The sequence below is a fragment of the Xyrauchen texanus genome, chromosome 41, assembly GCF_025860055.1.
Source record: "Xyrauchen texanus isolate HMW12.3.18 chromosome 41, RBS_HiC_50CHRs, whole genome shotgun sequence".
NCBI lineage: Eukaryota > Metazoa > Chordata > Actinopteri > Cypriniformes > Catostomidae > Xyrauchen > Xyrauchen texanus.
Window position 1 is genome coordinate 5,439,914 of NC_068316.1, and position 116,622 is coordinate 5,556,535.

Below are 116,622 nucleotides of genomic sequence, written 5' to 3' on the forward strand. Positions count from 1 at the left end.
TGATGCTGAATTAATATTGTTATTTTGAGGGCTTGTTTTATACAATACTAATATATTTAATATACTGGTCGTATTGACCACCTTCATCAAGAGCTTTTATTTTGACAAAACGGTGGTGGGTTAATGGTGCACTGCAGTGTCAGTATGCATTTCACAGTCAATGTTCCTCATTAAAAATCTGGTAAAATGCTTTCACTTCCTCCATTTCTCTGGTTTCGCAATTTTAGATTTGTATAATAACTTTAAGCGGCTTCAAGTGCTTGGAATTGCACAAATGGGTGAACCTGCATCACTTTGCCTTTATAATGCATTATAAACTTTGAAACGTTTTTTGCAGTCTGAACGGGGGCCCCCAATGTTTGGAGCCCCATGCAACTGCATGGTTTGCGTGGTGGTTAATCTGGACGTTGTTTATGTCTGTCAAGCTCCAAAAATAACCTCCAAATGGAAAAACACCAAAAACACACCAAAGCACAATAAAGCACCATATATTGGTCCATATGGCCTCGTGGGATAAAGACCAAAATTTAAGTCATTATTAACTGAAAATCTTCCCCTACACCAAAGCTCTGAAATATCATTAATGTCCGTGTCAGATAAAAAAATGTCAGGTTGACGTGTCACACTAGGTTTGACCCCATTGATTTCAAATGACATTGGTTCGCGCAAATTGATTATTTTTTTGGTTCTGTTTTTTTGTTTATTTTTTTGGTTGCTATGAACTTGTATTGTGTTGAAAAGCTGTATAAAAGATTCTTCAAAACTCTGGTTTTATGTTTAAAAAGAAAAAAGAAGACTGCATACATGTTTGGAATGACATGATTGACATATATTAAAGTCTTGATTTTCTTTCTTTCTTTCGTTTTTGTTTTTCTTCCTTTCATTCAATTATTTTTGGCAGGGGTCGCTTAGGTCAGCTGTGGGAAGTGCACAATCATGTCAGCACATATTAGACTCATATTCAGTGTGTGTTGGGGGATGGTGCGTTGGATTATGAGGTCACAGCCACAGGGATTGGTGGTGCTGAGGTCTCAGCGCAGGAAGTGGTTTCTGCACCAGTCACTTCCATGTGTCAAGACAACAGAAAAATAGAGACTCGGAAATATTGCAACATTGTACCTAATTTTACATCATAACATGTCTTTGTAATACATTTGTCAAAATCCTGAAACTTTCTATTGATTTCCAGGGTTTGATTGAATTTTGATTCCTAGATTTTCAATGTGGTGTCAGACATTTGACCCCGATTGACATAATAAATATGTGTTTCATTTTCAAGATACCAATGTTTAGTTTTAGTTTGAGGGGTGTGTCTACTGTTCGTATGTCAGTTTGGTGTGGAGGTGGATTATCCCTGTGATCACTTGTTTTCAGGTTGAGGGACTTAAGTGATTTTGGACAAAACAAGACACCTCTATTCACTACCAGTGAATGACATGTTCCCAGAAAGATGGGGGTTATCTTCTGATGCTGGAGAGATAAGCATGCTTTTTAAACCTGTCTCCTCTAGTACATCTCACACCTCCCTGACCAACCCAGCCCATGCCATTTAAGACCAAATCTAGGGTTTGATCCATTTCACTTAAGCCTTTGGATATTGTAGTCAAATACTGCATATTAATAACATGGATCTTTTGAAGTGTAACTTTTTTTCTCTTACAGATTAGATAAAACACTGGTGAAAGATTGTGATTTAGCTGTTTTTAAAGGTGAAAAAAAGATCTTGTCTTGATTTCTGGGTTTGTTTAACATGCACTTGTTCTCTAACTACTTTGCAAAGAAGGTGTCTTGAATAAAGAGACCTTCTTATATATATAATTGTATACATATGATTGGAATAAAATCATAACGTGGCCGCTGTAGGAATGGAAGTCTCACCTTACTGTTAAAAGAACCAATCACCTTTGTGATAGAGATATCACTTGTCAGTTTATTTGAGAACACACTAGCTGAACCAGCCTGAAAACAGCATTTTTACTGTTTTGCTGTCTGATTTTTTTACTGATTTGAATTGTGTTATTTCAACATAGTTTTGACCAACTGTTTCGGAGATTTCAGTCTTTACCGCCAGCGTCCCGTGCATGTTAAGTCAAGGACTTCAGTGCGATTCATGCCATTAAGAAAACAGTTTCACAATGAATAAGACACTGTACCATATATTACGTGGCAGTCAACTAATAATACCAATTGACATTTTAAAAAACGCCCACCCACGAAAGCCAGAACCAAGGAGGTCTAATACCAAGGAAAAGCTTTCTAATAATATTTGCAATTTAAATTTTGCATTTTGGTTACTTTTCAAAACTTGATCCGACACTGAATGCTCCAGCAGCCTAATGTACTCTTAGAAAACTCCTGATGTTGCTTTAACAATGCAAAAAGCTGTTACTAATTTACTTGAAGTGAAAATCAGTCCTCCTTTCCTGTTTAATTAATCACTCGCACAATCATACAGAACATCTCAGGTTTTTAAATCCAAAAGGATCTCTTTCTCAATGTCGATAGTGGCAGTGATGACGGACGTCTCTTGAGCAAGATCTCGCGCTTTTCGCTTTCAAATTACGTACATCACATAAAGTGTGATTGCGTCACTCAAGGCCAGCTAGAAGGCTTGCCAGTTTTACTTTTTTCAAGTTGAACCTTCCTTAACAGATTTCAGCTGGTTTGAAATCCCTTTATTTGCTTCCTCTATGCACCTGCCACAGGCCGCACACACACACACACACACACACACACACACACACACACACACACACACACACACACACACAGGCCTCAACATGTCACATTCAGCAATCTCTACTCCTCAAAACCTGATTGTTTTAACCTACATGTTAACCTCCTTGACAAATGTATTTTGTGATGTAAAATCCACTTTGTGCTCTCAAGCTGGGAAGAATTGTATTTGAATGTGTCTCGCTGTTCACATGTGCAAAACTTTAAAGCTCAAAAAGCACATAAAGACAGCATAAAGGTAATCCATAAGATTCCAGTGGTTAAATCCATGTCTACTGAAGTGATATGATAGGTGTGGGTGAGAAACAGATACATTTTTATGTCCTTTTTTACTATACATTTCCACTTTCAAACAGACCTCCAAAGAGCTCTTCTTCTTTTGTTTTTGGGGATTCACATTCTTTGTGCATATAGCCGCTAACTGGGCAGGGAGGACAATTTATTGTAAAAAAGGACTTAGAAAAAAAAAAGGATTTCAATATGTTAATTCCGCCATTCTCATCCCAACCAGCTTGATACATCAACATTTACTCAAACCATTCGAAGCGGCTGCCGCTTGCCACTAACCAATTGTTTCGTTTTGTATTTATTCACAACCAATCAAAGACACATAGCTTTTATGTAGTCAAAAACAACATGGAGACGAATATACTCACTGTTGCTAAATTTTCTCCTGTCATATAATGTTTCTTTGAGCGCTTATAGAGACATAAATAGGAAAACACCTTCATGGAAAGCTGTGAGTGGACGAGTCGGTGTACCAGGTGAAAATAAAATATGGAAACATGTATAGTTTATTTTTGGAAAATAGATGACTCTGCAATGTATTCAAATGGGTTATGGACAATATACTTTAATTTTACTTTACTCTTCTGCAACAGTTGTCTGAAACACTAATTTAGATAAACAGAAAATACAATTGCACGGTGGGTTATTGGAGTGTTTTGTGGATTTTTTCATTTGTAGTCCTCCCATTTTAATTATTAATGAGATGTTATTTATACCATACCAATTTGTCAATAACATGCAGTCTGTTTCTTTAGTCATTAGAAAAAATCCGGAACTCAACAAACGTGGAGACAGATGATAAGACACCATCAATATTTACAATTACATTGTTTAGCCTTGATATTATGATTTGACATTAATACAAAAAAATTGCTTATTGCAATATTTATAGTTTTAAAATATTTTATGAAAAAATAAGTGGCATTTTATTTAAGTGCAATCACTTACATGAAAATGAATTCAATATTTACAGTAATTGATGCAGTAACTAAGCTGAAGTGGTAGCAGGGGTAGACTGGCCATTGGGAGAACTGGGACTTTTCCCGAAGGGCCGGCCGTGAAACGGGGCCGAATAGCCCATGAATCCCACGATAAGCTGAAATGGGCCACCGCGTTATTCAGAATGGGCCACAAAATGGTGGCGCGATATGCCGAAGGGGGAAGCGATATGCAGAAAAAGACAGCGACACCAGTTTCTATGTAAAACCCTGTGCCATTTTCTCTTCTCAGTCCGCCCTTGGTGGCTGGCATTATTGCACTTCTATTGGCACGTTTCGACATCGCTTTTCCTGTGAATATAAAATGCCTGTACAAACAAGAAGTGGCAATTAAACTGCCAACCTCCACATCCTGTGTAAATCCGCCTTTACTGTCAGTGTGTCCATACCTAAGGATTGGATTTGAAAAATAAATCAGAATTGGTTGTAGAGTAAACAAAGAGTAAAAAACTGGCCCTTGTGCCTAAAGAGGCATTTGACAGATAAAGGTAGTAATTACTGTAATCCAGAGCACTTTAATTTAATCATTCCATTTACTAAAACACTGCACTAATATCCAGGGACCTTCACACATTTCTTGTCTTTGAATTTGACAGTTACCGTGAGGCCTCTGTCTTATACATGCAATGGACAGAGAAGTCGTTCAGATGGTATATATTTCTTGGGGGGGCCACTGCAGGTCTGTGTGCCGTTACATATGTGATGCACTACAGTGCATACATTTGACCTCTCTATGCCCTGAACGATGCTCGAGGGAAAATCTACAAAGCGTTACATAGCATAAAAAGCTTAATTCTTTCTAATAAACCCTCTTTTCCACTTCTCGTCTCATGTTTTGTGGCTTTAAACATCAAATTACCTACACCTCCTCCTTAAAGCCCAGATGAAGAAAGCTAGGCGCATATTTTATGCGGCTCACCTACAAGCCTGGAGCTGCACCATTATATGCGATTTAAGCTACACCTGCAGACACTGAACAAGTGTATAAGTGTCTGGGCGGTCATGTTAAAACCTGCCTATTCTTTCTGTCTCTCAGGTGAGGAATGCTGCGTTAAGACTATCAGGTGCAGCGGGGCGCGTGGCAGCATGCTACATGCAGATAACCAGCTGCAATGCAACGATATGTGAATGTCTGTGCACTGTCATTTGCCAGACTTCTATGAGTTGGGTTATGTTCTGAAACAAACACTGACAAATGGATTGTCATGAACAAGGGAGGGTTGTAGGGCATCACTCCATGATGGGTTAAAAGTGCAGATTTCAGCAGAAAAGAATAAGTAAGGTGTCATGAGTCAGACTAGAACTGGGCGGAGGTGAAAAAACTGTAGCCTGGGGTGATGAAAATCTTGTTTTCTGAACTTTTTTCTTTCTTTCTTTCACGGTGGAAAAATCAAATAAGGTTTGTGTGGACTGGCTCAGAAAAAATCCGCTCAAAGACGCTCACAAACATGTCCGGGTCTAAGCAGGGGCTGGGAGGGGGGATTTTTGTATTTGTCTCGAGCCTTTCTCGAAACTTCTGATCTAACAGCGAAATTATCAGGAAGACTCCGCTCCATCGGACAATCAATGTTGCCCCCACTGAACATAAAAGTGCTCCACCAAAGATCGCATCCTAGTGTTTGTAATATGCAAAGCCAGTGTGTTTTATCTAACATTGTTTGTTGCAAACGAGCAATAATATCATCTTATATATGCACGATTGCAGTTGAAAAGATGCCAACTTCATTTCCAAATGCCCAGGTACAATCAACATTGTTGATTTATTACACTTTTGCTTACCCAGCCACAGTATTGCCACAATGAAAGCCTGGAATCACAGTTTGAAGTCTGAATTAAACATAAGGATGAAATTATAGCATTGAATCAGCAGAAACACCAGCATTATCTTCAGATTTTGAAGAGCTTATGACAGACTTCTAATCTCTGTCTTGGATCATACTTTTTAATATAATTGAATCTTTGTTTTGTAGCACTATTCATGTTTCTGTCTCCTTAAGGTGAATCGCTTATGTTGTGTCCTTCCTCAAATTGTAAGTTGCTGTGGATCAAAGGGTCTGCTAAATGAATAAATGTTAATGCAAATGCTTTGAGCTCAGCGTTTTCCATTTCTCTTTTGCATAATGTCAAGTATTTATATTTTTTGTTACCCTCGACCGCTCAAAACACTTGCTTCGCTCCGATGTCAATCCCACAATCCTCCCCATGAGCATGGCACTAGACATCCATAAGAATTAATTGAAAATGCCCGCTCAGCTACGCTCAGAATGTGCCATTGGACATGTATGGTTTACATGTACTGATGGAGGGACCCAGGCTATTTAGAGGCCAGAACATTTTTTGACTTAGGCCTATAAGCAACCACATAGCAATGCACTTAAACCTCTCTGAACCACTCAACTTCTCCGTGTCACCAACCACCACCACCAGCAAAACAAAATCTACACCTCTCTTTCAATCAAACAGCCTCTTAGATACTCAAAAATATATATATTTTAAGATTTACGCATTTAAATGTTTTAACTAATTTAATATGAATTGAATAGTCTTTAATAAAATAAATAAATTATTAATTTATTTTTGTTGAACATTACACAATTAATTTTGATGGAATTTTGTAATGAAATTGAAATGTGTAAATCATAAATAAAATAGGCTAAAACAAATTTTAAGTGCAGGCTATTCAACAAAATGTAAAAGGTTTGCTTGTTCGCTTGTTTTCATGAGAGCTATACAATTTAAATGTACTTTTAAAGGTAGAATTCACAAAATTATTCCAATTTAAGAGGGTTTGATCTAGCGAAAACACACATTTGCACAGTTGGACTTTTCATTCCAAATTTTACTATTACTTACTAACAATTATTTAGCCCTTGTGACAACTTCCCTCTGTGACAACTACCCCCAGTCTCCCCTATATACTGTATACATATATATACATATGCTCGAGTCACATGAAGTAACCACTACACCAAATCTTCAACCTCTTTTTCATGCCTGTAACTGAATTACAACAAATAATTTAGACACTCCATTCTTTTGGATAAAGATCCGTTCCCAAACACAAAAGGCAAGTGTAAACAGATTTTAATTATAGCTATACATTAATTATAACTCCATATTCTGGCGCTGGTGTAATGTAACCAAAGCAGTCAAAGCTCTCAACTCTACATAAACCATAATCAGCAAACCATGATGCATGATTACAAAACAGATACTGTTCACCCAGTCCTGCCAAATGTACATGTACCACTTATGGGTTAGGTCTCTTTCATGAAGAACTGACAACACTGCTGAAAAAGCAAAACAAAAATCTTAAACCAGCCTAAACTGATTTGCTGGTCTTAGCTGGAATCTCAGCCAGGTCAAGATAGATTTTGTTTGGTTTTGGAGAGTTTTGGGGCACTTTTTAGCTGGTATACCAGCTGGCCGACCAGCTAAGACCAGTTTAAACCAGATAAAACCAGCAAACTTCAACAAGGAACCCATAATAACTGCATATAAATGTCTGTGTTTTGCTTTCTCCAACTAAGGCGTTCTGTTCTTAGCTTAATAAATCAAAACCAAACACATATTATTCATTTTTGAGTTACAAGTCATTATACTCAGCTCAGATTCATTCATTATCTGTAGTTTTCACTTTTTGGACACTTTTTCACTGGGCTATGTTATTGTTGCCCCTCTGGTGACGAGGGAGATAGTTTTCATCATTGAAAGCCATGCACACGATTAACAAAAAAATAAAAAATAATAATAATGTTTAAAAAAAAGACAAGAAGGAAAAGAAAGGTTGAGGGGGCCCTTCTCAAATTTCCATTTTTCCAGAATGTGTGTTTTTGTTGTCTTAAGTTTTCCTTGGTGGCGCTGAACAAAGTGTTCCTCTGTGGAGCGGGTGCTGGGGCTCGCAGACACACTGTCTGTACTGGGAGTTCCTGTTCCCAAGTCCAAAACCCACAGACCCACAGCAAAGAGGACAAGGTCAGCTTTTGCTCTCCAACATAAGAGGCGCATTACTGCGGACGAGTTGCAGCCCTCGGCCAACACAGATAAGTGTGTGTGTCTGTGTTTTGATGATGGATGGTTAAATGGGGCTTTTAGCTATCAAAATACTTGCATTGGACTTGTAAGTGGTTAAAATGGACAGTTTCAGTCTCGGCTGTTCCAGACCTGGAATGATTTATTTTACATGTGAATGTAATTTACTATTTCCACTTGTTTCATGTGTTTCATGTGTTTCAGCATCAGATTTGTGAATGTATCCTACAAGTAGTACCATGGTATTAATGCAGAAATGTACCTGGTAAAGACCATGGTATTCTTTGAAGTACCATTCAAGTCCATTTAAATGTTATGATTAAATATTCCAATCATTCCACAGCATCTCTATTGGGCTCTGACTGGGCCAACCAAAGAGGTGATTTTCTTTCTTTTTGTAGACCATTTGTCTAACTTTGGTCAAATGAATATCTAAGCTCTTTGAGATAACTTTGTAACCCTTTCAAGTTTTATGCAAAGCAACAGTTCCTGATTGTAGGTCTTCTGAGATCTCTATTTTGCAAGGCATGGTCCATGTCAGCAGATGCTTCTTGTGAATAGCAAACTCAAAATATTTTAGTGTTTTTTATAAGTTAAAGTATCTCTAACCCACACCTCCAATCTTGTTTCATGAACTGGTTCCCAGGTTTTTAAACTCCTGACTATAATTTGCTTTTGTTGACATCATTAGCCTAAAAGTTCACATACTTTTTCCAACCTACACAATATATATTCAATATGTACAAGAACAATACAATAATTTGTGTGTTATTAGTTAAAACCGATTGTTTGTTCATTATTGTTCAGATGTAGATCAAAACAGATTTTAAGACAAAGAAAATTCCAAAGGGTTCACATACTTGTTCTTGTCCATGCATATATATATATATATATATATATACACTGGTGGCCTAAAGTTTGGAATAATGTACATATTTGGCTCTTATGGAAAGAAATTGGTAAAAGTGACATTCACCTGATCACACTGTATAGTCAGGACATTAAAAATATGAACAATTACTATTACAATTTGAAAAAAAAAAAATCAAAACTTCTTAAACTACTTCAAATATTTCTCATCATAAAATCCTCCACGTGCAGCAATGACAGCTTTGCAGATCCTTGTTATTCTAACTGTCAGTTTGTCCAGATACTCAGGTGACCTTTCACCCCACACTTCCTGTAGCACTTGCCATAGATGTGACTGTCTTGTCGGGCACTTCTCACACACCTTACAGTCTAGCTGATCCCACAAAAGCTCAATGGGGTTAAGATCCATAACACTCTTTTCAAATTATCTGTTGTCCAATGTCTGTTTCTTTGCCCACTCGAACCTTTTCTTTTTGTTTTTCTCTTTCAAAAGTGTCTTTTTCTTTGCAATTCTTCCCATAAGGCCTCCTGAGTCTTCTCTTTACTGTTGTACATGAAACTGGTGTTGAGCATGTAGAATTCAATGAAGCTGTCAGCAGAGGACATGTGAGGCGTCTATTTCTCAAACTAGAGACTCTGATGTACTTATCCTCTTGTTTAGTTGTACATCTGACCTTCCACATCTCTTTCTGTCCTTGTTAGAGTCAGTTGTTCTTTGTCTTTGAAGACTGTAGTGTACACCGTTGTATGAAATCTTCAGTTTTCTTTGGCAATTTCATACATTGTATAGCCTTTATTCCTCAAAACAATGATTGACTGATGAGTTTCTAGAGAAAGCTGTTTCTTTTTTGATCTAATATTGACCTTAAGACATGCCAGTCTGCACACTGTGGCAACTCAAAGACAATGTTAAGCTTAATTTAATGAACCAAATCGCTTTCAACTGTGTTTGATATAATGGCAAGTGATTTTCTAGCACCAAATGATCAATTTAGCATGATTACTCAAGAATGAGGTGTTGGAGTGATTGCTGCTGAAAATGGGGTCTGTCTAGATTTGATAAAAAAAATGTTTTTCAAATAGTGATTGTGCTGTTTTTTTACATCAGTAATGTCCTGACAATACTTTGTGATCAGTTGAATGCCACTTTGGTGAATTAAAGTACCAATGTCCTTCCGAAACATCAAAATCTGCACATTATGCTGTTTTGGAAGGAAATTTGTACTTCTGTGATGTGATATCTTTTAATATTGAAGAATAGGAATGTGTTCCAATTCCTAAGCATAAGTATGAGGGATATTAATAGTGGTGATCATTTGTTTTTGGTCACTCTTTATTGCTAAACTTTTGTCCATCCGTGCCTGTTTTTTCCTCTTTATGCACATTCCTAAAGTTCGGTCAGGACAATCAGCACTCTGGATTCCATTCGTCGTCAGACATAATAAAAGGGTTGAAGAGCATCAGAATTTGAGATTATGACAAAGCCACAGAGGGCCTGTTATCAGATGAGAGTGTCACAGGTCCACCACATGGGTCTTTGATGTTCAGCATCCTCGTAAGACATCGTAACCCTTCCATCCATCTGCTCTGATGTGCTACAGCCCCAATGAGGTTTCATGGCTTTGACGGTCAGCTCATTTGCAGGAGGTTTTAAGCTGGATGGCTTGTTAGGATTTTGATGATTTTATTGCATTCGTTTGTACTGCCAAAACAAGACAATTTATCTCTTCACTGATGTCTCGATTTACGTAATCTGGCTAGGATAGACACTTCTAAGAAACCCCTCCTAGGATTGAGATGTAATGGTGATAAGAAACACATTTCTTTGTTATATATTAGGATTTTTGTTTACAAGTTGATGTACCATCTGGCTAATAGTCTCCAAGTGATCTTGTTGGGGTGTCACAAGGCAAAATAAACCCTCTTGCAGGAAAGAAATTAGATATCTTTCGTCAGGTTTGTCGCTTTAAGCAAGTTAAATGTTCTCCCAAACAGATGAGGTTTTTAAGGTTTTGCTCTATCGTGTTTTAAACAATCAATACCTACCTCCCAACCCTAAACCTAAAACATAAACCTAACTGATAGTGTCATAAAAGCAAATGTGAGATTAAAAAACACAATTGCCGAAGCAACCATATACATTTTGTATTTATTTAATGACACTTTTAGCTCACGTGTCGCTTGCCGTACTCTTCGGGACTGGTATCCGGGTCCTTTGCGTTGCAAGTGCAATGCTTTATCAGTTGAGCTAACGCGCAATTTGATCATGCTCGAAAAAGCTTGAGGTTTACAAGCTTGGTGATGGTTTGAGGTTTACAAGGAGTAGTGTAAATGAGGTTTACAAGGAGTGGGGGTGCTGTAGTGGGCTAAAGCACATAACTGTTAATCAGAAGGTCGCTGGTTCGATCCCCATTGCCATTGTGTCCTTAAGCAAGGCACTTACCTCCAGGTTGCTCCGGGGTGTTTGTCCCTGTAATAAGTGCACTGTAAGTCGCTTTGGATAAAAGCGTCTGCCAAATGCATAAATGTAAATGTAAATGTAGTTGATTATATAATGCAAACGTTACAACGTACAAGTCATGTGCTATAGTAAAAGTGTTTAGATGTCCTAAGATAGCATCGTGTCAGGAACAGGGTGAGAAGTAAGTGTTTATGACTTGATAATCTGCCATTTTACTCAAGATTTGTGTGAAAGTGAATAAAATAATTGTTGTTGTAGCGTTTATTTCACCAGGAAACTGCCACAATATGTACAGTACAACGAGCCACAGAAAACAAATAATTTAGCAAAATGTAGGTATATAAACATGTTCCTATGAAACCAAAAAGAAGCCAAAGTTGCAAAAAAGCACCTCCGAATGTGCCCAATGCACTCAGGGGCTTTCTGCGGTCTTTGGCAGAGAGTCTGTACTAAACCTCTGCAGTTTAGCAGACCCCCGTACAGATTCAGAGCAGATAACTTACCCGTATATCAGCTGCAGGCACAGACTAGTGGAGTGCAGGTTGACATTATCTCTGTGTGTGAGTGTGTCTGGCCTCTTATCTGCCTGAACGCCCAAGATCTTGCATCCCAGAGGTGCTTTCAAACTACAAAATCAGTCATTTACCATCCAACCACTCTTCACCGTTTACAGCAATGTAATCATACATCAAAAAGTAAAACCTTGTAGATTTCCAAATTTCCTGTAGTTGATTTAATTTGAACTTATTACGCAAACAAATGGTGCAAGTGAATCAGATCAGAACCAAGAGCGTTCCCATTTTAAAGGGATAGTTCACTAAAAAAATGTATTCTGTCATCATTTACTCACCCTCATTGTGTTACTCACCTCTTCGGTAGAACACAAAAGTAGATGTTAGGCAGAATGACAGCCTCAGTCACCATTTACTTTAATTGCATCCAATGAAAGCGAATGGTGACTGAGGCGAGCTAACACTCTTTCAAACGTCATCTTTTGTGTTCCAGGTAAGAAAGAATGTCATACAGGAACAACATGAGCAAATGACGGAATTGTAATTTTTCGTGAGCTATCCCTTTAATGTGAATTAATTGTGCAAGGCACTAGTACGAGTGAATCAGATCTTGCGCAAAGAGTTTTCCCATATGCAGGAATGATCATCCACAGCGGAGGCATGCCAAGTGATGCAAAATCAAAAATGACCCCCGCAGGTTTGGAGAGAGAGAAAGAGAGAGAGAGACAGAGACAGGAAAAGAGTGACTCATATGGAAAAAACAGACTGAAATGCTTGGCTCATTCATTCAAAATGTTCAAAAGTCCCCGCAGTGCACTATAATGTAACTATTATCATCACCTTTCTCCAGATCTCATTCCTTTCTTGGGGCTGTTGAAACACTCCCAAAATTTGTGCAATGACTCACAATGCAATTTCCATTTTACACACAAACGTCTGAACAGTGAGGAACAACAGTGGCAGGCATGCATGGAAAGTCTGTACACTATAATTTTCCTTTCAAAGTGAATTAATCTTTTTAGCTTATGTAAGTGCAGTGAAAATGAAGTAACATAAAATTAGACAGTTATTAACAACATAGTCTCATGGCAAATTAGTTATATGTGATGGCGAAATCGTAAGGTGTTGGACAGCTTGGCTTGTATGAAAAGCTTCAACATTAATTTGCATCAATAATAAACAGAATTTAAATTAACCAGAATCAATCAACACAAACAGGCATGCCATTTCAGCAAGCCTCTCCAACACTATATTAGTTTTAGGTTTGGGTTAGTGTTTAAACGTAGAAAAAAATGCAATAACATTGTTCATTGCTTCGTTTATTTTTCTCTAAGAGAGTAAAACTTGCATGTCTCTGTTCGAGCCAACTCTAACGGTTTCTTACGATTTTACCATCTAGTACTTTTATTGCGATTTGTCTTGAGACCAGTATGGTTATTAATAGGCATGATTGATTCACAATGGAATCCATTTTAAACCTGAGAGGCCAATAAATCGACTCTCTAAGCTTAGCGGTGTATATTTTTCATCGATGTAAAAATACTTTCTCCTATCCAAACTTAATATGCAGAGACAATTACATTTAACTTTAGCCATTTATAGATAGATTTCCTCAACAAAAACATAAATTACTTTAATTACAAACTTCAGCTTTAAAGAATGGGAAATAACTTTTAAGGAAATCTTGGTCCCACTTTATAACATGTGTCTTTAACCACTATATACTACCATTAAAATACATACATTACAATGTATTTTATTGTGTGACTACATGTTGTTCTCCAAAATTCTCACAAGATTCCCATTCGCTGCTACTGAGGTTGACGTACAGGTTTAGGAATGGGGGTAGGGTTAGGGTAAGGGGTAGGGAAAGATTAGGGGTAAGGTTACCAGTGTAACTACATATGTAATTTATTGCAGGTACTTCAAATGTAAGTACAATGCAATAACAAAAATGTACATAATAAATGCATTGTACATAGCAGTTAAAGCCACCTAATTTAAAGAGGGTCCAAAATCGTAAACTATTCACATTGTGATAGTAAATAGTAAAAAAAGAGTAGGGATATTTTCAAGGTGTTCCCTTGAGAATGAGAACATAGACATTCTTGACATGTATGATAACATCTCCAAGCTTTTCCCTTTTGATTGTTGTTAACTTAGTCAATGTTCAGAGCTTTGTTGGAAACCCTGAGTTGGCACGGGTGGTGTTCCCTCAAGGCAAGCGTTCAAGAGCGAGGGCGGTGGGGGTCTGACCGTCTATTCCACATCCTCCTGAGTCAGAGATCTTACAGCTGGACCAGACAGGCCTCTCTTACTCAGCACACTTCATTACACACACAGCAGTACAAACACACAACACCACAAACCTTTGCATCACCCTGCATCACACACAAAGAGACAGTCTGGTGCACATCTGAACGATATATGGATCCTTTTCTTTTTTACCAGACACTGGAAATATTGCAACTTCCCTTGCAATAAACTGAGTTCAGCAATATGACTACCAGGTAACTTTTAATTAGTCTACAGTTAAGGGTGAATTACAGATGGCGTTTTGCACCCTTGAAGGGCACTTCGGGAAGCTCCGAACGGAAGTATGTAAATTAATCTTTTCACAAATGGCCCTTCCACAAGACTGTTAATGAAGGGAACATTTATACAGTAATGCCATACTCCCTCCGAGTACCCACTTCAAGGGTTATGCCCTTCAGGGTGAGTAGGGCATAGGGATTATCACTTTCGGGATTGGAATTCGCCTTAAGTGAACATTAGATTTCATAAGCACATTAGTAACACTGAAAATGTCATTATATTTTTTCAGTACGGATTATTGTTGTTCTTATAACAACTGATGCAAAAGTATCAATGCACATTATTTATTTAATTTCAAATGCTATGTATCTTTATTATTGGTTTCATTCCTAATAATATTGCTTCAATGCATACAATGTTGTCAAATTCTGATCCAAGGCTCACTAGAAATTTGAAACAGTTATTATCAAGTATAAAGTGACATTCATTTTATCTATATATAATGCTGGTATGTCCTAACCAAGCAAAATGTGGTTATTGTATGTATGGCGACACACGTCATTTGTCTGTCCATAATGAAAACAATCATGCTGCATGACAAAACACAATCACAGCCAATCAGAACATATGATGTTAAACAGTTAGTGGAGCAGATTCAGCATGATCTCACTGTGAATTTGGAGACAGTAGCTCAAAAGTTCTGCTGCTGAAATTGGTCTCTGGTTACTGAATTTGAAAGCACTGCCCCCAATATCCAAAGCTGGAATATTATTGAACGGATGGACATGTGTGAGCTCCAGTTTCTGGGTAAAATGTCTGGAGAGGTTACAAAAGCGAGTTGTATTTTTTGTTTTAAATTATGTAATACAGTCAACAGTATTTTATATATATATATATATATATATATATATATATATATATTAATCATACGCCATAACCCAAACCCCAAACCTCACCGTCAGTGGAGTACAAATGTAATCTTAAACGAAAATGCTAAATTTAAATAATAGTCAACACTGTTTATGTGAATGCAATTACTTCCTGGTTCCCCTGGGACCAGGACCCATGTCACAGGGAAAGGTAAACATATTTGAATTGATGCAAAGATTTTTAATGGGAGATGGTGCTTGTCAGTAACTTAGCAGAATGGGGTCGATGTGAGGGTGCTGGAACATTCTGTAGCAACATGTCGAGTTCCTGTGTGATCGTGTTGGCAGGTTTTTGATCATGCTATGATCAAAATAGCATACAACCATACAACTCATACTATTTCTGTAGTTGGCAAAAATACGAGTAGCATGGTAGTATGCTATTTCAAACAAAATGACCTGTTGCTCGACCAAGGGTGTAGATTTGGCTTGAACATTGGTGGGGGGTTACAGTGTGAAGAATTGACATGTTTTCATTGATCATGGTATAAATATTGGGGGTTGTACATGCTTGTTTTTATTATTGGGAGGTTACCTCCTCCCCCATCCCCCCTGGAATCTACACCCCTGTGTTCGATGTTTGTTGCTGTCAAACAGATGATTAGAACAAAACAAACCAACAAAACAATTTAATGGAAGAGAAATTTGCAACACATTTTTATTGCATCAAGCCTGTTTATGACAGCATTTAAGATAACCAAAAAAAGTCAAATTAGTCATTACAATAACAAAAAGATAGCTAAGATGTGGCAGACCCAATAGCCAACCAAAATGAATTTTGGCTCAAGCATTGATACTGAAGATCCCAAATATTTGCCCATTTTATTCTTAGTATTCTGATGTACTCAGGTCAGATCTACCGTACAGCATTAAATGGCAAAACCCGACAGGTCAAGCAATCACTATGGCAGCTTCATATTTTGTTTCTTGGTGAGCTTCATTGACAAGCCCATATGTGGAATTTACATTTACGGGATTCTATTGCATTGCATTGGAAATCAGAATGCATGAATGCATTTTAAGAGGTATATAAATGATCCTCGGAAAGGGCACATCTGATATCAAGCAGTGCTTATTTGACACGCATGTGCTGGTGCATTGGTGTTGTTTAGGCATGCTTTTTTGACTATAATCCCATCATGTGAGGGATATGTTCTAAGGCTTGTTTGTTCCAGATTCTTTTGTCTCCATGCATAAAGCCCATGCAGCTAAATGTAGGTTCTGGCTTGATTATGTTGAAATGTAAATCGATCACATCCTATTTCTCTTTGTCTTTGGAATAGATTATTTTGAAATGGTTTTCAGTTGAGAAAGATGCTTTTGAATTCCATACTGGTTTAGTAATTGCCTCTACCATTTGCTTATGCTAACCAGCCAATCCGTGACCCCTTGGTTGAGACCATATCATTTGTAAAGTAATATAAAATAGAGTTAGCACAATAGGGGAAAAACAGTATAAAATTCAAACTTTATACAGAGGGTGGGAAATTAAATTAATGCATCTTGGAGGACCAAAGATATTACTTGTCTAAACATAATTTCATGAGCTTTTTAAAGATTCTATTTAATTATACTTCTTAACAACAGAGAAGGGCAAACTAATCAGCCATTTTCATGGTCTAAGAAAAAGCATACATTTATAGCAACTGTTTAGCTTTAAATGCTCTGTAATTAGTATCATGAAAACAGAAGGGTCAAATCTTAACCATAGTGTATTGTTTCAATTTCTTATTGACATTTTTTTTTTTAAGTATTTTTTGCTCAAATTGTAAATGAAAATGCAAATGAAGGTACATTTTAAAGAGGAAATCAACATGTCTTCTAGTTGAATGTCTATGGGTACAACAGTTAGTTGTAGTAATGGTTTATTAATTGGTGCTTTAGCAGAAAATGTATAGACAATATTAACAAAGGGAAGATAAAAACATGTCATTTTGAGTTTAAAGAATTCTCCTCTCTACAAATGTTTCTTGTTTAGTTTCCTTCCCTTTTTTCTCTTACTGTTTAGACAAGTCACTTGACAAAAGTCACGTGTTTTAGCTTGTGACTGTTAGCGATTAGCTGCTAGCTATCCTATTTTGAAAATATCAAAATATAATCTAATATATATAAACTAAGTCATTAAACTATTGATTTTAGGAAACCTGAGACATTGTAAATACAGTTCATCTTCATTAATTTATTTCCTATCAAGTAACTGTAATACTGTATTAATTAGTACTCTCTGTGATGTGTATTTAGCATAACTAGCCTAGCATGTTGCTCTAAGAACTTTTAAATGCAAGTTGCTTTGACCGTAGTGAGAAAACCACAAGGTTGATTTTTGATCATTATCTGCTGTATAAATGTTTAAGAAGTTATTAAGAGTAATTTCTTTGGTAATCCAAAATATAAAGTAATATTTATTTATTTACTGGCAGACGATAGAATGACTGAAAAAAATCTACTTCCCTTTAAACCACCCACAAAACCGTAGCATTGTGGCGGCGTCTTTTACAGTCTTGAGAAAATTTAAAAATCGAGTTCATAAGCACAAGAATGATTGTAAATAAAATGTGTTAAAAAGCCAAAAGATTGGACACCAGTAAAATTGTAAACAAGCAAACCTCCTTTCAGGCAACTGAGGAAAAATAATTCTGTCTCTCTCCTTAGGTCAGGCTCTTTCAATAGCACACCAACCAGAACAAACAGGCCTTCAATCAACTTTCTAATTGAATCTGTTCCGTTTACAGTAGCAGCTGCATTAGTGTGAAGTCAGCAGGTTACACAGAGAGAAACAGACTAACAAAGATAATGAACTTCCTTTGTAACCTTGTGGAATCTGTGTCCTCGAGAGATGGTGATGGTAGTCTTGTGAGGCCTGACATGAGATGGGGTGTCAAAAGTTCAATGAACATGTGACAAAAGAGCAGAAAGTTAATAAGGGGCTTTAATGACTTCAATTATTTCTTGCAAATTGCATTAGCAGCAGGTGCTCTTGCATGTTTTTCCTGACAAATGCAAAAACCCTGTTTACTATAACAGAGTATAAAGGGATTCATGGAAAGGAGGAGGTGAGAACCAGCTTGACAATATAAATAATAGTTTAATATAAAACTGAAACAAAAAGACAAACACAAAGGTGTCGGACAGCTGTCCATAAATCTCTCTGTCACACTGCAGCTTCCAGTCGGTCTTTATCCCTCTCTGAGGCTTGATTAGCCTGATTAGTGGCCGGGTGTGCAGAATCACGACCCGGCCCCGCCCTCCGTCCTGCCACATTCCTCCCTCGTTCTCTCTTTCCCTGGGGAGAGGCTTGCCTTCCGCACCATCTGATCTTTATCTGGTCCCGCTTCCTTTTTCACGAGAGAGCTAGTGATTTGTCACAGTCTAAAATCAGTTCCTGCATTTGCAGTTTGGGGATTCCACCAGTAGATTTTATCCCATTTTCTTCCCAATTTGCCATGCACAATTCCGAACGCGCTCTGATTCCTCATGGTAGCGCAGTGACTCGCCTCAATCTGGGTGGCGACGGATGAATGAGTCAGTCCACACATCTTTTCATGTGGCTTGTTGAGCGCGTTACTGCGTAGACCTAGTGCGTGTGGAGGCTCACATTATTCACTGCGGCATACACACACAACTCACGACGCACCCCACCAATAGCGAGACCCACCTTATAGCACCTTATAGAGGAAGGTAACCCACATGACTCTACCACCCTAGCAACCGGGCCAATTGGTTGCTTAGGAAGCCTGACAGGAGACACTCAGCATGCCTTTGATATGAACTCGCGACTCTAGGGGTGGTAATTAAATGGAGAAATATTCAACAAATATACATTACTGTAGGCTGGTTTGGTTGGGGGTTTGGAAGAGTCAGGAGACAATGAGGCAGGTTCAAGGTTAGTGTTTTTATTCCCAGTATTTTTCACAGATATGACGGTAACCGTCGTTACGTTTGTACACAACAGGGCACAGGTCTCCACTCTCTGGCTGTCGTGTTTCACGCGTTCACTCTCTCCCCCTCTCGACATTTGGCGTTCCTTAAATGTCTCTCTCCGTATCACTATAACAAGACACAGGTGTTAGAGGTAATTAAACTCCAGGTGACAAGCCTTACCGCTCTCTCTCTCGCCCGCAGACCGACACACGACCACGCCCCCATGCCACATGCCCCCACCGCTGACTCAGGCGGGGCAACATCCGACCTGCCTACTCCCTCCCATTTCTGGAGAGAAAGTCGGCCACAACCATCTGCGCCCCGGCCTGTGGACCACCTTGAACTTAAAGGGCTGGAGAGCCAGATACCAACGGGTGATCCGGCGTTGGTATCCTTCATGCGGTGGAGCCACTGCAGAGGGCGTGATCGGAACAGAGGGTGAAGGCCCGCCCCAGCAGGTAGTAGCGGGCGTCAGAACCGCCCACTTAATCGCAAGGCACTCCTTCTCGATGGTGCTATATTTCGTCTCCCTGAAGGAGAGCTTGCGACTAATAAACAGCACCGGCCGCTCCTCCCCTCCGACCACCTGCGAGAGCACTGCGCCCAGCCCCCTGTCAGATGCATCAGTCTGTAAAATAAAGGGAGAGAGAAATCAGGTGCATGTAAAGCGGCCCCCACACAGTGCAGATTTTACCTTAAGGAAGGCCTGTTGGCACGATTCTGTCCACTGGACCGGATCGGGAGCCCCCTTTTTAGTAAGGTCAGTCAGCGGGCTGGTGACATCAGAATAACTAGGCACAAACCTTCGGTAGTAGCCCGCCAGCCCCAAAAACTGCCTTACCCCCTTTTTGGTCTTGGGTGCTGGGCAGGCTGCGATCGCTGCGGTTTTGTCAACCTGTGGACGCACCTGCCCGTGACCCAAGTGGAACCCCAGATACCGAACTTCCACCCATCCAATTGCACACTTCTTCGGGTTTGTCGTGAGTCCCGCCCACCTCAGCGCTCTCAGGACCGCCCTCAGATGTTGCATATGCCGCCGCCAGTCATAACTGTAAATTATAATGTCATCTAGATATGCGGCGGCATATGCCGTGTGTGGTCTGAGGATCTTATCCATAAGGCGCTGAAACGTGGCCGGGGCTCCAAACAAGCCGAACGGAAGTGTTACAAATTGGTGTAATCCGAGCGGTGTTGAAAAGCGGTTTTTCTCGGGACATTGGAGTTAAAGGGATCTGCCAATACCCCTTCGTTAAGTCCAGCGTCGAGTAAAATTGAGCCGCGCCAACCGATCGAGTAACTTCGTCAATACACGGCATTGGATATGCGTCAAATTTGGACACCGCGTTCACTTTCCGATAGTCAACACAGAAGCGGACCGAGCCATCGCTCTTCGGTACCAGGACTACCGGACTGGCCCAATCACTGTGCGACTCTTGTATCAGCCCCCATTTCGAGCATTGCCTCTAATTCCTCCCTAACGACCCTTTTCTTGTGTTCCGGAGGCGATAGGGCCGGCTACGAACCACCACGCCCGGGGTGGTCTCGATATGGTGTTCTATGAGGTTCGATGCGACCGGGCAGGAGAGAGAACACGTCTGCGAACTCCGCTTGCAGCCTCGCAACATCCGTCAGCTGCGACAGCGAGAGGTGGTCTCCGCAAGGGACCGGGGTAAATGAATTTGCTTTGAGCGATATCTCCGGTCCGAGCTCCGCCTTCTCGGAACTGCCGTCGCCAAGGCTACGGTACCGCCTCCCTCCATGATTTGAGGAGGTTGAGGTGGTACGTTTGACGTGCCCCTCTCCTATCCGTTAAGCTTAACCTCATAATCGAGATCTCCAACTCGTCGTGTGACCTCAAAGGTTCCTTGCCACTTGGCGAGTAATTTGGAGCTTCGAGGTGGGCAGTAACACAAGTACTTTATCTCCCTGTGAAAATTCCCTTAGCCGAGTGCCCCTGTCGTACAGTCGGCGTTGGCGTTCTTGCGCTTGGAGCAAATTCTCCTGTGTTACCCGTCCCAAAGTGTGGAGTTTTGCTCGAAGGTCAAGAACGTATTGAATTTGGTTTTTGCTATCCGAAGGTCCCTCCTCCCAAGCTTCCCGTATGACATCAAGCACGCCCGTGGCGGCGCCCATACAGTAGTTCAAACGGAGAAAAGCCGGTGGAGGCTTGGGGACCTCTCGTACTGCAAACAGCAGGGGTTCGAGCCATTTATCCCAGTTTTTAGCATCTTCGTGTATGCGAACTTACGAATCATGTTTTTCAAGGTCTTATTAAATCGTTCCACCAGTCCATCGGTCTGTGGGTGGTAGACGCTGGTGCGAATCGACTTAATGCCTAACAATTCATATAGTTCGCGAAGTGTGCGTGACATGAATGTCGTGCCTTGATCTGTGAGGATTTCCTTTGGAATCCCCACTCGGAGATAATTCTGAAGAGTGCCTCCGCAACACTGCGTGCTGAGATGTTGCGTAGAGGCACTGCTTCCGGATATCGCGTTGCATAGTCCACCAGAACCAACACAAAGCGATGCCCGCGTGCAGTCTTTTCTAATGGCCCCACGAGATCCATTCCAATTCTATCGAAGGGGATCTCGATTAACGGCAACGGGCGCAATGGCGCTTTTGGGGTGGCCGGTGGGTTCACCAACTGACATTCCGGCACGCCGCACACCACCTGCGAACGTCCGCGTGAATGCCCGGCCAAAAGAAACGGGCCATTATACGGTTCAAAGACTTTTCGTGACCTAAGTGGCCGGCCATTGGATTATAGTGAGCCGCCTGGAAGAGTGTTTCCCGACGGCTCTTCGGTACTAATAGCTGTGTTGTAGCTTCTTTGGTTTGAGTGTCCTGCGTCACTCGATACAACCGCTCCTTGATAATAGCAAAATACGGGTATGTGAGCGCAACACCAGGCTGGAGCTGTTGACCATCAATTACTTTCACTTGGTCGAAGGCGTGCCTAAGGGACTCGTCACGCGACTGCTCCAGAGGAAAATCCCCCTCAGGGAAGCCCCTGAGGGCGGAAACACCCCTGTCTGCGTCATCTTGATGCGGAGCCGATGTTGACGGACCCGGCATCGCCTCCCCAGCCATAGTATCACACGCCACACCTCGCGCCACCACTTGGCAGGACCCATCCACACACATTACCCTCAGTAAATTTTCAAAGCCGGGCCAATTGGTTCCCAAGATTAGTGGATGGGTGAGGCGGGAATTAACCGCATTTCCCCTGAATCGTACCTCAATGGTAACCACTGGATATTTGTGAATGTCACCATGCACACACCTCACCCTCACCAATTTATCTCTATCCAATGCCCCGCCTTGCACCAAGCGTTGGTGGATCGAGGTTTGAGAGCAACCTGTATCCACCAAAGCTTGATGTGTATCCCCCTTCACCCTTACCGGTATGCGATACATTCCTGCCCGATCGGGGGCGGCCTGTGGACCGACTCTGTCCACTCTCCCAACCAAACCCGGGTTCTCGGCACCACTGTAGGCTCATTTGGTTGGGGGTTTGGAAGAGTCAGGAGACAATGAGGCAGGTTCAAGGTTAGTGTTTTTATTCCCAGTATTTTTCACAGATATGACGGTAACCGTCGTTACGTTTGTACACAACAGGGCACAGGTCTCCACTCTCTGGCTGTCGTGTTTCACGCGTTCACTCTCTCCCCCTCTCGACATTTGGCGTTCCTTAAATGTCTCTCTCCGTATCACTATAACAAGACACAGGTGTTAGAGGTAATTAAACTCCAGGTGACAAGCCTTACCGCTCTCTCTCTCGCCCGCAGACCGACACACGACCACGCCCCCCATGCCACAATTACAAAACAATGAACCAAGAGAGAGAAGAAAAGCATATTTCAAGCAGTTGAGACTTGTTGAGCAAGATGAGAGCCAACAGTCCCAGAGAGGCAGATAGAGAACATTCAACACATACATAGCGGTCTGAAGCAGTGCAGACGACAAACAGAGCAGGGGATGGATTGAATACAGCCCATTTACTACCAAATTCTTATGAATGGGCTGTCTTCATTTATATCGATGTAGCTTGACATGAAATGGTATAATATAATAGGACACAAATGGTACAATAACCAGTGAAGAACCTCAGAAATAAATTGCACTTGACCCAGCCCATTAGCACTTTGCTCACGTGATTTTGCTAACCCACTTGAGCCTAAACTTAGCACGTGCTTGCATAAAAATATAAAAACGTCATGGCCATGCCCACTGATTTTGCACGTATGACATATCGCATAGCGCTGCACTTAGTGCATAGCGATCTTAAAATAGGGCCCAGCCTCTTTTAAAGTAGTGGCAAGCATTTTGTCATTAATCTGCATTTATCATGAAACGTCATGGTATTCAACTTTTCTAGAAAACCGTGAAACTTTTCTAGAATTTCTAGGGAACCACAAGATATTTGAACACCAGTATAGTATCATGGGTGTCCTGAGGGACTAATCTGTCTGATTCTAGGTTGAACACCTGGAATAGTGCATCCATGAGTCAGATATTGAAAGAGAATGAAAGAGACAAGTGTTTTCCCAAATCCACCAGTCCTCTACTTGTATTTTTCTTAACTTATCTTTCCTCGTGACTTTAGCTCATGTTTGCGGTATCCTCAGTATTTGAATATCCAACAATATGTAACATTACATAAGCTTTGTAGGATGAATATCTATTTTTACTGGAATGCATGAAAATTCTTTACTCTATGTTACTGTCCTGAAACCTTTTAAAACCCTAAAAAATAGCCTTTAAATCAACCTGAAATGGTGTTCGCAACCTATCTGAGGCAAACAAATGTAGGGTGGGACTTGATTTTATCCATTAGGAATTGATTGGGTGGTGAAAAGTGGTCTCTACTATTTCTGATAACAAACAAAAATATTACATCTTAAAAATAAAATCTTAAAATGTGATTTATTTACTTGTCATGCCAAATGGGATAAGATATTATGTCTTGTCTTAAGATAAATCTGACAAAATGTGGCAAGCTTTAGACTTAAAATGAGAAAAAAAAAAAAATCTGCCAATGGGGTAAGTAAAATAAACTTGTTTCCCCTTTGAATTAAGTTACATTTTCTTACCCCATTGGCAAACAGTGTTTTTTATTTGATCAGATTTCTCTCAAAACAAGACTTAAAATCTTATGCCAGTTTGCTTGTCAAGTAAACAAATCATGTTTTAAGAATGTTTACATATTCTTATTGGAAAACAACACAAAAATATTTGTCTTGAAAATCATGTTTTGCATTGTAAGGCCAGGAATGTGTATTTAGGATTTAAGGGCAATTTTGATTTCATGTTGACTTTAAGATCTAATGACTTTTGCAATGGAGCAATTTTATTTAAAATTGACAGTTCAGAACATTACATTTAGTAAATGAACATCACCGTCACCAAATGTAAAAAGGTCTGTTGGAAACCCCTGTTGGTTTGTGCTGTTCTTGTGAGTTCCCACTGTGTACTGTGAGTAATAATCCAGTAAAGGACTTTCACATGTGTGAGAGCCAGTCTGGCTTTGCCATAGTGGCCCCTTCAGAGGCCTGAAGTCTTCAAAGAATTTGAAAGCAAAGTGAGATCAATATAAGGAGGAAGTGTTACATTTGGGGTTTGTTTGTGAACCAAACAGGTTCATGAGGACAGGTTCATATGGCCACTTGTTGCTTTTAAAATCTCTGAACAAACATAGAAATGCAGGATTCTTTTACAGTCAGTAAGAAGGTGAGGATGAATTCTTTTTAGGACTTTGTGAACATGAGACACAAAAGTCTAGTACAGTTTTCCAGTTGTAAAGTGTATATATCAAAACAAATGGTGTTTTTTTTTCAGTTAAAAATATTTTTTTAAGCTTTAGGCACAGTATTGAAGAACGCATGACTCAATATTTGACCACATCCACACAAAAATTCATTTTCAGTTCATTTCATCAGCTTTTCAAAATATGCTGTAATGGAGAGCTTTTTCCAAAATTAAAAGATCATAGGAAAACTTCGTTCTAGTGTGGATGAGAGGTGTAAATTTAGCCAAATCCATGCCTTTTCAAATGAAAACGTATTAATGTGAACACAGTTTTATTTCGTAGGAGTTTCAAGTGCATAAATACATCAATTAAAGAAAATTTCTTTGAAAAAATATACATTAGAAATTACTAGTCCAAATGTTATATTTTAGAGCTTAGAATAACTAGAAAAATTCCATTCACTCTAGAAACTGCCATGGTCTTCCATTACTTTTTAAGCCTTTTATAAGGCCTGAAAGTCTTCCTTGAAATTCCTTGATATTTCCAGGTTTTCCATGAGTGTGGAAACCATGCTAATATATCAATAAATGCACGTTTATCTAAACAAGTACCCAAACTGCCTATCAGAATATTTTCTGGTGAGATAAAAAAATATATATTTACCTTATGTTCCCCATATGGACCAGAGGAAGTTGGGTTTTCCTTTTAAGTGTCTAAGAAAGTTGGTCCTTGTTGCAATGTGGTGGATGACTTGGGATCTTGTGTTCAAACTCTGTCAAAATAAAAAGCTACTTTGCAACAAAAGAAGTAAAATAAATGTAAAAAATTTATAGTCTCCGCCCACATGATGTTTAAATTCAATAACATCAATAATAACTTAATTAAACTTGCAATTTTCCGAAGACCAATTACAGCAAACTGCAAACACATTTGCATCATGAATTACTTTAACTACACTTTGATGGACTCCCACCATGTTGTTAACTACTGCAGGAGGGAGTTAAGCCGCATTCTAAATTCCACAACAGTCAATAACCCATTTCTTTTCATCACAGTAAAGTACCATATTAACATTTTAAAATGATTCTGCAATAGGTTCTTGAATCGTTAGCTCAATGACACAATGCCGAAATGTTGATGTACTTTTCATTTGTTTTCTACAAGAAATGTTCCTGTTAAGGGGCTTTTCGTTTGCATAACATTGCAAATACAGTGTAAATGTAAACATTAGGCTAATTGTTATTCAATGCAAGTGTTAAAAGCTTCACAATGAGACACCTATTTTCCCAATGCATCCAAGACAATCCTTCCTGGAGCGCTGTAAAACATTATGGATGCCGAAAAGATAAGGGCCATTACTACATGTTATTCAAAAAGTGTAAAGTTTTATTTTTGTACAAAATCATCTACTTACACTTCGAAATACAAAGTACAATCATATCAGTGTCATATACATTCAAAAAAATTCCAATAAACAATTATATAGCAAAATCTCAGAAGTTCCTGATGAAAAAGGCACATGGCAAACTATTGCATGTATGAGTGCTGGTTCATTTCTGTTGCGTAGTCATGATGCAACAGTTTAAATACTTTTAGTTCAAGAAACCATCATTTTGCACTTGTTCCCTGTTTAAAAATGGCTATTCCTTTGGTCTCAAGCTCATTGGTTTGTGGAAATATCTAACAGATTACCTCTCAATACAAAGTAAAAAAGTCATACCCTTAAACATCAGTCACAGACTTAAAAGGGTATAAATTATTGCATATTAGTGAGGGTATAGATCCTCCCAAATAGTACATATCTGTAAACAAATGTACAGCACATATCAACCCGACACAGACAGGGCAAACACTGTTTAAATGGAAGGCACATGATGGCCACGTGACATTGAATGAATCTTCTTTTACACTGAAATGAAAGGGCTCTTATGTTGAGTTAAGACCACCAGGGATCCAGCAAACTGTCTTTTTTGCCTTTTCATTTTTGAGGCTGTTGAAGGTTCTCCAGGAACCAAACTCATTAGACATATTGGAAAGGCTGTTTTGGGTCGGTTTTTGCTTGTTAACGTGTCTTGAATGGGCGTAGACAAAACTGGAATCTGATCTTTGAACAACTCCTCAAGATGCAGACCCTGGGGCTGTGCATTTTAACAGTCAAAGTGAGGAGCGCTGATTTGGGATGCATCTGTTGCACTTTTTTCCAGTTTACCACAAATATACGAGATGCAGGTTCACAATCGAAGGCATTTGGTGAATGCAGGCCCTGTTATAAAAATGTTTGCGAATAATGTGTTTGTCTCAGTGTGCAGTGCAACAGCCAGATTCCTTGTGTTTGTGCAGCAATGACATGCGTGAGAAGGTTTTGGAGCAGTTTTTGCACTGGTATTTCTTCACGTCTGAGTGGGTTTGCAGGTGAGCTCGGAGGTTGGACCTGTCCGCAAATGCACGACTGCAATGGGGGCATGAAAATGGTTTCTCACCTAATGAAACGAATAAAAGTTCATGTCAGTGCATGTTAAAGCATTGCTGCATCAACTATAAGTCAAAAGCTTACATGCAAAATTAGTAATACATAATTACTGCAACCTTCATCATGCATTATTAAACAAAATACTAGGACTGTGCATTAAAATGAAAACCGTACAAAATGCATAGAATATGAGAACAGGCAAAGTGTTTGAATGAGCTCAAACAAATTAGATTGCATGATCTTCTCACCTGTATGTGTCCTAATGTGTCCTTGTAGCAACCATGGCCTGGAGAACGCTTTCCCACACAATTTACAAACGCAAGGCAACGTGTGTGTCCTTATGTGCATCTTTAGGGCCCCGAGACTCACATACTCCTTCTCGCAGTACTTGCAGCTGAAAGATTTCCGGGTCTGTGCGTCACAGTGCAATTGCTTGTGTTTCATGAGTCCAGAATACGTGCTGTAAGACTTGTTACACAAACTGCACTGAAACTTCTCAGCGTCTGAGAGTTTAGTGGACTGTATTCCCTCATCTTCATCGCTCCTGGGGCTCTCTGAGCCGCTGTGGTCTTTACTGGAGGATGTGTCGGAGAGGGAAGAGGGGTATCCGGATATGGGGGAGAGATCGCTGGGAAGGGGTGACAGGGGCAGGTTGCTGGTAGTCCATATGGTTATGGGGTTGTATGCCACTGCGCTTAGAACTTCAGGCTGATGTATAACAGGCACCGGGAGGGTTTTTAGTACATATGGAGAAATAAACACTGAAATGGAAGGGAAGTTTCAAGCATATTAGTTAAGTCCAATAGACAAGGGGTGCATATCTTAATTCAACCTAACTTGAAGTAATATTTAAAGTTTTATGTATGCACACAACACTGAAATCAGGCTATAGTCAAAGGATGTGTATAGGATTGCTAATGGAATTTCTATAATAAAATATGGAACCAACCTTAAAGGATCCTCATGGAAACAAAAGCCACTGGTCCATTTATCCAGAAGGATCTTAATTGATTTGTAAAAGTTTCCAATCCCAATTTAATCCCATTGGGATCCTTGAGAATCGGATCCAAATGATTCAATTTGCAATACTGTATACATCCTTTAAGATTTGTTTTTAACTAGGATATTTGGATTTAAGTAAACAAGTAAAAATAGTAGTAAGAAAAATGAGCAATGAAACAATTCAATAAGCATGGACAATTAGAATATTAGCCTGTTGTATGTTGAGCCCAATGTGCCATATCTAAGACAAAGGCAGTATAACACAACCAATGTATTTTTTTTTAACTATTGTGGGTTGATCACTTTTTTCCCTTATATAAGTACAAATTCTACACCAAATATTCTACTACAAAATGTGTTGGACTCCCCAGTTCCAGGTCTTATTTGACTTTTTCTCAGTATGTTTTATAGTTTATCTAGTAGAATCTTATTTGATTTTCAGAGGAGTCTAAAACCAATTATAACCCCATTGGGATCCTTGAGATTTGGATCCAAATGACTCCATTTGCAATACTGCACACACCCTTTTTGACTAAGATATTGCGACTAACTGAGAGTGCAAGTAAAACTGAAGTATTAATAAAAAATTAAAAAAAAACACTGAATCAAATCAAAGCACATAACGTTACTTAAATAGCCTTTCTTGAGTGTGTTGCAACCCAAAATGCCATAACTTTAAGACTAAGTGCAGTATACCACTACCAATGCTTTAACTTTGCATTTTAACTATTTGGAGATAAACTCTGCATATTAAGAAAAAGCAGTGATTTAACATCAAACTGAAAGAAGAAAAAAAATGAATTACCAGTTGGGCTCTCCAGTTCACTATAATTCGGCTTCTTAGCTGCGTTAAAATGCTTTTTTACGAGGAATGAACGAGGCATCCTGAAATATATGTAGAAAGTTTCCTGGTAAATATAACGGTCCCGTCCCGTCCTCTCTCTCTCTCTCTCTCTCTCACTCTCACTCTCTCTCTCTCTCTCTCTCTCTCTCTCTCTCTCTCTCTCTCGTATGTCTATAATCCTTATTGCACAGTCCAGCAGGGCTTCATCTTCCGCAGAGAGAAAGAGCTACTCTAAAACTCCAACACCTCGGTGCAAAAAAACAAGTAAATACTTTCAGTCAGGTGCAAAAGGCGGGGCTGAACTTTTGATGCTTGCTTATTCATGAGCTCTGATCTAATCAGAATGGAGGCGTGGCTTTTAGAGGGCGGGGCGGAGGCGGCCGAGGAAAGCAAGACAGGTGTTCACGCTTGAGATGTATATGGAGGTAAAATAATGTTCAGACTTGTCACAGGTGGTCAAAACACACAGATTGTTGGAATGCCGATATCCGCGAATGTTTGGAAAAATGGTGACATGTGAAAGGCAATGTAGAACATGTTGGTGAATGTGTTGTTGATGTTAAGTCACCTTTGGGTCCAAACTGATTTGTGAACAAATCTAACTTTTAATCCTCTGGGTCTGTTGGTTAGGTGTTGTTTACTTTACTTTTACTGACATAAAAGTATATAAAAGGAAAACTAGTAATGTTAGTAAGCTAATATGAACTTCGTGATTTGTCAGTGTTCACATTAAACTGTAAAAAAAAAAAGTCAGTTTCAGATTTAATTTCTGAGTAACAGGGTTGCAGTAATAGCAGTTCACTAGCGTCCTCTAGTGTTCCCTTGATAGTGAACGACTACATGATTGATAAAGGTAACTGTGACTTTTGGGAAAAGTGCATTAGTCTTAACAAATTTGAAATTTAATTTACTATGTATACAGGCTATGGGATGTGTAGAATATTTTATATACACCTTATATACATTATAAATACAAGGTTTTACAGCAGGGACCGTGAAATCTAATGATCAGCAAGTCTTTTTGAGGTAGTAATGTATTAGTTTATGTATAATATGTAAATATAATATTATATACTTTTATGTGGATGTAGTGGAAGACATAAAAGTTATCAAAATATGTAAAAAACACTAAATAAATTGGTTGATTAGAGCCATTAAATGTTAGGAATGGTGTTGTGCATTCTAATTATTTTCCCCCTCTAGTTCCCCCTCTGAAGTTTATTTTAGAAGCATCTTAAGGTCCGATTCACACTTAATAAAACCAAAACACATCTAGATGTTTAACGACTAAGCCATGTCTGGGTGGCCCCAAAAGTGCCGTGTGTTGACTTATTTATAATGCATGAATTTCAATGCATCCATTTATAAATATCACATGCTGCTAGACCTTTTTCCAATTATTTTTAAACATCCAATGTGATTTTTAGTGGACATTTGAAGTCAGTTCCCCTCAAATTCGTAGTTCAAGGTATACTAGCAGAGTAACTTCTATTTGTGAAATGCTTTGGCTGAAAAGCGTGCTTGTGATTTAATTAAAAAAGCACTTTATTTTAATCTAATGCAATGACATTTGTGCATTTGTAAGGTTGATTTAAGTGTTCACGTCATTTTTTGGAGCCATTGTATATTCATTGTATTGTAAAGTCAAATTTTCATGCTGAAAGAACTTTCACACCTCTTAATCAGGCTGAACTTTTAGTACAATGCATGAAGTTTGGAAGAGCATTCCTATGAAAACAGAACAAAGAATGTTTTCAGAGCTAATTAAGTGACTGCTAATGGCCGTAACGTCCACAATGTCACAGAGTACAATACATGACATCTCCCTTCGCATCAGGTCAGACCAGATCTGAACTTCAGTGAAACAGCTTAGACTAGTGGGCACCAATATATATTTGACTTTCCATGAAGAGATATTAAAGGACCCAAGTTGTTTGTGTATACAAAATTATTTTTCTATAGCTGTTCAAGTACAGGACACCAACACAAGCATCAGTGAGAAACATGTACAATGGATAAAATCAATAAGAATAAAATGGGAGATAACAGATAATCAGCACATTGTTGCTGTGAATATAAAGGATGTATACCTCTCAATGGGGACTCTTGTCTTTGGGACATCTGCATAATGAAATGACACATGCTAAGCAGATTTTCTAACTCCTCTAGGGGAATGTTTTATTGTAAGTCAGATTTCTTAACTGCCAAAACTAATTAAAGAAATGGAGGTAGTAAGCTTTGTTCTCAATGCAGGCATTATCTGCTCTCAACGACAAGAACAAATGTCTATGTTTCTGTGTGTATATTTGCGTTTGTGTCTTTCTTTGTGTATTTGTTGATAAGGCAAGGTGAACTTTTATTAAAACACCTATTGGCTTTACCAATGCATATTTTTGACTTTATACAGTATACATTAAATTACGTTAATTTTATGAAGTTAAACCATTTCATATGGCCAAACATATTTTTTTATGTTTGTTATGTCTTTGAAAATATTTTAAAAATAGCCAAAAATGTATTAGATATATATATTTACATAAATGTGACATTTTTTAATAAATATATTTTTGGACTTGCCATTATATCAAACACTGCTGAAAGCGATTTGGTTCATTAAATGAAGCTTAACATTGTCTTTGTGTTTGTTTTTGATTTGCCACAGTGTGCAATAGACTGGCAAGTCTTGAGGTCAATATTAGTTCAAAAATGGCCAAAAAGAAACAGATTGCTCTAAAAAAAATGTTAGTCAATCATTGTTTTGAGGAATGAAGCCTATAATGAAATTATTTCTTACAAAGGTGTAACTACAGTCTTCAAAGACAAAGCACAACTGGCTCTAACAAGGACAGAAAGAGATGTGGAAGGTCAGATGTGCAACTAAACAAGAGGATAAGTACATCAGAGTCTCTAGTTTGAGAAATAGACACCTCACATGTCCTCCGCTGACAGCTTCATTGAATTCTACCCGCGCAACATCAGTTTCATGTACAACAGTAAAGAGAAGACTCAGGAGGCCTTATGGGAAGAATTGCAAAGAAAAAGACACTTTTGAAACAGAAAACAAAAAGAAAAGGTTTGAGTGGGCAAAGAAACAGACATTGGACAACAGATAATTGGAAAAGAGTGTTATGGATCTTAACTCCATTGAGCTTTTGAGGGATCAGATAGACTGTAAGGTGTGTGAGAAGTGCACGACAAGACAGACACATCTATGGCAAGTGCTACAGGAAGTGTGGGGTGAAATGTCACCGGAGTATCTGGACAAACTGACATCTAGAGTACCAAGGATCTGCAAAGCTGTCATTACAGCACATTGAAGTAGTTTAAGAAGTTCTGATTTCACGTTATTAATGTCCTGACTATACATTGTTATCAGTTGAATTCCACTTTGGTGATAAAAAGTACCAGTTGTTCCAAACTTTTGGCCATCAGTGTGTGTGTATATATATATATATATATATGTAAGAGTCAAACAGAGATTGGAATGTGTTTGCTGAGAAAGCAGAAAATAAAAGTGAGCACAGCACTATCTGTCTCATTCACAACTTCAGGTTCAAGAGATCACAGTAATGGCCTTTCTAGATGTGTTAAGATAGAAATGAATATCCAGCACTATGTGCGATGACTCAATACACTGTATGTATCATATTAATGTTAATCTTTGAGCACACTGTATAAATAAATCATTTTAGCAGAGGCTTTAATATAAGGTGACTTATATACTTATTACAGAGACAATCTCCCTGGAGCAGCTTGAGGTTAAATGCATTTCTCAAAGGCACAGATGTGATCATTCAAGGATAACCCCTTGAGGGAGTCAAACCTTTTAGTTATCAGTCCAGATCTTTAGCCACTACACCTAGAGTAACACTGTACTAAAAATCAATAGAGACTCCAAGAGAGTGAAAAAGAAAGAAAATGGGGGGTTTGTTAAGTAGCCTACTGTAGAATAAACATAGCCTACTATGTGGGACAGTTAATATACAGTATTTATCTTTTTTTTATAATATAATTTGCATATAAAACTGGACAGAACTGCAGCCAAATATGGACTGTTACAGCATTAAGAGGACATGCTGACTATAAATAATACTTAATATACTTAATAAAGTAGTAGCCTATGCAAAAACTGATGCCAGATTCATTCTCTACGATCATCAGTTGACTCACTCTAGTCTCGATATGGCCGCATGAAACCATTTGTAAAATTTGAGAAACCTTTCGTCATTTAGGTGATTTTTTAAACATCATTTGGTGTTACGTAGGCACGTAGCTTTGTAGGGATTAGGGAAGATTCTCGTAAGTAGCCAGTGGGTTCCTCTGCCGCCTCCTCCAAATAATACCGCATTGAATATCACGCACATGACGGTGCCACTGCCACCCTCTCATGCTTATGTGTGACACATATATTTTCCCCTCAGCATTTGCTCTCCAATTATAAATATCCTCCATATCTGCTCAGAAGGAGAGATGTGTGCTGTTGGATAATGGAGAGAGACGTAAAAAAGGCGCATGTGATTAGCACTGGGAAGTCCGAGTCGTTTTTAGCGAGTCGGTTCGTTCGGATCGTTCGTTTCAAACGAACCGGTTTAAAAACGAATCACAAATTCGAGTCATCGCTCAGAGGTGTTCCCATATGGGTTTTGTAGTAAAATAAATGTTAAGAGGTGTATTTGAACCCTATTTTGGATTAGTTTATGAACAGTGTCAAATGTTGTGGTTCATGGTTGCAATGTCACCAACCTTGTAGTGTTATTTACTTTAATGGAACATGTGCTGCTTGCTTACAGTTTACATCTAGTAGTCTAGAGGTGCATCCCAAGCTGCACATTTCTGTACTATTCTATGTCATTTAGAAGTGTAAGTAGTGTGAGTAGTACCTCTACACTGAAAATGCACAAGAAGTGTGCTATGTGGACTAGGATGATGCACTTCTTCAACCATCAAAACGGAGTGTGGAATTATGAACACTTCATGCACTACGTACTAGGGATGGCCAATACCACTTATTTTCTTTTCAATCTGATTCTAATAATTTCAAGAGCAATATACCGATGCCAGAATCGATACTTTATTATTATTTTTTATTTTATTTCTTGGGATAAAATGGGAAATTTACAATACATTTTTTAGTCATAATTCAATAATTGTTTTATTACATGTGTGAGCCTAAACAGAAAATTATTAGACTTCTGTTTCATTTGCCCTTACAAAAATTAGCCATGGTTTCACTACAGTAACTATAGTTTAACCAAGGTATTTTTAGTTAAACAATAGTTACCACACAATTAACCATGAAACAGGCCTTTTACACAGACTGTGATGACGCGTTCCCGCCTTATGAATCAGCATAAATCTCAAACTTCTTTATATGATAATTTTTTCTTAAATATTGAGTGTAAGTTTATAACATTATTCTATGTGTTATATTACCCTGAAATTAGTAAAAAAAAAAAAAAAATTAATGATGACAGCTGTGAGGGGGTTTCAGCTACTGAGAGAGTGACAGTAAATTTGGCATCTTCTCCCATTTGACTGTCTTAATCCACCACTCTCTATGTTTTCCTCTTCTGGAAAGTAATTCAAATGTAATATTAGATTTTTTTCTTTTGGTCTGGAGCAAATAGGAAAGTGAAAATAATATTTGCTGTGATCTCCCATTCAGTGCTGTCGATGTTTACCCTGCAAACATTTACTTCCATGTTCCAAAACCTGGAGTGTGTAAAAGGTCTACATTACTGTAGTAAAACCATGGTTAACTATCTGGAAAGAAATGTCGGGGGCCTGGGTAGCTCAGCAAGAAAGACGCTGACTACCACACCTGGAGTCGCAAGTTCGAATCCAGGGTGTTCTGAGTGACACCAGCCAGGCTTTACTAAGCAACCAATTAGCCCAGTTGCTAGGGAGGGTAGAGTCACGTTGGGTCAACCTCCTCGTGGTCGCTATAATGTGGTTCTCACTCTCGGTAGGGTGCGTTGTGTGTTGTGCATGGATGCCACGGAGAATAGCATGAAGCCTCCACACGCACTACGTCTCCGCGGTAACACGCTCAATAAGCCACGGATAAGATGCGTGGTTTGACGGTCTCAGACGCAGAGGCAACTGAGATTCGGCTTCCGCCACCCGGATTGAGTTGCGTCACTACGCCACCTCAAAGACCTAGAGCGCACTGGGAATTGGAATGGCAAATTGGGGAGATTCATTCACTACAGGCTCAGTGCAGAGTGTATATTGTCAGTGCACAGTGTTGTGCGCCATTTGGGACACAGCTTATGTGAAACAGAATGCATTATGTAGGCTAATGTTAATGTTTCAAATAGGCCAACAGGCTGTGCTACATGTCAAATTAGGCTACCTTAGTGTACCTCAGCGTCCATTTATCATCTCAGAAACGGTTAACTAAACTAAAAACTGTTATTTCGCATTTTTTTAAATGCCTTGCAGTCGAGAAATACACGCTACAAAATGCTGACGATAATACTTGCGTTTCATTTATCTCACGGGAAATGTACAGTATATAGGCTACTGTATGATATAGGCAATAATGCAGAAATCCTGATAGTAGTAGGCTACTATGCATGCAATTCCTTGACTTCCCTAGAGTCGAGCTTCGCGAATCGGTTCGTTCGAATCATTGATAAGAACCGGTTCAATAGAACGATTCGTTCGCGAATCGAACATCGCTACTTGTGATTTTCAGCCGGTCATTATTGCTCAGGATGCCTAGCGACAGCAGGAGAGATGTAGATGGAAAGCGCTGCATGGCTCAGATTGCGGAGGATGCTGGCGAACAAGACAGCAGATGTGTCTCGCCTGCTGTGGGAATATAAACTAAGAACAAGTTTAAAGATTTGCCAAATGGTTGCGGATGGAGAATGTGTGGTCGTTATGATCTGGGGGCTGATCACTCGTTTCCCCACTGACAGTGATGACAAAATCAAGAAGGATGGAAGAATGATAAACTTGGATGAGTGGAAGCGATTGCAACTCGCCACCTGTTAGTTGAATATCAGGTAAGCTTTCTTATTTTATTTTTACTAGTGTGGGTTTAGCAATGTTATTTTTATTTAAAGCAACACAAAAGATGCGTATATTTTAATAGGCGCATTATTTGTATTTTATATGGTTTTGAAGGACCTCCACACTGCCTCAAACTAAATTATTAACCCATGAAATAGATCTATTTAAGGAGAAAATATAAAATTGAGTGTATCAAGCCTTGTATGAAGCCTTTGATGCAGCAATAGAGATGCTGAACCATGAATCCAGTAGATCAGCCTCTTCTTGATGCACATTTTGCTGTGTCAGTTATTGCATTCACATCAGGTGGAAATAACCATGTCGCCTCCAGCCACCAATACCATATCCATCATTATTCCAAATTTAGTGACGTGGAAAAGTAGTCTGTCACCTTGTCAGTTGGCTTTTGGGATGCCCATCATTTTTAATGAAGGGTTAACATACCCTATTCCTCCCAATTTGTCCTCAACTTAATTTAATTGAGTAATTCATTAAATGGATGTGTAAATAGGATGAACAGTATCTAGTTAATATTTGGCATATGGACATTTGTTTATACCAAATCTGGTTCATCCATAGGTTACTACTAGGTTGAGGAATTCCCAATTAACAATGTTTGGTTCCCTGCAACATTCTATGAACATTAGCTTATGGTTTAAATAACGGAAACCTGCAAAGAATGTTAGAAGTAACTAATGGGGAGCCATATACTACCATTAAGGGAACATTCTGTTCTGGGATTGCTGGGTTTTCCCATTCCACCTATGTCTTGCTCACTGGGGTTTCTGTAAAGCTGCTTTGGAACATTTTGTCAAAAGCGCTATACAAATAAAACCGTCTTGACTCAGCACCATAAGTGACGGCCAGCTGTCATCTTTTTTTGTTTTGCTACAATGTATCTGCTATATTGGTGCATGTAGGATATGGATGCATTCACGTTCATATTAATTATATCAGTAACATTTATTTTGCTCTACTAAGCAATTGACTCGAGGAAAGAGAAGACAGAATACATCAACATGACCAGGCCAGCATTATCATGTTTTCCCAGCGTGATCTACAAAGAGCAGGACAGATTGCTCACTACGCACATTCACCCGTTAGCACCTCATTAACACGAAACACTGTTCAAATATAGTGATAATGGTTCACCGTGCCAAGGGAGGAGTGACTGTTGTGTTCATTGTTGACTCAACCTGAGTGTGACCTCCAGACAGCTGGTGCATGTCTTGTGGCTTTCCCTTGATTAAAAAAGATGTCCTTAAATTTCTCAAGATGGTATCAAAGATGTTCACAAGCCTTAGTGTTTTAATGGTTAACTATACTGATAGAAAAATGGCATACAAGAAGAAAATTCTCAGGTAGTTATCAGCACACCAAAAAAAATTCATAAATACATGCAGACAGATAATTAGAGGGAAGTAGAAGGGAGCTGAGAATTTACCTTGAGATAATCTGTCAAGAGAGCAGGAAACAGAAATAGATTTATTTATGTTTTTGTGCAGAAAAAGAGCAAAGCGGTCTTTGCTTTTAAAGACATTGACAGAGTCTTACATAGACAAGATTTTTGAGATAATCCAGTTGCTGCTTCGGTGAAAGACATAGTGACAATACTATTAATATTCATGCCTTTAATCAGTATTTTACACTTGATATACGTATGTGAGGATTGCGTTTGTGTTATGAATAATCGTTTGACCTTTTCACAAAGTTCTTGTTTGAATGCATCACCGTTTGTATGAGAGATAAAAACACCTCTGTCTTTTCATCTTCCTGGATGTACTTTGGCTTACAAAAGATTTTCCCTGTTTTAGCATTACCAACAATTTCCTTTAAGAGAATTCCGCCCTTGACAGCCCACTTGGGTTTTTAAGTGGCAAAATGAAAACCATCAAATCTTTGTTCATACCTACAGTGCATTATCGTTTGGCCTCGCTTTAAATCCCAGCGATGGCAGCTTTCATGGTTGCACAGCATATCCTGGAGAGTAACACACAAATGCTTGTTTGATCCATTAGGCTAGGGAAGTCTCCAGCAGACATCTCGTAAAACGTGATGAAGCAGATGGCAAAGCTTTAGTAACAGCAGTGATTCCAGGGGAACAAGCTAAAAAGAAGGCTAAACAATGAAAGTGAAAAGTGCATATAACAGCAATAGGATGATAATGGACTGTGGTATAATTTTGTTGCTGTCCAGGTGAAATTGTAGTGTGCACACTTTAATGCAGCATTTACTTTAGAAATATTGTAAAAGAGGAAGCAACAAATGATTACAATGTTTGTCAAGGTAGATTTGTACAATGCCACTATGACATTTGCTTTGTGATGGGTTATAGGTTTAGGCCAATTCACTAAACAGTTGCACCGCTTTTGAGAATGGTAACCACCTGTCTAACTTGGCCAGTTGCTTTATGCGCTAGTTTTGGGTTGCACCATGCACATTTAAGTCATTAAATCTGCCCTGTGTTCCAATTAGGCCGGGTGTAAAGATTTACAGTTTACAGTGTCTGGACTAATCGACTCATTTTATGAAATCTTTTTTGTATGGACTTTTATGGTCTTTTTGGGGCTTGAAATTTTTGGACCCTTTTGACTTAAATTGAATGGACAAAAACAACTTTTATATCTGTAAAGAGATTAATGGAAAGGAGGAGGCGAGAACCGTCTTTAAATAATAGTTTTAATGATAAACTTAAAAAACAAACACACACATGATGGACATTTCCGTAAACGATCTCTCTCTCCCGCACGATCCTCTGCAGTCGACCTTTATCCCTCTCGGAGGCTTGATTAGCCTAATACGGGACCGGGTGTGTAGGATCACGACCCGGCCCCGCCCCCTGCCCTGCCACATTCCTCCCTCATTCTCTCAGGCTGACAAACACCCCCCCTCTTTCCCTGGGGGAGGGCGTGCCCTAAGCCCCGTCTGCCGGCAGGTCATCTCCGTTTACCTGTACGAGGGAGGGGACAAGGGGAGGGAAACAGAAATAATTAAACTGGGGGGTACTTCCTGTAACAGTGTAGTATCCCCCAAAAAAACACTGTCAAATTTAAAAGAGCCCAACGCAGAGCGGCAGTGAGAGAGAGAGCGAGAGGAGAGAGAGATAAAAAAAAACTCTTACTCGCCAGTTCTCCGATATGCCGCAGCTTGTTCCTCGGCCACTCCTCCACCCTCTATCGGACGACAGCCGCGCCTCAGAGATCAGAGGATCAGAGGCAGACCTCCAGCCCCTGGCGGACGGAATGCCCCGCCGCGTTCTCGGGGAACAGAAGGGGACTCCCCCGCCCCTGGCAGCGGTTCTCCCACTCCAGACGGTCGGCAGCGAGCCCCTCCCCGCTCGCGGTCGGCGGTCTCAAACCCCGCCGCCTTTTAGCGGCTGGTAGGGGACTCCTCCGCCCCTGGCAGCGGCCCTGACCGCTCCTGGCGGTCGGTTAGGAGCCCCTTCTCCCCTCAATGTCGGCGGCCGTTGTCCGCTTCCAGGTGGCTGGGCTCCTCGTCCCCCGGCAGATGGCCGCGGCTGCTCCATTGGGGTGGACGGTAGAGGCGAGAACTCTACTACGGCGTATCCCTCCTCCTTCCCGGATTTCGGCACCAGTGTAAAGCGATCAATGGAAAGGAGGAGGCGAGAACCGGCTTGACAATATAAATAATAGTTTTAATGATTAACTTAAAAGACAAACACACACATGATGGACATGTCCGTAAACAATCTCTCTCTCCCGCACGATCCTCTGCAGTCAACCTTTATCCCTCTTGGAAGCTTGATTAGCCTAATACGGGACCAGGTGTGTAGGATCACGACCCGGCCCCGCCCTCCGCCCTGCCACAATATCCTTCAAAATATCTTCGAGAAAGCCATACAAGACGGTATGAGGGTGAGTAAATGATGAGAGAATTTTCATTTTTGTGTGAACTATTCCTTTAAAATTATTTTGCGTATATCTCAAATTAATATGCAAAGTCAACCAGTATAAATCAACCATTTGTAGATTGATTCTCAGCCCGACATGTCAACATTAGCTCAAACAATGATGCAAGTTTGGGGCGGTACTATCTGTTTGTACAACAAAAGAAAGATGGGGGGAGTTTTATGACATCTGCTATTCCTTTTGTGAGGAAACCCACAAACAGTACATTACAACAATGCCATTCATTTTCTGTGAATTCCCCCTTGATGTCTTGCATGAATATTATTCTGAATATACAGCAACATCATGTCAGAATATGCTGGGCTATCTTGAAAAACTGCTTCAGTGAGAGATACATCAAGTGACTTGTGACAACAATTTTATTTTGCTGAAGTAGTCATCTAGAATTGTGTCTTAAGCTGTCACAGAGCTAGAGGTTGTGTGTGTTATGGTGTGTTTTTCTTAATTTAGATGCAGATTGTCATAGACCATATGGTTGTGTCTGATGTGTAATGTGTTTGCATGCATGCAAGGATGGTCAAAGACAATACTGAATAATAGCTGCAAGCCATCATACTAATTCAGCCTTGTCAAGTACAAACAATAATCCATCTAGTCTTTTGTTTGCCAGATGATAACTTATGTTGCAGGTTATGCATGTATGGCTAGTTTTATACTGTGTACAGCAATCCAATTTTCCTGGTTTTCAGAAAAGGCCCTATCTGGAACAACATAAGGGTGAGTAAATGATGACAGACTTTTAATTTTTGGGTGAACTATCCCTTTAAGTAAATCCTGCTGAGGCTACGACCCTAAGATTTTATTGGCTTGAAAATGGATGTTTCCACAAATGCAGTGCAACGCCTCTTGGAATGCCTCAAAATGATGCAGCACCTTTATAGACGTAATTGGTTTCAGAATGAGTTGTCCTCAGTGCTTCCACTGTTTCTATCGATATTAAGCTCAGTTGCATCCGTAAGGATACCAGCACACTCTGTACTAGCGCTCATGGCCAGGTGGTGTGAATATAAACTAATGGGTCATGCATAATAAAGTCTCTTTGCTTTCTCATTCACAGTTATGTGGATGCTCTTGCAGCATCTCTTGAGCAGTTGAGGGTTATGAACAGAATTCAAGGGCAGGGCGGCAGTTTTTAGTAACAAGGATCATTGAGATTTTTCAACCCTGGAGCACTGAATCTGATATGTGAACTACTTATTTCTTCATTCTGTCATATCTATCTATCTATCTATCTATCTATCTATCTATCTATCTATCTATCTATCTGTCTGTCCGTCCGTCCGTCCGTCCGTCCGTCCGTCCGTCCGTCCGTCCGTCCGTCCGTCCGTCCGTCCGTCCGTCCTGAGCCATTATACTGTATATGCCATGGTAATTGTGATATCCAAAAACATGATAGTACCATGGTTGTTTTTGTTTACTTGCTAAAGAAGTGTTTAATATTTTTTTACGCTCAATTTCTCCTATCTGAGAACATAATGCATTCCTGACAGAATTAGGTCCATACATATAAATATTTATCTTAATTGTCATCAGAGACGCAATTCATCTGCTTCAGAGCTGCTCATCATGTTTGCTAATGCGTGTCAATTAGTCTCATGTCAACACGGCTGATTTATTCAGTTTTTAAATGGTTGGTCTCCCTGACAGTTGAGCATTTAGACTCGTAACTAATAAACAAAGTAAAGTTTGTCTTTGTCTTTCATCACAAGACTGCATGGTCTGCTGTCTACTTCTGACAGCAGCAGTAATTAGCCATCTTTGTTGGCATAACAAGTCTCATGTGTCCATTAGTTTTCTTCTGGCACCTCCTTTGTACTTTCGAACACAGCCCTGCTAAGTCATCTTAAGGAGAGAGAGAGGTCAGGACTTGAGTCTATAAATGTGCCATTCACTAATTTACTGAAGCTAATTAGCATTGTTGCCAATTAAAGAAAAAGTTCACCCAAAAAGATATATTCTGTCATCATTTACTCAACCTCATGTTAACCAAACCCCTATGACTTGCTTTTATCTGTAGAACACAAAGGGGATGTTAGGTAGAATGTTCAGTTTCAGTCACCATTCACTTCATTGTATGGAAAACTGAACGGTAACTGAGGCTGTAAGTCCCTAATAGGAATGCCAGATATTCTGGTTACAACGATACACTGGTAGAAATGTGAAATGTGTCTGAATTTTTGAGTATTGTTTCTATCGGGGTTATGCAAAATGCCCAAATGAATAGTAATCTAAACAAATCGTAATCAAATCAAATACCTATCCCTACTCCGGCATGCATAGCTCAGTGGGTATTAACGCTGACTACCACCCCTGGAGATCGCGAGTTCCAATTCAGGGTGTGCTGAGTGACTCCAGCCAGGTCTCCTAAGCAACCAAATTGGCCCGGTTGCTAGGGAGGGTAAAGTCATATGGGGTAACCTCCTCGTGGTCGCGATTAGTGGTTCTCGCTCTCAATGGGGTGCTTGGTAAGTTGTGTGTGGATCGTAGAGAGTAGCATGAGCCTCCACATGCTGTGAGTCTCCGCGGTGTCATGCACAGCGAGCCACGTGATAAGATGCATGGATTGAAGGTCTCAGAAGCGAAAGCAACTGAGACTTGTCCTCTACCACCCGGATTGAGGTGAGTAACTGCGCCACCACGAGGACCTAATAAGTAGTGGGATTTGGGCATTCCAAATTGGGAGAAAACCCAGTGTTTTTAATCAGTTGCATTTGTGCATTTATGCACAATGCATTTATATCTATGCATTTATAAGTGGCTTTGCTAACTGTGCTTGTTCTGCCGCAAACCCAGAGAGAGAGAGAAGTGACTGAACGAGTTACCTCAGGGTATTATTTATTATCAATCGTGCATTTATATCTGGTAAATCTATAATGGAAGGATAAATCAAAACAAATGCTTGTTGTAGGGTTTTCTTCAGGATTAAAGCAAAACGTATGTTTTTTTTAATAAGATTTTTAAAGTCGTGTTAAGCAAATTATTATTTATATATTTAATTATTTAGAAAATGTATCAGATTTAATAATTTTTTATCAATAAAGTTGTTTCATTGTAATATATATATATATATATATATATATATATATATATATATATATATATATATATATATATATATATAATTTTTTTCACTTAATGATAATAACTGGTGTGGATATGTAGGCCAGTGGCTCTCACTTGTGTATTAACTAATGAGGACTAAGGAGAGATCCACCCGATGTGCAGGACCAGGTTGCTTTTGGCAATGAGATGTCAGAGCAATATAATGTGAAAAGATGAAGCTGTATAAAACTTTAATCATCCATAACATCATGTCTGGACTTTCTGGAATGACCTTTGCGTTGCTTGCTCGGAGCCTGTTCAACAGAGCAACTGTGTCAAGAAAGCTGAGAAATACTTGATCAGGCCTAACAAAACTGTGAGTCAGTGTGACATTTGGATCTGGTCATTATTTCAGCGTGGATGTAAAGTTAGAGGCGATTTTCACAAATGTGTTTTTATCTCTTGTACAAATTCCTACAAAAACAAGAACACAGAAAAGAGTGTCAAGTATGTCAAACATGGTCATACTAAGGTACTTTTTTAAAGGAAAATTTCACCCAAAAATTTAAAAACATGTCTTTCTTTAGCAGAACTCAAATGAAGATTTAGAAGTTCTGCTAATCTTTAGATTTTTTTAGAAGAAGATGGAGCTCTGTCAGGTCCTTAGATAATCTAACGGTCCAAAGGTCACATTTAGGTAGCAAAAAAGTAATCCACACAACTCAAGCAATGAATGTCTTCTGAAGCAAATCTATAAGTTTGTGTAAAAAATAAATCAATAATTAAAAATTTATAATTATTAACTTTTAAAAAGCACTTCTTTTCAGCAGCGGACACGAAACATGACGTAAACGCATCGGCGAGTTCGCGCGATAATTCGGAAGTGGTGCTTATTTGCAACAGAAGAACGAATGTCACGTGAGAGTTCGGCCATTTCAAACCGCATCAGAGCCCTGGATGGAAGTGCCGATTTAAAGTTACAAATATTTTAATTATCGGCTTGTTTCTACCGATTAGCTTCAGAAGACGTTAGATCGACTGGAGTCGCATGGATTACTTTTATGCTGCTTAAATGTGACTTTTGGACCGTCAAAGTGCTGGCACCCATTTACTTGCATTATAAGGACCTGACAGAGCTCCATCTTCTTCTAAAAATCTTCATTTGTGTTCTGCTGAACAAAGACAGTCATACACATCTGGGATGGCATCAGAGTAAGCGAATAATGAGAGAATTTTCATTTTTGGGAGAACGATTCCTTTAATGCTTTTATACAAATGCTCTTGTTTTGAAATGCAGGGTAAAATAGGGCTGTTACTTGTATTGCTGTCAGTTTTTAAAACAGAAAACATTAGATTCTCCTTTTCATAGCAACTGTCTTTGTATATCCTTTTCTGTAGGCTGCACAGTGGGAAAAAGTATTGTGAATACATCTTATAGCAGAATAATTTGGCAGAAGGAATTGAAACTGAGTAGAATATGACTATATTATTTGAAAAATTTCATCAGTTGCATCCAGTTTGTACCATGACACAGCAATGTGATATTGCATTGCTTATAGGCTGTGGAAAAGCCCAGACCCCAAAGCAATGTTAAGTGTGTTTGTTTTCTCCGTGCCTGGGCTGTGAAATACACAGATAAAATGTGTTTTTTTTTTTGGGTTGCACCTCATGGGAACGTGTTCACTCACCTCTTTGAGAGAAACACAGTGAAAAAAATTGACCTTGATAGGGCATCAGCATCCCAGACAGCAGCAGAGCAAGTCAACTGTTTGACTTCTTTCTGTGTTTACGTATGTGTGTGTGTGTGTGTGTGTGTGTGTGTGTGTGTATGTGTGTGTGCGTGTGTGTGTGTGTGAGTATTATATTCATACCTAAATAAATAGCTGACACAAATGAAAATTCTGTCAAAATGTACTCACACTCATGGCATTTTAAGCCTGTTTGACTTTCTTTCTTCTGTGGAACACAATAGGTGAATTTTACATATAATAGAAGATAATGGCTGTCAAACTCCAAAAAGACAAAAAAGCATTATTAATGAATCGTAAAAGTGCTCTCATGGACTCGTGTACTATATTCCAAATCTTCTGAGGTAATACGATAGCGACTGTTTAAGGAAAAGACTGAAAATGAAGTTGTTAAAATACTGATAATTAAAATGAAGGCGGAAGCACAGAGGATAGAGCAAAACAAAATAGCGGTCACGAATAAGAAGACAACGAGGATTTTTAAAGAAAAATGTCGGAGGAAGAATCTGGTTGATGGAGAGTACGGGAGACTCATGTCTCAGGTGCTCATGCAGGAAATGTGAGGTAATGCCAACAGAGGCTCGATAAATCCACAAATGTACCATTTTAAGACTAATACAAATCAGTATAGCTAAAACAACTCACTTCCCACCGGAGCTTAAGCTACACCTACGTCATACACCGGAACTCGACTCTCTTGTAAACATGCGGGTGGCCGTTACCGGAAGCCAGTGATTATAGTTTAGAAAGTTATAAATATGGGTATTATTCTTACAAAAATGCATAGCTTTGCTTCAGAAGGTCTTTATTAACCACCTGGAGCCGTATGGATAACTTTTTTGATGGATGGATGAGCTTTTTTGGGCTTCAAAATCTAAGGTACCATTCACTCCCATTATAAAGCTTGGAAGAACCGGGATATTTTTTAATATCACTCTGATTGTGTTTGGCTGAAAGAAGAAAGTCATTTACACCTAGGATGGCTTTAGGGTGAGTAAATTATGGGATCAATTAAATTTTTAGTGAACCAACCCTTTAATAACGTGAAAAACACCTATTACAATCAGACTTAAACTACTTCAAATAATTCTCATTAAAACATCCTCCACGTGCAGCAATTACAGCTTTGCAGATCCTTGTTATTCTAGCTGTCAGTTTGTCCAGATTCTCAGGTGACCTTTCACCCCACACTTCCTGCAGCACTTGCACTAGATGTGACTGTCTTGGCGGACACTTCTCACACACCTTACAGTCTAACTGATCCCACAAAAGCTCAATGGGGTTCAGATCCATAACACTCTTTTCCAATTATCTGTTGTCCAATGTCTGTGTTTCTTTGCCCACTCAAACCTTTTCTTTTTGTTTTTCTGTTTCAAAAGTGGCTTTTTCTTTGCAATTCTTCCCATAAGTCCTGCACCCCTGAGTCTTCTCTTTACTGTTACATGAAACTGGTGTTGAGCGGGTAGAATTCAATGAAGCTGTCAGCGGAGGACATGTGAGGCGTCTATTTCTCAAACTAGAGACTCTAATGTACTTATCCTCTTGTTTAGTTGCACATCTGGTCTTCCACATCTCTTTCTGTCCTTGTTAGAGCCAGTTGTCATTTGTCTTTGAAGACTGTAGTTACACCTTTGTATGAAATCTTCAATATCAAGCATAGTTTAGCTTTCATTCCTCAAAACAATGATTGAAAGCTGTGTCTTTTTTTGACATTTTTGACATTTTGACATTTGAACAGCTCAGTCCACTGCTGTTCACTCTGCTGACTCATGAATGTGCAGAAATGCACAGCTCGAACCACATCATTAAGTTCGCCGATGACACGACCGTGGTGGGTCTCACCAGCAAGAACGACGAGTCAGCATACAGAGAGGAGGTGCAGCGGCTAATGGACTGGTGTAGAGCCAACAACCTGTCTCTTAATGTGGACAAAACAAAAGAGATGGTTGTTGACTTTATGAGAGCACAGAGTGAACACACTCCGCTGAACATCGAAGGCACGTCTGTGGAGATCGTCAAGAGCACCAAATTCCTTGATGTTCACCTGGCGGAGAACCTCACCTGGTCCCTCAACGCCAGCTCTATTACCAAGAAAGCCCAGCAGCGTCTCTACTTTCTTCGAAGGCTGAGGAAAGCACATCTCCCACCCCCCATCCTCACTACATTCTATAGAGGGTCTATTGAGAGCATCCTGAGCAGCTGCATCACTGCCTGGTTTGGGACTTGCACCGTTTCGGACCGCAAAGCCCTGCAGAGGATAGTGAGGACAGCTGAGAAGATCATCAGGGTCTCTCTTCCCTCCATCAAAGACATTTACAAAAAACACTGCATCCACAAAGCAACCAGCATTGTGGACGACCCCACACACCCCTCACACAAACTCTTCACCCTCCTGCCATCTGGCAAGAGGTACCAAAGCATTCGGGCCCTCACGGCCAGACTGTGTAACAGAGACTGGTTTGACACACTCACACGTGTCCTGAGTTGCACTTTAATTATTGTCACTTTATACCTGGCTGCTACCTCAATAACTGCTATGTGCATAGAACACTATCTCATAGTATGTTATGTTTACATTTGCCATTTTTAGAAACTGTCATCTTTTGCTCTACTGTGTACTGGTCGGCGCTGCACTGTCTCTCACTGTGCCTATTGTCCTGTTCATTGTTAGTCATTTATTGTACTGTCCCGTACTTTTTGCACACATTTGCACGTGCACTTTATATAAGTATGTTATTTAGTCTGTGTAGTCTCATGTGGTTCTGGGTTTGTCCTATGTTGTTTTATGTAGCACCATGGTCCTGGAGGAACATTGTCTCGTTTCACTGTGTACTGTACTAACTGTATATGGCTGAACGACAATAAAAACCACTTGACTTGACTTGACATTTTTACCTAATATTGACCTTAAGACACGCCTGTCTATTGCATACTGTAGCAACTTAAAAACAAACACAGACAATGTTAAGCTTCATTTAAAGAACCAAATAGCTTTGAACTGTGATATATTTTGAACACTTGATATAATGGCAAGTAATGTTCTAGTTCCAAATGAGCAATTTAGCATGATTACTCAAGGATAAGGGTTTGGAGTGATGCTGCTGTCTAGATTTGATCAAAAATGACTTTTTTCAAATAGTGTTGGTGCTGTTTTTTACATCAGTGATGTCCTGACTATACTTTGTGAGGACATTAATGTATTAATTAATTTAATGTAATCAGTTGAATGCCACTTTGGTGAAAAAACTAATTAATTTTTAGTAAGTTTAAAAGCCCCCTGTATATTTAAGAGCATGTGATGAGAGAATTTCTTTCATATGTTAGCAAATGGACATTATAACTGAAATATGCCCATATGAATCGGAAACTAATTGAATCAAGAGCTTGTTCAAATTCAGTTGAGAAGTCTGTATCAATACCCAGCCCTACCCATAATCTTCATCTCCACTGAGCTGTTAACTGGATCATTGAATCAGTGAGTCGAACCGAATCAGTCCGGTTCATGGTCGAATCTTCCTGAATGATTTTGTGGATCAGTAGATTCTGTGAAAACATTCGACCCAAAGGGGCAATTCCATAATGAATCGGACATTGCTACAAATTTTTCAGAATGTGGTAATGACAGCTAGTCCTTTCAGTGACGAATGACTTACATTTCGGTCTGTTCCTAATGCAAAGCTTTTGCATGCCTTCAGAACACTTGAATATATCACTACTCGTGCAGACTACTTTTATGGGGATTTATTTAGTTTTTTTGTCATTTTGGAGCTTTACAGCCCAGTCTCCATCCACTTCCATTATTTGGGAAAGAGATTCTTCACATAACATGCAGGTTTAGAACAATTCATTTCATTTTTGTGTGAAACCTCCCTTTAATACATAAAATCTCATCAGTGCTGGGTGCCAACAGTTTCTATTATATATATAGTCCAGTTGTATTTACCACATATTGAGCCATGGTTTTTGCCTGTACTTTTCAGTAATTTCATCTGTATTAGTATTTTTAAAGGAACACTTGGCTGCTCTTTATAAAAGTATTTTTTTGCTACGTTTACTAGAGTTTGTGCCAAGATCTTGCAGAAATAAATAGCCTTTGTGGCGACCCAATGCTCTGGCCAATATGATGGTGATAACTACACTTGTTCATTTCCCAGTCCTCTGTGACCAATGGAGTCAACAATAAAGTGTTTTACAGCAATAACAGGACTTACCATTGTGTTGTTTTATCAAAGGAAAGGTTACAAATGTCACCCAGAGAAAAGCTTAGATGGTTAGTTTGCCGTTCACTAATGCGTGTGGAAACACATGGACGTGTATTTTGCCTACAATTACTCTTAATAGACATGCTCCAGTCGCACTGATGACACACTTCTACATGAACCAATATCGGATGAGTCAGCCGTGCATAATGCAATTTTAATGATGACAAATAATGGTTTTATTTTAGACATTTCAGAGGTGAAATTGTGGGGTTGTGAAATTAAATGTGTAAAGTAGAGAGCTAGGCAAAGAGAAAAGCTCACCGAATAGACATGGAGCCTTCGTGGGTGGATTAGCCTCAGGTTGGGAGATCACATTGCATTATGTTACGCTGAAATAAACCCCCACGAACTCCAAGACTGAGTTACTATGTGCTGGGTTGAGGCATAAGGTAATTTGCAAAACATACCGCTTGTTACTTACTTAGGATCATATCCAGATCTACCTAAAAATAATGTGTGCCATTTTTTCAATGCTAAGATACTTTCTGCTATCCTAGCCTAATGTCCAGAGGGAGCTCTAAGCCAGTAATAGGTTCTTTCCCAAACATAACACATTTGAGCATTATTTATCACTATATCCACAACATATATGTAATATTACAATGCTCTGTTTGTTTGGAGTGACCCGTTTAGACCCGCCTCACCAACGTTACTCAACCAATGGCGTGAGTTGGGGGCAGATTATCTTACTGTATGCAATTCCGTTTGGTAGCAATATAATGGCGCAGAAATGACATACTTCAGCTTTAAATTGTTAAATGCTTATTATGGCTGTCAATCGATTAAAAGTTTTAATTGAATTTATTACAAGGTGTGCCGATCAATTAATCGCAATTAATCACATATATAAATATTTGCTGAGAAAGCCCCACAAATCACAATAATTCAATATATAATGATGAAATAATTATAAATAGTTATATTTAACTAATTACAATAAATTATAAACAAATAATATTCCGAAAATTAAAATGCATTACTGTGGCAGAGGAGTTGATAAGACAATACAAAAAGTGGTTTAGAATCTAATGTATTGTTTATTTGCATATTATTTAACAAAAGCCAATCGTTGGCCAACAGTTCACAGAAATCCATTTTGCAACTGAATTTGTCAATAAGTCCAAAATGTATTATAGCGGCTTGTCTATGGATGCATCAATGTACACCTGCATCAGATGATGCTTTCGGAGCATCTCACTTTGGTTGCATCGCATCATAAACATGCCATTTTTAGGTCGCTTTGCCAAGGTAGCCATAGTTTAATACTTAGAAAAACATGTCTTGTGATCCCTAAGTTCGGATTTGCGCTCCATCAAGCTGTGTTTTGAATACAAGTGCACGTCCTTTTGTTGTGCTGTTTGTTAAAGGGACAGCTCTAATGCTTATACATGTTTATAAAAGTTTGAATATTTGATTTAAGTTTGGACACGTTTTTGTCATTTTGCACATTATCATCAACTAAAATGTGTTATTTTCATGGACTAAAATGAAATGCCATTTTAGTAAAACTGACTAAAATAAATGAATATGACATAACAAAATATTGAAATATTTAAAGGTAATTTTCGTCAAAAGTCTAAAACTAGGACAGTTTAAATATAACACTGCAACCAGACAGATGTAGCAACATTTGTCCAACAATTGCCATTAGTTTGGGCATTTGTTTGTTCGACCAATGGCAGACAGGGGGAGTGTTTGGGACGCCTGTTTAAAAACATGATTGCAATTTCGCTTGATGATGCTAGTGCTGCAAAAAATAAATAAATTATATATACATATATACTCTATATATATGTAATTCTGCAGTAAAAATATCTTAACTTGTTTAAACCAGGATAAATTCTGAACTTGTTCTGAATTTATACTTTTAACAAGAAAAAAATATTTGCTAATGGGTTAAGAATTATTATATATTTTTTTATATATTTTTTTCTTTGGAATAACATGCACCAATTAATTGTTCACAGTAATATGAGAAACACATGAATGCCTCCAGATGTAATTTGCTATTCATACAGATCATGCTCTAAAACTAGCAAACTGTTTAGGAGCTGAATTGTTTAGAAGCAATCATTATGCACTAATATTATGAGTCTTAGGGCTAGTTGTGTTGTTTGGCATTTTAATTCGAATGTATTGACCACATGCTTTGAGTCTTCAAAATTGCATCTCTCTGGGACTGAGGTAGAGAATTACTGTATGCTCGCAATGGAAGTAGATATAAATCCCTTTAAATTGTTTTGCACTCAAAGTTAGTTATTTATTTTTTTAAATCCTGAAGAAAAGTTAAAACCATTAGTGGACAATTTGACAAAGATGGAGCCTTTCTCTAGGCAGCAAGAATACATTAACTGTTGTTAAATCTTTCAGAATTTGTAAATTTTCAGTTTATCTCACAGAGCAAGATGCAACCCAACAATATTCAAAGTTTGTGTGATGTGCATGCAAAAAGGAATTGTTCACACAACAAATACAAATTCAGTCATTATTTACTCACTCTCATGTCATTCCTAACCTGTATGCTGTTATTTTCTCCATAAAAAAAAAAAAGAAATGGGAAGAATCTTCAAGAAGCTCTTTTCAATACAATGACAGTTAATAGTTATCACATCTGTCAAGTTCCAAAAAGGACAGAAACACTAAAAAAGCATCGTAAAAGTAGTCCATACGACCAAGGGTGTAGCAGCTGTGGGGGGCTTGGGGGACATGTACCCCGCACTCTTTAAAAAGGTGAATTTTGCTCGCCACACTTTTCCAAACTAAACCCAATCCGAGTCCAAATGGTGGATTTGTATACAGTATTCTTTGTGTTTTGTTATTTTGGGCTGATTGTTTATTATATTATAAGTCTATTATTGTTGTCTTTACATAAAAGTCATGCTCAGTATCTTACAAACTGTAGGGAAATGATAGATTTGCTTTGTTCTTATAATGCTTAAAACTTCTACTTAAGTCTCTTTGTAGGTCTGTAGACATACACATTTTAAAGGATACATTTTTTTGATCATTGATTCAGTGACTAATTCTAGCATCACCAGAAATGGTCACTGAATCATTAAATGGATCTGAATGAATTTTGGTGAACGTAGTCAAAACACCAGAGCCACTCGGATACATTTAAATCCCACAATGCACATGCACAATTATTGTAATTGATTAAATAGTTTATTCAGGACCAGCTTGTCACAGCTGTCTTTTATTGTTTTGTTTGAAACAAATGCATGTGCTCCACAAGATGCCCTTTATTTTTGCTGCTTTTATTTTACTACAAATATTAAAAGTAAATAATACCTATATATTAATATAATACTTATATCATACTTCTATATTTAAAAAATATATCGATCAGCCACAACATTAAAACCACCTGCCTAATATTGTGTATGTCCCCCTTGTGCCGCCAAAACAGATCTGACCCGTCAAGGCATGGACTGCACAAGACCTCTGAAGGGGTCCTGTGGTATCTCACACCAAGACATTAGCAGCAGATCCTTCAAGTCCTGTAAGTTGCGAGGTGGAGCCTCAATGGATCGGAATTGTTGGTCCAGCACTTTCTATAGATGCTCAATTGGATTAAGTTCTGGGGAATTTGGAGGCCAAGTCAACACCTTGAACTCTTTTTCATGTTTCTCAAACCATTTCTGAACAATTTGTGCAGTGTGGCAGTGTGCATTATCCTGCTGAAAGAGATCATTGTCATCAGGGATTGCCATTGCCATGAAGGGAGTGTGTGATCTGCAACAATCTTTAAAGGTAGGTGATACTTTAGGTAGTCTTCTTCCTATAGTGCATCCTGCTGCCATCTCTTCCCCAGGTAAATGACGCACATGCACCCGGCCGTCCAAATTATCTAAAAGAAAATGTGATTCATCAGACTACCTTCTTCCATTGCTCCATGGTAGAGTTCTGACACTCACGTGCCTATTGTACCCACTTTCAGTGCACTCTGACCGGTCTGCGGCTACAGAGTGCCCATGCAAGCTGGGATGCACTGTGTGTTCTGACACCTTTCTATCATGGCCAGCATTACGTGTTTCAACAATCTGTGCTACAGTAGCTCTTCTGTGGGATCGGACCAGGTGGGCAAGCCTTAGCTCCTCGTGTGCATCAATGAGTCTTGGGCACCAATGACCCTGCCGCCAGTTCACTGGTTGTCCTTCCTTGGACCACTTTTGGTAGGTACTAACCAATGCTTACTGGGAACACCCCACAAGTCCTGCTGTTTTTGGATATGCTCTGACCCAGTCATCTAGCCATCGCAATTTGGCCCTTGTACAATCACTCAGATTCTTACGCTTGCCCATTTTTCCTTCTTGCAACACATGAAATTCAAGAACTGACTGTTCACTTGCTGCCTAATATATCCCACCCCTTGACAGGTGCCATTGTAACGAGATAATAAATGATCTGTGTATACTGTAATATATTAATACTGCACTGTAAGTGTTGGGTTTGTGTGGGCCACCTACTGACAGATGTGTCCCCCCACTTTTAAAACGACTGCTACACCCCTGCATATGACACTATATTTCAAGTCTTCTGATGCCATTATTTAAGTTGTTATTCACTCAGTTGTAGCTCTGAAATCTCATTTGAGACCACATGTAGTGATATGGACTACTTTTATGGTGCTCTGAGGGTGTTATTTGTTGGAGCTTGAATGACATGGTCACTATCAACTTTATTTGAATGAAAGGAGCTGTATGAATATTCTTTAACCCTCTATAGTACGGTGTTGCCTCCAGGCAACATAGTTTATTTTAGGTTTTTTTATAAAAACATAATAAAATGTAATTGGTCAATGCTCTCTAAGGGGAGGGGAACTCAAATACTAACCAATGAAAATGCAAAAGAGTGTTCATATGATCCACGGGGGTCCATTTTGTTCCCTCTTTCAGCACACAGCACATGTCACATTGCTCCATATTTTCTCCACTGAAAAGGGCATTTTTCACTAATTTCTGTCCAGATAATCAGCTACAAAAAATCTGAGTCACCTTCATTGGTAAGTAAAGAAGTATTTTCAAAAAACTTTACATTATGTATTATCAAATATATCATAGGAAATTACATAAAACTGCATGTTGCCTCGAGGCAACATTGTACCATAATGGAATCACATAAGGCCATACCAGGCATACTAGGTTTAAATTGAAGTATATTTTATTTGTATGGAAAAGAGTTTGAATTATCTAAATGTATTTGCATTTTTGCATGATTTTGAAATGCATTTATAAGAAAAGTAATTAACATACTATATATGCACAATTATGATTGTGCAGCAGATGAATCCGCACGTTTTCTATGGCACATCGAAAAGGTATAAAGCACTGGTAGCACTGCCAGTTGATGAGAGTGAGGATGAGGTGACATGTAGTGATGAGGAAGATGAGGTCATAGTGACAGTTCGTCAGAGAGAGAGTGAGAGCGAGAGTGAGGATGGAGATGAGGATGAGGATAAAGACGGAACTACCATAATGGTAGAAAATCAACAGGAAGAAGTTCAGAGTGAGAATGAGGAACCTGGTGATGGTGAAAATGGAGGTACAGTAGGAGGCTTGATTAGAGTAGGATGATTGGTAAATTTGGTAAAAAACATAAACATAAACAATTTGCATGTCATTTTTTTTATTTTATTTTTTTTTATTATTATTTTTTACAGAGGCTTGCCAGCAGCAATACACACGAGCTAAGAATTTAGAGTGGAGAAAATGTAGAATAATCCTTCCAGTACCACAATGGAGAGGCAGATTTCCAAAGGCAACATATGTGAAACATCCTGCTGAATACTTTAGAGGCCTCCTCACTAGCAGCTGTATTGACAGTATAGTAGAACAAACCAACCTTTATGCCATACAGCGTGATCCTAGCAAACCACTCAAAGTCACAGCTGAGGAGATTGAGCAATTCATTGGCATTTGTTTCTTTATGTCAATCTTTGGACTTCCAGGATGCCGAATGTACTGGCAGTCAGCAACAAGGATCGACTGTGTTGCAAACACCATGGCCTTGCATCGCTGGGAGGCGATCAAACGCAATCTACACTTTGCTGACAACTTAAAGCAAGCTCCTATTGGAGAACCAACTTATGACAAGCTGTATAAGGTGCGCCCACTGCTGACATCCCTCTTGGAGCAGTTCCAAGCAATCCCAATTGATGAAAATCTTTGTGTGGATGAACAAATTGTCCCATTCAAGGGAAAACACCTCATGAAACAGTACAATCCCAAGAAGCCAAAACGCTGGGGATATAAAGTTTTTGTTCTTGCTGATAGTGGTGGCATGGTCTACAACTTTGAGGCGTACACTGGGTGTATCTCTCCTTGCAATGGGCAGCCTGACATAGGCGCTAGTGGTAACATAGTGCTTACCCTTTCAAGCATCATTCCAGACAACAGCTCCCACAAGTTGTACTTCTACAACTGGTTCTCCAGTGTTGACCTGCAGATGCTGTTGGAAAAGAGGAAGATCCACTGCATTGGCACAGTTAGAACCAATCGTCTGGCTGGATGCTGTCTCCCAACAGATCAAGACATGAAAAGGAAAGGAAGGGGGCCTTTGAGGAAAAGGAGACCATTTATAATGGGGTTACTCTTAGGGCTGTGAAGTGGCATGATAATCGAGCAGTCACTCTCCTCTCCACCTTTGCCTCAGCAAATCCAGCAACCACTGTAACAAGATGGGACAAAAAAAGGAAGACAACAGTCCAGGTGAAATGCCCAAGCATTGTCACCAATTACAACAAAAGGATGGGAGGGATTGATCTACTAGACTCCTTCATTGCCCTCTACAGAACAAAGATTCGATCCAAAAAGTGGTATCACCGAGTGGTCTTTCACATGTTTGATCTTGCCGTTGTTGAGGCCTGGCTCCTCTACCGAGAGACAGCAGAGACTGTGGCATCCCCCCAAATGATGTGAGCAGCCTTGCAAAATTCAAAGCTGAAGTTGCAGGGTGTCTCTGTATGGAGAGGTAGGCCTTGAAGAGAAGAGGGAGACCATCACAGCACATTGAGGAAGAACAGCCTGAGAAGCATCCAAAAACCCCTGTAGAACCACGACCATCAACACTGGTTCGCTTTGATCAGACCGCTCATTGGCCTGTTTGGGTTGAAAGAAAGGGGAGATGCAAATACCCAGGTTGTTCAGGCATTGTAAAAGTGCAGTGCACAAAATGTGTTACCTACCTGTGTTTTTCTGTTGAGAGGAATTGCTTCCTCAACTTTCACAAGCAGTGAAGTGCAATTGGTGAGGAAGGAGATTTTGTGCGTATGTGCTTGTGTACATGCAGGTCCTTGTGTGTGTGTGTACAATGTTGCCTTGAGGAAACAAACTTTTAATTAATAAATTAATAAAAAAATAATGATAATGTTTATTGATATTGTTATAGTGTCCAATGTTAAGCAGGAAAAACATAACAAATAATTTTTTCCTCACTGATATCATATTGCGTACCATAGAGGGTTAAAAAAATCTACTTTTGTGTACTTTTGTATACTCACCCTCATGTCGTTCCAAACCTGTACGCTGTTCTGTGTCTGCACAAAAGTTTGTAAAATAGTAAAATTTGAAACAATTATCTCTAAAAAATCTGCAGCACCATGGAGCATAACTCACATAGTTTTCAATTAAATTCGACCCAAATCATTATCAAAGGACAAAGATAATTTACTCTAGCCATCAGTGGATGAAATATTGTGTATTTGAATCTTTCATAGAGCTTACACAATATATTTTCAGCTATGTCTTTTTGTGGTTTGACAGCTTGAATGAAACCTCTTCAAAGATACATACAGAGAAATTGCATAATAATTTCTAATCGTTCAGTTTGTGCAGTTTAACTAGTTTTTTCCACTAACCTGCGAACTCATCGATGTCACAATCATTTTTGAAGACGTACAAAAACCTTTGTAACTTTTGTGTGTTTGCATCCTGTGCAAGGAGCTCTAAAATACCCGTTCTATGTTGTGATACCTGTGCCTTGTGGTCTCCCAACGCTATTACACCGGACATTCAACAGGAGCCCTACTGAGTGACTTGGAAAGCATGCAATTTAAATGTTGGCTAATGTTAATATATCGATGCCTCAAAAATATCTATAACATAACGTGCCAATCCATAATCGATTTATCTATTTTTTTATGACATGCCCCTTAAAAATTCTGCCCTCTACATAGCTCTTAAATCCTATCCCATATAAAAATGTATATCAGGAATGCTCACAGACTTTTAAGATGACATATATTTGATGAATATAAATCATAAAAGTAATGTCTCTCTTTGGCGTAGGCCTAGGGCTGGGCTGGGAAGAGAAATCGGCCTTGGATTTTACATAGCAACTGTCCCAAAAGTTGAGCGGGGGGTGTTCGTTGTCCTTTTCTGCATATCGTGGCACCATTTTGTGGTCCGTTCTGCAAAACGTGGTGGCTCATTTTAGCTTATCGCGGCCTATTCGGCCCGTTTTGCGGCCCACCCACCGGCCCGCTCGGTTCTCCCGATGGCCAGTCCGCCACTGATCGACCCCAAAGTGCGTCAGGAAAATACCCGGTATGCCAGTTTACCAGTCCAGCCCTGCGTAGGCCCTGTCTGACGGTCCGAAGAAGTTGTACTTGGAACCATCATATCCTGCCAGCGATAGGAGGCAGGGGCGAGGAGCCTACCCCTGTGCAGGATGGGACTCAACTGGTGGTGGTGGGGTGGTGGAGGTTGCCATGTTAACACACTGAAACAGCAATGTGATAGATTGTGTGCAGACTTATAAAGCAATGGCTTACATGTGATTGGCTAGGAATTACCCGCTAATGGTTCATTGATGTATGATGAGGTGCTAGTCTTCCCGCTAGAACTACGCTGTGCTTACATTGGCCATTTTGTGACTGGCTACAAATATGCACAAAAACAAATGATATTTGAGAGCGACAGCTGCTAATTGTTTGAATATTTTATGATACTTCTGAAGTGTGATAATTGTTCATAATTGTTTTTTTCATGGAATAATGTCATACAGGTTTTAAACAACATGAAGGTGAGTAAATGTTGAGAAAGGTCATTCTGAGATGAGCTATGCCTTGAAGATAATTGCAAAATGTTATTTGCTCTCATGTATCCACATTAGACCAAAGGTAAAAATGGTAATACTTAACAATAAATCAATATTTGTTAACATTAGTGAACTACATTAGATAACATGAACTAAAAGTGGACAAAACAGCATTTTTACAGCATTTATTAATCTCGGTTAATGTTAATTTCAAAATACAAATCTATTTTTAAAATGAAAAGTTATGTACTTTACCATTATGCAATATGAACTGACATGAATAAACAGTGAATAATTGTATTTTCTTAAATTAACGTTAACCAAGATAAATAAATGCTGTAAAATATATATAGTTCATTATTAGTTCATGATACCTAATGCATTAACTGTTAACAAATACAACCTTATTGTAAAGTGCTACTGTTATAAGGCTGTATTTCTTGTACAAATAAGACAGGAACACTGAGTTTTAATATGAACATCAAAATCTAGAAACCCTCTTAATGCTGTCATTTCTCAGAAATGTTTCCCAGGAGGTTCGAAGAATTGTTCAGAGATGCTTAACAGATGGGGGTGCCTGTATTAAAATAATGTTCCAAAAGAAAAAACACCATACTGCTCTTGCTTGTTAGGATGCAAATCACATATCATTTTCACAGAGTAGCAATTGGAGTGACTTAGTGTGAAACTGTGTGCAATCCAGCTGAATACCAGTCATGAAAGTGAGAGAATGCAAAACACATAAACAACATATAGTAAATGATGAGGCGGAATGAAGAACAACCAACTATCTCTATTTTTTGCTCAGAACCAACTGCAATTTAATGAGCCCTGAAATGTATACAAATGACCTTGGTATTGATTTTGTAGCTGTGTATAGCAGTTTTCTGTTTAAATACATCAGTACTGACCTTTATATATGATAATTGTGTTATGATAAAGCAAATGTTTTAAGGTGAATCTCACAAAACCCAGGCAAAAGTTTTGTACTATTACAAATGTTTGCATTGTGGCAGTATTTTTAATGATGAGGGCCCTACTGTAATGCAAATAAATAAATAAAATAAAAAAAAATTAAATTAAAAATAAAATCTAATTCTCACTAATGTAATGAAAAATAAATTATATCGTAAGCATTATGCAGTTAATAGTTAAGCATTTACATGTCATGGGCAATTTATGCTAATTTTAATTTTAAGAGTATGTATTACAATAATGAAAATCAACACTTAATGATAATGAAAATTTGGCACTAGATGTTATGAAAATAATGTCACAGTGAAAAAACTTAATGGTTCAAAATAAGCTTCATTTTCTGGTTACACTTTACAGAAAGATTCTAACAATAAACATGTTTTTTACACCATTAATTAATCTTGGCTTGGATGGGCCCCCGAGAAACAAAATAATCATCAAAATATTAACAACTACAGTCTTGACCAACACAAATTAGGTATCGTTTGAAAGCTTAGAAGCTCTTCTTTCCAATGCATGCAGGCATTATGACCAAAACTGAACAAGTGCTTTGAAATTTGCAGATAAATCAGAAGTGTTCTGTTTTGATCATTTAAATAAATTACAAATTATTGCAATCAGTAAAAACACCAAACTCATCAAATAGCCATGTGTCATATGTTTTTGGAAAGCTCTTCAAGAGTAGAATACAACCAGCCTATTTGTTTTACTCACAGATAAAAATACACACACAGGTAATCAGGTCCGTAGATCGTGAGATTATCCACATGAAGCACAATATTACATATGGCAACCAGGAGATGGCGCCAAGTAAATGAATGATGCAGACTCATTGAGTCAAAAGGCAATAATTCTGTTATATCTCATTTCTAAAATAATGTAATTGTTGTGTTTGCATGTGTAATTAGTGTTTTTATGTACAATAATTGTTTTATTTGTTTGGAGAGGCTTTTGGACACATAGAGAAGTTTGTGGACACTGTAACTTTTGATTGCTTTGTCGTTTGTCGATCATCACAAACATTTTCTCAGATACAGTTGACATGATTGTTGAAACAAAAGCAGTTTTTCGGAGGCACCTTATTTACACCCAGAGATATATAATAAGTGCTGTAAAAGTATTGCTCATTGTTAGTTCATGTTAATAATGCAGATGACTAATGTTAACAAATACAATCTTATTGTATAGTGTTACCCATTTTACTTATGCAAAATACAATCTCTTATTTGATTTCTGTTGTTATGCTGGGTGAAATATGACCCAATATGAAATGTTTTTGTATGATTCACCCTTTAGGCAGGTGTTATGGTTTTATCGAGGTGCTTTATCAAGAAGTTCAGACACTAGTTTTTTGGTTTGTTTCTGACATGTTATGTTTGTTAGGTTTTACAGCCAATGAAGTCCCTCTATTATTGCCTTGGGTGACTATGAGAGCAAATTCAACCTTCATACAGTCAATAAAACATAATAGAATACTGTTAAAATGTTCAACATCCCAAAAGACTATTGAGCGGCTTTCTGCATTTATTTCTCTGCCAGGTCTTTGATAGATGACAATGAACATTGTATCCCATCAAAAGAAATACAGATTTAATAAGCCAAACTTGCTGTCTTCTCTCGCTCTCTATTAAGGAAACAATAGATGGCACCCAATAAAGACCTGTGGACCTCAGATAGAGATGTTTATTAGGGAAAACACTGGTTCTCGCCGTAGCTATGAATTATTCATAAAGAGGCTGTTTGAAGGCCTCATGTTTTCTGCCAGGACTTGCTTAGCTGGAATCAATCCGTGGTGGAAATTCGGAACAATCTGCGAGGCATGTTCCAGATCAGGGGTTTCGAGGGGGCTGTAGCTCATTTTGACAGATGGTACTCAAGTGGCACTCAACGTCCCTGCTTTTGAGACGCACATTCTCTCAGTCATGAGCTTCATATTGCTGTTTTCCCTTAAGTGCACTCCACAGGCGGACAAGGTTTGTCACATTCGTCAATTTTTTATAGATAATGGGAAATCTGAAATTTAAGGGCTCGCAATATATCTCAGTAATTATGGTATCGTGCCACTAACGGAGGGAAGTTCTAACATTTTACCATTCAAGTGCTCTCAGAGCAAGAACACAGTGATAAAATTGGGGAAAGTATTTTTTTGAGGCTGACCTTGTGTTCGGAATACCCACAATATGTGGTGAAAACAACCAGATGAAGACGTAATACCTACAGATTTTCTCTCCAGACTCCTTTTAGATGGCACAATTGCCACGTTTAACCATTTAATGCCAGATGTCCAGTGTACAGATCTTTAAAAGCTATTTTGAACCATTCAGGATGTGGTTAAATTTAAAACATCAAGGGACGGGTGATTATTTTTGACTCTTAAACCCATTTTACTGTTGTTGAAGTCTAGCATCCAGTTTATGGTTGATTGGATTGGGTTTTTGAACATTTCGAACTAACGTAGCTTCAACACTTCCAGCGTTGATAGGGTTAGGGGTGAGGTTAGGTTAGGGTTAGGGTGACACATCAGTCGATTCCAGATATACGTTGATATTCATAATTCTATATGATTATACTCATCCTAATTTATACATGAATGAGCCAAAACATTATGACCAATCAAAGGTGAAGTGAATAACATTGATCATCCCTTAACCACGCCACATGTCCAGATCTGGGTAGATTAGATGGTAAGTGAACAATCAGTTCTCATAGTCAATGTGTTGAATGCAGGAGAAATGGGCAGGAGTAAAGATCTGAGCGACTTTGATAAAGGCCAAATTGTTATGGCCAGATGACTGGGTCAGAGCATCTCTGAAATGGTAAGCCTTGTGGGGTGCTCCCGGTAAGCAGTGGTAAGTATCTTCAGACAGTGGTCTGAGGAGGGACAAACCACAAACTGACGACAGGGTGTTGGGTGTCCAAGACACATTGATGCGCGAGGGCAACGAAAGCTAACCCATCTGTTCCGAACTGACAGATGGTCTAATGTGGCACGAGTTACTGAACATTTTAATGATGGTTATGGGAGGAATGTGTCAACACACTGTGCATCACACCTTGCTGCGTATGGGGCTGCTTTGACGCAGACTGGTCAGAATGCCCATGATGATCCCTGTCCACCATCGAAAGCGCCTACAGTGGGCACATTAGCATCATAACTAGACCTTGCAGCAGTGGAAGAAGGTCACCTGGTCTGATGAGTCCCATTTTCTATTACATAATGTGGACGGCCATGGACGTGTGCGCAGTTTACCTGGGGAAGCGATGGCACCAGGGGAAGTGTCACTGTGGGAAGACGACAATCCAGTGGAGGGAGTGTGATGCTCTGGGCAGTGCTCTGCTGGCAAACCCTGAGTCTGCTCATTCATGTGCACATCAGTCATGTGCCACCTACCTAAACATCGTTGCAGACCAGGTACACCCCTTCATGGCAATGGTATTCCCTGATGGCAGTGGCCTCTTGGTTTGAGGAACATGATGAAGAGTTCATGGTGTTGCCCTGGCCTCCAAATTCCCCAGATCTAAATCCAATTGAGCATCTGTGGGATGTGCTGGACCAACAAGCCCGGTCCATGGCGGCTCCACCTCGCAACTTACAGGACTGCTGCTAATGTCTTGGTGCAAGATACCACAGGACATCTTCAGGGGTCTTGTAGAGTCCATGCCTCGGTGGGTCGGTGCTGTTTTGGTAGCATGCGAAGGACCAACAGCATATTAGGCAGGTGGTCATAATGTTTTGGCTCACCCATGGACGTCATTGCTTTTTTTTTCATTCACAACAACATAAATTAATAATGGCTGACAAAATTGATGCACCAATTTATTGGAATATTTAGCTATTCTTGCAACTGACAGAGGTGTAACTCTCTTAAAACACATCATTTTGCCAAAAAAAAGAAAAAAAAATTAAATTATTATTATATTTTTGGAAGTAAAAAGGAAGATTAGGATTTATTTTCATCATCCATGCATTAGAATGATATGTTATATATATAATATGTTATAAAAGATGTTATAATAATACATATAGTATATAAAGTCTGATGATATCTTTGCAAGGGACCCCCTTCCTAAAATATTAAAGGGCAGCTTTATATTTTCCTGTATAAAGCACCATTTATAAAAGTAAATAAATTAAAATATTAAACATGTTTGCAAAATGTAACGCTACGAAAGCCCCCCCAAAAATGTATTAAAACATTATCAGATTTTTTTTTTTTACATTTTTCTATTACAGTAAAGGTACACATTTAAATTATACTGTATTATTATTTGTAGTCTTTAGAAAGCATAATAAAACAGCAATTATAATTTTATATTTTTTTACACAATTTTCTCTGAAATTGTCTTTGAACACCCTGTATACATCTTGGTAGTATTTGTTGAAGTTCATTTAATTTATGTTCATTTAAATAATAAAAAAAAATGGTATCACAGTAAAAATGCTGTAATAAAATGTCCAGACACATTATGCTAATGAATTGCGGGGTGAAGTGTGTTTTTCTTTTTTCTTTTTGTCATGAAACTAAAATGTCACAATGCAAAAAATCTTGGCAGTCTTAAAAACAGGCCTAATTTTCTTTCAGCAAAATGTTATTTCTTATTTTTCCTTTAAATTTTGGGATACAAGGTGGCATGTTTCTTGAGATTCCCCCTGCTAGTCCACACATTTGCATGTTTATTTGTGTCTTGATTAAGACTTTCAGTGTTTAGAAGTCCAATAGCAAAGGAATTCAATCATCATAATGATTCAATCATTATGATGAACTTCAGAGACTTTTTCAATGTGGTTTATTATTGACAAGTTTTTGACACCTTCATAAACAAAAATATAATTATAGAAGAATATTACTTGACATACAATACTGACATCAGCCCTTTTGCAGACATAGGGGAATGTTTGCAACCGAGACTGTTATTGCACAATAAAGAGTTCTAGTAGACTATGTACCACAATCCAGAATTTTCAGTACATGTTCAGAGACCTCCCAAAAACAGGCTGATATATTGTTTGACAATAACGCTCTCTGAATTACTTGGGCCTCTGGGCAACTTGAAATGACACATTTGCATTTGTGTTCGGAAGCACTTATTGGTTTTCATTTGTGAACATCCACAGCAAAGAGTTTTAGGATAAGTATTTCACGAAAATATCTGTACACTTGTCCACTCGGTTTGCAGATCCAGATGCTGATGACGTTTGTCATAACAGATTTGCTGTGAACGGTTTTGATTAGATTTCAGCGCACATCTTAAGTGCGCTTTCATGCAAGACAAGGCAGAGTATTTCCTCAGCTTTCACAAACTAACAGATACACCCTTATTAATTTCAAATTCATACATATTTATTTGTTATGACTTTATTTTATCTTTTTACTTTGCCATATGTGTCACTTTCATTGCAAGCAGCATTTTTCATTGAAGTGTCAATGATGTCTCACATTCGCAAATGTAATTTGTCACAATGAAATGATGATTAAAGCAGTTTTCTTCTTATTTCCATCTCTAAGTGCTGTTTCCCTGACCTTAGCACATGGATTTCAAGACATCACATGAAGAGGTAAATATGTCTTGCAAGTTTTTATTCCGATGTTGGGATACTCGCTTTGGTATTTCAGATCAACCTGATAATCTACTGTGTCCTCAAAATACTTGTAACAGATCTGTTTTTGTGATATTTGTTGAAGGAAACTCTACCCAAACAAATGTTAGCTGAATCCATTGAGAGAGGCCAGAAAACATTAATCAAATAAAGGGATCTGTAGACATTTCACTGGGGTACAAAGATATTAGGTCTAAAATGATTGCTTTAAATCCACTGTCTAGAGACTAAGAGTTATTTAACCAAAAACAGATTTAGAGCTTTTTTAATATCCTGATGATAATAACGACTTATTATGAGGATTATAATGAATCATAATCAGTCACAGAAAGTGAAATGACACGTGCCGTAAATAGAAAACTAGAACGAGTCAAGCTGTCATACTTTGACGATCTACATTAGTAATGAACCGATACATTAACCTGGTTGGCATTTCCCGATAACAATGGATCTTAACACTTAACTCTATATGCAAAGTTACAAGCATATTTTCCTTTTTAACATGTGTTTCCCAAAACTGCATTTAACACAAACATGCAACAATGCACGTTAAGTGCTACTTAAGCCCCTTAACCTCTGTTGGACCCACCGGCGGGTCCAAAGGGGGGCGCTATATTGTGAAAAATGTTTACACTTGTAACGTTAAAGTTTCTGTGTAAATAAGTCAGGCATATGAGGTATCATATGAAAGCTTAGAATCTGAATGTTTTAGAGATAATCACTTCTGCATTTATGTTACTTAAAATAATAAAATAAGGCCGGAAAACTTTTACATTTAAAAATCCACTGTATAAAGATAGAGATGCGCTAAAATATCACCAATTCAAGTAACATTAAATGTTTCCCAAAGTGGGAGTTTGACAAATTTAAAAAATTAGTCCCTACATAGGTTGCATATTCATTGCAATGGGCATTAAATCTCTTAATCTCTCATCCTTCACAGTATTAATCAGCTGGTAGATAGTGGCTATCCGCTTTGCTACAGCAAGCCAAGTTCATGATTTGCATCAGGGCATCAATACCAGCATCAAGCGTCGCTTTGAACTCCACATGAAAAGCGATTGCAGACAAAAACGTCTCATTCTGCATTTTGGTGATCGTTAAGACTTGGCGTACTTCTGTGGTAATTACAATGTGCATTGCATAGGCTGAAAAATAATTGATTTCTATAAAAAGTCCAATGTGGGCTTGTTTTGTACATCAAATAGTATTAAGAGGTCAATCTGACTTTCTGAGTTGAATGTAAGTTTGAAAGCAGTGATTTTCAAAACTTGAGCCGACACTGAATGCTCCAGCAGCCTAATTTACACTTAGAAAACTCCTGATGTTGCTATAATAATGCAATAAGCACTTACCAATTAGCTTGAAGTGAAAATTAGTCCTCCTTTCCTGTTTAAGAAATTAAGCAATCACACGGTCATGCAGAAGATCTCGTGTTTTTAAATCCATAAGAATCTCTTTCTCAGTGGTGATGTGGCAGTGCCAGCCTACTCATCGGCATGATCTCATGCTCTTCGCCTTCAAATTACGCACATCACTTAAAGTGTGATTGCTTCACTCAAGGCCAGCTAGAAGACCTCGACCTCTTCGGGCATGTGATTTGTGAAACAGTTGTCACACTTTGCTTGTAAGCATCAAGGAATACATTCTGACTGGATAAATTTGTAGATTAATTAAAAGTGGAAAGCATTTAAAAACACAGAGCAAAAATGTGATTGAGAATGAAAGGATGAAAAATATTTGTTTATTTGGCATGTTAGGCCAGAAGAGAAGGCTTTGCTGGCCCTGAGAATTCGCCACTGATATATGTGTATTACTTTGAAAAGCAAGTTTGAAAACTTGAAATCAATGATTAAGTTGTGAACACTCATTAGTATTTAAGGTGCAAGAAAAATATTTGTATACTTTTATTGGATGGTTACATCACTTGACATTTTTAGGTCATTAAATTAAATGTTTTCTTTGTTTTGTTTTTAAATGTTTTAAATTAGTTTTTCTAAAATGTATGAAACCAACATGAACACAGAGATTACATTTCTACGCACTTGATGCATGTTTTTAAAACTAGATCTTTAAAAGATTTCTCATTTTTTAAATCTTGGACAACCTTATTTATCAACGACCCACTAAATGTAATTATGCCGCACCAGAAAATTTTGTTTAAATGAAGTGCTATTTAAAAACTGTTAAGTAAAGTGCTGCCATTTATGTTCACCCTAACTGTTTCGCTTGAAAGGATTGCTGCAGGGCAGTAAAATTCCTTAATCAAATTTGAATCTGGTAAGGTAGTACAAGGCCTTTTACAATTTTTCTAATACAGACCTTGGTGGTAAACGCAGAATACATATAAATCTGATTCTCCATTTGTAAACATCTGACATTCAGTCTATTTAGTTAAATTACATTCAAGAGCATCTGGACTACAGTAGGTTATCCATTTATCAAAGACATTTTGTCACTCATTTAAGAAGCTTCACCAGTCATTATGACATTCTGTGGATGTTAGATGATTAATCCACCATCAAATAACTGATGGAGCCACTTTAAGTGGCAAAACATCTATAAATGGACAGCCAAATCCAGATTGTCTACAATTAAAATTGTACCTGAAATTCTACAATGACCTGACTGAATGGGAGCTTTCAGTAATATCTTTGCCAGGCAAAACCTGACACTGCAATTTGCATAGTAAACATCAGCCCTGAAACAATGCCTGACTATTTATCATGCAATCAATTTCATGGCTTGTTAACTTTGTGTTGTCAACTGAGCATTACAGATGTTTGCGTGGCTTTGGTTGTTTCAGACAAAGACTGGGATTTATTTGTTGCAAGATGGTAATGAGGAGCCTTTCAATATCCGTTTGCACCTGGCCAAAGATATTCTCACCATTCAAGAGCAAGACGTCATCTGTGTTTCTGGAGAACCGTTCTACTCAAGTGTGAGTTACAGGATTATCAATATACTGTAGAAACACATTACTGTACCTACTGTACATTTTGCAAAAATACTTTTATGTGGCTCATAATAGCATGGCCTCTCATAACTTATTGTTTTCTTTTAGAATAACTCTTTGGTGCAGGCTAATATTTGTGTGCAACTGAAGTTTGTGTATATGTATAAAAACATGCCCTGAGGCATTACCTCAAAATATCTTGTCGCATGAGAAGAACACTTTGTCTTTTTTTGAGTCAACCTTCTCAGTTTGAGTGCATCATCAGAACAATGCTTGGGAATTTGAGTGGTTTGAATGATTTTTTGAACCGGGTTGTGTGTTGCCCTGTGTGTCTTTGTTTTATCTTTGATTCTCTGAGATGTAATGAAATCAGAAGTCTATATACTTTGATGAAGGTAGAGAGTGTTTTAACCATAATGGTGCATCTATCATTAGCATAATTGTGGAAACAAGGTTTTGCACTAGTTTAAACAGACAGATTATGTTGTATTCTCGGCTCCTTAATTAAGTTACTAGCATTGTTGGCATGGTGCAGTTTTCCCTTGGGAAATCTACATGGAAAGGAGGCAATTAAAAAGAATGAAGATCCTTCTCAATTTCACAGTTTGTAATGAAATTGAAAGATATAATTCTTTTCTACATCAACATACAAACGCTTTTGATTTTTTTTTCTGCAGGAAAGAACAGTAACGATCAGACGGCAAACAATCGGAGGGTTTGGTTTGAGTATCAAGGTGATTTTGCACATACGCCATCGTTTTTCACAGATTTATCTCTAAGCCCTCTGGTTTTTACAATGCTTTGAAAAACTCAGTGTCATCATTGTTTTCATAGGGTGGTGCCGAACACAAAATCCCTGTTGTGATATCTAAAATATCAAAAGAACAGAAGGGTACGTTGTTTATTTTCTCTTTCTTCACACTTGCTCAAAAATAAGCGCTTGTTTATTGGTTTTTACTCTCTTTTTGTTTCCAGCGGAACTCTCTGGACTGCTGTTTATTGGAGATGGAATTCTCCAGGTAGGATGTTTCTCAGTGTTTCTGTGAACAAACATGTCGATGAGCTAAAGGGTCAATTGTCAAAAGTGTCAAAAAGTGTATTGTGGACCCTTTAAATTATTGTAATTATTGTTGTCAGTCGATTACATTTTTTGTTCGCGATTAATCGCAGACATTGAAAGTGCTGAAATTTTAATCTATATATACTTAGTTTCTTTTAAAAAAAGATATATTTATTTATTATGAAAGAAAAGAAAACATAATGTAACAAAAATGCTTTTTTTTAATTTTCTAAATAAAGCCTTCCACAGTATAAAGATAGAAATGCGCTAAAATATCACCAATTTAAGTAACATTAAACGTTTCGTACGGTCTAAATGAATGGTAAACTAATTAAAATAACCAGCCCCCACAGGTTGTGTCCACATTGCAATGCACATTAAATCTCTTAAAGGGATAGTTCACCCAAAAATTACATTTCTCTCATCATTTACTCACCCTCATGCCATGTGTATGACTTTTTTTTTCTGCTGAACACATTTGAAGAAAAATAGAAAAATATCTTAGCTCACTAGGTCCTTAAAATGCAAGTGGATTGTGATCCAACATTTGAAGCTCAAAAAGTCACAGACAGTCAGCATAAACATCATCCACAGGACTCTTTGTTAAATGAATGCATTCTTAAGCGAAACAATCACATTTGGTGTGAAAAAGATAGATATTTAAGCGCTTTTCACTATAAATCCTTACTTCCGGTCAGCAGCAGTACGCATGTGTGATGTAATTGCATTGGCATGTTCACGGTTTACAACTGAGTATGAGGAACACTGTACAGAAGCTTAGTTAGATTTAGTTTAGATCTGTATTTGTATCTGTTTGTTTTCTCACAGTAGTGCATTTGGGTGCTCCTCCTGGATGTCTCTTCCGAGAGAAAAACATGAGATTATATCCGTAACATGCCAAAGCAAATGCCTCAAACAATGTATTATTTTGCCGCAGGCATGTAAAGGAGGATATATCTGAATCTATTCATCACTTACTCTTTTATTGTTTCACTTGTGTTGTGATCAGATAAACGGCATTAACGTGAGGAGCTATCGCCATGAAGAAGTGGTATGTTTTCATTTATACTTTTTTGTGTGTGTGGGGGATTTCCTGTTTCAATGGCAGAACCAAAATTAAAGGTTTATTGCTCGAAAAAAACAAAACAAGGAGTACTCTCAAAGCCAAAGTTGAGCCAACAATTTACTTTTTTTCTTATTTTTCTTATTTGACATGATATATCGCTGGGTGTAAATAAGGTGGCTGACAAACCAATCGAAAGTTATAATCTCCAAAAACGTCTCTGTGTCCAAAAGCCTCTCCAAACAAATAAAACATAATAATTGCACATAAAAAAATGAATTTCACATGCAAACACAACAATGACTAAAGATATACATGGCATGGAGACATGATCTTAGTAATGAGATTTCACCGAATTAATGCCTTTTGACTCACTGAGTCTGCATCAACGAGTTTGTGTCATTTACTTGGCGCCATCTCCTGGTGGCCATATGTAACATTGTGCTTCATGTGGATTATCTCCTGATCTATTCATCTGATTACATGTGTGTGGGCTCGTTTGAAAGATAATCACCTCCTCTAAGTAATGCTATGTGATATTTTATGTTCCTTAAGTTATAAGTGAAAATATGGCACATAAGCAACAATAACATTATTGTCAAAGACATATATTTAGCTATTACTCGCTATATTTTTGTCTGTGAGTAAAACAAATAGGCTGGTTGTATTCTACTCTTTGAGAGCTTCCCAACAACATGTGACACATGGCTATGTGATGAGTTTGATGCTTTTACTGATTGCTATAATATGTTCTGTGCAATTGTTTTATAAATGAATATGGAATTTTAAAGCACTTGTTCAGTTTTGGTCATAATGCCTGCATGCATTGGAAAGAAGAGCTTCTAAGCTTTCAAACGATACCTATTTTGTGTTGGTCAAGACTGTAGTTGTTAATATTTTGATGGTTTTTTTCTCATGGGCCCATCTTAGCATAAAGGGTTAACACACCACTGTAGAAGTGGGTTTGTAATCTTCTTTACCTACAAACTACAAACTAAACTGACAGTAAGAAGAAGAATGTGTTTTTGACTTCACTTCATTGTTTCTGGACAAGACTATTTTAAAAACATGAAATGAGCGAACGTTCTCTTATATTTTCCATATTCAGGTACAGGTTCTGCGTAATGCCGGTGAGGAGGTGACTCTGACTGTGTCTTTCTTGAAGAGGACACCTGCTTTCCTGAAACTGCCTCTCTGTGAAGACTGCTCATGTACGTCTGTGTTTTGAAACTATATATTTACTGATAGCATGTTTAATAATACGTATATAATAAAGGGGATGTCACAGGGGCTATATCTTAGTAACGATAAGATTTGGAGTCAAAAGTCTTATTACGCAAATGTGTGTTTTCTTTAGCAGAGGTGTTGCTCTTGGGTAAACAGGCAAAAATAATCGGGGCATATTGTCACATTTTTATGGTTTATGATATGTTTCAAATGCCATGCATGTTTTACATTTCTTACAAATAATGCTGGCCCAAACATATTTTTCTACATGACCTATTCCATTTTGTTGTTTCATGAGTAGTTTTGTCCCTGATAATTGTTTTACTCTTTAAATTGTCCTAAAAAGCGTATAATAGGCTGTTTAATGCAGGCATAGATCCTCTTATTTGGGAAAGTTGTCACTGATGTGTGTTCAGAACTATATTTTTGTTGCCTGGGCAATAACAGTGGAAATATTCAATAACTTTTTTGTAGCCAAGACTTTAAGGTGTGTGGCTATGCAGAAATTGACCTTAAAAAAATAGACTACCCTGAGAAAATTACCAAAGCAAAAATAAATAAATAAATACAAATACCTTTATATTACTAATCAGCAAACCATTAACGTTGATACTGATACATGAACACTTTGAGCATTTTTTAATGACAAATCAAACAAGTGTACATGAGAAATGCAAATACAGGTGTTTTCCCCCTAATCCTTGGAGGATTTGTTCAATCAACAGCCGATAAGATTAATCAATCAAATTATTTATGACAATTAGTTGATCATCGGTTAATCATTCACACCCTTTGTTTTCAAGGAGAACATTTCTGGCCTACTTTAACTAAACTAATAACATCTTACAGCCTTGTAAAGTAAAAGGTTACATTGAAGTAAACATTTGTACACTTAAATTGTATTTTTCCAGGTATACCGTGTGACCAGAGCAGTGGCACATCATCTCCATTGTGTGACAGTGGTCTACACTTGAACTACCATCCCAACAACACGGTACACATCTGAAAAAACAAATGAAATAAACTAAATATCTGTCTATCTATCTATCTGTCTGTCTGTCTGTCTGGCTGTACGTCCGTCTATCCGAGCTATCTGTCTGTCTGTCTATCTGTCTGTGTGTGTGTCTGTCTGTCTATCTATCTATCTATCTATCTATCTATCTGTCTGTCTGTCTGTCTGTCTGTCTGTCTGTCCTACCTACCTGCCATCATATCTATCTGGCTGTCTGTCTGGCTGTCCGTCCGTCCGTCTGAGCTATATGTCTGTCTGTCTTTCTATCTATCTATCTATCTATCTATCTATCTATCTATCTATCTATCTATCTATCTATCTATCTATCTATCTATCTATCTATCTATCTATCTATCTATCTATCTATCTGTCTGTCTGTCTGTCTGTCTGTCCTACCTACCTGCCAACATATCTATCTGTCTGTCTGTCCATCTATCTGTCTGCTGACCTGTCGCCTGTCCATCCTACCTGTCTGTCTGTCTGTCTTTCTGTCAGTCCGTCCGTCCGTCCATCTGTCCACCTACCTATCTGTCTGTCTGTCTGTCTGTGCATCTGTCCGCCAACCTGCCGCCTGTCCATCCGTCCTACCTTCCTACCTATCTATCTGTCTGTCTGTCATTTATCATTTCTGTTCTCTGCGTTTGTGTCAGGACACTTTGTCTTGCTCGTCTTGGCCGATGTCTCCTGGTCTACGCTGGGAGAAGAGATGGATAGATCTTCGATTGATCCCCCTTCTGCACGCTTGTCTGTCCCAGTATGTCCCATTTACTGACATTTCCAGGTAAGTCGATAGATTTTACAGTAGTTTTAGTAATATATAGAAACGCACATTTTTGTGTTTTTTGCTTTTGCATTTATCCTGTAATTGAATATGGCTTTATATGACATGTTTTGTGTAATGTCTCCTGAGTGCACATATTTAAATTTCTGTAGGCAAAATGCCTTTCAAGTGATTGCGGTAGATGGCGTTAGCAGTGGGGTAATTCAGTGCCCCAGTACTGAAGAATGCACTGACTGGCTGCAAGCAATAGCTACTAACATTTCTGCTCTAACCAAGCACAACGTGAGTATGCTGCAGTTTCAATGGTAATGGTAATGGTAAAAGTGGGATCATGTACACAAACCATAAGTGATCGTATTGTAACTTCTTTTTGCATTATTATTTGATGGGCTTTTTGTCTTTAATTGGGCAGGACATACCCCGCCGGGTACGTCAAAAACAACTGGGAAAAGAGCAAGCTCGCCCCGGTACAGAGCATCTCTTTTCTCGGCATGGAGTTAGACTCAGTCTCAATGATTACACGCCTCACCAACGAGTGTGCGCAGTCAGTGCTGGAATGCCTCACCTTGTTCAGGCCAGGCACGGCGGTCCCTCTAAAACATTTCCAGAAGCTCCTGGGGCATATGGCGTCCTCCGCAGCAGTCGCGCCGCTGGGGTTGATGCATATGAGACCGCTTCAGCACTGGCTCCACACTCGAGTCCCGAGATGAGCATGGCGCGTGGACCTCTGTTTTTTACGGGCAGGAGTCCCCTTGTAGCAGGTGTCCCGACGCATTCTGGTCACCACAGACGCCTCCAAGCAGGATTGGGGCACCGTGTGCAACGGGCACGCAGTCGCGGGCCGTTGGAAAGGGCTCCCGCTGCTCTGGCACATCAATTGCCTAGAGTTGTTGGCTGTACTTCTTGCTCTTCTGAGATTTCTCCCGCTAGTTCAGGGCAAGCACGTCTTGATCCGATCAGACAGCACAACGACGGTAGCATACATAAATCGCCAAGGCGGTGTACGCTCCTGTCACATGTCACAACTCGCCCGCCGTCTCCTCCTTTGGATCCAGCAGTGACTCAAGTCCCCCTCCACATTGAAGGTGTATGTTGCCGCTATTGCGGCCCACCACGACGCAATAGATGTCAAGTCTTTGGGTAAGCACGACTTGGTTATCAGGTTCCTTAGAGGCGCCAGGAGGTTGAACCCTTCCCGGCCAAGCCTGTTCCCCTCCTGGGATATCTCAGTGGTCCTTTCGGGCCTTCAGAGACCCCCCTTCGAGCCGCTAGAATCAGTTGAACTCAAGGCCCTCTCCCTGAAGACGGACCTCCTGATCGCGCTTGCCTCCATCAAGAGGGTCGGGGACCTGAAAGCGTTCTCTGCCTGGAGTTCAGTCACTCATGTCATCTTAAGACCACCACCGGGCTACGTGCCTAAGGTTCCTACGACTCCCTTCAGAGACCAGATAGTGAACCTGCAAGCGCTGCCTCAGGAGGAGGCAGACCCAGTCCCTTTGTTGCTATGTCCAGTACTTGCTTTGCATATCTATTTGGACCGCACACAGAGCTTTAGGCGTTCTGAGCAGCTCTTTGTCTGCTTTGGCGGACAGCGGAAAGGGAACGCTGTCCCCAAACAGAGGCTTTCCCACTGGGTGGTTGTTGCCATACCATTGGCCTATCACACCCAGGCACCTCCTTAGCAGACATATACAGAGCAGCGGGGTGGGCAACACCCAATACCTTTACAAGATTTTACAATCTCAGGTTTGAGTCGGTTTCATCCCGTGTTTTCTCAGGTCCGAGCCAGTAGAACTCGGTAACGAGTTCTCCACTGACCCGATTAGCACCTTGCATGCGCAATTACGCCAAACACAGTAGTGCCTACACGAAAATACCAATATGTCATGGCCATGCCCATTGACTTTGCACTTTTGAGTTAAGGCATTGCGCTTAGTGCTTGCGCACTTTAAAAAGGGCCCATTGAGTCATGGTGCTTATGTGGGTGACGCAAGTTTGAATCTGGCTCACAACATTTCCGATCCTGTTCCCCCCTGATAAAAAGCACCTGCAACACAAGGTACCATGGATTGTTTGGACTGAGGGGTCCATGTGAAACTGTATAGCAGTAAAATATTCACAGATTCATAGTGCTTCATTGTCTCTTGGGAGCATGTGGTAGACTGTATCGAACCAATGGGGCTCAATTTGAATATTAATGAAAAGAACACGATAAAGTTAATTTATGGAGGTAATTCGGCAAGACGGTGCATTATTTTTCATACATTTTCATTTTCTCCAGGCAGGTCATGTGTTGTAATCCCCTCTTTGCACTAGATTAAGGAATTAAAATGGCATTTCCTGCACAAAGAAGGATTTCACCCTTAATTATGATAGAATAAAGAGTCACTCGCTTTTGAGAGTCCCCTTACAAAAATACACCATCTTCCATCTTGCAAACATCTTTTTGAGTGTATGGTGCATTTGGCCCCAAATTCTCTGAAATATGCTAAGTTTGCTCTTCAAAACAAGATAGTATGGCTTTTGGTTTGGATTATCCTGCAGCGAGACCATCTGGATGAGCTTTCAATCCATTTCCTGCGAAGAAATTAGAACCTCATTTCACATTCAAATGGAACTATTAGAGTCATTTGTAAGGTGGCAGTCATTGGCCAGGGTTATGTGGGTAATGAAGCTAGAACGAATGTGAATAAAGCTTCACAGTGGGAGCAACTCTTGGGCCTGGGCTCTAGATAAACACTGGTATCATTGTTTAGAAGAGAAATGTAAGATATTTGGCTGAGGTTTTATCTACTTGAATAATTGAGCCAATTGAGACACTCTAAAGGTCATTTGGTGAGCATCGGAGAGATTTAATTTAGTCAATCATCAGTCGTAGTCTGTGTAGCAGACTGTGGTATTTCACTGGCTTTTTGTAATGATTTATGATTGAGACGTAATAAAAACATTTTTTTTTTACATGAATATTTTGTACCCTCTTTCTGACCCTTGAATTAAAGACCCCATGAAATGGCTTGACAAGCACAGTTTTCCATTATATGGCCCTTTAAAATATATCTTAAAAATCCTAATGTGTATGTTAAATCTCTATAATTCTATTGCAGGTTAAGAAGATAAACAGGAACTTTCCAGTAAACCAGCAGGTAAGGAACCATCCCGTCTGGATTTAATCCCAGTTGTTGAGGATGTGCAAATTATACTTGAAAGGATGACAAAATGTCTGCTGAGACACAAATAAAGCTCTTTAAGTGTGAGTGACTTGGTCAGCACACTTGAATGATGCCACACAATCATGATTTCTGACACATCCACTGTTCTCCGTGCTACGTGACGCTCTTACCCTGCAGACAGCAAAGAGTCAACTTCACAAGATATTTAGCGAATCGTATTAAGTTGCACTCCGCAGGAAACGTGCAGACTGACGCTCAGACATATTTGGTCGCTGTGTCCAATTTTATTCTGCGACCCCCCCCATGCAGGGAGCTTATAACATTCCTAATGATCGAGTTTTGAATTGGGCTTAATTATTTTATGAACGTTAGATTTGTTTATGTGAGGCGAGAAATGTCGAGTTTTAAAGAAATAGTTCACACAAAAATGAAATTTCTCTCATCATTTACTCACCCTCATGCCATCCCAGATGTGAATGACTTTCTTTCTTCTGCAGAACACAAACAAAGATTTTTAGAAGAATATCTCAGCTCACATGCAAGTGAACGATGACCAAAACTTTGAAGCTCCAAAAGCACATAAAGGCAGCATAAAAGTAAGCCATTAGACTCCAGTGGTTAAATCCATGTCTTCAAGTCCATTTTTTACCATCAATCTCCACTTTAAAAATGTTTTGTGCATAACACCTACTGGACTTAAATATTAATCTGTTTCTCACCCACACCTATCAAACCCATTCTAAAGATATGGATATGGAGTCTTATGGCTTACTTTTATGCTGCCTTTATGTGTTTTTTGAAATGCAAAGTGTTGGACCCTATTGACTTGCATTGTATGACATCCACAGAGCTGAGATATTCTTCTAAAAATATTTATGTTCAGCAGAAGAGAAAAGGTCATAGACATTTGGGATGGCATGAGGGGGAGTAAATGATGAGAGAATGAACATTTTTGGGTGAACAATCCCTTTAAGTTTATTTTGGCTGATGCTGGGCAGTTTAATTAGTCAGAAATCACATTGTGTGAGTTCACTCTGAACTTTCTGGAAACTAACACTTTCTATCTGTCTCTCTGTTATTCAGATCACATATATGGGCTGGGTGGATGAGAAAGAGCAAGATTCGGTTCAGGATCGAATGTACACACCAAAGTTTCTTGCCTTGAGGGGTTCTTCACTCTTTAAGTTCTCGGCACCTCCTGTGAGTTTAGCTTAATACAATACATCAACAGCCTTTCACCTGCAATTGTTGATTATATATATATATATATATATGCATGTGTAAAATATTTATTTAATATGTACTTTTCTATCTTGAAACAATCTGAGAAAAATGGTGACAAAATTTCTGAAAGCACTTCTATCTATTGGTTAAACTTTGCTTGAGTATCAGTTGTTGGCTATGCATACATCTCTGCAGAATTGAGTAATATTACTTCTATCAGGAAGCTTCGTAGTCTTGTACAACTGAAGAAGTTGTACTCAGGACCGTCATATCCTGCCAGAGATAGGAGGCAGGGGCGAGGATCCTACCCCTGTGCAGCACGGGACTCAACTGGTGGCGGTGGGGTGGTGGAGGTTGCCGTGTTAGCGCACTGAAAGAGCAATGTGATAGATTGTGAGCAGACTTAAAAAGCAATGGCTTACATGTGATTGGCTAGGAGTTAACTAGCGATGATGTACAGCTGCTAGTCTTCTCACTAGAACTACGCTGCGCTTATATACCCGACCATTTAAAATATAGTCCATAACAAAATGTCATTATTTACATTCTTTTATTTTATTATTTACATCAAACCTGTATTCTTGATTCAGCTCTTTTCTATACAGTGACAGGTTATAGTGACCATGTCTGTCCAGATTCAAAAATGAAACCATAAAAAAGCACCATATTTACCATATATATTAACTTGTTTTCTATATTCCAAGCCTTCTGAAGTCATATGATAGCTTTGTGTGAAGAGCCAACTAAAATGTAAGTTGTTATTCACTTAAAATCTTCCAAAATATACAAAATCAAATGATGTCTTTCGACTCATAATGTCATGATTTTCGTCAATTACATCATCAAACTTCATTGGTTCTCATGTGTCTGGTGACCAAAAGTCATTGACATCAACCCTGATGCAATTGCTGTCATGTTAGATTTTAAGATTGTTAGGGGAATAACTTAAACTTTCGATCTGTTTGGTCAGATGTGCCCCACTATAAACTGGAATGAAAAAGAGCTCTGTGAAGATTCTTCAAAAATTCTCTTTTTGTTTTCTATGAAAAAAATAACAGCATGTGGGCTAGGAATAACATGAGGGTGAGTAAAGAGTTGTCTGAGCAGTTAACATCCCCATTATTTACTTCAATTATTATCGACTTTATGAAATCCATTAATCCTTTCAGCTGTCTACAGTCTAAATCACTTAACCTGAGGCTCTAACACCTCCATTCACTATCCTCTAATCTCCATATGCAGTCAGCAATTAATTTAAACACACCTCCATCATAATTCTGGGACATAATTTAGAATTAAACATGAAGGATAATCCTGGAGGTATGTGATTAAATGTAAGCCTCACAAATGACTTATCATGAAAATATAAACAAAGGTCTTTAACCCTCGATGTCCCCCTGTATTTTACATCCAATGGTACGGTCCTGTTGAAATGAGGAATTGCGGTACTTGGCATTTGTAGTGTTTGGCACTAGACATCAAAGAGCTTCATCCAATCTACCATTTATTGCAATTTGTCTACAGAGGTAGAGGAAGATGAAAAGTTTAGAATGTAAAAACCTTTAATGAGATACGCAGATGCACAATTGCATTGGAGAGAACTTAAAACTCTTAGCAGTTGATCTAAAAGCTCTCTTAGGTTATTTCAGCTTGTGCAGATGCTCTCCGCTCCAGGCAATAAACACTTGACATACTACCTTAGAGGCAAGGATTGGTTTGACAAATGGTGACTCAATGTCAATTTTAAAAGCATTTTTGACAATAATTGAGAGCATTGCACCAAGTATTGGTTAACCTGGTAAACCCTGCTGAAAAGACTAGCATTGCTGATCACCAGCATACCACCAACAATGAGTGAAAGTGTCAAATAATAAGATGATTACTGAGATTAAGTAAGCAGTATCTGGCTGGTCATGTGATTCTAACATGGCAGCCCCCATGTGCGGACCCTGTCCATGTAGAATAAAACAGATTTTTTCAGCCACAACATTAAAACCACCTGCCTAATATTGTGTAGGTCCCCCTCATGCAGCCAAAACAGCTCTGACCCATCAAGGCATGGATTCCACAAGACCTCCGAATGTGTCCTGTTGTATCTGGCACCAAGAAGCTAGCAGCAGATCCGTGGCAATTTTTGCATTGCGGCAGGGCGCATTATCCTGCTGAAAAAGGCCACTACCATCAGGGAATGCTGTTGCCATGAAGGGGTGTACGTTGTCTGCAACAATCTGGTTAGGTAGGTGGAATGTGTCAAAGTAACATCCAGGACCCAAGGTTTCCCAGCAGAACATTGCCCAGAGCATCGCTCTGCCTCCGCCAGCCTACCTTCTTCCCATGGTGCATCTTGCTGCCATTTCTTCCACAGGTAAATGTACCCGGCCACATGATCTAAAAGAAAATGTGATTCATCAGACCAGGCCACCTTCTTCCATTGCTCCATGGTCCAGTTCTGACGCTCACGTGCCCCATTGTAGCCGCTTTCGGTGTTGGACAGGGGTCAGATTGGGCACTCTTGACCGGTCTGCGGCTACGCAGCCCCATATGCAGCAAGCTGGGATGCACTGTGTGTTCTGACACCTTTCTATCATGGCCAGCATTACGTTTTTCAACAATCTGTGTTACAGTAGCTCTTATGTGGGATCGGACCAGACGGGCTAGCCTTCGATACTCACATCCATGAGTGATCGCCAGTCGCCGGTTGTCCTTCCTTGGACCACTTTTGGTACGTACTAACCACTGCATACTGGTAACACCCCACAAGACCTGCTGTTTTGGAGATGCTCTGACCCAGTTGTCTAGCCAACATAATTTGGCCCTTGTAAAATCCCTCAGATTCCTACGCTTGCCCAATTTTCCTGCTTCCAACACATGAAATTCAAGAACTGACTGTTCACTTGCTGCCTAATATATCCCACCCCTTGACAGGTGCCATTGTAACGAGATAATAAACGTTATTCACTTCATCTGTCAGTGGTTTTAATGTTGTGGCTGATCAGTGTATGTTTTTTCATGGGCCATTAGTGCCTTTAAGTGCACCTGGGTAGCTCCAGCATCCGAGTTGGCCCATTCATTATTACAACATGTCACGCATTCAAGTTGACAAGTTTGAACAACATTTAGAAGAAGCCAAACTAAAGCAAACTAAATCCGACAAAAGGTCTTTTTTATTTTTGGTTGCAATAGTGCAGTGCTTCCCAAAATGTTTACCGTGGCGTACCCCTTCAAACATCCAGCATCCTTTCGCGTACCCCCTCTAACGCATAGATAACATTCAGACAAGGTCATTTGAAAATATGTCTGTTTAACACATTTATCTTTGCATTAGCATTAGCATTAGATTAGTTGACCTTAAATTTTAAAGCACTGAAATAATTTAGCAAAATCATTGCTTTCCATCATCTTTAATGTCCACACCCCCCTTCCAATGTCATAACTCTAGAATTCTGAGTTTTCCACTGGTAAATACGACTTTGCATGTTCATTCATGTGACTCATAAATAGGATATTTCTGACTTCACTTAACAGCTGCGTATGTTGGAACACTAGTGTATCGTCAGAAGATTGTAAGTCGTAATTATGAGCAGGGCTGGACTGGGAAGAGAAATTGGCCCAGGATTTTACATAGTCCTTTTCTGCATATCGCAGTGCCATTTTGTGGTCGGTTCTGTATAACACGTCAGCGCATTTTGGCTAATCGCGTCCCATTCAGCCCATTTCGCGGCCGACTCACCGCCCCGCTCGGTTCACCCAATGGCCAGTCCGCCCCGATCGGCCACAAAATGTCTCGGCCCACCGGGAAAATGCCTGGTATGCCAGATTACCAGTCCAGCCCTGATTATGAGTATGTCACGTTCAAGTGTTAGGTGGTCAGAGAGAATAGGACAGGTAGCTGCTAGAGGTAGACCGATATATCGGTTTATATATTGGTGGGACTATTGGTTATCGACAAACATATCTGCTGATAGTTGCAGATAGTTCTTTATTTTAGTTTATTCCTCATCAATAAACTATATCTGGTGAAATATATACTGTAAGTACTGTATCTGGTGAATATATAGGCTATAAAAAGATTAATTTGGTAAATATTTACTGTACATATAGAGCATTGTAATGTAGCCAAGTCCTCTGTGTATTCTGGGCTTGTTCATAGTTAAAAGTCCAGCGTTATGTACCAAGTCTTAATTTTTCTAGTTATTATTGGGATTTTGGTTGCACACTTGCTTTTGGGATTTATTTTTATTTATATTTTTTGCTCTTCTAGCCTCAATGTCTGTGTCTGTCAAGACTAATAAATGTTTGATCATTCTATATATCGCAAAAAACAAAAAAAAACAATTGGGTGATTAATTGGTTATAAGCCTCTTCCACCACCTTGGTTATTGGTATCGGCAAAATCCACTATTGGTCGACCTCTGTATTTCGAAAAATTTAAGGAATGTTAATTCTGGGTTCAATACAAGTTAAGTTCACTCGACAGTATATTTGGCATAATGTTGAATACAACAAAAATTTATTTCGACTCGTCCCTCCTTTGTGAGGCACTTTCAATGGAAGTAAATGGGAGTTTAAATGCAGATTTGTGAAGCTTATAATTTTATAAAAGCACTTACATTCATTCTGTTTAAATCATCGTTTTTTACAGTCATTTTAGGGTTTACGGCACTATATCATCATGGCAACAAAGTTTTAAAATTGGATATAATTTTACACAGAAAAGGTTAGTAAGCGATTTTATCACACTAAAATCATGTTAATGCACATATTGTTTATGTCTTGTTGCTATACTTTTGAAACTGTAACCCAGATTTTTGCTCTTTTAAAGAAAAGGGAGTCTAAATTAATTTTTGTGGAAATCAAAATGATGCTACACTGTCAATTGAGCTTAACTTGTATTAAACCTGAAATGTTCCTATAATAAGTATTATTTATTAATAATTACTGCATTTTTGCCATGCTTTTTAAAGGTTTTTTTTCCCTTTTTTTCCCTTTTTTGTTTTTTACAAAATTACAGTTTTTGTGTAAAATTGAATAAGTATAATGCAAAAATTGTTCATTTAGTTTTGACGTAACAACAAAACAAACATTAATTTACATATCTCAGATGGCTCTTTTACATACAAGCAGGTGACTCTTCTAATTTGCTAAACAGGAAATGTAATTTAAGAATACCAAATAGCAGCCGATTTATTGACATATCGATCGACCACTAATAATTTGGCACTTGGGTATCAAAATTATCACAGAAGATTCCAGTCAAATTTACAATTTGAGGAGGCATTCATGTGCAACATCCAAGTCTTCAACTAGGATTTACGATAAAATTACGATAGCATGTAAAGGAACTAGTTGAACAAATAGCTGAAAAGAAAGTGGTAAATGAATCAAATATTTGAATGCACTACTCCCAAACACTTTATATGTTTGTCTCTTTTCATGCCTTGAGCTCTTTTGATGATCTCCAAATGTCCATGCCAATACATCTGTTTATGCAAGCATAGATTTGACTGGTATGCTGACATTTTAAAAGTCTGCTGCAAGGTACTTGAGTCTGAACAGTAAACACTCCTGAGTTCTCAATCCATCTTAACTGGCCTTTGGGTATTAAAGGTGACTGTGTATTCTGTGCTTGACTTATTCTTGTGTACAAGATCTCTCTAGTTTTTCCTTTTCATCTTCGAGCAGGACATTGTTTACCTCATGTAGCATTTAGGGACACCACGAGAGCAAGTGACCCAGAGCTAATCTTGTGTTCACTGACTGAGCTGAATTACGTTCTGTGTGACTTTTTGGGGACTGACAGGAATCTCAACTCCTCTAGGTCACCACCTGGGACTGGACCAGAGCCGAGAAGAGCTTCACCGTCTACGAGATCATGTTCAAGATTCTTAAGGTATGAGTTACATTTCTTAAAAACACCAGTGGCAACCCTTAGAAATGGTACTGTGGTGCTGGTGTGTCTTGGGGCAGTAAGAAATAGTGTTGGGGAGTAGGTATAGATGCTGTAAGTGATTTTAGCCATTCTCGAATTTCCACAAGCTGTCAAATTGAGCTGTTGGATTAGCCACGCCCCCTTTTTTCCAAAACCTGCACTTCAAAGAAACCAAATGAGATTTGTTCAAACAGACACGACCAGAAACGGTTGTCAATACCAACAGTAGCAAAATAGCGCCCTCAACTGACAACTGTTATGACCAACATGGCATAAAAATGTCATCCATCCATCCATCCATCCATCTTCAACCGAAGTCGGGTCGCGGGGGCAGCTGCTCCAGCAGGGGGCCCCAAACTTCCCTATCCCGAGCCACATTAACCAGCTCTGCCTGGGGGACCCCGAGGCGTTCCCAGGCCAGTGTGGAGATGTAATCTCTCCACCTAGTCCTGGATCTTCCCCGAGGCCTCCTCCCAGCTGGACGTGCCTGAAACACCTCCCTAGGGAGGCGGTCAGGGGGCATCCTTACCAGATGCCCAAACCACCTCAACTGACTCCTTTCGACGCAAAGGAGCAGCGGCTCTACTCCGAGCTCCTCACGGATGACTGAGCTCCTCACCCTATCTCTAAGGGAGAAGCCCACCACCCTTCCGAGGAAGCCCATTTCGGCCGCTTGTACTCGCGACCTAGTTCTTTCGGTCATGACCCAACCTTCATGACCATAGGTGAGGGTAGGAACAAAAATTGACCGGTAGATCGAGAGCTTTGCCTTTCGGCTCAGCTCTCGTTTCGTGACAACGGTGTGATAGAGCGAATGCAATACCGCCCCCGCTGCCCCGATTCTCCGGCCAACCTCCCGCTCCATTGTCCCCTCACTCGTGAACAAGACCCCGAGGTACTTGAACTCCTTCACTTGGGGCAAAACCTCATTCCCAAAATGTCATTATGCCTCAAAAATGCACCACAACAACAATACTATGAGAACGTTCAAAATGATTGACAGACAGAAAGCGTGTCAACCATGACTGTAGATATTGTGGTTTCTGGCAGACATACAAACATAGTTTTGATTCAGTTAACCATGGTTTTACTAAAGTAATACTGTAGTATCCATATGGGAACAATGGGTTTACTGTAGTAAGTACTGTAAGTAACCATGACTGTCACCAAGTAACCATGGTTAATAATGTTTTTTTTATTTAATTTTTTTTAAATAAAAAAATAACATAGTTAAAATATGTTTACAGTTGAAAAAACCACAGCAACCACTAAGAACATTCTAGCATTGTAAGTATTTAGTTTTGACAATCATAGTTAATCACAGAAAATGTTAGTCTAGGGGCCCTAATTTAAAAGCACCAATGCTAAGCACAGCGCTATGCCATATTTCATAATCGCAAAGCCAATGAGCATGGCCATAAAGTTTTGGTATTTTCGTAGTAGAAGGTAAAAGTATAAGGCGAAAGTGGTTTTGGCAGATTTTTGCGCACGAGGCGCTAATGAGCTCTGTCGAGTGCAATTTCATTCAGAGTTTTCTCTGGCACTGTCTGCGTCCTAATATATAGTCCATTCCCTGTCACCAGCGATGTAAGCAGAGACAGCATATTCAGTTGGTAGTGTAAATGGACTGAATGCAATGAATTAGAATAATAGAAATATGGACTTACATTCTTTTGTGCATTAAAAATATTGAATGTCAGGCATATTTCTGACAGTGACACCTTCCTTTTATACACATTGGAAAATGTGGTTCTTGTCAGGATTTGGATTTACGCTCAGTTAAATTATAGCAAATGTAAATATTATTAATAATTTTCATTTACTGACATACAAGTCATGGCTAGTATTAACAGTGATTGTATCGGAACGCACTCCACTTCTACTGGTCAGTTTTCATTTTGAAAGATTAAATTAATTTATTGAAATTATAAGAAAACATTTTTCTAAATTCAAATTATACTTCAAACTAAATCAAATTTTGAATCAAAATAACGAAGTCGTAAAAACAATCATGCCAAATCCAATTTTACTTTCTCCAACTTCTTCCACCGGACCCTTTTGCAGTGATTTAAAAATCACTCTACAACAACAGGTGGAAAAATACAGATACAAATGTCTGTACGTCATAAATACAATTGTATTTACAAGCAAAATAATAATTGAAAAATAAACCACGCCCTTAACACAACACAAATCTCAAACATTTCTGTTTCATAAAACAGTGAACGTCATAGGCATAATTTGATGTTCCACTATATTTTCAGAGTTTGGACATGAACTTTAGTAACACCAGCTGGCTGAATCTCTAAACTGCAAATGCAGTAACTGAGTTTGGACTTTGTGCCGAAAACAGAGATGGTTTTGAAACGTCTTAGCGCAACAACCTATTTCCCAGAAATATAGAAAATTGCACTTTGCTCAACTTCATTAACATACAATACACCCACAGATAGCGCAAGCATTCCCACCCATGCCCACTTACGCTGGCAAGAATTGCACTTAGAATTAGCGCTCTCACGTAAATTGAATAAGGCGTTACACATACGCTATGCTTTGCACACTCACAAAAGTAGAGCCTAGGATTTGTTTCAAGCATTTTATTGAGTCTAGTCTCTTAAAAAAATTAATAGCACTCTTTTCCACAAAAAGCTGCAAGATTTGAGGTATCATTCATGTCCATTGTACAAACGGTATAGGGCGAGTTCTGAGGCATAATGTATTACTTGCGGTTATGGATTTGTTGAAATCCCTAACAGTAATTCTGAGCAATAGTAGTGATGCTTGTCTTATTAATCATTCACATTAAAAGTGTAATTTACTTATTTATAGTCTTCAACACTTGAAGCCTTTGTCTTTATAATCCTTAAAGGGGTAGTTCACCAAAATATGAAAATCATGCCATACTGTTTTGAAACAACATGAGGGTGAGTAAATGATGGGTGAACTAACATTTCTGGGTGAACTATCCCTTTAATAAAAACACTTATTTAGACATTAGTCCAAATAAATGTATAATTTCAATTAATCTTCAGGACAATGAGCTATTAGACAAACGGAAGCACTGCTTCACTGTTCAGACGGACTCAGGAGAGGACATCTTCTTCAGCGTGGAGCTCGAATGTGAGCTGCTTCTCTGGGAGAAAGCATTTCATATGACAACATTCTTTGAAGTGGAGCGAATACAGGTACTGAAACCCCCAGCGTCTGCTTCACTAAAGTTAACTTAATTCAAACAGAGCATAATTAAGTTTGACACAGAGGAACTAAATTAAACTCAGTCAAATAAAATAAATGTGAGTGAAATCTAATGAAAATTGGCAAAATGAAATGAAGGAATATTAGTGGAGATGTTAAGGCTAGCTCGCTCCTGCACATTTCTGTCTTTTTGGCACAATAAACAGAAATGGCACAGATCAGATTTTGGCAAATAATTCTGCACTTGCCTGACGTTGTTGGCTGCCATCTGTACAAAACAAGTTCCTAGTGATGTGGGCTGTGCCAATGAGAGTTTAAATCTGATTTGTGATTGAGTACTTGCATGGGAAGGAAACATTGTTCATAACACATTTTTGTTTGGAGACATTAGTGCTGTTGTAGATTTAAATAATAACTATTGATCCTAAATATAATAAAGGCCCTTAGTGTAACAACTATTAGTCTTAAAAGTAATAAAGGCCCTAATTGTAATAACTATTGGTCTTAAATGTAATAAAAACCCTAAGTGTAATAACTACTGATCATAAGTGTAATCAGAGGCGGCAGCCGATTTTGCCGGGGCTTCAGCCCCGAATGTTTTGAGTGTAGCCCCGAATGTATTTTGAAAAGTTGACTGACAAATATGAAACCGGACAATAGCCTATGTAAACCTCCAAAATCATAAGTTGCCTTATTTCATTGTGCTTTGGCTTTGCACATACTGCATACAGCCTGTAAAAATAGACATAGGCATAATCTAGCCTATAGAATAAGTTCCTTTGCTGTCGGTAGCCTATGGGCGACTCCGTTTCTTCCTCTCTGTTGAATATGCAGCAGGTAGAGGAGGAGCTGACATCAACTTACTTTACTTAGTGGCGAGTTAAAAGCAGTTAGCAGGAAAGACAGCAAAAATGAAGCAAATGAGGCTTCTAAAATTTCCGAAAGAAGTCAGTGGGTAAGAATTCGCATTTGTTTTTGTCCTTAAAGTCTAAAGATCATCATCTGGCTGGCTTTCACCCACAGTAGGCTAAACCTCAAAACGTCTGCTACTGACTGATATCATATTTTCATATTTTCTGTAGTTCAAGCTTTGAACTACAGAGAAGTGGTTGCTAGTGTGAAAATAAATTTGTCTGGGCTAAGCCCCGGATGTCCTTCAATGCTGGAAACGCCTCTGAGTGTAATAAAGACCCTAAGAGTAATAACTGTTGATCCTAGATATAATAAAGGCCCTAATTGTAATAACTTTTGGTCCTAAATGTAATAAAACCCATAATCACTACTGGTCTAAAATGTAATAACAACTCTTAAGTATAATAACTATTAGTCTTAAAAATAATAAAGGCCTTAACTGTAATAACTATTGATCTTAAATGTAATAAAGGCCCTACGTGTAATAACTACTGATCTTAAATGTAATAAAGGCCCTAAGTGTAATAACTATTGATCTTAAATGTAATAAAGGCCCTAAGTGTAATAACTATTGATCTTAAATGTAATAAAGGCCCTACGTGTAATAACTACTGATCTTAAATGTAATAAAGGCCTTAAGTGTAATAACTATTGATCTTAAATGTAATAAAGGCCCTACGTGTAATAACTACTGATCTTAAATGTAATAAAGGCCTTAAGTGTAATAACTATTGATCTTAAATGTAATAAAGGCCCTATGTGTAATAACTACTGATCTTAAATGTAATAAAGGCCCTAAGTGTAATAACTATTGATATTAAATGTAATAAAGGCCCTAATTGTAATAACTATTGGTCTTAAATGTAATAAAGTCCATAAGTGTAATACCACTATTGAATTAATTTTAAATGTAACATTGACCCTAAATATGTAACTATTGGTCAGTGTATGATCAGTGTAGTGATTAAAGGGTACTTAGTAAATGTGAGCAATTTATCATTAAAAATATATTGTTTAAAAACATATAACCCCATTAAAATAGAATCAAGGAGAATTAACTGTATCTTTCTTCCTGAGCAATATTGGTGAATATATTCAGTAGCTTTTTTGTAGCCTAGACTTTAAAGTATGTCACTTTAGAAATTGACTTTCAAAAATAAACTAGCCCTGAGATAAATTCACTGGAGCACAAATGCTGACAACTCTCCCTGGTCTCCACTACATTTATGATTCAGATCTGATTATGTATATTTCAAGTACATTACTCTTTGTATATTTCAAGAAAACATGCATATGCAGTATATTCCATATAGATCAAACTAGAAAGATAAAACCAGGACAGTGTTTGCTGAAGAATATTCAAACCGTTTCATATTAATAGCAAACACAGTAGCACAAATAAAATTACTGCCAATTTGTCCCACTAAACCAAACAAATGCGGCAAAACACTGTCCATGGTTTGTGCCAAAAAATTGCTTCTGTTTATTTTTCTCCCAAAATAATTATGTATGACACTTAATATCCTAATGAAACACTTAAGAGATGAAGATGTTTATTTCTGCCAATTTGCCTCTTGTCTGATTAACTGTGCCAAGTGTTTCCTGTTTCAGTGTAAAACATACGCTTGCATTGTGGACAGCCATCTCATGGGACTCACCGTCGATTTCAGCATGGGGTTTGTGTGTTTCGACGCCGCGTCAAAGGTGAGGCTAGCCAATAGGTGACTTAAAAAAATAATAGCATTTTTTGTAGTTTTACAAAGACCATGTCCAGCTTATATTTCACTGCAATATCTAAAGGAAAGACTAAATCATAAAGAAAACAAAGCCTGTTTTAGGACAAAGATTTTTTAGCATTGTGACAGTTTTTTTGTATTTTCATGAATAATAAAAGTTGTGAAATGAATGACATATTTACATGTATTTCAAATTAAAAATGTAATTAAACATTTTTAACTTGTTTTATTGTTTTATACAAATAGGGAAAAAATATACATCATGTTTATATTTGTTGTGCTGCCTTGAATAATAAATAACAGTTAATGTTTTTTAAAATATTAGAGTAATTTGCTCTATTCTAGTAATCAGAATCTGATATACATATGAGAATCACTAATGGGGATTACTAAAATCTCAAAAGTGCTCAGTTGTCATGAAAACATTTTCTAAATGCAAAAACTGAACACTTCTATTTATAGATCACAATATTTTGACTGTGAGTTTTATATGAGTCATCGTCTGTTGTTAAAGTAATATTTTATACACCCCTAATATTTCAAGGTTTTCTCAGACCTGAGTAGAATAATAACATTCAGACACTTTTTTCATATTTTCAGAGGTGTAAATAATCATAATTTAATACTTGTTGTAGGCGGTGCTGTGGCGACATAAATTCTCTCAGCTTAAAGGATCATCAGATGACGGCAAGAGTAAAATCAAATTTCTGTTCCAGAATCAAGACACGAAACTTATTGAAGCGAAGGTAACATTAGCCTTTTTTTCTTTTTTAAGTTTTGTTTTTATACTGGAGTCTACAGCATTTTAATACACCTGATGTAAACCCAAATTTGATTAATTTACGCAATGTCACCAGGATTCCTTGTATGTCATTTTATGGTAACCATGGTCATTCTCAACTACCTATTAATGAATTAATTTATGTATTTTTGTAATCTCAACCTTGCCAGAGGAAAAACGCATGTTTTATAGCTAAAGCGTGTAAAAGCTAGTTAGATTATAGGAGTTTTAGAGTAACATTTGATTATTTTTTACCCCGTAGGCCAGTGTCACAAGTTAACTATTAAGGGGCAATATTTGCCACCTGGAATTGATTTTCTGGGGCATTGTTTTACCTTTATGTTGCAATTAGTTTTTTACCATATTCAAACTCCCAGCATATTGTCCATTTGTCAGCTATTTTAATTAATTAAATCATCAATTAAAATTTTATTATACAAAAATGATTTATATAAAAAATAATAAAATATTGTGTAATAATAATAAAAATTGCATTTTATTTTAGTAAATTATTATTTATTTTATTTATTGTTTTAATTTATTATTAATTAATAAATAATAGAAAAATAATTATATTTGCTGTTCAAATCAAATCAACATGAAATAGGTGGTTTTGTCCGGTACCTGTTAAATTAATTTTCTATTATTCTGGAATTTCTATTATCTGGAATTTTATTTTTTTTAATCTCTGTGGCATTTTTGCCCAAAACTCTGGTTTATTTCAGACTCTGCTGTAAGTGCAAGCACATTGTTGATTTTTACTTGACTTTCACCCAGACGTCTATTTAATGTGTGCGTTTTCATCTGGAAGATGTATTTTTGAGAGTGTTTGCTCATCTGCAATACGTCTATGAGACATTTTCTCTCGGATCCCTAAAAGACATTTAGCAGATGTTTGGAGACACAAATTTGCTCTTTTAAAGATGTTTATCATATATTTGGATGCAAAAATTATAATGTGATGCATTCCAGATGAAACGCTCTTAAACAAACATATTGGAGATGTACAAGTGCTATCTATCTGGGTGCAGATTCACGTAAGTCATGAACATTTCTTTGTTTCCATGTCTTCATGTGACGTCCAGGAACTGGAGTTCTCAAACCTCTTTGCGGTTCTCCACTGCATCCATGCGTTCTTTGCCGCCAAGGTGGCTTGTTTGGATCCCATGTTTGTCAGCAGCCAAAATGCTGCCATGGCCCCTGTTGTCTCCACGGCTCCGACATTAACGGCCACATCACAGATATCAAAAATAAAGTACTCGAGCTGACAGACTCTTGTGTCAGTTTCATTCCTCATAGACATTCAGAGGAACAATCCCAAATAAACAATGGACAAATGATGGATTTCCACTTTTTGAAGGAAAAAGGCAAGTCATGTAAACATTCACAATCTCTGTATGCTATATCATCTAGATGGGAAACAGACCTTAGACATTATGCGACCGATCGATCCGGGATATGAATTTCTGAGTTATGAGTTATGTTAAAGTTTCTAGTCGAATGCAAACATACCACACGTTTACGATGTTCAGTGAACCTTACATCCCTTTCAACTACAATTACTGTCATTAGAAAGTTAGACTCCTCCCCTTTTGATAGTGCAATATATCTGTTTGCATTAGAAAGATATTAACAGTTCTTTATGTGTATTATTTTAGAATATTATTTAATCTGGTTATTGATTGGAGTGAACCCTTTTGTGAAACTGCCATGGAGTGCACCATAAATGTTATTGAACGCTCTGTTAATATTCTAATTTTGTGTCAAATAGCTATTTAGTTAACCAAAGTAATACCAGCCACCATAATTGTACCGTAAACGCACCAGAAATGAACCTTTCAGAATGTCCATCTGAATCTAATGTAAGAAATCTAGTGCCTAAGTATTATATTGGTCATATTGGCGGGCTATACCATATTATCATTCCTGGTGATTTTTATATTTATAACTTACAAAAATCGCCACTATTAACACTGACTCCTATCTTACTACCCAGACAAACAACAGACGGGAGAACGGGTGTGTTATTTTCGTATTTGACCTATTTTGATACTTTTAAGTCCTTTATTAAAGATCCAATCCTGAAAGTGAATATGAAGAATTGGGTTTGATTAATGGAATTGTATGATGCATATTTTCTGTACATGCTAACAATTGTAAGGATTGCCTTTTATTTTATTATCTTTACGTCCTTCTTGCATCTAAGATAAATAATAGACTATCACCCTGTAAACCTTGTTAAAGTCAACCTGAAATCAAAATTGACCCTGTTTATTTTCTAAATACACAATCATGACACATTCAGGACCCATCCTCCCCATTTCGTTATGAATGCCATTTCGTGTTGACTTGGCTCATGTTCAAAAGTTAAAACATTTCTCTGTATTTTTGTACATATTTAAAGCTGCTGTTGCAATCTGTAATCTAACCAGTTACTAGCGTCATGAGCAGGGGACAACACGAGTCATGTTATCTAGCATTTTGGCCAAAGCTTCAATCATCCAATTTTAGGCATGTACTCATTCTAATCTATATATTTCTGCTAAAATGATTTTTTTCATCCAATCTAAACCATTAGATAATAGGTTCAAAATGTTCCTACTCTGAACTTTTGTACACTCCCAGAAGGTTTTAACCATTGAACACCCACCAAGTGGCCACCCTAAATTTAAGGTGGTTAAACATGATTTGCTACAAAAAAATATATGACCTGAGAAGCATTAAAATCTTATATTTTGTCATAGTCCTGATGTTGAGTGAGCACGGAGTGTGTACGTTTATGCAAAAGAAAGCTTTTTAACCCAAAATGGGATATCTTTGAAAATGATGGTACTTGAAAAGAGGTCCAAAATAATGATTTTATTTTTCAGCAAATTATGATTTGTTTTAATAGAAAATGTATAGCTAATAAAGGTTTTATAATGTGTGAATTTGGAGTTTTTTTTATTGGTATCTATTTGAAGGGTGTTTCTTATTTTATTTTCTACAGTATTGTTTTCCATATTATGTGCATACTATATACAGTATTTCCATGTTATAATTTCTAGTTAATGGTAAAATGCAACAAACAAACAAACAAATAAAATGTTGGAAATGATTGCAATGCACAACATTAGGTTAGTTAAAATCATATGTTATTGTATGGAGGACTAGGAGTGATAAACATTATATGAAGCATTATAAATACATGATTTGATTGAATTATCAATGTATTAATTTAAACATTAAAATAAATAAATTACTAATTAAATGGGTGAATTAAGAGATATAGTATATTTGACATATTTAACTACATTTTAATTGATGATTAAAACAATTTAAAATATATATTTGTCAATTTAGCATATTTAAAATGTAATCAAATAATGGGTTGAAGAATTAGGGTAACATTTTGTTACATTTAACTACATTTTAAAACATAAATTTAACCATTTTAAATATGATTGTTAATTTATTACAAATATATGTCACTCCATATAATCAAGACTTAAATAACTGAGCTCAACAAAACAATAATAATAAAATGACAAACACCAGTTTGGTAAAAACATCACAGGTTGGCTATAAATATATTTAATGAAAAGATGGTTGAGAAACAAAGCATCAAATTACAAACAGTCAGTGATACATTTGAAAAAAGACACTCCTATGTACCGACAGCAGGGACCGTCTGTAAGAAAACATGCTGTTGATCTCAAGGAATTAAACCTTGTGGAATGTTCTAGTAGCCCCTTATTTAACAAACTCAATAGACAGGTTCACTAGGATGCTCTTACCTTGCGAGTGTGTGCATTTTTGGACCAATGAGCAATGTGAATAACTCTGATAAATATAACCAGACCCTCCATGGCCTAAGTATTGCTTACGGTTTACCCTCTGAATACCTAAAAGGGTTGGATACATTTTAGTATTTGAGTTCTGAACTCAAAATATGGCAGAAATGGTCAAAGTAAACTATCTGGCCTAAATGTGTTGTACTAATGTCTCAATAACAATGAAAGCACAAAAACATTGTGGTGTTCCTTTTGTGAGCTTTTAAGTCATTTTGAAATTAAAGCTAGTGGGCATGCAGTTTGGTTTCAAAACAAAACATTATTTATACATTATTTGTTTTTATGCTGGTGTTCAAACTATTTAGTATAAAAAATATTTCTGCCCTGCCCTGTAGGTTTTATATTTTTGAAAACACTATTTGCACTTGTATATTAACTTTATAGCCTATTTTGCAGAAGGTATATATAGGACAGAGAAGACAACTGCATTAGAAGAAATATTAATTTGACGAACAATCTATAACATACATTGTAAATCTGTTAGGCCAAATTTAAAGCATAATTTTGGTACATTCTCGTTTTCCTGTCACCATCATTTCAATATAAATAATGGGAGACACAATGTGTTGCAATCTGTTATTGTTAATAAATATTGTTAACAATATTTATGTCTAGTAATGACAAACTTTACACAAGCGTTCGAATTGCATGCGTTTTTGTGTCACAACGTTGCCACAGGGGCCGCTATAGTGAACGTTAGCATGAAATGTCCGATTCTATGGCAAGTTTTCTCTTTAACGTCAACTACTGTCATGGTGAAGCAACAGTTTGAAGAGAACATTGCTAAACAAGTTAAAGTCAATATATTTAAAGCAACTTACCTGAATAATAACACCCAGTGTAATGGCACAGACTTTAGAAGGTAACTCTATCGCCCCCTTGAGTGCCGCACATTAAGCACATTTAACCGGACTGTGAGTGTGCAATGCATTGGCTAAGTGTTCGCATCAGAGTACATGCAAGTATGTTTTTGGCCTACTTGTTAAAATACTTCCTTTTATCACAGTCTTATCTGAAGAGGCAACTATGAGTAGGCTTGATTCCCCCAAAAAAGTGTTTGTTCGAACATCCCAAAAACATGGTAATTTGGGGCAGAACAATCTTTTTGCCGACCAATGGCGACAGAAAATTCCCCTCTTCTGTATACAGAGTCAAGAGATCATTTCAATAACTGACATTAAGCCACATATTTCTTATGCTGACAATATATTGCAAACAAGTTGTTTACGACTCCGATTACAAACAGTGACGTCTTTTACGTTTTATGATCACAAGCAGAAAGTGGAGCAGTACGTCTTCAGGTCGAGGCCAACAGACGAAATAAACAACTACCAAAGAATTACATCATCTATTAAGAGACAACTCAATATCAGTAATTACAAATATGACTAGAATGTAAAAAACTAAACAAAAAAAAAAGTACAAATGTGAAACACCAGCCAAAAAGCATCTCTAGATGGAACTTCACTAAAACAGCCTGAAGAGATACTGAAAGCATTAGCATCATAAACAGCAAAAACTCCCAAGTCAGAGACTCAAAGAAGGCAAAAATCAATTGAAAAATATTGACTACAGTTTTTCATTCTCCCTACAATGGAAAAAAGCAAGCTGACATAACTGGTTTCATCAAATATTGGGTTTTACTATACAAGCCTGTGAAAAATCGCAATTCTTCCATTCCATTTACCCAACAATTTTAGCAAACTCTTTCTCTGAACACAAACAAGGTGAGCTAGAAGATTCTCAACCCCCAAAGGCCCTCATTAGGTCCTTCATACTCAAAAATCACATTCAAAATGTGAAGATTTTGTTTAAAGATTGGGTTATGAGTCATCAGAACAACACAGCAAGCACAATAAACTCCAACGTCTTTTCCGAATGCAGCTTTGCCCCATTTAAATGTTTAAATTATGCTATATTATTCCAAAAAAACATCAAATTGGGGGTTGGAATTAGTTGGAGAAGGAAAACCACCACGTTATTTCTCACGGTAGTACAGCAGATACGCTTTCAACGACTCCGGTAGCGGCAGACTCAATATTTTGTCTCTCAGGTGGTTGACTTGTGGTTCCTCGGGTTTGATAGGCTCAATGTCTTTCTCCTGCTCTTCCTCTTTGCTCTCCTCTTCAATGCATTCGTCTTCCTCGCTGTCCATGGGTTGAGGAATCAACTGGTTCCCGACGAAGACGTAGGTGTTGATTCGACGACGCCGACGACAGCGCCTGCGTTTGCGCTTCTGAGACATTCTTTGCATGGAATTGCGGCTGCCGCTCTCGTCATTGGTCAGGTTGCGGAGGGTTCGGCGAATGTGGATTCGTGATAGGTCCTGAAGACTTCTTACTGCCAAAGGGGCTGAGAACATACAAAACAAATCTGTTAACAATAACAGTTCTAGACTATTTGTTTTAAAAAGGAACTCTGGTTGCATGACTTTCTCAAAGTTCTCAAATGTCATTCGCCTTTGCATTCATTTCAAATATGGCACCGGGTTTGACATCCATGACGTTATTGTTTTAGTCATTACATCATTAGTTCATGCCCTCATTAAAAACAAAGTTAAGTACACAGTCTTGTACCTTTGTTGTTTTTTTTTTGGTTTGATTTTTAAATACTTTTTTGCTTCATATGTTTGTAATGTTGTGATTCGCCTCAAAGCTAGTTGGTTTGGTCATGGCTTATTTTTTTTAAATCCCTAAGGAAAACATTAATGGGAAAACTACTTCCGGAACCAAGACGGCTGAAAAAGTGGGCCAGCACTGTTGTGCTCTGTTATATTTTAATTCTGTTTGGTGATGCTAGAGTGTAGGGTTGCTTTATACTATCCAAATACGGGGTGTTATAGATCTAAATACAGGACTTTTTGCTTTCTTTCTCTTTACATACTGTAGGAAAACAATGGGTAAAACATAACAATAAGGTTCCATTTGTTAACTTTAGTTAATGCATTAGGTACCATGAACTAAAAATTTACAATATATTTTTTAAAGCATTTCTTAATTTGTGTAAATGCTTGTTCATTGATAGTTCATGTTAGTTCATAGTGCATCAACTAATGTTAACATATACAACTTTTTATTCTAAAATGTATTATTATATTATGAAATTAACATTAATCAATATACTACGACTGTCTTTTATTTACTAACATTAACAAAGATTAGTACAGCTGAAGTCAGAAGTTTATATACACTTAGGTTAAAGTCATTAAAACTCATTTTAAACCCCTCAACAGATTTAATTAGCAAACTATAGATTTGGCAAGTTGTTTAGGACATCTACATTCACTTTTAATTGACTACATCACAATTCCAGTGGGTCAGACGTTTACACACACTAAGTTAACTGTGCCTTCAAGCAGCTTGGAAAATTACAGAGAATGATGTCAAGCCTTTATACAATTAGCTTCTGATAGGAGGTGGATAGGATTCTGTACTGAATTGGAGGTGTACCTGTGGATGTATTTTAAGTGCATAACATCATGGAAAAATCTAAATTAATCAGCCAAGAACTCATAAAAAACATTGTGGACCTCTACAAATCTGGTTCATCCTTGGGAGCAATTTTCAAGCTCCTGAAGGTACCATGTTCATCTGTACAAACAATTGTACGCAATTGTAAACACCATGGGTCCACGCAGCCACCATACTGCTCATGAATGAGATGCATTCTGTCTCCTAGAGATGAACGTAGTTTAGTGCTAAAAGTGCAAATCAATCCCAGAACAACAGCAAAGGACCTTGTGAAGATGCTGGAGGAAACAGGTAGACAAGTATCTATATCCACAGTAAAACGAGTCCTATATTGACATAACCTGAAAGGTGGCTCAATCACGAAGAAGCCAATGCTCCAAAACCGCCATAAAAAAGCCAGACTACAGTTTGCAAGTGCAACTGGGACAAAGATCGCACTTTTTGGAAAGAATTTTGTTACGCATCTAATCGTTTATTTAAATATCTATTTAATTATATAATTTTTAGTAATTTAGCCCGCCATAGTGATCTGGAGATCTAAATGGGCAACACAAAATTACGTTTTTTAGTAGATGATCACCATTAATAGGAAGATTTAGACCTGAACATCACACATCCATAATGTTCTTGGGCCCATGTTTTTGGAAAACGTTGGTCAAATAGGAAAACCACAATATCTCTGGAGAGCAGCAGTTTCTTTGCATACAAAACCATCTTTGTTTTAACCTAAAACTCACATAATTCACTGGTTTGAATGAATTAGGTTATGAATTGAAGCTGGCATGTTGCTACATGTTTGCAATTTGTAAAATACATTTGGCAAGAATACTTCCTTGTACTTGGAAACAATCCGAGTGGCAGCTGATTGTTCATAGCAGTATGAAGTTATGCAACTGGGAGGATACTCACGTAGCACCACAGCCTCAGGCTTGCTGCTGTCAGTCCTATTCTGCTGAACAAGAGGAGCAAATGACACCGCCAGGATGTTCTTACTCTCCCAGGAGCTCTGACCAGTTCTGGTGATTTGAGTCAGCTGCAACAACACAAACAGAATAAGAACATGTGTTAATAAATAGGTCAAACGTTTGAAACAAGAGACAAGGATGACAACCAAGAGAAAGCACACACACACACACACACACACACACACACACACACACACACACACACACACACACACACGTGTGTTGTATAGTAAAAATGCATTACATAAATAGTTTTCATTTATACTTAATGTCATACAAAGCCCAGTAAATGTAAAAAAGTAATATTTGGTGTGACCACCTTTGCTTTAAAACAGCACCAATTCTCCTAGGTACACCTGGACACAGTTTTTCTTGATTGTTGGCAGATAGGATGTACCACGTTTCTTGGAGAATTCACCACAGTTCTTTTATCTATTTTGGCTGTCTCAATTGCTTCTGTCTCTTTATGTAATCTCAGACTTACTCGATGTTCAGGGCTTTGTGGGGGCCATGACATCTGTTGCAGGGCTCTCTGTTCTTCTATTCTATTATTTTCTATTTGCAAAAGTAATGTTTGGGTTTCTAACATGTATTTGTCCTATTGACACACTAAAGCTGATGATATAAATAACCATCTTAAGACAAATGCTTTTTGAAACATCTTATGTGCCAAAGAGTTTTGCACAGTACTGTATGTATATACACTATATGGCCAAATGTTTGTGGACACCATATGTGCTTGATGAAACCTTAGGTATCAATTTTCCCCTTTGCTGTAATAACAGCTTCCACTCTTTGGGAAGGCTTTCCACTATACTGTATGTAGCAACATGGCTGCAGGCATTTGCTCTCATTCAGATACAAGGTTATCAGTGAGGTCAGGAACTGATGTTGGTCGATGGGGCCTGACTTACAGTTGCTGTTCCAGTTCACCACAAAAGTAATCAGTGGGGTCAGTGGGGTCCGGGCTTTGTGCAAGCCAGTCAATTTCTTCCACGCCAGACACAGTAAACAATTTATTTATGGACCTCACTTTGTTCACAGGGGTATTGTCATGTTGGAACAGAAAAGGGCTATCCCCAAACAGCTGCCACAAATTTGGAAGCACACAAAGCCCAAGCCATTACATAAAGAAACATTATGAATTTTCTTTACTGGATTTAAAAGAGTAACCAAATTTGTTAATTAGAAGGGGGTGTCCACATACTTTTGGCCATATAGTTTACATGTAAACTTCTGACTTTAACTGTACTTTAAATTTATAAGCCACAACATTAAAACCAACTGCCTAATATTGTGTAGGTCCCCCTCGTGCCACCAAAACAGCGCCAACCCGCATCTCAAAATAGCATTCTGAGATGATAATTCTTCTTACCACAATTGTACAGAGCGGTTATCTGAGTTACCGTAGACTGTTTTGGCAGCACGAGGGGGACCTACACAATATTAGGCTTGTGGTTTTAATGTTGTGGCTGATCGGTGTATAGATATGATATTAGTATATATAGGCTATCAAAGTTTTGTCTTACTCTAAAAACATTTGTTATTTGCATTTCAAGAATAAAGGGAACTATGCACCCAAAAACCTGTACAACTTTCTTCTGTGAAAGACAAAAGGAGAATGTTTAAAAGACTTTGTGAATAACGACTTATTTTTCACTCTGTTCCTTACACAAAGTTATCCTATGGCTGCAGAAGTCTTGGAATATAGTGCACGGGACAACGTATTTGTTGATTTTATGTTGGTCTTTTTGTTGGGTCTTTTTTGAAGCTTAAAGCCCCTAGTCACTATCTGCTTTCCTTGCATGGAAAAAAGTGCCTTGAATATTCTTCAACATAACTCCTTTAGTGGTCCACAGAAGAGAGAAAATCATATGGGTTTTAAATGACATGGGGATTAGTAAATAATAAAAGGGGTGAGTGAAACATTCCTTTAAAATGCTATTTTCTAGTTTCACCAGACTGATCTTGACTTGTGATTGCACAAAGCATGAAAACGTATAAAATATTTCTTCCTAAATGCTTGTTACTATTGAGTACCATTTTCCATTAAAACAATGAATACCTGATCGTCAATTGGCATGACCAAAATCCCACCAACTTTTAGCAGGATCTTCATGTAGTTCTCATGGTCCTTTTGAACTCCAGCCCCACAGTAAACACGATCATATTGATTACTGTCTGATGAAATCTCCAGGCAGTTCCCCACCACAAAGTGTGGTTTGCAGAACTCAAACCTGAAATTACACATTTATATCTCTGATATCAATTTCTGGTAACAATACTACTGTTCTGGGTGATTTTTAGTACATTGCTACATGGTTGCAAGGGTGATCTGGGTAGTTGCTTACTGGCCCAAGTCAAAAGTGCCCAATAAGGGCCCTATTTTAAAAGTGTAAGCATTATGTGAAACCCAATACCTTAAGTCATAAGTGTAAAGTCAATGGGCATGGCCATTTAATTCTGATATTCTTCTCTGGTTATTAAACGTCTGCATCCTATTATATAGATATGGTGATGTTGGCCTTGCCGAGCGTCGTCTGTGGAGAGCCAGGCCGGGAGAGGAAGAGCGGTAAGGGTTGGCACCTGGGGAGAATTATCTCTCACGGTTGTTATGTATTACAGTTAATAGCTGGATAGAGATAAAGAGCAAACCAAGCCTTGGTGGATTCAGGTTGTAATCAAATCTCCATCCAACAAAGCTTGGTTCAATCCAAGGCTCTGGATACGAGCCAGTGTGTGAAGGTGAAGTGTGTGCATGGAGATGTTCAAAGTTACCCAGTAGTGAAGGTCATTATTCAATTTCAGGGTCTAAAACATAGTGTCGAGGCTGTGGTTAGTCCCGGCTCACCCATCCACTAATCTTGGGTACGAACTGGACGGCATATATTACTTTATTGAGGGGAATTTGTGTGGATGGGTGTGTCTTGGTGTGTGGTTTGCAATTCGCTGGTTGGAGTGGCAGAGCCCAGGCTGTCTACGTTAGCTCCATATCAGGACGTCATAAGGGGGGTGGGGGTGGGTCTCGGTTTCCCCAGCCCTTAGAGGATTCCCTGCAGGGGATTTACCTCTGGAGCAGATATGAGACGAGACCCTTCGGCACACCTTTGACCAACTGAAAGTGATTGATGATCAACGCCTCCAGCCAGACATTGCACTCACATATCCATATTTTTTTAACTATCATGGATCAGTTGTATCGAGTGACGCAGGATGCTCAGACAAAGAAGGCTACAACCCATGGTATGGGAGGAATTAAAGGCCATGCTAGATATGGGGGTATTCGAAGAATAGTGGTGTTGGTTCTGAAGAGCAACGGCTTGTTCCGGTTCTGTGTGGATTATAGAAAAGTCAATGTGGTGTCTAAGTTTGATGCGTAAGCCTCGGATTGATGAACTGCTTGTTTGGTTAGGCACGGCTCTCTTTTGTTCGCCACTGTATTTAACAAAGGGATATTGGCAGATCCCCTTAACTCCCATGTCCCGTGTAAAAACAATTTTCCACACCGTTTGGGTTACACCAATTTGTCACCCTTCTATTTGGTTTGTTTGGGGCCCCAGCTATGTTTCAGTGGCTCATGGACAGAATCCTCAGTCTGCACGCCGCTTACTATCTGGATGACATCATTATTTATATTAATGATTGGCAGCGGCACCTGAGGGCTGTCCTGAAGTCATTGAGATGGGCAAGACTCACGGCAAACACTAAGAAGTGTTTAATTGGATGGGCGGAAGTATGGTATCTGGGCTTCCACTTGGGACATGGGCAAGTGCAGTCTCAAATTGACAAGACCGCAGCGATTGCAGCCTGCCCAAGGCCTAAGACCAAAAAGGAGGTGAGACATTTCCTGGGGCTGGCTGGCTACTATAGTATTTTCGACCGTCACCATCCTGTTGACTGATCTTATTAAAAAGGGGGCACCAGATCCGGTCAAGTGGACCGAGCCGTGTCAGCAGGCGTTCACGCGGGTGAAAGCTGCACTTTGCAGCAGGCCGTTATTGCACTCTTCTGATTTCTCTCTCCTTTCATATTGCAGACGGATGCATTGGGTAGAGGGGTGGGAGCGGCACTGTCCCAGATGGTGGAGGGGGAGCACCCGTGCTGTACATTAGTAGCAAACTCTCACTGAGGGAGACTAAGTACAGCACGATAGAGAAGGAGTGTTTGATCATCAAGTAGGCAGTCGTCACCCTCCAGTACTATCTGTTGGGGCATGCTTTCACCCACTGGTTGGACCACATGAAGGATGCCAACGCAATTACGTTCTTCTGTGCATTAACTGCATCCTTGAATGTCAGGCATATTTCTATGACAGCGACACTCTCCTTTTATATGCATGGAAAATATGATTCTCATCAGAATTTGGATGTATGCACAATTAAATTACATAAAGTAATTATTATTAATCATTTTCATCTACTGACACACAAATCATGAGCTAGTGTTGACCGGTCGATTTTGATTCTGAAAAATTACATTCATTAATTGAAACAAGAAAAAATTCAACCAACAATATTTTTTAATTCAAATTACACTTCTAATAAAACAAAAATATACTACAAATAACGAAGTGGTCAAATAAAAATCTATTTAAATCAAAACAATTGACCCTTTCCAACTTCTTCTACTGGCCCTTTTTGCTGTGACTTAAAAATCACTCTACGGAAAACTAGTGGAAAATTACTAGTCAAAATTAAATCATAACTACAATTGTAAATATACAAGAATAATAAAACATATTATCTGCCGGCAAAACAGCACGTTTTTTTAGGTTTGCATGGGAGTAGTATGAATAGATTTCGGACATCATCCAGGGACGTTGGCATTGTCTCGTGACCCAAATATATGACATAATAAAAACAACCATGAAAACTATTTACTTTGGTTTTGTTAAACAAGCACGATTTAAGGACAAGGAACAATTATCTTGGTATATATAGCACTTACAGTTGAGAAGAGACATCCGCCTCACGATTCACCGTCGTTCGTTTAAATTCAGTGTTTTGAGCATGAAGTTGCTTCAGCTCCCGAGGGAATCGTTAGTGGGATCGTTAAGTGCAGTCGAATTCGCACTTCAAAATTCCGGAAATAGTAGGTCATCCGGGTATTTCTCACTTGCTTCTTCTGTAATACTGTGAATTTGGACATACTACTCCATTGGCATACTGTTTTTGGCATTGTATAGTAAGAAGTATGAATATTGGGATGCAGTTCAAGTCTATTTTCTTTCAAGCCCACACTGCACACATAGATATTTACATATTGTGATATACACGATATAGCAAAATCTCTATTGATTGACACTTTATATCATCGCCATGATATATGTCATAATATCACCCAGCCCTATGTGTGCTAATAATATTTTTTTCACCAGAAATATGTACAGCACTGTACTATATTCTGATACCTATATATGGCTTGGGTCCCTCCTTCAAATGTAACAATGTGCAAACTGCACAAACAGTGCAGGACAAGTAATTAACCACCAAGCAACAACAAAGAACACCCTAGCAACCACTTAGCCTTATAATGACTCAGAACTCCATAACTACCAAATAGCAAGTCCCTAAAATTAGAAAGCCCTCATGTTGTCAACAGAAAAATCTAATTCTATTGCTTAATTTTCTGCAATGAACTAAGCATTCTGTATTCTTTCTTGACTGAAAGATAACTCATTTAATGCCAAGAAAGAAGAAATCTGATATTGAACTTCATTATTAGCATCAGTCCAAACCTAGCACTGACAACTGAATGTTTTTATTTGCTTACAGCAACGAGGCAACAGTTTTCATTGAGGAGGCTTGACAGGATGAGTAAAGATATCGATATCCAATAAAGTGATACAAACAAGATAGCTCCCAAAGCTCAACAACATTGATTAAACAACCTTTTAGCGCATGGCTTTTTTTTATGAAACAAGAAGGCTTTTATGGATTGTTTGAAATAATCAGTGGTTTGTCTTATCTGTCATTTTAGCTGTTTCGCCAGCCCATTTATTCTGACCTCAATAACAGAGTAAACTGTGGTGAAAAGCTTCTTGCTTTGGTGCTTGCAAATAGATGTTTTTATGCAGCAAATGCCAGGGAGAGACATCAGGGAAGCCCAGTTGCCTGCCTAATAATGTGGGGGACTCTCTTATCTCACAGTATTTGGCTGCGACAATTACATCCACATAGCTGTGTATATCTCAGTTGATTTCCACTTGAAATATTTATTTATTGTGAATGCCACAGAGACTTCTATTGTGGGATAGTTGTGTGTGTGAAATACCTTTCACTTATATTGTGGAAATAAAATGTGTGTAGCCTTTGGCAAATGTGTTGGCTCTCCATTTAGAATCTTTAAATTCACAGTAAATTCTAGGGAATTTTAAACTGTACAAGATGAAAATTTTAACATGCCTGTCAAAGCTGTCGCTGTTTTTAATGAATTCATCGAGTCTTTCTTTTGCATATTCAACAACATCGTTGTGGAGCTCAACGCCATGATTTACTCCAAACGGACCTGCAATTTAAAACAGAATAAAATTATAAAAAACAATTAATAAATCACAAGATGCCAAGAAATTTCAAGCCAATAGCTAAGAATAAATTAATATGCAAATCAATTATTAATTTGGGAAAATCAAAAGGCACAATCTATTACTGTGAAGTAATCCTTTACTTAGCAGCAGATCCTTTAAGTCCTGTAAGTTGTGAGGTGGGGCCTCCATGGATTGGATTTGTTGGTCCAGAACATCCCATAGATGCTCATTTGGATTGAGATCTGGAGAATTTGGAGGCCACGTCAACACCTTGAACTCTTTTTCATGTTCCTCATACCATTTCTGAAAATGTTTTGCAGTGTGGCAGTGTGCATTATCCTGCTGAATGAGGCCACTGCCATCAGGGAATACCATTGCCATAAAAGGGTGTACGTGGTCTGCAGCAATCTTTAGGTAGGTGGTACGTGTCAAAGTAACATCAACTTGAAGGCAAGGACCCAAGGTTTCCCAGCAGAACAATGCCCAGAGCATCACACTGCCAGCCTTCTTCCTATTGTGCATCCTGCTGCCATCTCTTACCCAGGTAAATGATGCACATGTACCCAGCTGTCCACATGATATAAAAGAAAACGTGATTCATAAGACCAGGCCACCTTCTTCCATTGCTCCATGGTCCCGTTTTGAAGCTCACATGCCCATTGTAGAGCAGTCGGCGGTGGACAGGGGTCAGCATGGGCACTCTAACAGGCCTGCAGCTACGCAGCCCCATATCCAGCAAGCTGCGATGCACCATGTATTCTGACACCCTTCTTTTAAGTTTTTCAGCAATTTGTGCTACAGTAGCTCTTTTTGGGACTTATCCAGATGGGCTAGCCTTCGTGCTCCACATGCATCAATGAACATTGGGCGCCCATGACCCTGACTAACCACTGCATACCGGGAACACCCCACAAGGCCTGCTGTTTTGGAGATGCTCTGACCCAGTAGTTTAGCCTTTATAATTTGGCCTTCCTCATAGTCGCTCAGATCGTTACGGTTGCTAATTTTTCCTGCTTCCAACACATGAAATTCAAGAACTGACTGTTCTCTTGCTGCCTAATATATCCAATCCCTTGACAGGTGCCATTGTAACGAGATAATACATGTTATTCACTTCACCTGTCAATGGTTTTAATGTTGTGGCTGATCAGTGAATATGATTAATGATATGACTAGAGTCTTCATTTTAATGTGAGTGGTCATGATTTCCTACGTGCTGTATATTGTAAAATGACAATTCATGTCTTTAGAAGTTCAACTTTTTTAATGAAGAAAAATGTGAGTGCACCTTTAACTATAGTACGTGTCCAAAAACACATGGTATAATCTCAGTACTTGCCAAAATACCATGCTATTACCATGGTTCTATGTCTAACAAAATATGTAAACCATAGAACTTGTCCTAAAAAAAACATGTGGCACTTTTTAAGTTTTTAAATCAGTCAAATTTTATTTTATTTGTATAGTACTTTCCACAATAAATATTGTTTGAAATAAATTACAGACTACAGTCCATAAAGGGTTTAATCTATGCCCTGGCCATGTTTATGAAGAGCATCTTACCTATAATCAGGCCCACCATGGTGCTCAGGTATCCCGTGCCACTGCCAAGGTTAAGAAAAGACAAACCCTGCTGGAGTTTCAAAGCCTCCATCACCTCCGAATATATACACGGTGCCGAGAGGTGTATATTCCCATTCTTCCATGCTAGATCTTTGTAGGCATTTTCTCTGTAGCCCTCCAGGTAGTAATCTCCACGGTCTATGGCCCTAAAGGCCTGCTCGACGTGTTCTGTGCGGATATACTGGGCTTCCTTCAGGTTGTCTATTAATTCATCATTATCCTCACCAGCACTAACTGCTCCCCCCATGATTCCCTTCTAGCCACCAAAAAACAAGGGACAAGAAACTAAAAAAAATAAAAGAAAAATGCAGGAGGAGGTGAGAGACAGATAACTAGACCGGTCTTCGCATCCAGATGCAAGTGTTTGAGCGATCTCCACAGGGAAGCCCGCACGGGATGTCTTCTGTCCCACACAAATCACTTCAGACCATTCTCAAGTACAGCAAGATCTGAGAATTGAAAAACAAAGGGTCACGGTTCAGACTCTCTCTTGAACATTTCAGTTTACTCCTTTCTCTGGCATATGGCTGGAAAAAAGGAACCACAGTGTCAGTGTTCTTTCATGCCACCTGATACCTGTTGGCTTTGATTCTACAGATAAGTGTAGCGTGTACCTGATGCTACCTGACTGATGCAAGCAGCTTTACTATTGCAAAGAAGGAAAGATTTTGGCAGAGCTATATTGTAACATTTTATCAAGAAAACCAAAGTATATTTTGGCCTTAGTGCATCAACGTTTAACAATAAAAATACTGATACTATGCTTGCCTCAAAAAACTAAACAAACACCGCTATAAATGCAGACAAAAATGCTTTAAAGATCGGTTATCCATTTGCTTACAACTCTAACTTTATTACAGATATGATGTACTTTACCAGCCTTTCACAGTAAGAGGAAAGCCATGTTTATAACCAACATTTAAGCTGTTAATGGGTCTGTAGGTTTCAGAATTTCCATGAATTTTCATCTATCCCCAATGGTACTTGAGTTAAGCTGAATTAGTGTAACTTTAAGGATTTTAGTGGACCTAAACCAGTTCTGGATTTAAGCAAACAAACGGGAGGCTTGTTTACAATGGTTCAGTGAGTACACATCCAATTGAGAACAAAAAATAATTAACACAATACAATTTTCTGCATTCTGTCCTCCAATTAGAGCTGACTCCTTGACATAGCTAAACAAAGGCCCATATTTAGTAACAAAACATGTTTACATAACAGGCTCATTTTCATATTTTATGACTATCTTGGCTTTAGTAAGTGCATCTTTTTTTATATTCGTGTTTTCTTTACTGCATTTGTTTACCTTTTTATCTTTATCCTGTATAGCTGCACTTTGAGTCTCCTGCACTAAAAATATTGCAGGGAGGGTCAAACATACCACTCTGTTTTGTACAAAACCTGATTGCAACCCTACAGAGATTTCTTGTACATCAGAAACAACAATATTGCATTTCTTTGGAAGTTCTGTCCAACAGGAAAAAAAGCATTGAACATTTATTTGGCACAACACTATATCTCAATAAAGCATGTATATTATTCAACTGGACTGATGGTTTCTCCGCCATTGTGAACTGCAATTGTACTGCATTTGCAAACGCAATCCTGGAACAGGAACAATTAACTGGAACATTTGTTATAAAGCTGGGCTAATCCATCATTAAAATGCTTAAACTTGCTGGTTGCAAAATTACACCATTACCATATTACGCCAAATGATCTATTAGAGCAAAACCTGTAAAACATTCCTATGTAAACTGCCAATTAACCGAGAGCATTTCAAGAGAAGATAACAATATGTCAATCTTTCTTAAATGTTTAGAGTTGTATTTAACTAGATCCTAAAACAAAAGCAGGCCTACTTTGTGTGATTTTGGGGTATTAGAGTAGTCTGTAACATTTTTGTCTTCAACATCAAGTTTTTAGATTAAAATGTATGCATTTGAATTAGAGGTGTGGGGGGGCACACTATACACTTACAAAATGCACTCAGCCATGTGATGTATGAATTTTCAAAGTGTTGTATTGTCCCAAATGGAACCCTTAATGTTTTTTACTACATGGAAGAATTTGCCATTTATCAGCTGATGGAAGTGACGTTTCAAACACTAGCATTGTGTTGCCGCTGTTTTAGCACACTATCCACGCCCTGTTCAACTCTTATATCTCAATATTATACATATACACAGCATGGTATGATGGTAAAGCGTTTAACTCGCTTTTGTAAGGTGCTGACTTCACAGAAGTTTCGCTAGTTGGCATATTCTCCATTATTTACAATTGTTTTGCCAGATCACCATTGCTGCCGGTAACTCCGCCCCTTCAGCTATGTACGGCAAGCCGCGTGCACAGAGTGCTCGAAGTGACCAACATTCCACACTATGTATGATGGTTGAAAAAGTGCATCATCCGGGTTCTCGTAGTACACTTCTTTTTGTTGCATTTTCAGTGTGAACATACTACTCGCGCTACTTACACTTCAAAATGACGTAAAATAGTGCAGAAGTGTGTGGTTTGAGATGCACCTAATGTAGCACTAAAGGGTCATTCCATGTCAACTCAACCTGAATTTGGGGCAAAAGGTCAATAAATAAACTTAGAGAGGTGGCAGCTTCATAATTTTATTTTTGCACATAAACTGTATTTTATTCAAATAAGTTGACATCAGCACCCCTTGTTGCATTATACAGGGATGCAAACTCATGAGAGGCGAAAAAGGTGAGAAAGTCACAGCTGAAGTTCAAGATATATATTTTTAGCTGATTTGTTTGTCAAGTTCAAAGCTTTTTTTGTTGCATTAAAAACTTTTTTTAAAGTGTTTACGCTTAAAGTGACCCTTTCAAGTGACTTTAAAATGGAAAATGTAGACATTTTGGGCAAATTAGCTTAAAAAAAAGCTTTCTTTAACAGAAATGTGAGTAATTTGCATCCCTGATTATAACCAAAATATAAAAGCTATCTTAACTAGGGTGGCCATAACGTCCTCTTTTTCGGATGTTAAAAAAACGAAATTTGAGAAAATGTCCAGGATTCGGCTTTAGTTGCATTATGATGTGCATCTGGTCTAATAATTAATTGTGTGTGCATATTTGCATTGCTTTATCCCGTCTTTGTAAGTCCCGCCTTCTCACACAGCAATTGGTCGATTATAATAATAGTAATAGTATATAAAAGGTACAATAATGGCATAAAATATTTTATTTTAGTACATGGACATTCAAAATAATGTTGAACATTGTTATATTTTACATTATATATATATATGTGTTATGCTAATAGTATCTTTTGCACTGTATTAAATTTTTCATAGTAACACTGTATTGAACCCTATTATCCTATTTGAACCCCTTTTATTTGAAAGTAGAAATTTACCTTTATGTATTCACATTAAGCCAGTAACATCAAAATCTCTCAAAATAACGTATTATTATTAACAAGCAGCACATGTGTCTGTTCAGCTAATGCAATGCCCATATCTAGTTTTTGTATTGAGAAATGTACATTTTGAAAGCTCTGGAAAATCAAGAACTCAATTTCAAGAAGCCACTTATAGTCCTTGGTGTAATTAAAATCATAAAAATGTTGTTGATATTATTTTTATTATACATATTATATTAAAATGATTGAAATAAGTGTATATAAATAAATACGCGCGTGTGTGTGTGTGTACTTAATTTATGAGGCACAAATCTTCCAGTTTAAGATGGTCATTTAAAGCAACAACACCACATTACTCACTCAAAACAAAGATGGCGCCAACACGCCACAAAACCGCATGTTTACTCCACTGGGCGATATTTCTGTCGATAGCTGACAGAAGAGCATAATTTACAACTTCTTCATTTGTTTGCGTCATGTTCGCTGCGCAGTTCACGACTGACTGACTGTGAGGGTGACAGTTTGTTGGTTTGGTCGGTCCATATAAATATACTTCTGCAGCGTTCACGACGCAGTTCGGATCTTATAAAACACTAAATACATCTGCACTGCGTTACAAATATTTCGCTATTTTAGCGACTTGTGCAACGTCCCGTCTCTGTAATTATTAAGTCTAAAGATTACATCTAAGAGATGTAGACATAAAAATGTATATATATATAATAATAAATAAAAAATGCAAAACCAAGTAGACTAAACAAAAACGGTTAGATGTTTTTCGCACGTTGAGATGATCAGATCCGCCATAATCTCTCATACAGCACTTGCAGATGCAGCCATTAGCAATACATTACTATCGATTTTGACAGTCATAAAATAAGGCTTGATATTTATAACATTTAGGAAAACTGCGCCTGGGGCCTATTGTTGTTTTGTGTGTTCTTAACCAACAGAAATCGAAAAGGCCCAATTAATTACAAGTGAACAGCTTCAGTGGTAGGATATTATGTTGCTATTTTTATTATTATTATTTTCCTATAATAATTAGTAATCTTGCAGCCTCTGTTTGTGTCTGTTGAGCCATTTCGATGACAATAAGCTTGTTCGCATGACTGCTGAAAACTGTTATTCGTTTTATTATTGAAACCCATGCTGTTTGATGACATTTAAACGCTGCTTGACTGGGAAAACCAGCTAGACGGTGGTGGTATTAAAAACAGCCTTGGGTTTGACCTGGCTGGCTGTTTAATAAAAAACAATAAAACATTTGTGCATGCATTAAACCAAGACATTTGTGTTGCACTTAACTGGCTACATGTACTTCTTGGTAAGCTGCTCAATTCAGTGCAAAGCAACAAAACAAAAATGTCGGCATCATCTCCGCGGAAATAACAGTGTTTACTGACCTTTTTAACGTCATGAATCAGGCTCAGGCTCGCTTTGTACAAGCCAAACAGCGGCAGATGGGATGCACATTAGAGTTGGTGTTTTGAACGCACTGCTGTTGTGAGATGTGTAGATCTTGGTGGCGTTGAAGATCCAGCTATGTTTTTTTTTTTTTTTTTGAGGAACAGCTGAGGATGTAAACAGTCGTCACATGGTACACAGAAACGAGGCCGCGGACATTAAAACGTTTCATATGAGACCGCTAAATGATTCTGCCTCCAGGGGGCGCTCGGCGGCTCAAAAGTCGAATCTTCCTTTGAATTACATTTAAATCTCAGGGCATTATTTGAGACATTTGAGAATCAAAAAGTACAATTATTTATCAATATATGAATTCTAAGGATTGCTATGTGAGAGACACATTGTGCACCAGCAATCTCTGTAAAATTATTCAATAATACGGCTCATCCAGACATCAAATGTGATTAGTCCATCCTCAAGAGTGGGGTAAGATGATGAGACCAAAATTGTACAGAGTGGTTATCTGAGTTATCGTAGACTTTGTAAGTTCAAACCAGTTTGGCCATTCTCTGTTGAGCTCTCTCATCAACAAGACATTTCCATCCACAGAACTGCCCCTCACTGGATGTTTATTTGTTCTTGGCACCATTCTTAGTAAATTCTAGAGACTGTTGTGTGTGAAAATCCCAAGAGATCAGCAGTTACAGAAATACTCAAACCAGCCCTTCTTGCACCAACAATCATCCATGCAATTATCTAATCAGCCAATAGTGTGGCAGCAGTGCAGTGCAAAAAAATCATGCAGATATGGGTCAGGAGCTTCAGTTCACATCAACCATAAGAATGGGGAAAAAAATTATCTTAGTGATTTGGGCCGTGGCATGATTGTCTGTGCCAGTTGGGTTTTAATATTGTGGCTGATCAGGGTATGTTGTCTCCTTTACTAGGAAAAAAATAGACAAGAGGTCAAATTAATAGGGCTACCTTTATTTCAAGATGTCTGCTATCATTTGATATGATAAAAATAATCCACAAACATAAGGCCTTTTTTAAAAAAAGTGATCAAGGTCAGTGGGTAAGATGGCCGATTTACTTTTTCCAGTGAAACACTGAATAAAATTCCACATATTATCCACATAGTAGTGGTAATGGTGGCAGTGTGAGAATCATGTATTTTTATTTCTCCAGTGCCTTTAATTCCATAAAACCACTTCAATTGATTGAGAAGCTGCTTGAGATGGGTGTCAGCACATCTACTGTCTCCTGGCTGACTATCTGTCGGATAGACCCCAGTTTGTGCGGCTGGGGAGCTCCTTGTCTGATGTGGTGGTTAGTAACACAGGAGTGCCACAGGAACTGTCCTGTCTCCATTTCTGTTCACTAATCTGTACACCTCAGATTTCCAGTGTAACTCTGAGTTATGTCACCTGCAGAAGTTGTCACTATATACTATAAGTGTGGTAACTTTGTGGAGTGGTGCAGCAGGAATCATCTGCTCCTAAATGTAAACAAGACCAAGGTGGTTGATTTTAAGAGGACAAGAACTGCGACCAAGCCTATAGACATTATGGGTGAGGGGGTGGAATTGTTGAGTACAACAGGTACTTGGGTGTTCACTTGAACAACAGACTGGACTGCAGGACCAACACTGACACTGTGTGCAAGAAGGGGATGAGCAGACTCTATTTTATGCGTAAGCTCAGATCTTTCAACGTATGCACCAAGATGCTGGAGATCTTCTACCAGTCTATGGTCACGAGTGCCATCTACTGGGCTGTGGTATGCTAGGGGTGCAGCATCAGTGCCAGAGATGCCAGCAGGATCAATTAACAAATTTGCAAGTCTGGGAACTATCATTGGTCAAAACCTGGAGGTGTTTGAATCAGTGAGGAGCAGAAGGTCACTGAACAAACTCTCTGTTTGAAAGCTCTGCTGTCATAAAGAACATTTTAGTAAATCATTCTTAACTTTCACCATAACACAGCTCACCTCTGACAGGTGAAGACACCATTGCACTGCCATCTGTACATACTGTATTAACATACATACATTTAATTTATTACTATTACTAGTTTTGATGTATTGCACATATCTTTATTCAATATTCAGTGTTTGTTATGTGGATCTGCAATTCTGCTTTTAATATTATTGTTATTCTTAATCAATTGTTAATAATGCTGCAGTAAAATAACAATTTCCTTCGCAGGATCAATAAAGTATATCTAATCTCATCTATAATTTAGAATCTACAATCTATTTATTTATTAATGATAATCTCCTACTTTCCACTTGTTTCCTTTAACTCCAAGGATTGTTAGTGCAAGTAAATTATTAAACGATTTGGGTAAATCTCTTAGCATAGTAAATACCTGAAGTCTTTGCCAAAAAAAAAAAAAAGGTCTTCTTTTATTATAAACAAAAACAGTTAGTTATTAGAACAAATCTGTTTCAGCAAAACCAGTGGCTCAATTTACCCCAGACTAATTCATTTTGCCTCATATAGTGACCATTTTGGAAGAAAAGAAAAATTAAAATAAACTTTTTTTGTTTAAAATATAATTATCTCTTTTACCGCGTGCTTCGTCTCTTCACAGCAAGAAAAATTATGAATACTTCCTGTTTACAAGGTCACTTATTTTTTTTTATACTTCTATTTAAGGTAATCATTTTATTCATATATGTAGATGGTCAAAGAAGATACCAACTCTTTTTTTACAGTTCAAGTTTAAAATGTATCAGTCATTTATAGCACTAAAGGCAAAAAAAAGAAAAAGACTTAGGGCTGCTGTAGAGCCTTGGACTTTTATCCTTCTTAGGGACTTTTGTATTCGATCATGGCTTTTGCAATTAATGGCTTATTTTAGATCATTTAAATAAATAGGCCTGTGTGTTTTCTGTTTGATTTCTCACAGTTGTTATTTGAACTGCTTTGATTAAAAAAATAATAATTATTATTATTATTACTCTCACACGACCACGCCGTCTGCGCGCTCCTTCACCAGCGGTCTAGACTTTAATTTATACATGAATAATGATTCTGAGAAACTTTAAAAGCCATTGAATTGAAAATACACAGTGAAGAGCTTAAAAAAAAGTTGCGGTTATTTTCTTCTCTATCCGTATTTCAGCAAGTCCCGCCTACTGCGCCATGATTGGCTAGTGTACTATATAAACAGTCAGCGATTGGACATTTAAGAAGTCGTTCATTTGACGTAGCAAGCACAGCAAATAGCGATCAGATAAAGGCGGGACCCTTCGGAAAATGGGTCGGTTTCTTGATAAGCAATACAAAATAAACTTGTGGCTATCTCCAAGTAGTCTTACAAAACGCATTCACAAGTTGTTTAAATTATATTTTTCATATATAACTCTCAAAATATCCCTGAGTAGTCCATACAACGTTTTAGCAAGGAGAGGTTTTAAGCAGCTGGTAATGGGTGACTGGACTGACTTATAAAAACGATTTTATTTCTTTATATTTAGCATTGTAAAATGTTGATAAAACGGGTTCAACACTGGTCTTTTTTTTTTTTCAGAACCACTTCGAAACACTCACATGAGGAGTTACTGTTTTTGGGAAAAATATGTGTATAAATGTGTATAATATATCCAAACACCCTCCATGTGCCAATGGTTGCACCATTGCATGTTAAATTAGTATGAACACAGGCACGCCTGCTGTTTGGAATAATAAATATAATCCTGATTATGAAATCCATTGATAGGATTTGTCATATGACACTGGCCTCCACTTGACTGGAAAACAGTATTCACTTACCATGCTGACACACTTGGAATCTGTTTATTTCCCATAGGCTATAAAACCCTATTGACCCCTTCTTGTGAGATCGACTTGGGAAAACTACTGGTCAACTATTATGAAAAGACTTAGTATGCTATTAGGTAGTAGCAGCTGTCAATGCATAGATATGGACTTTAAGTGTAAACTATATATGCAAAATGCTCTTATAGGATATTGATGTAATATGTCATGCCAAATGAGGCCAGGAAACATTAGGCCACGATGTTCAAACTACCTTACCAAGTGACCAAAAATAACTTTACAGCATGGGCAACATGTAACAGCACTCTCATTCAGTGGAACTGTGTTCCGACAAAGATAGTAATGCTCCCTACCTGGAAAAGTCATAGTAAACATATTAAATAATGTCTTAATTGAAAATCTAAAAATGTAAAAAAGTTTCTGTAAGGGTTCATTTTAAGGGTATGGGATACAAAATAAAATTTTGAGCTCAGTATGAAAACAGTAGAAGTCAATCAGATGGCCCAATCACAAGAGTATAAATTAAAAACTTTATTAAATAAAGTTAAACTATTTCCTATGCAGTATTTATTAATGAGGAGAGACAGTATTGCAGTATGCCCAGGGGTTCCTCTATAAGATCACTAGCACAGTGTGTTAAAGCCCCAAGAAAGCTGTCAGCCATGCACTCTAGGGGGCATCTGAGCTTTAGCATACATTATGGCTGTTCTCTGCCCTATACCTGAACTACAGCTCTCTTATTTAGTTGGATGGACATTCATGATCTTACCCTAGTTTGCTATCAGCAAAGGATGTTAACACATCCCACTGTGAGATTCTTTAAAGGGATAGTTCACTCAAAACACATCACCAAATTACCCCAATTCTCAATTAGAACGTGCTGTAAAATTAGTCATGGATCTTTATAATAACTTTTGTTTGTGGGTGACGTTTTAACAGGAAACCTGAGCCTCATCTGAAATAATTAAATATAAATTGCAACTCATCTAATGGTAAGTGTGTTAAAACTGTTTAATGATCTCATTGTCTAGTGAGTTACGCAGTCAGACTTCTTTTGTGTTTACATTTACCCTCCTTGTTGGTTTAAAACCAGTCCAGGAAGGCCTGAAATTGTGTCTCAAAGCTGCATCCACATGTCATCTGCTGGTAGAGATGAAAATTGCTTTTCAATATTTTACAATGTCCTTTAGAGCATGTCCTACCAAGACAGGGTCAAATAGTAATCACTTATTGATATAATTGCATATTTACGTCTAATTTCATAGCAGTTTCAGGTGAGCAGTCACAGAACCTAAAACATGCACTTTTCTAAAATCTAAAATCTTGATGCTAAATAATAATAAAAAACTGCTTGCATACTTTCTGCATCAATATTTTATATGTATAACAATTGTGTAGAAATCTGTAAAACTGTTTAATTAGTCTGTATTCATATCTAGATATTAATACGAGTCACTGTACACTGAGTGCTATGCAGATCATTTCAATAGTTTATTTCTACCATACACAAACTGTACAACACAGCGCAGTACTGCTTATGAAATTTTAAAAGTGTAAGGAAATCCTGATATACAAACTACTTGAACTGAAAAAAGAAAAAAAAAAACAAAAACAAAAACAACCTAA

General features: G+C 38.3%; 3 protein-coding genes across 6 annotated transcripts; 1 reads left to right on the top strand and 2 right to left on the bottom strand.

Annotated features, from left to right (window-relative positions):
* Nucleotides 1-7,984: 7,984 nt before the first annotated feature.
* On the top strand, nt 7,985-92,917 carry sntg1 (syntrophin, gamma 1). Of its 4 annotated transcripts, XM_052113908.1 has the most exons (19): nt 8,316-8,433; nt 36,277-36,363; nt 64,873-64,922; nt 67,771-67,905; nt 68,598-68,654; nt 68,755-68,812; nt 68,896-68,939; nt 69,990-70,031; nt 71,152-71,254; nt 72,182-72,264; nt 72,933-73,063; nt 73,216-73,345; nt 76,168-76,206; nt 77,317-77,433; nt 83,276-83,347; nt 86,419-86,571; nt 89,105-89,197; nt 89,865-89,975; nt 91,096-92,917. In XM_052113908.1, exons 3-19 carry the CDS (start codon nt 64,896-64,898, stop codon nt 91,276-91,278), a joined length of 1,578 nt encoding a protein of 525 aa, XP_051969868.1. In that variant the 5' UTR covers nt 8,316-8,433; nt 36,277-36,363; nt 64,873-64,895; the 3' UTR covers nt 91,279-92,917. The 4 variants fall into 4 exon arrangements, with proteins under 4 accessions (XP_051969870.1, XP_051969868.1, XP_051969867.1 ...); XM_052113910.1 differs by lacking the exons at nt 8,316-8,433; nt 36,277-36,363 and adding an exon at nt 7,985-8,071; XM_052113907.1 differs by lacking the exon at nt 8,316-8,433 and having other exon boundaries at nt 35,734-36,363.
* LOC127634372 (zinc finger protein SNAI2-like) lies at nt 26,431-29,609 on the bottom strand. Its single transcript, XM_052113911.1, has 3 exons — nt 29,312-29,609; nt 27,753-28,265; nt 26,431-27,514 (listed from the first exon to the last, which is right to left on the bottom strand). The coding sequence occupies exons 1-3, from the start codon at nt 29,388-29,390 to the stop codon at nt 27,333-27,335; spliced, it is 774 nt and encodes a 257-aa protein (XP_051969871.1). The 5' UTR covers nt 29,391-29,609; the 3' UTR covers nt 26,431-27,332.
* A 636-nt stretch (nt 92,918-93,553) lies between the features above and the next one.
* On the bottom strand, nt 93,554-111,355 carry LOC127634396 (protein-L-isoaspartate O-methyltransferase domain-containing protein 1-like). Its single transcript, XM_052113933.1, has 6 exons — nt 111,212-111,355; nt 106,368-106,876; nt 104,683-104,785; nt 100,344-100,515; nt 98,223-98,346; nt 93,554-96,195 (listed from the first exon to the last, which is right to left on the bottom strand). The coding sequence occupies exons 2-6, from the start codon at nt 106,672-106,674 to the stop codon at nt 95,822-95,824; spliced, it is 1,080 nt and encodes a 359-aa protein (XP_051969893.1). The 5' UTR covers nt 106,675-106,876; nt 111,212-111,355; the 3' UTR covers nt 93,554-95,821.
* Between the last annotated feature and the right edge of the window lie 5,267 nt (nt 111,356-116,622).

Excerpts from the sequence above, each read along its gene's own strand:
- sntg1 (XM_052113910.1), top strand. The coding sequence starts at position 64,896 with ATGGATTTCAAGACATCACATGAAGAG. Across the intron at positions 83,348-86,418 it reads TCATGTTCAAGATTCTTAAG|GACAATGAGCTATTAGACAA; the intron begins GTATGAGTTACA and ends ATTAATCTTCAG. Across the intron at positions 89,198-89,864 it reads GTTTCGACGCCGCGTCAAAG|GCGGTGCTGTGGCGACATAA; the intron begins GTGAGGCTAGCC and ends TACTTGTTGTAG.
- LOC127634372 (XM_052113911.1), bottom strand. The coding sequence starts at position 29,390 with ATGCCTCGTTCATTCCTCGTAAAAAAGCATTTTAACGCAGCTAAGAAG. Across the intron at positions 28,266-29,311 it reads TGAACTGGAGAGCCCAACTG|TGTTTATTTCTCCATATGTA; the intron begins GTAATTCATTTT and ends CTTCCATTTCAG. Across the intron at positions 27,515-27,752 it reads ACACATTAGGACACATACAG|GTGAGAAACCATTTTCATGC; the intron begins GTGAGAAGATCA and ends TCGTTTCATTAG.
- LOC127634396 (XM_052113933.1), bottom strand. The coding sequence starts at position 106,674 with ATGGGGGGAGCAGTTAGTGCTGGTGAGGATAATGATGAATTAATAGAC. Across the intron at positions 100,516-104,682 it reads AACAGCGACAGCTTTGACAG|GTTTGAGTTCTGCAAACCAC; the intron begins GCATGTTAAAAT and ends GTGTAATTTCAG. Across the intron at positions 98,347-100,343 it reads TCATGCCAATTGACGATCAG|CTGACTCAAATCACCAGAAC; the intron begins GTATTCATTGTT and ends GTGTTGTTGCAG.